Source organism: Eretmochelys imbricata, chromosome 14 (assembly GCF_965152235.1).
Source record: "Eretmochelys imbricata isolate rEreImb1 chromosome 14, rEreImb1.hap1, whole genome shotgun sequence".
NCBI lineage: Eukaryota > Metazoa > Chordata > Testudines > Cheloniidae > Eretmochelys > Eretmochelys imbricata.
Window position 1 is genome coordinate 32317511 of NC_135585.1, and position 134404 is coordinate 32451914.

The 134404-nt window shown below is 48.5% G+C and overlaps 3 protein-coding genes across 3 annotated transcripts; 1 reads left to right on the forward strand and 2 right to left on the reverse strand.

Moving 5' to 3' along the window:
• Positions 1-7541: 7541 nt before the first annotated feature.
• LOC144273974 (zinc finger protein 75A-like) lies at positions 7542-10943 on the reverse strand. The gene is made up of 3 exons (XM_077832702.1): positions 10932-10943; positions 10331-10457; positions 7542-7606 (listed from the first exon to the last, which is right to left on the reverse strand). Exons 1-3 carry the CDS (start codon positions 10941-10943, stop codon positions 7542-7544), a joined length of 204 nt encoding a protein of 67 aa, XP_077688828.1.
• A 3253-nt stretch (positions 10944-14196) lies between these two features.
• On the reverse strand, positions 14197-79604 carry LOC144273975 (uncharacterized). The gene is made up of 8 exons (XM_077832703.1): positions 79521-79604; positions 77766-77871; positions 54872-54946; positions 43566-45795; positions 20427-20604; positions 19425-19551; positions 17315-17428; positions 14197-16993 (listed from the first exon to the last, which is right to left on the reverse strand). Exons 2-8 carry the CDS (start codon positions 77797-77799, stop codon positions 16080-16082), a joined length of 3672 nt encoding a protein of 1223 aa, XP_077688829.1. The 5' UTR covers positions 77800-77871; positions 79521-79604; the 3' UTR covers positions 14197-16079.
• Positions 79605-79728: 124 nt separating this feature from the next.
• On the forward strand, positions 79729-83929 carry LOC144275064 (uncharacterized). Its single transcript, XM_077834172.1, has 3 exons — positions 79729-79952; positions 81008-81129; positions 81737-83929. The coding sequence occupies exons 2-3, from the start codon at positions 81042-81044 to the stop codon at positions 83266-83268; spliced, it is 1620 nt and encodes a 539-aa protein (XP_077690298.1). The 5' UTR covers positions 79729-79952; positions 81008-81041; the 3' UTR covers positions 83269-83929.
• The last annotated feature ends 50475 nt before the right edge of the window (positions 83930-134404 follow it).

The window sequence follows — 134404 nt, forward strand, 5'->3', positions numbered from 1 at the left end:
TAAGATCCAAGGGTTTGGGTCTGTGTTCACCTGTACCAATGCATGAGGATATTATCAAGCCTTCCCAAGCCCTACATCTCCTTTCCTGGGGGGGGAATAGGACGCCAAGTGGTCCCTTCCCTGTTCTTTGTCTAAAACACTTGATGGTGGCAGTGTTTTACCTAATCCAAGGGCAAAGACTTTGTGCCTTGGGGAAGTTTTAACCTAAGCTGGTAGAAATAAGCTTAGGGGGGTCTTTCATGCAGGTCCCCACATCTGTACCCTAGAGTTCAGAGTGGGGAAGGAACCTTGAAATGGTGGCAGAGTGGTGGGATCATTTTTGAACCAGAAGCACAGCAGGATTTTAAAAGGTTTTGTAAAAGGTGATTGCAGCTGCAGATTCTGTCTCTCTGCCTAGGGACAGAGCAGCTCCATAACAAAAGGATTTTTCTATAGGCTGAGAACAGCTATCAGCTTACAGCGCAGCAAAATTTTACAAACCAGTTTTTTTTTTTCTTTCTAACTCTCTGGTATAGCAAGGTTAAACATAGAGAGGCTAGGATGACAATGCAATATTCAACAGAAACTGGAATTAGCCAGATTGGAAGCTGAGGAAAGACGGAAGGAACATGAAAGACGGGTAGAACTCAGACAGATAGAGATTGATGCACAAGCGGCCAAAGAAAAAGCCAGAGTGAAGGCAGAAGAGGCTGCCCACCAGAGAGCTATGGAGGAGAGGGAAAAAGAGAGGAAGCATGCACTGGAGATACAGAAGGCAAAGGCTCAGCAGAACATACCAAATAACTCTAATAATCCTTTCCCAACAATCCACAAATGGGAGCAACTATATCCACAGTATGATGAATAACAGTGATATTACTGAATATTTTCTCACCTTTGAGACTGCACACTCCATAAAATTCCTGAAGCTCACAAGATGACCACATTGGTCACAAAATTGACTGGAAGAGCTCTGGACATATTCAATAAGATGCCTATTGAAGAGGCTTCTAACTATAATTCAAGGATTTGGTTTTAAAAACAATTTCAAGTTACACCTGAAACTTAGAGTAAACTTTATAGCCCTTAAGAGAGGACCTGGACTAAGTAATGTGGCTTATGTAAACTAGATAACAGATCTGTTTGATAAATGGCTCAAAGGACAGGATGTAACTAGCTTTGGAGGAATGCAGGATTTGATGATACAGGAGCAATTCCTGAATATGTCCAAGAATGATATAAAACAGTGTTTATGGGATAAGAAATGGACTCAGCAGGAAGTCTTGCTTCTTATGCTGATCAATACAAGGAGTCCCAGACTGCTGGAGAGGAGGGGCAAAACAGAACAAAACGGGTGGAGGGAGGAGAGAAACAACCCTGGTCACAGTTGGAGCAGATACTAGAAGGGACACCCTCAGACCACACACTACCACCAGGGGCAGCTAAGGCCCCAACTACACACCAAGGAACACTCCAGACACCTTATCGTCCCGCCACACCATTCTCCAGCAACCCACCTTGCCCCAGTGACCAGTCAGCTGGATGATGTTTTAAATGTAACGAACCAGGTCATGTAAAGCCAACTGCCCCAAGAACCCCAACAGATTACAGTTCACTACACCGGGATCCCACCAAAGGTCCTCAGGTCCAGATGCCTCCCAGATATCCTCAGAGCAGAGGGAAACTGAGTGTGGGCGGGAAGAAGGTCACAGTGTGGAGGGACACCGGAGCACAAGTGTTGGCTATCCACACTTCCTTAGTGGACCCCAATTTAATTGACCCAGAGGTCCAAGTGACAGTTCAACCCTTCAAGTCAAACTCTTTTGACTTGCCTACAGTCAAGTTGCTGGTCTAGTACAAGGGCTGGTCAGGAAAGTGGACTTTTGCAGTCTATGATTATCCCATCCCCATGCTGTTGGGGGAAGACTTGGCCAATCATGTGAAGCTAGCCAAGAGGGTGGGAACGGTCACCCGCAGACAGGCTAAGCAAGCTGTCACACCAAGCTCTGTTCTGGAGACTTCTACCAGGACCTGGTCAAAGGTGGTGGAACTGGACCCCATGCCAATGTCTGCAACAACAGTAGTGGATCCAATCACAGACACCCAGACAGAGCCAGTCCTAGAACTGGAACCGGCAGAACAACCAGCACCAGAACCTTGCTTGCAACCCCAACACCAGAGGGCCCCACTGAACCTTCACTGGCAGCAGCAGATAATCCTACACAAGAGGCTCAGCTGGAGCCTGAACCCCAACATAGTGCACCAGTGGAGAGCGGTTCACAGTCCATGGAAACAGCCCCATCACCTGCATCACTTCCAGAGGGACCAAGCCCAGGTCCACAATCCAGTGAGGAACTGATGTCCCCAACATCAAGGGAACAGTTCCAGACCAAACAGGAAGCAGATGAAAGCCTCCAGAGAGCTTGGACAGCGGCACGGAGCAACACATCGCTTCTCAGCTCTTCTAATCAATCCAGGTTTGCTGTAGAAAGAACTTTTTTTATACAAGGAAACTTTCTGGTGGACACCAGGAAGACTGGCATCCTCAGATAGTTGGTAGTTCCAACTAAGTACCGGTTAAAGCTCTTGAGCTTAGCACACGTTCACCCCAGCATGGCCACTAGGATGATCAGAACCAAAGACTATTTGGGAAAGTCATTCCACTGGGAGGGAATGGGCAAGGATGTTTCTACCTATGTCCAGTCTTGTGAGGTGTGCCAAAGAGTGGGAAAACCCCAAGACCAGGTCAAAGCTCCTCTTCAGACACTCCCCATCATTGAGGTTCCATTTCAGCAAGTAGCTGTGGATATTCTGGATCCTTTTCCGAAAGACACCCAGAGGAAAGCAGTACATACAGACTTCTATGAATTTTGCCACCTGATGGCCGGAAGCAGTAGCTCTAAGCAATACTCAGGCTAAAAGTGTGTGCCAGGCACTAACAGACTTTTTTGCCCAGGGTAGGTTAGCCCTCTGACATCCTTACAGATGCAGGAACTATGGAAAGACTTTGGGAAGCTCATGGGGTGAATCACTTGGTTGCCACTCCTTACCACCATCAAATGGCATGGTGGAGAAGTTTGGGGGCCATGATATGTAAATTCGTAAATGAGCACTCCAGTGATTGGGGCACTAGTGTTGCAGCAGTTGCTCTTTGCCTACAGAGCTGTACCACATCCCAGTTTAGGGTTTTCACCATTTGAACTTGTATATGGCCGCGAGGTTAAGGGGCCATTACAGTTGGTGAAGCGGCAATGGGAGGGGTTTACATCTTCTTCAGGAGCTAACATTCTGGACTTTGTAACCAACCTACAAAACACCCTCCGAACCTCTCCAGCCCTTGCTAAAGAAAACCTAAAGGATGCTCAAAAAGAGCAAAAAGCCTGGTATGATAAACATGCCAGAGAGCATTCCTTCAAAGTAGGGGACCAGTTCATGGACTTAAAGGCACTCCAGGCCCATAAAATGGAAGTGTTGTTGGAAGGGCCATTCGTGGTCCAGGAGCACCTGAGAGCTGTTAATTATCTCATAGCATTCCCCACCTCTGACCGAAAGCCTAAGGTGTACCATATTAATTCTCTAAAGCCCTTTTATTCCAGAGAATTAAAGGTTTGTCAGTTTACAGCCCAGGGAGGAGATGGCACTGAGTGGCCTAAAGGTGTCTACTATGAAGGGAAAAGTGATGGTTCACCTCTTCCACGCCACCTCTCCATGACCCTTTGGCATATGCAGTGACAGCCAATCAAGGAGCTGCGCACTAGCTAGGCACCAATGTTCTCAGCCACCCCAGGACTGACTGAACTCCATTGACACAGGTAATACTCACCCAATTAGAGCCCAACCTTACCAGGGGTCTCCTCAAGCTAAAACTGCTATAGAACAGGAGATCCAGGGTATGCTACAAATGGGTGTAATCCACCCCTCTAGCAGTGCATGGGCATCTTCAGTGGTTCTAGTTCCCAAACCAGATGGGGAGCTATGTTTTTGCGTGGACTACCATAAGCTAAATGCTGTAACTCGCCCAGACAACTATCCAATGCCACGCACAGATGAACTATTGGAGAAACTGGGATGGGCCCAGTTCAGCTCTACCTTGGACTTAACCAAGGGGTACTGGCAGGTACAGCTAGATGAATCCGCCAAGGAAAGGTCAGCCTTCATCACACATGTCGGGCTGTATGAATTTAATGTGCTCCCTTTCGGGCTGCGGAATGCACCCGCTACCTTCCAAAAACTTGTAGATGGTCTCCTAGCAGGATTGGGAGAACATGCAGTCACCTACCTTGACGATGTGGCCATATTTTTGGATTCCTGGACAGAACACCTGGAACATCTACAAAAGGTCTTTGAGCGCATAAGGGAGGGAGGACTAACTGTCAAGGCTAAGAAGTGTCAAATAGGCCTAAACAGAGTGACTTACCTTGGACACCAGGTGGGTCCAGGAACTATCAACCCCCTACAGGCCAAAGTGGATGCTGTCCAAAAGTGACCTGTCCCAAAATCAAAGAAACAGGTCCAATCCTTCTTAGGCTTGGCAGGTTATTACAGGCAATTTGTACTGCAATACAGCCAAATTGCCGCCCCACTGACAGACCTAACCAAAAAGAAACAGCCAAATGCAGTTCAGTGGACTGAAGAGTATCAGAAGGCCTTTAACCAGCTTAAAGCGACACTCATGTCTGACCCTGTGTTAAGGGCCCCAGACTTGACAAACCGTTCCTAGTAACCACAGATGCATCCGAGCGTGGTGTGGGAGCAGTCTTAATGCAGGAAGGACTGGATCAAGAATTCCATCCTGTAGTGTTTCTCAGCAAGAAACTGTCTGAGAGGGAAAGCCACTGGTCAATCAGTGAAAAGGAATGTTACGCCATTGTCTACACTCTGGAAAAGCTCCGCTTATACATTTGGGGACAGCGTTTCCACCTGCAAACCGACTATGCTGCACTACAGTGACTTCATACCGCCAAGGGCAATAACAAAAAACTTATTCAGTGGAGTCTAGCTCTCCAAGATCTTGATTTCGACATACAACACATTTCAGGAGCTTCTAACAAAGTGGCTGATGCACTCTCCCATAAAAGTTTCCCAGAATCAACTGGTTAAAATAGTCCTTGAGATGTGGAAAATATTGTTAGTCTTCATACAGTTAATAGTATATTTAGAGATACATGTGTCTTTTTAACTCTTTCTCCTAGAGCTCCAGGAAGAAATCACAGCCAGTATTCCACCCTATCTGTGATTTGGGGGGGCGTGTCATAAATATAAAGGTAAGGGTAACCACCTTTCTGTATACAGTGCTATAAAATTCCTCCTGGCCAGAGGCAAAACCCTTTCACCTGTAAAGGGTTAAGAAGCTAAGGTAACCTCACTGGCACCTGACCCAAAATGACCAATGAGGGGACAAGATACTTTCAAATCTGGACGGGGAGGGGGGGGCACCAAAGGGTTTTGTCTGTCTGTGATAACTTTGCTGGGAACAGATCAAGGATGCAAGCCCTTCGACTCCTGTAAAGTTAGTAAGTAATCTAGCTAGAAAATGCGTTCAGTTTTTCTTTGTTTTGGCTTGTAAATTCACTGTGCTGGAGGGAATGTGTATTCCTGTTTTTGTGTCTTTTTGTAACTTTTAATGTTTTGCCTAGAGGGATTCTCTGTTTTGAATCTGATTACCCTGTAAAGTATTTACCATCCTGATTTTACAGAGGTGATTCTTTTACCTTTTCTCTAAATAAAATTCTTCTTTTTAAGAACCTAATTGATTTTTTTTTTCATTGCTCTTAAGATCCAAGGGTTTGGGTCTGTGTTCACCTGTACCAATGGGTGAGGATATTATCAAGCCTTCCCCAGGAAAGAGAGTGTAGGGCTTGGGGGAATAGGACTCCAAGTGGTCCCTTCCCTGTTCTTTGTCTAAAACACTTGGTGGTGGCAGTGTTTTACCTAATCCAAGGGCAAAGACTTTGTGCCTTGGGGAAGTTTTATTTAACCTAAGCTGGTAGAAATAAGCTTAGGGGGGTCTTTCATGCGGGTCCCCACATCTGTACCCTAGAGTTCAGAGTGGGGAAGGAACCTTGACACCATCACTGGAGATTAAGAGCAGGTTAGACAAACATCTATGCCATCCCTGGCAGGTGATATTTATTCCTGTTATGAGTGCAGGGGACTGGACTAGATGACCTCTCAAGATCCCTTCCCGTCCTATGATTCTCTAGTCTCTGGTGCTTTATCATACTAACCATTGCATGTAAGGACTTTAATTTTGTTAGCTCAGCCTAGGAGTTTGGACAGGGAGACCACACCAACTCTGTGTACATTTGGTGGCCCCTTGGAGTTTGGCGAAATGGGATATTAGCGGCACAGGAAAAGGCCAGCTGGAAAAAACAGGCATGATCATCAGCTGCTGCAACTCAGCCTTGCTCCACTGAAGCCAATGGAACTACACTGATATACCCCAGCTCATTTGACCTAAAGAGAGCAAAAGGCCAAGAAGAGTGGGAAGAGCACAGGGCACAAGGGGGGTGGGGAGAGAAGATGGGAGGTAAGAGGCAGCCAGAGGGGAAAGTGCAGTGTAAAGCCTTAAAAGGGAGGATGTGGAGTTTGAACTTTTTATAAAGGATCAAGAAAGGGCTTTAGGGAAGACACTCTGGAAGGGTAGAGGTGATATGGATAGAGCAATACGAGAAGGAGGGAGAGAGAAATTAGTGGCCTGGAACCCTTGCACCACATGAAACTAATATCCACAGGACTCTGCAAATGTGTTATTCTTTTCCTCCACCCCTAGACAAGAAGCTTATAGGGTTTTATCCTCTGCATGGAGTTTCTGGTGCCTAATAAAGGCTGAGCTCTGAGTGAAGCTTTTCTTGCAGTTGGGGCAGAGATGGGATCTCTCTCCCATGTGGGTTTTCTGGTGTCTAATGTCTTCTGAGCTCTGACTGAAGCTTTTCCTACATTCTTCACACTTGTAGGGTTTCTCCCCTGTATAGACCCTCTGATGCCTTATAATGTCTGAGCTCACACTGAAACTTTTCCCACAGTCTTTACAGTTGTAAGGTCTCTCTTCTGTGTGGGTTCTCTGATGTCCACTAAGGTTTGAGCTCTTTGTGAAGCTGTCCCCACAGTAAAAAGACAAGGAGTACATGTGGCACCTTAGAGACTAAAAAATTTATTAGAGCATAAGCTTTTGTGAGCTACAGCTCACTTCATCGGATGCTGTAGCTCATGAAAGCTTATGCTCTAATAAATTTGTTAGTCTCTAAGGTGCCACAAGTACTCCTTGTCTTTTTATGGATAAAGACTAACACGGTTGCTACTCTGAAATCTTTCCCTACAGTGTTGATACGTGTAGGGCTTCTCTCCCATGTGGATTCTCTGATGGGTAAAAAGATTCATATTGCAACTGAAATGTCTTGCACAGTTGGGGCATTTAAGGGGCATTTAAAGGGCTTTTCTTCCCAGTGGGTTCTCTCACGTTTAGCAAGGTGCAAGCTCTGATGGAAGGTTTTCCAACAGTTAGGACACTTATAAGGTCTCTCCCCCCTGTGAGTTTTCTGATGTTTTATCAGAGTGGAGCTCTAACTGAAGCTTTTCCCACAACTGAGGCATTCATAGGGTTTATCTCGTGTGGATTCTAGGGTGTCTATTAAGATTCAATTTATGAGCAAACCTTTTTCCACAGTCAGTGCATTTCTTGGATTTTCCTGCTTTGCAGATTTTCTACGCTCTAATAAGGGATGAGATCTTACTGTCCTGCAGTCCCTTCCAACCCTGATATTCTATGAAACTCACTACACATGATATACCAATTTCATTATAATTATCCAGAAAGGGCAGCATGTGAAGTCTCTACTGAAAGCTTGTATCATTGATACTCATAACCATTGCAAGATGTAATATTTCAGGAATATTTTATCTATATTGAAAATATGCCCTTATGGTCATAGAGTGAGAGAGAGTCAAAAGGCAATAATATACCTCTGATGCTCCACTCAAGGAGGAGGGAGTTGTGCCCATCCCTGGTCATCTGTTGATATAATGCAATGCTTATTTGTTTACCTTTGCACTAGCCCAAAAAAGTCAATGGAAAAACTATAAACATCAAAGTGAAGTGAAAAGGAACAATATGACAGAGAGGGGATCGCCCTGTCTGGGAATAAAGACACAAACTGGTTCAGGGTGTCCCTGGGTGGAGATACCTTGACAAGTGGGCTGCTTCATGACAGACTATGTCTGAGCTCCTTGGGGCTAGCAACCGCTGCAAAGGACTTTGAACTTTGGGGAGATAATCTATTTTATAGGATGAAATTCAATAAGGACAAATGCAAAGTACTCCACTTAGGAAGGAACAATCAGTTGCACACATACAAAATGGGAAATGACTGCCTAGGAAGGAGTACTGTGGAAAGGGATATGGGGGTCATGGGTGGACCAAAAGCTAAATATGAGTCAAGAGTGTAAACACTGTTGCAAAAAAAAGCAAACATCATTCTGGGATGTATTAGCAGGAGTGTTGTAAGAAAGACATGAGAAGCAATTCTTCTGCTCTAGTCTGGCTGATTAGGCCTCAACTGGAGCATTGTGTCCAGTCTGGGCGCCACATTTCAGGAAGGATGTGGACAAATTGGAGGAGGCCAGAGAACAACAAAAATGATTAGAGGTCTAGAAAACATGACCTATGAGGAAAGATTGAAAAAATTGTCTCTTTAGTCTGGAAAAGCGAAGACAGAGAGGGAACATAACCTTTTATGTACTTGAAAACTGTTGTTACAAGGAGGGAGAAAAACTGTTCTCTTTAACACGAAGCAATTGGAACACGAAGCAATTGGGCTTAAATTGCAGCAAGGGAGGTTAAGGTTGAACATTAGGAAAAACTTCCTGTCAGGGTAGTTAAGCACTGGAATAAATTGCCTAGAGAGGTTGTGGAATGTCCATCATTGGAGATTTTTAAGAGCAGGTTAGAAAAACACCTGTCAGGAATGGTCTAGATGGTGCTTGGTCCTGCCATGAGTGCAGGGGACTGGACTCTCGCTGACCCTTCCAGTCCTATGACTATATAGGAAAAGGAACTATTGACAAGTGTAGGCCCTAGTTTGCATTTTATTATTTGGTTTTATACATAACCATTTGTGTTCATCTCTCACACTTGTGTCTAGTTGAATCTTTGCTTTTTCTTATATAAAACAAAAGGAAATTTTATTTAACTGAACTCAAGTGCTGTGTGAGATAAAGGAGGGGTGGGCTAAGGTTAAATTGGTAAACAAGGGTACAGTGTTCCTCTGGCATTTCTGTGGGTATCTAGTAATCAGGGACTGGACACTTCACAGGGACGCTTTGAGCTCCTTTGAGGACTAGAGTGCATCTGTTGTCAAGCTGCAGGGCTGGCATAGCCCAGAGTGCAGCACTTGAGTGACAGAGAGGCTGGTTGCACTAGGTATTTAACAACCAGCTAGTACAAACAAGACCCCTTTGTGCTGGAAGCAGGTGGCGACAGGGTGAGAGTAAAGGCATGGCTGCTATGCAATGTTCCTGGGGCAGAGGTGACATTTCATGGGAGCAGATGGGAAAATATTAGCAGAGGCTTTTGGGGACAATAAGATGTCTCTTGGGAGTTGTGGTAGTTTGCAAGACTTCAGGGATCTCCCTGGATTTAACGACTCTGTCACAGCAGCAATGTTAGACCACTATCCCACTGCTAAGCATACACAGCTACATCTCTGAGGATGGAGCAGTGGAGTGTGTGTGTACACGTACAGAGACTGGCTATCAAACTCCAGACATAGCACGTGGTCCGACTCTGGGTGGATGATAGTGGAACAGTGTTATTGTGCTGGCTGAGAGAAGAGGTGCTTGTTGGTGCAAACAGGCACTCCAGGGTTTGGCTCTTCCCAACCCTAACTCAGGTGGTGGTTCGAGGATGTGCCTCATTTTACTGTTTCTGCCCAGCAGCCCGGAGGAAGCTGCCCCAGATCCTGCTGCCCCAGATCCTGCAAGTGAATACACATCATTGTGCCTGTGACTTATTCCAAGGATTTGCCTGCTGGTAATAGTTTGACAGCCACCATCTTGGGTAACACATCAGGGACTGAAATGGTGACCTCCAGAGTTAAAGTCAGGAGCTGCTGCAATTGACCGAAGCCTCTTTATCTGGAGCTATGGCAGAAGGATATCCTCTGTGGGATGGGCATTGAAGAGGAGCTGCAGCACACCTTTACCAGTGGGTAATACCAACACACCAGTGACTACGCTGCAAAGTGTCCTAAGACCACCCACCATGGGCAGATCCCTAGCAAGTCTGTATCTTTCTTACCCCTTGGCAACATTTGTCTAATCTGACTAACTTTGACCTGGGGAAACGGCTCTTTACCCAGTGAGATCAGTGCCTCATAATTCTCCTGCATGACATCCCTATAGAGGGCTTTCTGACAAGGGTCCAGCAGAGCTAATTCTTCCCTGGAGAAATACACAGCCACCTCTCTGAAGGTCACCAGTCCCTGAAACAACAGCTGCTAGTACTCTGCTCCAATGAAAACCCGACCAGGTCAATGAGAGGGACCCCAGATTGTCCCCTCTGCTGTGCCTTTCAATGACAATTGTAGTTCCACCTCTAAATTAATTCCTTATTCCCCATGGTGACACTTATTCCAGTTGCACATTCTCCCCTTCACAGACCTGTTCCTCTCCCCTGTCTTTATTGTAAATTACATACAGCAGGAATCAGGCCATGAAACTGTCACCATAGCAATATTGCTCTTTGCTTCCCATCTTCTCACCTCTCTGCTAGAGCTGCTCAGAAAATGGAACTTCCATCCTGCAGGAGATTCTTTTCTTTTCACTGGGGTGAAGCTATGAAATAGATTTTTTTTTCCCAAACTTTGGCTATTTGGATATGTCAAAATGAAATGTTTTCCTGTTGATTATCCCAATGGAAATTTGAAAAAAAAAAGTTGAAATCAGCATTTCCTTACAGAGAACTTCATTTCTGACTGATCTATATATTTTGATAGGAAAATCCAGTCAGCTCTCCTCCTTCCTTGTCAGCTACAGCACCCACATTTAGATCTCCGCACAGCTGAGAGGTTCAGCCAGAAATTCACCCACGGCTGGAAGCCATCACAGCAGCCCCTACCCTGCACAGAGAAGCAAGATGCTGTTTCTTGGGCAGTAGCTCCAGGGCATTTTAGAGGGTTAACTCCTGTCCCACAGATAGGGAATTTTCCATCCCAGCCCAGTGCACCTATTCTTAAAACCAAGCCCATATTAAATGGGCCTAGTAGCTTTTGACCCAGTCACACCTGTGTATTTAGTGCATGTCCGCGCCACATCAGAGGAATTGCTGAAAATCTTCTACCAGTTCTAGCTCCACTGCAGCCATTTCCCTTCCCTGGCAGAACAAAGTGATTTGGAGTAAAAAACCCAGATGTTATTCTGTAGTCTGTCAGGGTGAGAGGAATGATTGGGGAGGTTCCAGAAAGGGCTTTGGTCCTTTTCACACCCCACTTCCCCCCAGACTCTCCCCCTGCATATGCTTTAAATTCTGCCTTTCAGCACACAAGCCCTAAATCATCCTCCTTGGAGATTACTGAAGGAGGCAAACTAAAGAAAGGGAACAAAGATAGAATCTGCACCCAGAAGCCTGTGCAATCAGGGTTTGTCTACACTGAATAATTCAAGAAAAATAATCTGAATTAACTAAAGGTGTGAATTTAAACAGATTAATTAAAATGCCTTAAACTCCATATTGATATCTTTATTTAGAATTTAAGTCACCCAATGTGAATTAAACTAAACTGCATTAAAACCACTTTAATCTGAATGCAAATGTCCATACAGGGGTTTAGTGCCATTTAATTACTCTGTTTTAAATTCATGACTTTTTGGATTTAATTTGGATTAAATTTCCTGAGTGTTCCCCATATAGACAAACCCTTTGTGTGATGTAATGGCTAGAAATCACTAGCCATTACACCCCAGCAGCGTAGGGACCAGCAGAGGCAGGAACTGGCTTTTCTTCTCCCTGCTCCTCCCCTTCTCCTCAGGGAAGTCAATCTGCCCGGGGTGCTGCAGGGAACGGGGCTGGGCAGGGCTGGGAGCCAGGACCTCCCTCCCCATTGATTGCTCCTGCTGCGCCTGCCAGTCTCTGCCCCTGTCTCCCTCCCCTCGGGCTGGGAGACTCGATCCCTAACCTGCCCCGGCCTGGGGCGGTCGCGCTCCCGGAGCCGGCTCGGCTCCTGCAGGCTCTCGTGGGGGAGGCAGAGCCTGGGTGAGGGTCAGGGAGGGCAGCGGCTCTGGGACTCGCTGAGCACCGCCTGGGAGCAGAGCTGGGGTGAGGAGGGGCCGTTGGTGCGGAATCACTTTCCTACCCGGCCCCAGCCCTTCCCCCGGGTCTCTCCCCTCACCTGCAGGCTCCGGCCCAGGGGCTGGTTCCAGCCACCGCAGAAAGTCCCCCCAGGGCTGGGCACAAAGGGTGGTTAATGCAGATCTCTCCCCTCACAGACCCCGAGCAGCTGAGCCGATCAATTGAATTCAGATTCCAGGCTTCCTTCCGGGTCTTAATAGATGCATCAGCTGCAGCGTCTGACCCAGGAAACTCAATCCTGATATGTTAGTAGAGCGAGCGCAGCCGCCTCCCTTTTCAGTAGTAAACAGTCAATAGAACTATGCTTGGGAGAATTCAAGTTTTATTTTTATAATTTGAACCGATATTGATTTTAAACATATATTAAATTTTTCAGAGTTGGGGGGGGTCAGACAATAGTTTGGTTTTTTTTAATGACAATAGATGTGATTCAAAAATTTAGTTTTTATAAGCATTAAAACACAATTTTGCAACATCACATGTGAAAATATACAAAGTAAATTGCCTTAAATCAAACTCTAATAAATTCTCAAGCAGCATTTTTCTTACTTTGCCTATCTATAAATGTAGATGATTATCGATGGAAATATTTTATTGTTGGCTTGTCTCTGTACAGCAAAATAGATGTTTATTGACATTTATCAATTAAAAATCTAATTCTTTCAAGCCTAAATATAACCAAGCAGTCAGGGTTTCAAGGAAAATCATACAACATTTTCCCCATTTTACAAATGTATTCACATTTAATTAATTTGGAAGCCAGCAAAACATCCACCCTTTGTGAACCCACTGGACTCAAGTAGTTCTATAACAAAATCTAAAGCAGTGACTATGCCAGGTGAAGTCTTGAGGGGTTGCTGGCGTCTGACAGGTTTATTGTGGGGTTTGTGGGGTGGGCACATTGGCACAATATGGAGCATATGTGAGGTCACGAGAAGATAGGTGCACAGCACAGCTAGTTCAGGCATATAATATAATGCCAGAACAGAAAGTTTGGCTCTGGTTGTAGCATGACTGGGCACAGTGTCTGTGTTTGTTTTAAAAACACATCACTGTAGTTGCTGTATTTGGACAGAAGTCAAGGACCAGACTCAGTGGATAGCTCTGTCTGGCCAGCAACCCCTGGCATGCAATCACAGAGGAACTAGTGCCCATTGCCCATTTCCTGGGGTCAGGCAGTGCTGCGGGCAGAATTCTGAGAAAAATTCAACTGTTAGTTGAGACCAGCAGACAAGGGAGCTGTGGAGTTGAAAAAGAGGGCCCACGTGGTTTTCTCTGCCAGATCAAGAACAGGCTTGAGCCACAAAGGAATCTACAGTGAAACAACATGAAACAATAGGTGTCCACATATCTATTCAGGGGATACTATCATAGGGTCTAATCACATCAGCCACACTATCAGAGGCTTGTTCACCTGCACATCTACCAATGTGATCTAGGCCATCATGTGCCAGCAATGCCCCTCTGCCATGTACATTGGTCAAACTGGACAGTCTCTACGTAAAAGAATAAATGGACACAAATCAGATGTCAAGAATTATAACATTCAAAAACCAGTTGGAGAACACTTCAATCTCTTTGGTCACTCGATTACAGACCTAAAAGTTGCAATTCTTCAACAAAAAAACTTCAAAAATAAACTCCCACGAGAGACTGCTGAATTGGAATTAATTTGCAAACTGGATACAATTAACTTAGGCTTGAACAGAGACTGGGAGTGGATGGGTCATTACACAAAGTAAAACTATTTCCCCATGTTCATTCCCCCCCCCCCGTTCCTCAGACGTTCTTGTCAACTGCTGGAAATGGCCCACGTTGATTATCACTACAAAAGGTGTTCCCCCTCCCTGCCCCCCACTCTCCTGCTGGTAATATCTCACCTTAAGTGATCACTCTCATTACAGTGTGTATGGTAACACCCATTGTTTCATGTTCTCTATGTATATAAATCTCCCCACTGTATTTTCCACTGAATGTATCCGATGAAGTGAACTGTAGCTCACGAAAGCTTATGCTCAAATAAATTGGTTAGTCTCTAAGGTGCCACAAGTACTCCTTTTTTTTTGTGAATACAGACTAACACGGCTGCTACTCTGAAACCTATAGTGCCCAAGTTGCTTCAGTTTTGATAAAGCTGTCCACTGTACCAGAGTCAATGAAGAAGCACTTGGAAATGTCCCAGGATTTGTACTCAGCTAGTGTTTGTAGGTGTGGTGCCAGACAGACAGTCCACATTTATTGACCAAGTCCCAAAATGTACTTTTTTGGGTTTTCCCAGAGTGGGTGTTTAGACTCATGAGCAGAGAAAGGATCTTATTCATGGGGGAATGGAGATGTTTTTGAGGATAGTGGGCTGCCAAGTGTGCTGGTTTGGAGTTGTCATAAATATAAAGGGAAGGGTAACCACCTTTCTGTATACAGTGCTATAAAATCCCTCCTGGCCAGAGGCAAGATCCTGTTACCTGTAGGGTTAAGAAGCTCAGCTAACCTGGCTGGCACCTGACCCAAAGGACCAATAAGGGGACAAGATACTTTCAAATCTTGGGAGGGGAGAAGGCTTTTGTTTTGTGCTCTTTGTTTACGTGGTTGTTCTCTCTTGGGACTGAGAGAGGCCAGACAGAAATCCATCTTCTCCAACCCATCCTAATCCAAGTCTCCAATATTGCAACCAGTATAGGTAAGCCAGGCAAGGCGGATTAGTTTATCTTTTGTTTTATGTGAATTTTCCCTGTGTTAAGAGGGAGTTTTATTCCTGTTTTCTGTAACTTTAAGGTTTTGCCCAGAGGGGGAATCCTCTGTGTTTTGAATCTGAATACCCTGTAAAGTATCTTCCATCCTGATTTTACCTTTCTTTTTTTTTAAAAAATAAAATCCTTCTTTTAAGAACCTGACTGACTTTTCCATTGTTCCAAGATCCAGGGGTTTGGGTCTTTAATGATTTTGTAACAAATTGGTTAGGATATTATTCTCAAGCCTCCCCAGGAAAGGGGGTGTGTAGGGCTTGGGGGGATATTTTGGGGGAAGACGTCTCCAAGTGGTCTCTTTCCCTGGTCTTTGTTTAAAACGCTTGGTGGTGGCAGCATATTGTTCAAGAACAAGGCAAAGTTTGTACCTTGGGGAAGTTTTTAACCTAAGCTGGTAAGAATAAGCTTAGGGGGTCTTTCATGCGGGTCCCCACATCTGTACCCTCGAGTTCACAGTGGGAAAGGAACCCTGACAGGAGTTCACCCAGGCCAGTAAGGGATTCAGTCTCTGTTTCCCTTGTACCTCCGGATGTCTTGTGGCTCTGTAGCTTTGGGCCAGAGTTCTGACCCCCTCAACAGCCTGCCAGCAGCCCATAAGCTTCACCCTCCTTTTGCCCAACCCAGTTACTCCTTGCAGACTGACCTCAGTACCCTTCCAGCCCTGAATTCACCCCAAAACCATCCTACAGCAGGGACCGGACCCTCTCACTGAACCCTCAGAAAGAGAGTTAGGTTCTCTGCCTTTACAGAGGCGGTAAAACACTCCATCCTGTCTCCTTTCTAGAAGCACACACTTTACTGAACTTACACAGCAGTGATGATTTAGAATGAAGCCAAACAAGCTTCTGAACAAAAGAACATGGATTAAGTGATATCAAGTAAAAGGGATAAAGTCGGAAACAGTTACAAGCAAATAAAAGTGAAAATGCATCTAAAAGACTATAACTTAACCTAGCAAGATACAGTCTTTGTTGAAGATGGTTTCTATCCCAATCCAGTCTCCCATCCAGCTTTTACTGGCCAATCATGTCTGCACTCACACTGAAGCTTTTCCCACAGCCCTTAGGCTTGCAAGGTTGCTCTCCTGTGTGGATTCTCTGATGTGTACTAAGGTTTGAGCGGTGCGTGAAGCTTTTCCCACAGTGTCGACACTTATAGGGTTTCTCTCCTGTGTGGATTCTCTGATGGCCCAAAAGGTATGAGTGGTGCGTGAAGCTTTTCCCACAGTGTCGACACTTATAGGGTTTCTCTCCTGTGTGGATTCTCTGATGGGTAAGAAGATTTGCGCTGCAACTGAAACGCTTTGCACAGTCAGGGCATTTAAAGGGCTTTTCTTCCCTGTGGGTTCCCTCATGTCTAGCAAGGTGTGAGCTCTGACGGAAGCTTTTCCCACAGTTAGGACACTTATAGGGTCTCTCCCCCGTGTGAGTTTTCTGATGTTTTATCAGGGTAGAGCTCAGAGTGAAGCTTTTCCCACAGTTGAGGCATTTATAGGGTTTATCTCCGGTGTGGATTCTATTGTGTCTATCAAGTTCCGATTTATAAGCAAAACTTTTTCCACAGTCACTGCATTTCTTGGATTTTCCTGCTCTGCAGATTCTCTGCTGACTAATAATGTGTGAGATGCTATTGTAGCTTTCCCCTGAGTCACCACGTGTCTTTGGCCCCTCTCCCAAGTGAGCTGCCTGACGGAGTGGGATGCCTTTGAGACTTCTCCCACGGTGACTGGATTTACCCCATGTCTCCCCAGAGAGGTTTCTCTGCAGCCTCTCTGGCCTGAGCTGTGTCTGACAGGCTTCTCCCAGCTCAGAAGTCTGGGAAACATCCCCTTCTGATCTTCCCGATACCATCCCCTGTGGTTCAACTTGCTCAGCACCTTCCTGCTGAGAATTCTCCTCCTTGTTGTTATTCACTGTCCCATCACCTGCTGGGACAGAGAGAGAATCCGGACAGGGAACCTCAGAAAGGGGAATGTGAAGAACAAACCCAAATAACTGCGGGGGATGGAACCAATTCTTCCTTTACACCTCATTCAAACACTCAGCGGGAGGGAGCTAGTGCCAGGCGTCAGTCAGGGTGGGTGGCAAGCCATGAGGGATGTCTGCCCTGAGGATATGAATGGGCTGGGGACAGTCATGTCCTGGGTGAAATGAGGTGGAATTGGGGGAGTTCACAGGGACTCAGTGGGAATCCCAGCTGTTTTGTTCACCCCTCCATGGTTTCTCAATCAGTTTATCTGATTCCTCACCTATGCAGGTTCCTGTCAGCATGTCCCTTTTCTCAGAGCCCTGGAGATCCAGGACCCATGACATCTCTCCTCGTTCTAGCTGTGAGACCAAGTCAGGTTTAGGAGCAACAAATCCTACCCACAGAAAAAATATAGGGTTAGTGTGACACAAAGGACCATTGATGCCAACTGGCAAAGGGTTCGCTGTTCTATACAAGCAACTCCTGCCTCAGACCTGACAAACTCACTACACCTGATACACTGCTGTTTCATGGTATTTATCCATAAAGGGAAGCATGTGAGGTCTCCACTGAAAGCTCCACTCATAACTACCACAAGATGTAATATTTCAGGAATAATGTAACTACTGTATATTGACAATATGGCTTCAGGATTATGAAGTGAGAGTGAATTAAAAGGCAATAATATACCTCTGAGATAGCCCATTCAAGCGGGAGGGAGTTGTGCCCATCCCGGGTCAGCTGGTGATATAATGCAAGACTCATTTGTCTACCTTTGCACCAACCCAGAAAAGTCAATGGAAAAAACTATAAATATCAAAGTCATTTGGAAGTGAAAAGGAATGATATGACAGAGAGGGGATCGCCCTGTCTGGGAATAAAGACACAAACTGGTTTAGTGTATCTCAGGGTGGAGATAGTCACTCTGCATCCATTCACTGAGGAGGTACCCTGATGGGCAGGGCTGCTTCATGAAAGACTGGATCAGAGTTCGTTGGGGCTAGCAACCGCTGCAAAGGACTGAACTTTGGGGAGAGAACCCCTACTTTATTAGATAGGAAAGGTAACTATTGATAAGGGTAGGCTCAAATTCATGTTTTAGTATTCTGTATGAAATGTAACCCTTTGTGTACATCACTCACACTTGTTTCTAGTTGAATCTCTGTTCTTCCTTGAATAAATTTCCTTTTGTTTTACAAAAACTGAACACAAGATCTGTGTGCGATAAAGAAGCGGTAGGCTAAGGTTTAACTGGTAAACTGGGGCAGTGTTCCTCTGGCATTTCTATGGGTATCTAGTAATCAGGGACGGGACACCTTAGGGGGACACTCTGAGCTGACCTGGGGGCTGGAGTACATCTGTTGTCAACCTGCAGTGCAAAGAGCAGAGTGCATGTGTGACTGAGAGGCTGGTTGTATTAGGGAGCTAACACCCAGCTAGTACAGACAAGTCATCTTTGCGCTGGAGGTAGATAGCGACAGGGTAACTCACAGCCCTGGGTGTCCTGAGAAGAAAAAAGTGAAGGCATGGCTGCTATACAACATTCCTGGGGAAGAGGTGACATTTCATGGGAACAGATGGGAAAATGTTAGCAGAGGCTTTGGGGACAATAAGATGTCTCTTGGGAGTTGTAGTGGGCCCCTTGTAAGATTTCGGGGATCTCCACGCACCCCTGGATTTAATGACTCTGTGACAGCAGCAATGTTAGACCACTATCCCAATGCTAAGAATAAACAGCTACATCTCTAAGGATGGAGCAGTGGAGAGAGAGAGAGAGTGAGTGTGAGTGAGTGATGACCAACAGTGACTGGGTATCAGATCCCATACATAGCATGTGGTCCTACGCTGGGTGGATGATAGTGGAACAGTATTATTGTAATGGCTGAGTGAAGAGGTGGTTTTTGATGCTCACGCAGTCAGCCACTCCAGGGTGTGTCTCCTCCCACCCTGACTCAGATGGTGGTTCAGGGATGTGCTTGATTTTACTATTTCTGCCCAGCAGCAGGGAGGAAGCTGCCCCAGATCCTGCTCCCACAAATGTATAGTCATGGTTGCACCTGTGATTTATTCCAGGGAGCTTGCCTGCTAGTGCTACTTTGACAGCCACCATCTTGAACAGCAGGGACTGAAATGGTGACCTCCCGAGCTAAAATCAGGAGCTGCTCTTTATCTGGGGCTATGGCAGATTGATATCCTCTGTGGGATGGGCACTGAAGAGGAGCTGTAGCATACATTTACCAGTAGGTTACACTAACACACCAATGAGTAGGCCGCAAAGTGTCTTAACAGCACCCACCACGGGCAGATCCCCAGCAAGTCTGTATCTTTCTTACCCCTTGGCAACACTTGTCTAATCTGACTAGTCATGATCTGAGGAAACGGCTCCTTACCCAGTGAGGTCAGTGTCTCGTAATTCTCCTGCATGACGTCCCTGTAGAGGGCTTTCTGATCAGGGTCCAGAAGAGCCCATTCTTCCTTGGAGAAATACACAGCCACCTCTGTGAAGGTCACCAGTCCCTGAAACAACAGCTGCTAGTACTCTGCTCCAATGAAAACCCCACCAGGTCAGTCACATGGGCCACAGATTGTCCCCTTTGCCCCAGTTTCCAATATGTTGTGTCCTTAAACAACATTTGCAATTGTACTTCCAAACTAGTTTCTTATTCCTAGTGGTGCCACTTATCACAGATGACATTATACCCTTCAAAAACCTGCTGCTCTCCCCTGCCTTTACTGTAAATTATCTACACCAGGAATCAGGCCATGAAACTGTCACCATAGGAATACTGCTCTTTGCTTCCCATCCTCTCACCTCCCTGCTAGAACTGCTCAGAAAACAGCACTTCCATCCTGTGGGAGATTCACTGGGGCAAACTTTGAAATAGCCAAAGGTTGGGGGCAAAGAAAAGTTTAGAAAAAAAAATCTATTGGAAATATTGAAATGAAATGTCTTCCTGTTCATTATCCAAACATAAAATGTAAAAAAAAGTTGAAATCAGCATGTCCTCACAGAGAACTTCATTTTTAACTGAATTACATATTTGATGGGAAAATCCAACCAGCTCTTCTCCCTCCCCTTGTGAGCTACAGTGCCCACATTTAGATCTCTCCACAGTTGAGAGGTTCAGCCAGAAATTCACCCATGACTGGAAACCATCGCAGCAGCCCCTGTCCTGCACAGAGAGGCAAGATGCTGCTTCTTGGGCAGTAGCTCCAGGGCACTTTAGAGGGTTAGCTCCTGTCCCACAGATGGGAAAATTTCCATCCCAGAGCAATGCACCTATTCTTAAAACCAAGCCCATATTAAATGGGCCTAGTAGCTTTTGACCCAATCACACCTGTGTGTTTTGTGTCCCCTCCATCTATAAGAGGAACCTCTGAAAATCTCCTACCTGTTCCAGCTCCACTGCAGCCATTTCCCTTCCCCTGCCAGAGTGAAGTGATGTAGAGCAAAACACGGATGTTATTCTGCAGCTTGTCAGGGTGAGAAGGGCGATTGGGGAGGTTTCAGAAAGGGCTTTAGTCCTTTTCACACCCCATTTCCCCCAGACTCTCACCCTGCATATGCTTTAAATTCTGCCTGGTTGAGAAAACAGTTGGTCACTTTATTTCAGCAGACAGGCCCTAAACCATGCTCCTCAGGGGTTATTGAAGGAGTTCAAAAAGGAACTAGATAAATTCATGGAGGCTAGGTCCATCAACGGTTATTAGCCAGGATGGGCAGGGATGGTGTCCCTCCCTAGCCTCTGTTTGCCAGAAGCTGGGAATGGGTGACAGGGGATGGATTACTTGAAGATTGCCTATTCTGTTCATCCCCTCTGGTGCACCTGGCATTGACCACTGTCGACAGATAGGATACTGGGTAAATGGACCTTTGGTCTGATCCAGTATGGCCGTTCTTATGAGGCAAATTAAAGAAAGGCAACAAAAATACAGCCTGCACACATAAGCCTGTGCAAATAGGGTTTGTTAATGAAAATGCATTAAACCCCATGTGGACATCCTTATTCAGAATTTAAGTGTCCCAAAGCAAATTAAACTAAACAGAATTAAGGCCACTTTAGTCTGAATGCAAGTGTCCATACACAGGTTTAGTGCTATTTAATTAATCTGTTTTAAATTCATGACTTCATAATTTAAATTCACAAATTTCCTGGGTGGCCCCATGTAGACAAATGCTTTGAGTGGTCTAGTGGCTAGGACTCTTGATTGGGTAGCACTAGGTTCTTTTCTCTACTTTGCTGTTAACCACCTGTGTAACCCTGCACAAATTCCTTTCCTTCTGTTCCCCTCCCACCCTTTGTATGTCTTGTGAAGTGATTCCAGTGACTCTTTCTTACCATGTGTGCAGCACATAGCTGAATGAGGCCCTGCTCTCAGCACCTCCAGGTGCTACTGTAATACACATCACCATCATCATAACAGACATTTGATGTTCGTAGTTTATCTGGAACACTGGAGAACTGTTAGCCTGTTTTGTTTACATTAAATGATTCTATTCCTCAGCTGGTTTTCCTAGGCTGTTACCACGAGAAAAGGACACAGTCTCCTAACACCCTTTCCCACTGTATCTGCCAATTAATATAGGAAGATCCCCCTTGACACTATACCCAGGCCAGCGCATCCCCCCAGCAGCGAGGGGACCAGCAGAGGCAGGAACTGGCTTTTCCTCTCCCTGCTCCTCACCTTGTCCCAGGAAAGTCAATCTGCCCGGGGTGCTGCAGGGAAGGGAGCTGGTCAGGGAACCTCCCTCCTACCTCCCATTGCTTCTGTTTCCCTCCTGCCTCCTCTCCCCTTCCCTCGGGCTAAGGGACTGGGGCCCGGCCGGGTCGTTCGCTCTCCCGGCGCTGGCTCGGCTCCTGCAGGCGCTCAGGGGGGCAGAGCCTAGGGAGGGGGGGGTCAGGGGGGGCAGCAGCTCTGGGACTCGCAGACCCCCGCCCCCGCGGGAGCAGAGCTGGGGCGAGGAGGGGCCGTTGGTGCAGAGTCACTTTCCTGCCCGGCCCCAGCCCCAGCCCCTTCCCCGGGTCTCTCCCCTCACCTGCAGAGCTGCCCGGGGCTGCCCCAGGGGCCTCCCCGGCTGTGCACAGAGGGGGTCTGGGGAGCAGCAGCTGAGGTGTTCAGTTCAGGCTTCCTTCCGGGTCTCAATGGAGGCACTCAGCAGCACTGTCTGACAGGAAGCTCAACTCCGGTAGGCTGAGTAGACAGAGCGAGCTACCTCCCCTTTCATTAGTAACAGTCCATGTAACCGGGCAGGCAGGGCTGCAAGGAACAAGGCTTTATTAAGCATATGGTGAGAGCTGGTGTTCCAAGCTCATCCTTGACTGTTCCTCACCATGCAGCTATACAGGGTAGCCCCCCAATTAATGTAAGGGGACTGTCCCCTACTAACATTCAGTGGAGGTGTTTTAGTTGCTAGCTCCCAGTACTAAAAGAAAAGGGAAGGGTTGATGGGAAATCAGAACCCTGAGACTGACAGACCTTAGGAACAATGCCGCGAAACCAATGCTCCAGGTCAGCGTGACTGACAAGGCGAACAGGCTAATCAGGGAGTCAGGAGGGTCCCATCCTCCTGTGAGCTGGAATTGCCTAGGTCAGGCAGAGTGGGGCGGAGCTAAGGAGAGAGCAGGGGACTAAGATGAGCTGGGGAGCAGAGCTGTGCTGGCCAGAAAAGCAGCCCAGGAAACAGGTCAGAGTCAGGAGCAGAGTCACAGAAGCAGCCCACAGAGCAGACCTGTGCTGGGGGGAGAGCTGCAGCAACCAGAGCCAGGGGGGTCAGAGAATCAGCCCAGGGAGCTGGTGGCAGAGCAGCAGCAGCCGTGCTGTGGCAGAATGGTGGAGCTGGAGCCGAGGCTGGAGCAGTCTGGAGCTGGGTGTGGTGAGCAGCGGGGGAGAGCAAGGGGGATCCTGGGCAGTGGGCCCAGTGCAGGTAGACACCCCCAGCCAAGATGCCTTGGAGGGGGAATGTAACCCTGATGGGGCAGGGGTGATGCTGGGAAGAAGGGTCCTGCCACCTAAACCTGCTACTCTGAAAGCTAAACCCTGAGAGCGTGTGGCCACCGCCAGAGCAAGTGTCTGACCTGCAGCACAGCCAGGGCCTGAGAAGGAGGCCTGGAACTTGTGAAGAACAGACTGAACTTCCCTTACATTCCAGAGATGCTGGTTGTGACATCCCTGTGACACAGAGCAGGGTGCCATGTTTTCCTTTAACCTTTCCCATTTTTTTTTAAAATTGATTGCTGTTTAATAAATTGTATTTGCTTTGAACTGTATATAATGATCAGTGGGTCAGGGAAGTGCCCAGTGCAGAGAGAGCACCCTGGAGTGGGGACACCCTAGCCCCTGCCCTAAGTGACCTGACAAGGTTGGGGGTGAGCCAACCAGGAATCCTGGGCCCAGCCTTGTTGGGATTACGCAGACTCTGCCACACAGGAGTGTGTAAGGGGAGCCCTTGAGGTCAGGCAGGCCTCTGGCTAAAGGAAGTGGGAGCGAGGACTCAGATCCTTTCGCTAGCCCACTTCACTGGCGTAGTGTATAAGCCAGGAAATTTCCCCACAATAGCGGGACCATTCTCCCGCTTACACTAACATCCTCCCACCCCAGAGTCTGTAGACCATCATCAGTACATACCATGCTGGAACCTGCTCCTCTTTCTCTGCTCCCACTCATCATACAACATCTTTCCCACTTTACAAACTCATTCATATTTAATTAGCTAATTTGGAAGCCAACAAAACATCCATTTACCCATAGGGCAGATGGATTCCAGTCCTTAGTCTAGCTGGAGTTGCTTCTGATGGTCCACAATCTGCTCCAACACTTTTAGGCTTTGTCTAGATGAGGATTTGGAAGGTGTTAGCTAACATGCATTAATAGAGTAATGCAGACAAGGCAGTGTGCTTCACTAAGCGCTGACAACCAGCCTTGAGTGGGTTGCTCCATAAGAGAAGGGGGAGCAAATTAAATTGAGGTGCCAAAGGGACATTTTTCCCCTGGATATGCACCCCCGCAGGTGGGGAAACTGAGGCAAAGGACTACTGCCCAAGGCGCTATAGGGGTGGCTTTTGTACTTATTAATTCATATAAATATATGGTTGATTTATTGTTGTGTATTCCCAAATTAATACAGTGTTCTGTTTCCCCTTAATATCATTTTCTTTGTTTTATACATAGACTTGGTGCTTGCCAGAAGCAAAGTATTGCCTGTTAAGGGTGCCCAGGGAGATATTTTGTTTTCCCAACTTTCTGGGTGAGGGCTTGAGTCATTATGTTGGTTATTTTTAAGAGAAAACACTACGTATTTGAATCTGGCTTACATCACCAGGCAGAAGGGTTACATTTTGAGCCTTAAAAGCACACTGCCTTGTCTACACTAACACCTTCCAAATCTTCAGGTCTGTCTACGCTGCAGCAGGGGGTACGATTTGGAGCTTTTGCAGACATACTCTAGTTTTAATCAAGTTAGCTTGCTAAAGATTGCACTGATGACGTGGCAGCGGGGGCTACATTAGCGGATATATACCTGGGGCAGCTTGTGCGGAACCTCACATTGCTGTATCCACACTGCACCATTTTTAGTGAGGTAGCTAGGTACTTATACTGCCTCCAGTACTGCAGTAGCTGAGCAGCTCACAGTCTTTAATGCATGTATCTTCACAAAGTTGTAAGGTAGGGAAGTACTATGATCCCTGTGTTACAAATGGAGAGCTGAAACACTGGGAAATTAGTGCCCAGATCCTCAAAGGTATTTAGGTATCAAACTCTTACTGAAATCTGCAGGAGGCCAATGATTTCAGTGGGACTGAGGCACCTATATACCTTTGAAGACCTGGGCCAAAGTGATTTATCCAAGTTTGCACAGGCAGCCTGTGGTGGAGCAGGGAGATGAACTTGGGCCTTGCAAGTCCTAAGGTAGTGCTCTAACCACTGGGCCCTCCTTCCTCTCTCTTTCTCAGCAGCTATTCTGCCAATACTTAGGCACCTTCTGATCTTTGAGTACCTGCCTAGTGCCTGCTATTTAAAGTGAATAAGACGGAGGCCTTCAGAACCCACATGACATTAGCTGGAGTACAAGGCAGTTCAGTGACTTCGTTTTGTGGCTTGATATTCAGCAAGTTTGGGAACTGATGTTCTCAAACCTCTTTCCCATGGGACAGGCAGTGATGGCATCCAGCTGCTTTTGCAGCCTAGAAGAGAGTCGGCAGAAAGAGGAATCACATGGGTATTGGGCTTTGATGACCAAGTTCCAGGGAACTCAGATTTGGCTTCCAACCAGATTTCAAGTCTCACCAGCCGCACACCTTGATGAGCAGGTACTAACCTCCAACTGAAATTTCAGAACTGCATTCCCTACAGTGTCCACTGGAGGATGATGATGAATTGCAAAGTTTGTAGATCCAAATTCCATCAAAGGCAACATGGCTGAGAGCTCTAAGATGTATGCAGTGTTCTTGTAGATGTATTGATCCCATTAGGGAGACAAGGTCAATGAGGTGATATCTTCTATTTGACCAGCTTCTGGTTGTGAGAGAGACAAGCTTTTGGCTGACACAGAGTTCTCTTTCAGCTCTTGAAAATGTACTGAGAGTGTCACAGCTAAATACAAGGTGGAACTGATTGCTTAGCAGCAGTAGTTAACACAGTTTCTCAGATCAGTCACCTAAAAAGAATGGCTCAGATGTGGGAATCTCCCTTACATCCTCTGTGGTAAAGACCAATGCAAAGAATTCATTTAGCTTCTCTGCAACAGCCTTGTCTTGCTTGAGTGCTCTGTTAGCACCTTGATTATCCAGTGCCCCACTGATTGTCTGTTAGACTTCCTGCTGCTGATGCACTTAAAAAACATTTGCTGTTAGTTTTTGTGTCTTTTGCTAGTTGTTCTTCACATTCTTTTTCAACCTACTGTGACAAAGCTCTGTCCTTGCCTCCGTGGGTCCTGCATTTCCTGGCGGATTTCACTAGCCTCAGAGGCTCACTGTGACCCTCCACGTAACCCTTCTTTCTCTAGAGGCAAGGGTCACAGTCTACTGAGCCATTTTCATAATAAGCCAGCAAGGGAGGTGAGGAGAAGTTATCCTTCCTTGCACAGTCTCTGTTGTCTCCCAGTCTCAGTGATTAATCAGGGGGCAAAGGTGGGGGGGGGGAGCCCAGGCCCATGCTCTACTCCGGGCTCCAGCCCAGGGACCCTAATAGCATCAGCTATGGTAGCTGACCTTTTAGAAACATGGCATGTACAATTCCCTGGGCTACTTCCCCCACAGCAGCCCTCACTTCCTCAAGCTCCACTTCACCCTTACCTCAGGGCCTCCTTCCTTGTGCCTGATATGGTGTGTACTACTCAGCCTCTCCAACAACACAACTTCCTTCTACAGCTCCTGACATGCACACCCACCTGACTGACTGGGAGGCTTTTAACTAGTTTCAGCCAGCCCCTGATTGGCTTCAGGTGTCCCAATCAACCTAGCATTCTCCCTGTCTTCTGGAAAGTTCTTAATTGGCCCCAGGTGTCTTAATTGACCTGGAGCAGCTTCCATTTCACTTATCCTGGTATTAGGGATTTGTTTAGACTGGAGCTAATATATCTATCTCCCACTACTTTTCTATAGCCATCTGGCCTTGCCCCATCACACTAACTAATTATATCTGACTTGCCAGAGTTTATGCTCCTTCTGTTTTCCTCAGTAGGGGTTGGCTTTCTGTGGGTTCCAGGAGTAGCTGCTCCAAGAAGCAGTCATTAACGGTGTTAAAGAGCTTATTCCTTCACTCTCCCACTTCCCTGGTCCTTCTCGCATGAACAGAGAGCAACAATACCCGAAGTCCGAAGGTGCAAACAATTCGATGTTTATTGGGGTGAACTTCCAGCAAGCTTAAATACAAGTTCCTTTTTCCTTATTTTCGAATCCCAACTTACTTCCTGTTTGCCCCTAATTTATATAGTATTATTTTAGCTATACCTTAACCAATCCTTCTACTGAAATTTAACTAACCAATCCTAACATATTGTAACATGATTAGTTAACCAATTATATCCCACCACCTTAATTAGTTTACACCCAGCAAAATTAATTATACATCAGACAGAAACAATCACAGAACCAGACAGAGATTATACAGACAAACAATAGCAAAGTGGGAACTATAATGACAAAACAATACAGAAGTGAGGATTTCACATCCCAGCTATTGATAAGTGAGTTCTTGCCAGACAGGATGCTATCAAACTAAGTTTCTTTTTACATTTTCTAGGCACTTCCCTTTCTCTGGAGGTGATAGGAATACAATCCTGTCCTGATAGTGCCTGACAGCCCAATAGCACCTTATTTCAATGTGACTAGTTTGGAATGTGAGGATGTGACTTTTCGCTTCCTAGCTTATGGCTGCCTCTGCTGCTTAGCCAAAGGCCTTAGCCTAAGAACAGGGCCTCGAACTGTCACAGTAAGAGAAGGCCCTTACACCAGCAGACAGTGATTTTGATTCTCTCTTTTATACCTCTAGAACTAGCCAAGTGATAAAGAATACCCCTAAATTCTTAAAGTACCGGCCTTTGCAGACAGGCCTGAATATCTATATCCTAACAAACGGTGTCTAGAAATTCTATCTCTGCATCTTGTCCTGAGGTGACAAGTTTCCAGTCAATATGGAGATAGTTGAAATCCCCCATTATTGTTGGTTTTCTGTTTTTGTAGACTCTCTAATCTCCCAGAGCATTTCACAATCGCTATCACCATTCTGGTCAGGTGTTCAGTAGTATATTCCTACTGCCATGCTCTTATTATTCCAGTGTGGAATTTCTATCCATAGAGATTCTATCATAGTTTGATTCATTTAAGATTGTTACTATATTTGACTCTATGCTTTCTTTCACATATAGTGCCACTGCCCCACCAGCTCAACCTGCTCTGTCATTCCTATATATTTTGTACCCTAATATTACCATGCCCTATTGATTATTGTTCCACAAGATTCTGTGATGCCTATTATATCAATATCCTCATTTAACACCAGGCACTCAAGTTCACCCATCTTAGTATTTAGACTTCTTGCATTTGCACACAAGGACTTATAAAATTTGTCAATATTTAATTGTCTGCCTTCATGTGATGTAATTGAATGGAACGCTTTTTCATTTGACTGTTTCTCTTCAATTCCTACCTGTACTTTTTATCAACTTCTATCCACTCCTCTTTACTAGGATATAGAGTATCCCCTTTCATAAATCATCCCCTAAGTGATTTCTCTGTGAACCATGTGCTCCGAATCCTCCACACCTGTCAGTTTTCCCCTTGGCCCATATTTTAAAAACTCCTCTAAGATTTTTTCAGTTTTTGCATAGAATCATAGAAATGTAGAACTAGAAGGAACTTTGTCAGGTCATCTACTCCAGTCCCCTGAACTGAGGTAAGACTCAGTATTATTTAAACCATCCCTGACAGATGCCCATCTAATCTGCTTTTAAAAACCTCCAATGATGGAGATTCCACAACCTTTGTAGGTAATTTGTTCCAGTGCTTATCGACCCTTACAGTTAGGAAGTTTTTCCTAACATCTAACCTAAATATCCCTTGCTTCAGTTTAAGCCTATTAATTCTTGTCCTGTCCTCACTGGATACGGAGAACAATTTATCACCCTCCTCTTTATAACAACCTTTGGTGTCCTTGAAGTCTGTTATCATATCACCCCTCAGTTTTCTCTCCTCCAGACTAAATGAACTCAATTTTTTCAGTCTTTCCTCATAGGTCATGTTTCCTAGACCTTTAATCATTTTTGTGGCTCTCCTTTAGACTTTCTTCAATTTGTCCACATCTTTCCCAAAGCTTGGTGCCCTGGGAAACTGGACACAGTACTCCAGTTGAGGCCTTATTACTACGGAGTAGAAGAGGAAGAATTATTTTTTTGTGTCTTGCTTACAACGCTCCTTCTAATACTCCCAGAATGATGGGTTTTTTTGAAACAGTGTTACATTGTTGACTCATATTTAGTTTGTGATAAACTGTAACCCGCAGATTCTTTTCTGCAGTAGTCCTTCCTAGGCAGTCATTTCCCATTTGTCCAATGGATTATTCCTTCCTAAGTAGAGTACTTTGCATTTGTGCTTATTGAATTTCATCCTATTTATTTCAGGCCATATATCCAGCTTGTCAATGTCATTTTGAATTCTAATCGTGTCCTCCAAAGCACTATTTACCCCTCCCAGCTTGGTATCATCCACAAGCTTTGTAAGTGTACTCTCTATGCCATTATCCAATCCTTTATGAAGATATTGAACAGAACTAGAACCAGTCCCAGCAGGACTCCACTCAATATGTCCTTCCAGCTTGACAGTGAACCATTGTCTACTACTCTCCGAGTACAATTTTCCCGCCTTACAGTAGGTTCATCTAGGCTATATTTCCCTAGTTTGCTTATGAGACAGTCATGTGAGACAGTATCAAAAGCTTTACTAAAGTTGAAATAAATCACATCTACAGCTTCCCTACATCCATCCACAAGGCTTGTTACATGGTCAAAGAAGGATTCACCATGGATTCACCGAGGGCAAATCATGCCTGACAAACCTGATTGCCTTCTATGATGAGACAACTGGCTCTGTGGATATGGGGAAAGCGGTGGACGTGATATATCTTGACTTTAGCAAAGCTTTTGATTTGGTCTCCAACAGTATTCTTGCCAGCAAGTTAAAAAGGTATGGATTGGATGAATGGACTATAAGGTGGACAGAAAGCTGGCTAGATTGTCAGACTCAACAGGTAGTGATCAACAGCTCAATATCTAGTTGGCAGCCGGTATCAAGCAGAGTGCCCCAGGGGTTGGTCCTGGGGCTGGTTTTGTTCAACATCTTTATTAATGATCTGGACGATGGAGTATATTGCACCCTCAGCAAGTTTGCAGATGACACTAAACTGGGGGGAGAGATAGATATGCTGGAGAGTAAGGATAGGGTCCAGAGTGACCTAAACAAATTGGAGGATTGGGCCAAAAGAAATCTGATGAGGTTCAACAATGACAGGTGCAGAGTCCTGCACTTAGGACGGAAGAATCCCATGCACCGCTGCAGGCTGGGGACCGACTGGCTAAGCAGCAGTTCTGCAGAAAAGGACCTGGGGATTACAGTGGATGAGAAGCTGGATATGAGTCAGCAGTGTGCCCTTGTTGCCAAGAAGGCCAATGGCATATTGGGCTGCATTGGTAGGAGCATTGCCAGCAGATCGAGGGAAGGGATTATTCCCCTCTATTCAGCACTGGTGAGGCCACATCTGGAGTAGTGTGTCCAGTTTGGGGCCTTCCAGTACAGAAAGGATGTGGACAAATTGGAGAGAGTCCAGCGGAGGGCAACGAAAATGATCAGGGGGCTGTGGAACATGACTTACGAGGAGAGGCTGAGGGAACTGGGCTTGTTTAGTCTGCAGAAGAGAAGAGTGAGGGGGGATTTGATAGCAGCCTTCAACTACCTGAAGGGGGGTTCCAAAGAGGATGGAGCTAAGCTGTTCTCAGTGATGGCAGATGATAGAACAAGGAGCAATGGTCTCAATTTGCAGTGGGGGAGGTCTAGGTTGGATTTTAGGAAACACTATTTCACTAGGAAGATGGTGAAGCACTGAAATGGGTGACCTAGGGAGGTGGTGGAATCTCCATCCTTAGAGGTTTTTAAGGCCTGGCTTGACAAAGCCCTGGCTGGGATGATTTAGCTGGTTTTGGTCCTGCTTTGAGCAGGGGTTGGACTAGATGACCTCCTGAGGTCTCTTCCAGCCCTCAACTTCTATGATTCTATGAAGGATATTAGGTGGTTTGACATGATTTGTTCCTCACAAATTCATGCTGACAGTTACTTATCACCTTATTTTCTGATTATTTGCTCCATTATCTTTCCAGGTACCAAAAATAAGCTAACTGGTCTATAATTCCCTGGGTTGTACTTATTTCCCTTTTTATAGATAGGGCAAATGTAGTACCTATTCCAGCCCTCCGGGATCTCTCCTGTCCTCCATGAGTTCTCAAAGATAATTGCTAATGGCTCAGAGATCTCTTCAGCAGGTTCTTTAAGTATTCTAGGGTGTATTTCGTCAGGCCCTGCCACTGTGAGGACATTGAACTTGTCTAAGTAATTTTTAATTTGTTCTTTTCCTATTTTAGCCTCAGATTCTACCCCATTTCTACTGATATTCACTCTGTTAGTTGTCTGATCACTGCTAACCTTTTTGGTGAAAAGTGAAACAAAAAAAAAAGGCATTTAACACTTTGGCCATTACTGTGTTTTCCATTTTTGTCTTTTCCTTCCTTATTGAGTAATGGACCTACTCTGTCCTTGGTCTTCCTCCTGCTTTTAATGTAATTGTGAAACGTTTTCTTGTTACCCTTTGTGGCCCTATTTCAGAGTAACAGTCGTGTTAGTCTGTATTCGCAAAAAGGAGTACTTGTGGCACCTTAGAGACTAACCAATTTATTTGAGCATAAGCTTTCGTACTCCATTTCTTTTTGTGGCCCTAGTTAGTTTAATGTTTTGTGCCTTGGACTTTCTAATTTTGTCCCTACATTCTTCTGTTATTGTTTTTTTAATGTTCATTCTTATTTGTCTAATTTGTCTTAGTTTCCACTTTTTGTATTTATTTATTTGAGTTTCAGGTCACTGAAAATCTCCTGGTTAAGCCAGGGTGGTCTTTTACCATTGTCCTGTGCTTTGTGATAGTTTGCTCGTGACCATAATAATGACTCTTAAAAACTGCCAACTCTCCTGAAGTCTTTTTTCCCTTACACTTGCTTTCCATGGGATCTTACCTGCCAATTCTCTGTGTTTGCTAAAGTCTGCCTTCTTGAAGTCCATTGTCTTTATTCTGCAGTTTCCCCTCTTACTTAGAATCATGAACTCTATCATTTCATGATCACTTTCACCCAAGCTGCCTTCCGCCTTTAAATTCTCAACCATTTTCTCCTTTGTCAGAATCAAATCTAGAACAGCCTCTCCCTTAGTTGGTTTCTCCACCTTCTGGAATAAAAAAAGTTGTCTCCAATGCATTCCAAGAACTGGCTGGATAATCTGTGCTCTGCTGTATTATTTTCTCAACAGATGTCTGGGTAGCTGAAATCCCCCATCACCACCAACTCTTGTGCTTTGGATTATTTTGCTAGTTTAAAAAAAGCCTCATCCACCTCTTCTTCCTGGTTAGAGTAGACTTCCTGAACAAGCTGTACCCTTCTATACCAATATTCTAGTCGTAAATTATCATCTGTGATGCCAATTATGTCCTAAATATGATTCTTCACTAGTATTTCTAGTTCTTCCTGTTCATTCTCCATACTTCTTGCATTAATACACAGACATCTAAGATGTTCATTAGATTTCCCCTCTATCTTGCCTTGTCTCTCCTTTATCCCTGCTGTGATTGCCCATGTTCCCCCCAGATTTTATATTTTCACTTAGGTCTCCATGTTCTAGACTTACCTGCGGGCTTTTGTCTCCTGCACCCATCAAACCCAGTTTACAGCTAGGTTAGCCAATCTGTATGTGAAGATACTCTTCCCCTTCCTTGATAGAAGAACTCCGTCACTGCTCAGCCGTCCTTCTTTTCGGAACAGCATCCAGCGGTCGAGGAATCTGAAGCCCTTCTGGCAACAGCAGCCATGCATTCATCTCCAGTATGTGTTTGTGTGTGCCTGGGGCCCTACCCCTGACTGGAATGGTCAATCAGAACACCACCTGTGCCAGCAATCTGGTTTGGTTTTGGTTTAGGTGAAGCCCACACTTCCTGTCTAGGCTCCTCCTTTCCCAAAAGGCTCACCAGTCCTCTTCTCAATACCATTGTCTCAACCATACATTGAGATTCAGCAGTTCTGCTGTCTAACTGGCCCTGCTCATGGAACTGGAATGAGAATGCTACATGGAGGTCCTGGACTTTAATCTCTTACCTACCAGCCTAAATCTGGCCTACAGGGCATCTATCCTATCTTTCCCAATGTCATTGGTACCTACATGTACCACAACCACTGGCTCCTCCCCAGCACTGCAGATAAGTCTGTCTAGATGTCTCAAGGGGTCTGCACCCTACGCACCCAGCAAGGAAATCACCATGCAGTTCTCCTGGTCATTACAAACTCAGCCAGGGGTGAAAGGAGGCTGGTACAGCGTGCTGGTAAGAAGCTGGTACTGGCCCCATGCAGCTGATGTTAAAGCGCTGCCGCGTGTCACTGCCCCTTTTGCCCACCCCTGTCGGCAGCCCTGCCGGTAGGGGCAAAACAGGCAGCTGACCCAGGGCTCCCGGCTGCCACCGCTGCAACCAGAGCCACGGGCCCTTTTAAATCACCGCCGGAGCCCCATGCAACGCAGGCCAGGCAGCGCAGATGGGCTGGCTGGGGAAGGCCGACCCCCAGCCCCACCCCTTCCGCCTGATGTCAGGCCCCTGTACTGGTGTTTATTTTTAATAATAATATTATTATTATTAATATTACTTTCACCCCTGAACTCAGCTATATATATTTCTAATAACCAAATCCCCCATTACTATTACCTGTCTCTTCCTAAAAACTCACTGTGAGAGGGTACCATGACATCATCTGGAAGGGGGTCCCAACTATAGGTTCATTTTCCTCCGCTCAAGCTTGGTGTTCTCCTTCTCCAAGACCTTCATTCTCCTCAACATCGCAGCAACTGTCAGACTGGGGGTGGGAACCACTGTACTGCATCCGGAAAGTTTCATCAATGTACTTCTCTATCACCCTTGGCTCCTCCAGTTCAGCCACTCCGGCCTCGAGCCCATACTTGGTCTTTGAGGGCCATGAATTGCTTGCACTGAATGCACACATACACCACCTGCTCACAAGGCAGAGCATCTTACATGTTGCACTCAGGACAATAAATTGGATAGCCCCCGCTCTGCTGCTGGACTTCTGCCTGCATCACTTTTATTCTTGCAGGGGTTTTTGTTTGCTTTGGTTTTGTTTTTGTTTTGTTGATGGGGATTATTAACCTATGGTTAGGGTATGTTTGTTAAGTGTACCTGCCTCTCCCTCGCCCAACTCCCTCACAAAACTCCCCTGTTTGCTAGCTCCTCTTGCCACTTAGGAGCTGTTTTTTTAAACCTCTTTCTCCCTGAGTTATCCCTGAACCCTTGTCAAGGAATCCTAAATGGATTAGGGATACCATGCTAGATCCTCAGTAGCAAACTCTCAGCCTAGCCCAGCCACTGGCCGCTTAGCTCCGCACACAGTCCTCACTATAAACTACAATCAAGCCAAAAAATGGGTAGCAAGCAAGCAAGCGCACAACAGTCAAACTAACAGCCAACATACTCACCCCAAGGGGGTCACACAGTCACTGCTCCTTCACCCAGAGAACTCCCTCGCCAAACTCCCCTGATAGCTCCTGTTTGCTAGATCACTTTGCAAAATCTTGACCTTAATCTCTCTGGGTCTGTGTGGAATGAAGACAATGATTCCCTGCCTCCCAGGGATGCTGTGAGCATAAATCCATGACTATTTGGGAGGCGCTCAGATACTACAGTGACTCTTAGATTGTAAGACCAGAAGGGATCATGTAGTGTGACCTCCCACATAACATGGGCCACAAAGCAGCTGCTGGAATCACGTGATTATGTGAGAATCTCAGCTTTCATTATCCCCACCCCCACCAAGTTTCTAGCCCTCATGGTTACAGAGAAAAGCCTGAAATGCGAACCCAGGGCATCTACAAGCTTCAGAAACCAGGATACAATGAGAAAGAACCCAAGGTTTGTACAGCACCTAACACTATGGGGTCCTGGTCCTTGACTGGGGCTCTTAAGAGCTACCATAATATACCAAATAAATAGCAATAAATATGTGCAGTACCTGGCACAATGGAGTCCAGTCCCATGACTACAGCTCCTAGGCACTACCATAACAAAGCAATTCATAGTAATAAGATTTATTGTTTTGTAAAACACATGATAATTTTTTGAGGCCTGACTGCTGGTTTTTTAACACATCCAGTAGGCAGTACTGCTAACTGATTTTTCCCAATTTTGGCTGGGATTTCAGTGCCTAAATCCAATTCAATCCTAAATTGAATGTTGGGCTCCTCAATCCCAGCCATTAACTTCTCTTTCCCCTAATTCAAATGGAATGATCATCTTCAAGAGACTTTTTGGAAAGCTCCATGTCACTTTGGTAAAGGCCAGTTTCTCCTGGTCTTTCCCACGAAAGGACTCGAGATGCTATGCTGTTGGGATAACTATTCTTCTAATTTATTACTACTCATTGAAAGAAAGAGAATAAAATAAAATAAAATAAAAACGGAGCCATCATGACAACTCAATGCACAAAAATTTCAATCCAGTACATTGCATTTCAAAAAAACAAATGGGCACGTTGCTGTTCACAAGCAGTAAAACATTTCCAAGCTGATCAGAAAGTACAGGCAATCAGAGAGACAGTGGGCGCCAGTTACAAAAGCAAATGAGCAGATACGAGAAAATATATAAATCTCAGTTAAATTGTAGTTAAGTAATTACCATCTAATATTTTAGCATTAACTTCTTGTCGGCTGGCAGCCACTCTCACAGGCAGGGGGCAGGTTTCAGCATCTTTGATCCTAGCTGAGGCTTTTATCCCCTCTGGGTATGAGTGCAGCGGAGAGTCATTCTCTGGTTAAGTCTCTATCATCCCCATCCAGCACTCTGTGGCAGATGGGATGGAAGATGCCCAGCTGAATGTCAAGGTCTTCTTCTCCCTCTGGCTTCAGCAATGTGGGTCAGGAAGGGTTCAGGCCTGACCAGGGGGGTCATCTCCCCAGCTTGAATAATACAAAGACCTTCACCTGGAAGAGGTGGGGCCCTGGGGTAGGATCAGGACCAGATACATTTGTGTCTCTGTCCCTCAGGGAGATTGTCCTTTTACTTGGAGCTGGTCCAAGGCAGGTCCACCTGCGAGGAGGCACTGAGCTCTCTGTCATGCAGTTATTACAATGCAGAGCCCCAGCCTGCACTCTGGAGCTAGGAGAGGTCTTTGTGGAGCTGTGTGCCCCAGTAATTTCCTGCAGCCGCAGGTTCCACAGGTTAATCACATGCTGCAATAAGGATTCTTCCATGAATAGAATCTCTCATCCCACGCTCATGAGTGTTACTCACACCTATTTCCTCCATCCCCCGCATCTTCTCTCCTCTGACTCCCTTATTTCCCCTGTTGGATAGGTTGGGCCCAGCAGGTCCCATGAACTGATGATTTAAGAGTTTCTCCCTTTATCTTGTTTGAGTCACTGCTACAGGGAAACTCCCCAAGTCAAGTCTGAGCAGGAGATGGGACAGAAGGGAAGAAACTGTGCATGGGGAAGTGGAGGGAGGCAGGGTTGGGGGCAGAGAGGGAGAATGATATAGGGGCAGCATTTCTCCAATCCTGCCCCTTCCCCCTCATTCTATAACCTCCCAACATTTGATCCTCCACAACCAGAGCTCCCTCCCTCTCTAGTTCCCATCCCCGCATTACCAAACATTCAATCCCATTTCTACCCATCCCAAAGCTGCCTCCCACTCTGGTTCTCATCCCCCCATCCTCAAACACTCGACCCCCCACCTCCCTCCACACACACACAGAGCTCCCTTCAACCTCAGTCCCCATCCATTTCTCTCATAAGAGCCAGGGGCTACCCTTTAGCTCAGTGGAGAACACCAGGAGGAGACCCACCAGACGTCCTGGAAGAATTTGGAAGAAAAGGGGTTATGAAGACACGTCCACTTCCTCACCGTCTCCCCAGAAACAGATCCAGGCAATGGACATGTTAAGAGACAGAAGGCCACTGGGTCTCAGGTGCTCTTGGGAAGGTGTGATATGCCCGACATCCCTGTTCCCAGGCACAAAGATGAGGGAGACATAGCGAGGGCTGGGGTTCTCCGTTCCTCTTCTGCTGGACCCAGCAGTGGGAGTAGTGTGGACCACAGGGCATGGGGAGGGGATCTTCAGCCAGGGGCAGGAAGCTACAGGAGGATGGTTCTCTCTCTCTCACCCACCTGAGGTCTGCTAGGCTGGGTGGAGTCAGAGGATCACCAATCATCTTGGGGTCACCTGCTGATGCCCCCTGAATCCAGAGACAGACAGCTGGGTGCTTATGCCTCTGATATGCACTGCAGCCAGCCCTCACCAGGGCATCTATAGGGTCTCTCTCCAGTGCAGAGTCTCTGGTGCATAACAAGGAGTGAGTTCTCACCCAAGCTTTCCCCTTCAGTCAGGTCACTTATAAGGGTGTCTCTCCAGAGCGGATCCTCTGATGTGATGCAAGCCCTGAGCTCCGGCCACAGCTGGGCATTTATAATGGTTCTCTCTCCTGCATGGAATCTGATAGGCCATAAACTTCTCCTCCACCACCACCACAGTCAGGGCACTTACAGTCTCTGTTTGTTCCACATCAAGCGGCTAGCATGTGCTCTTGCCCCACAGAACACAGAAAAAGACACGGTCCCTGCTTTAAGGAGCTTACAACCTAAGAGACAAAGAGAAGACAGCAGCTCAGACACATGAAGCAGAGAAAGAGGGAAATTTGGCCCTGAGCCCAGAGCTTGCCAGAGGTCCACGAACAAACTGGTGCTTGGACCTCTGGCAGGCCTTGGGTCCAGTATCTCCCCGCTTGACTAGTCACTGGAGCGTAACAGAGCAGGGCAGCGTTTGTTATTAACAAGTAAATAAGTCAAGTTTTTGCAGGTAGCGGAATAGCACAGCTGCACTTCGCAGGGATCTGAAGAAGAAGAGAGGGCAGGACCCTGCTCCACCAGCATGGGGAGGTGTTCCCACTGTAGCATCCATTCCCAGCATCATGACAGAACGCTGGGACAAATCCAGGGGGAGCTGCCAAGCACCAGTGTATCTGCAGGGTTTCTTCTAGCACCCATCACGGTGGTATAATTACAGGTGCTTGGACCTCTGGCAGGCCTTGGAGCCAGTACCTCCTGCTTGACTAGTCACTGGAGTGTCACAGAGCAGGGCAGCGTTTGTTATTAACAAGTTAATAAGTCAAGCTTTTGCAGGTAGCGGAATAGCACAGCTGCACTTCGCAGGGATCTGAAGAAGAAGAGAGGGCAGGACCCTGCTCCACCAGCATGGGGAGGTGTTCCCGCCGTAGCATCCATTCCCAGCATCATGACAGAACACTGGGCCAAATCCAGGGGGAGCTGCCAAGCACCAGTGTATCTGCAGGGTTTTATCTGGCACCCATCGCGATGGTATCATTGCAGGTGCTCAGGATCACTTCAGGTCTGGCCCAACATGCTCTGAAATTGAGCTAGGCGGCCAGGTCTCTTCCCCCAGAACTTCTATGAACCTGCAAACAGTTTCCTCAGCCAGTTCCTCAGCTGGTTTAATTCGCATAGCTCCCGTTAAGTCAATGCTGCTCTGCCAGGTTCCAGCAGCTGAGGATCTGTCCCTAAAACTTTATTACTCCCACACTGACTATGAATGCCAGTAAAGATCTGCATGAGAGCAGCTGCCTGTGTATGGGGTTCCCCAGGTGCTTATTCTGCCAGCACTAATTACATGAGTAGTCCCGTGGGAGTCACTGGGCTTGATCCTCAGCTCTGATGCATCAGTTTTACATCAGTGTAACTCCAGTGGGGTTACATCTGATTTACACCAGGGTGAGCGAGAGGGGAACCCGCCCCCAGGACTCCAGTGGGTAATTCCCAATATTTAACACCCACATTTGTACAGGTGTAAATAGCTCCACCAGATGGGAGACAGGCAGTCAGCAGTCATACCCTGATCCTGCAAACACTCACACACACAAGCAACTCTGTTCACGGTCCCAGTCAGCTTAACGGGGTGACCCAGGTGAGTAAAGTTTACAGTCTCTCTCCAGATATCCAGACTCCATCCACACCCACCCCTGGCTGTTGCTCAGGTCCCTTGGAGCTGCTACTCCAACCTCTGTGCTAGAGCAGCAGGCAGCCCCTTTGCACTAACTCCAGTGTGCCTTCCCACAAAGAGATCAGGGACACCAGCTTACTCAATGTGGTTTTCTGTCCCGCTCTAGTGGTGGATCACATAGAGATGTAGGAGCTGCTGCAGCCTTCTGTTCAGCTATCAAAGCCAATTCTTTTAGCTCTGGCAGCACAGCTTTCAGCTCATGCTTTGAGAACCAGAGGCCCAGGGTTCCAGCTGCTGACATCTCATCCAGGGGCCTCATGTTACAACTTGCATGCCTGCAGGGTTGCAGAGCTCAGTGACCCCATATCAGGGATGAATTTCACCCCATGTGTATGAGCGTTTACAGGGTTCGGGCTATATCAGCATCTGCAGTTGCCATAGGTTTCACTAGACACCAATGCCTCCATGCCTTTCGGATCATCAGCTGCGCGCCTGATTCCTCTCATTTATTGTTTCCTCCTTTCCACATTGTCTATTGTTTTGTTTCAGTTGCTTTTATATGATTCGAACCATTGCCTAAAATATTCTCTATTAGTTTTAAAATTTTTTATTCCTTTCTCTGTTTTTATCTTGAACCATTGCCTTGTTTCTATTTAATACACATTTTCTTTAATTTTCCTCTTCTTGTTGTACGTAATCAGAGTTTAAGGCTAGAAAGGATGACTGAATAATCTAGTCTGACCTCCTGTACATCACAGGCCACCAGCACCCACACGCTAAACCCAACGAAGCCTTTCCTATTTTTTATAACTTTTTAACCTTTTACAGTTTCCTCTTTTTTTTTTTCATTTTTTAAAATCTATTTTCTTAGACTCAAACATTTCAAATTTCATTTTTAATACCGTCCAATTCTGGTTTTTATTTCTATTTTAAACCTTTCAGTTACTTTTAATTGTTTAACCCCTTCCAATTCCTTTCTTTAACATTTAATCTTTTCCTAATTTCTTTTAATTTTAACCATTTACAGTTGTATATATATTTTTCAACTCTTCCCTATTTTCTTTTTTAAAACTTTAACCTTTCTTATTTTCTATTTTTTAGGTTTTTTTCCTTTAACCCTTTTTTGTTTTCTTCTTTTCTGATTTTCTTTTAAACTTTTTAGCATTTTTCAGTTGTGGTTAACCCTATCCTTTTCCACTGGTTTTCCAGAAACATCTTTTAACTCTTTGCACTTTTCTTGAATTATTACGATTATTGGGTTTATTCATTTAGGCCCTCAGCCTGCAAACACTGATGCTCATGCTTAGCTTTATGCACTGAGAATCACTCTGCTGATTTCAATGGGACTGTATCAATTAAGCATGTGCTTATATGTTGCAGGATGGGGGCTTTAACCCTTTCCTACTTTCTTGTTTAACTTTTATCCAATGCCCGGATACGCTCCTCTGTTCTCTCCCTATTACACCTTCCAATAAGGAACACAATGGAGAAAATGGGATATGGCCTCTCAGCTAGCATAACCTGGTGTTTGCCCCATTGATGCAGATTTGCACTAACTCAGGCTCTGGCCCAACAGCTGAAGGCCACAGTGGGCACGATTAGGCAGGGGGATGTAGGCAGGAAGATGGAACGAGGGAGTGAGGTGTAGGAGGAGATAAGATCCGAGATGCAGGCTGGAGCAGCCTCATGCAGCCTTGGAGGGGAGGGTGAGGGACCTAGCTCAGCAAAGCGCTTGAGTCCCAATGAAATCAATGCTGAAATGGGACAGTCTGTGGGATCAGATGCGAGGGCTACAATACTGCTGCAGGAAGAAGCAAGGATTGGAATCTGGGAGGCGGGTGGTATAGTTGGAGCAGAGAGCGAGGAAGATGGTCAGCGTGGACTGAAGGGATGTGAAGTGGGAAGCAAGGAGGCTGGAAGGCAGTAGGGTGCAGTGGTCATGTTGAGACTGGGCCAGGGAGCAGTGGGAAAGAAAGGGAGGTGCTGTAAGAGGAAGAACTGTTGGGAGCTGAAGACAGCCAGGATGGGGTAGAAGGGAATGGAGAGATTGGAGTCTGCGATAATTCTGAGGGGGTGACTCTAGACAGACAGGAGGACAGTGGAATTGCCAACAGAGGCAGAGAAAACAGGCTAAGGACAGAGCGGGAGGGAAGTCAGGGAGCTGGGATCCTGCTGTGCTGGAGTGAATGCTGGAAAGCCGATGGAAGGAATACGGAGGGATTCTCTACACTTGAAATGCTACAGCAGTGCAGCTATACCACTTCAGTGTAGACACCACCTGCGCTGACGGAAGGGGTTCTCCCATCAGGGTAGGCAATCCACCTCCCTGAGAGATGGTAGCTAGGTCGATAGAAGAATTCTTCCATCAACCTAGTGCTGTCTACACTGGGGGTTAGGTCAGCTTAACTACGTCGCTCCAGAGTGCGGATTTTTCACACTCTTGAGCAATATAGCTGGGTCGATCAAACTTTTTAGTATAGACCAGTCCAGGAGAGAGCTAGAGAAAGAGAAATCAAGAACTGAAAGGAGATGGGGACAGATCAAAGGATGAGCAAATGGAACTGGGGTTCAGAAGAGAATTGGGGCAGCATGGGTGGGGGACAGAGGACTCCTACCAGATGGCACTGATTTCTTTCCCTTATCTGAAGTACTTAGCAAAGTTCTGGATGGAGAGAGAGAGAGAGAGAGGAGAAGGCAGATGGAATATTGATCAGGACTGAAAGCAGAGGCAGGTCAAGAGGCTTTCAATGTAGCTGGTAGAATTTTTTCATTGTGAATAATATTTGTTTTGATTTTAGCTTTCTTCTGTGAATTGGTTGTTCACAAACCAGTCCTGATTCCTACCAATAGATTTATGGAGCCAGTTCTTGAGCTGTCATAAACTGATACCACTCCATTATTTACCCCAACAAAGACTAGCTGAACACCAGGGCCAATGATTTGTAAATATCAGCAGAATAACCTACGTGAACAATTTATATTCTATGGATTGTTTGCCAGTTGCCTAATTTGACTATACACTACTTTTATGTGTGTCTTTTGTGCCATTGGTCACCTAAGTCACTTGGTATTGTTTCTGCTTCCTGATTGGATGAGTGAAACTTTTGTAAAAAAGGATATCACACTTTCCAGTGAATATTTTCGAACACACACATATGAATATGAAAATTTGTGGAAAAGTTCTGGATTTGTGAACATTTTCACAAATAAGTTGTAGGCACCTCCAATTAATAAAATTGGCTGAAACTTTTTTTTTAACTGTGAACATTTCAAAAGCATTTTTGTTCTTTTGCTTTTAAAAATAGTTATTGATCATTTTCATTTTTTCTAAATTTTCAGAATTTTTTTTATAGATTAGTCTTCATTTTTGAAAATCATAATTTTAGAAAATGGAATGTTTGAATCTGAAATGAAAATTTTTTGACAATGAAAGATTTTTTTTGATTTTGAATAATTACCAGCATTTTACTAAGCCCACCAGTCAAAACTGGTAATGGAAATAAAACAAAATGGAAACCGAAAATGTGAAAAAGTGAAGAAAAAAAAACTCACATCAAAGAACAAGAGCCTAAAATATTTGCAACACTTCTGTAAAAAACAAAATTGAAAAATTTGAAAAAAACAAAAACCCAAATGATTTTGCAAAAATGTTCATTTTTGAAAAAGGACATGTTTTGTCAAAAAATATTTTCTTTAAAAAACCCCTCAAAAACACTGAACAGCTCAACTTGTGAATAACAGTAACATAGAATAATATGATCCCACAAAAGGGAGCAAAATAGAATTTAGCCCATTTGAACACAAACATATTCACAAATCACTTTCTCAGTTGTTCATCTAGCTCTAGGCTATAATCAGGGAGAAGAAGCACTGGATGGTACCTAGACTGAGGGATGGGTGATGGGCAGAGTTAGGCAAGGAAGATAGTAGAAGAGAATGAGTATTAACCTTCAGTGGAGGAAATATGCAGCATCATAGGATATTCTCCAGAGTCCCCCTGCAGCAAGGGAGTTGGAATAGAAGTATAAGACAGGGTGTGGTGATATAGACAAGAAAGGTTGGACGTGCGAGGGATTCCAGGGCTAATGGATTGTAAATAATGAATCTCACACCTCCCAGTGTGAATTTGTAGCGAGATGAGAAAGGGGCTGAGAACATCAAGGAAGGCATAGACAGGAGATCATGTGAGGAACATCAAGCTGGGTAGGCGGTATGCAGGAAGAGGGCTGTATGGAAAAAGGTAACTTGATTACTGGGGAATAAGAATTCAGAGCCCAAGAGGGGCCAGAAAGGGAACAGGGTGTGGCGAGGACCAGGTCAAAAGAGAGTCAAGGAAACTGATCCAGTGCTGCGAGTCAGATGAGGATGTTGGGGACAGGAAGCAAGATGCAGTCATGTTGGATGGGTCACCAGCACGGAAGCTGGACGCACCAAGAATGGAGGAGCCAGGCATGTGAAGGGCAAGGAGAGGGGAGAGAAGAGGTGGATGGTGTGAATTTCGAAGGAGGAGAAGGAATGGGGAAGGAGGAAAGAGTAGGAAGCCAACTGCACAGCCCTGGGAGCAGGCAGAGTGAGAGGGGTAGCAAAAGGCAGGGCAGAGGGGGCAGATAGGGAGGAGGTGAAGAGGGAGGCAGGCGAGAATTAGGGGGAGCAACGGGGAACAGAGAGGCTGCGGGGGGGCGGTTAGTTTATTAGTGACGGGGCCGGGGCCCCGGACGGAGCAGGCGAGGGGAAGGAAGGGTGGGGGAAGGCGCGGGATGGGAAGGACAGGGCCCAGGGCAGATCCAGCGGGTTGTTGGAGAGGGCAGGGATGGAGATGGGCGAGGGGGAGGAAGGGAAAGAGGGCAGGGCGGGGAGGGGGGTGGAGGAGGTGCCCAGTGGGGACGAGAAGGAGGCAGAGGAGAAGGCGGAGGAGGCCTGCAGGGGGTTGCTGGCAGCGGCAGCGGCAGAGTTCTTGGAGGCGGAGAGCAGTGAGGGCTTGTCGCCGGCATGGGTGCGCTGGTGCCGGTTGAGGTGGGAGCTGCGGCTGAAGCACTTCCCACACTCGGGGCACTTGTAGGGCTTCTCGCCGGTGTGCACGCGCTGGTGGATGGTGAGCTCTGAGCGCTGGATGAAGCTCTTGCCGCACTCGGAGCACTGGTAGGGCTTCTCGCCCAGGTGGATGCGCTGGTGCTTGATGAGGTTGGAGCTGACGCTGAAGCACTTCCCGCAGACGTTGCACTTGTAGGGCTTCTCCCCGGTGTGCATGCGCCGGTGCTTGGTCAGGTCCGACTTCTGGATGAAGCCCTTCCCGCAGTCGGGGCACTTGTAGGGCTTCTCGCCCAGGTGGGTGCGCTGGTGCTTGATGAGGTTGGAGCGGACGCTGAAGCTCTTCCCGCAGTCCCCGCACTTGTAGGGCTTCTCGCCGGTGTGCATGCGCCGGTGCTTCACCAGGGCCGAGTTCTGCCCAAAGCTCTTGCCGCACTCGGGGCAGGTGTAGGGCTTCTCGCCCGTCTGCGTGCCCTGGTGCTTGACGTTCTCTGCCCGGTAGGTGAAGCTCTTCCCGCACTCCGTGCACTTGTGGGTCCTCTCCGCCACGGGGGCAGGCCTGGCGCGGGAGCCCCACAGGAAGCTCTTCCCGCAGTCAGTGCACTTGCAGGGACGCTCCCCGCTCAGCACGCGGCGCCGCTTGGCGCTGGCCAGGAAGCTCTTCCCGCAGTCAGTGCACTGGCAGGGCTGCTCCGAGCCCAGGTGCACCCGCTGGTGCCGTTCCAGGTGGGAGCTCTGTGAGAAGCTCTTGCCGCAGTCCTCACAGCGGTAGGGCTTCTCGCCCATGTGGATGCGCCGGTGCCGGTCCAGGTGGGAGCTCCAGGCGAAGCTCTTGCCGCAGTCACCGCACTGGTAGGGCTTGCCGGCTGCATGGCTCCGCTGGTGCTGCAGCAGAGAGGCGCTCAGCCCGAAGCTCTTGCCGCACTGCTCGCACTTGTAGGGCTTGTCGCCCGCATGGGAACGCCGGTGCTTGGCCAACGTGGCGCTCTTGTTGAAGCCCTTGCCACATTCAGGGCACTGGTAGGGTTTTTCGGCAGCGGCAGCTCCTCCTGCTCCACGCTGGGGCTTGGTGCCGTTGGAGCCGACGCAGCGACCGCAATCAGTGCACTTGCAGGCCTTCTCCCCACCCAGGTGGGTGCGACGGTGGCGGTCCAAGTGGGAGCTCCAACTGAAGCTCTTCCCACACTCAGGGCAGGTGTAGGGCTTCTCGCCGGTGTGGATGCGCCGGTGGCGCTCCAGGTGTGAGTTCCAGTTGAAGCCCTTGCCGCACTCGTCGCACTTGTAAGGCTTCTCCTCCAGGTGCAGCTTCTGGTGCTTGACCAGGCTGGTGCTGGCACTGAAGCTTTTGCCGCAGACGTTGCACTGGCAGGGCTTGACGCCACCAGTGTGGACCCGCTGGTGCTGGATGAAGGCTGAGCCCACACTGAAGCTCTTGCCGCAGTCGGCGCACTTGTAGGGCTTCTCGCTGGCGTGGCGGCGCTGGTGGGTGATGAGGGTGGAGCTGAGCCGGAAGCACTTGCCACACTCGTTGCACTTGTAGGGCTTCTCGGCACTGCGCAACCGCGGGCGCTTGTTGAAGCCCGAGCCGAAGCCCAGGCTCTTGCCGCAGTCATGGCACCGGCTGTGCCCCAGCAGGCTCCTCTGGTGGAACTTCTTGAAGCCACGGTGAGCGGATTTTCCCTGCCTCTTGCCTGAAGGTTTCCTTGGCTGCCCTTCCACCTTCTGCGGGCCCTCGCCAGCCTTCCCCACATCAGCGCTCTGGGGAGCACTCCCCTTCGACTTGCCCGGCATCGTCCCCTGGGTGTCCACCTTCTCAAGGCCTCCCTGCTGAGCATCCTCCTCCTCATTCTCACTCACCATCCCATCATCTGCTGGAACAACGAGAGAATCCAGTAACTCCCTGGGTCTAGGAAAGGAAACTTTGGAGAAGGGAATTGGAGAGGGTCTGTCACATATTCAAATACCCATCAACACAACGGAACAGATCAGGAGCCGGCTCTGCCAGACTGCTCCCGTTGCCCCCTCCCATCCCCTGGGACCCTCCCTCCCCCCCAGCTCCCACCCACTGCTTCCCCTCACCTAGCCACCCGCCTCATGACCCGTAATGTCCATTGCAGTAGCCTTTGAGAAACAGGGCCAGATTCTCATAGCTTTATTGAGTAGCACCTTATGCTGCGAACAGTCCCATTAACATTTATGAATCTATGAAGTCAAGACCAGAATGGCCCAATAAATCAGAGAGTCATAGATTCCAAGGCCAGAATGGACCATTGTGATAATCTAGGTTCATCTCCTGTAGAACACAGGCCAGAGAACTTCCCCAAGATACTTCCTAGAGCAGACCTTTTAGAAAAATACCCAATCTTGATTCAAAAATTGTCAGTGATGGACAGTCCACTGCAATCCTTGGTAAATTGTTCCAATGGCTAATTACTCTGACAGTTAAAAATATATGCCTTATTTCCAGTCTGAATCTGTCTAGCTTCATCTCCCATCCATTGGATCGTGTTAGACCTTTCTCTGCTACACTGAAGAGCCCGTTATTAAATATGTTCCCCATGTAGGTACTTATAGACCGATCAAGTCACTCCTTAACCTTCTCTTTGTTAAGCTAAATAGCTTGAGCTCCTTGAGTCTATCACTATCAGGCAGGTTTTCTAATCCTTTGACCATTCTTGTGGCTCTTCTCTGAACCCTCTCCAATTTATCAACATCCTTCTTGAATTGTGGGCACCAGAACTGGACACAGTATTCCAGCGGTGTTTTCACCAGTGCCAAATACAGAGGTAAAATAACCTCTCTACTCTACTTGAGATTCCCCTGTTTATGCATCCAAGGACTGCATTAGCCCTTTTGGCTACAGCTTCACACTTGGAACTCATGTTCAGCTGATTACCCACCATGACCTCCAAGTCCTTTTCAAGATCACTGCTTCCCAAGATTGAGTCCCCCATCCTGTAAGTATGACCTGCATTCTTTGTTCCTAGACGTATACACTTACATTTAGCCATATTATAACACACAGTTTGCTTGCGCATAGATTCATAGATGTTAAGGCCAGAAGGGCCCATTAAATCATCTAGTATGATCTCCTGTATAATTCCACCCAATTACCCCTGTACTGAATCCTGTAACAATTTCACTGGGATCGCTCATGGAGTAAGGTACCATTCAATGTAAGTGTATCATAATCTAGCCCCAAATTCCTGCCACCCAAACTAGCTAGCAGCTCCACTCCTCGCCAAAAGCACTGATTAAAGCACATCTGGAGTTTCTATGCCCAGTGATTTTGGATTCACAGGGCTTAACACCAGAAGGGACCGTTGTGATCATCTAGTCTAAACTCTCGTAATATAGGATGGAGGATTTCATCCAGTGATTGCTGTGTCTGGCCCAATCATATATGATGAGATAAATCAAGAGTAGAAAAATGTTGAAGGACTGAGATCACTTCATTTTCTGAATCAGATTGCCCCAGTGAGTTCCCATTTTTGTCTCAGATTGTCCAGAGATTTTTCTACTTGGGCATAAGATCACTTGTATGAAATTCCAGAAGGATCGGTTTAGTCCAGGTGAAGTTAGAGAGTGAGACTAAAATAAGGCTCATTTCACTGAGGCGAGAGTCCCTTCATTGTTAAGTTTGCAACCAGCTTGTATTGTAAGTAGGAAATTCCAATGGAAATTGCGAAAATGAAATACGGAACTATTGTGGAATAGTTGAGGAACAACTTCCAATTTGCTGAAATTCTCCCCTTTTTTCCTGCCGTTTTCTGGACAGCTCTGGTGGAGCTGTGTGATTTTGCTGGGCACAAACAAACCTTAGCCCTTTCCAAAATTTTCTAAAGGAGCCATTTTTAGTTTTTTCCTGTCAGAAAGTACTTATGAAATATTTCAGGAATGCACCGTGTGCCAAGGAGAATTAACTCAAATCATGTGGAAGCAAAAGGAATTTTGATTTACGAGAGGGATCAAAATCACCCTTAGCAATGGGACTGTGGTTGTAACCTTTCCTATGAAGAGACTGTCCTCTTTTTGAGTTAAACACACGCCAACCGAACCAGGGTGAGAACCCCAGCTCCAGAGGTTCTACAAACACAGGCATGTCAGGTATAAAGGAAGAATCCTGCTACATACAGAAATACCTTTGTTTTGTTTAAAAGAAAAGGAGTACTTGTGGCACCTTAGAGACTAACCAATTTATTTGAGCATAAGCTTTCAAGAGCTACAGCTCACTTCATCGGATGCATTCAGTGGAAAATACAGTGGGGGGATTTATATACATAGAGAACATGAAACAATGGGTGTTACCATACACACTGTAACGAGAGTGATCATTTAAGGTGAGCTATTACCAGCAGGAGAGCGGGGGGCGGGGGGGGAACCTTTTGTAGTGATAATCAAGGTGAGCCATTTCCAGCAGTTGACAAGAACGTATGAGGAACAGTGGGGGGGGGGAAATAGTTTTACTTTGTGTAATGACCCATCCACTCCCAGTCTCTATTCAAGCCTAAGTTAATTGTATCCAGTTTGCAAATTAATTCCAATTCACCAGTCTCTCGTTGGAGTCTGTTTTTGAAGTTTTTTTGTCAAAGAATTTCAACTTTTAGGTCTGTAATCGAGTGACCAAAGAGATTGAAGTGTTCTCCAACTGGTTTTTGAATGTTATAATTCTTGACATCTTATCTGTGTCCATTTATTCTTTTACGTAGAGACTGTCCAGTTTGACCAATGTACATGGCAGAGGGGCATTGCTGGCACATGATGGCATATATCACATTGGTAGATGTGCAGGTGAACGAGCCTCTGATAGTGTGGCTAATATAATTAGGCCCAAGGATGGTGTCCCCTGAATAGATATGTGGACACAGTTGGCAACGGTCTTTGTTGCAAGGAATTGCACCATGATTTCAACAATTTCCATCCCACCATCAACCTCAGCCTGGACCAGTCCACACAAGAGATCCACTTCCTGGACACTATGGTGCTAATAAGCGATGGTCACATAAACACCACCCTATACCGGAAACCTACTGACCGCTATTCCTATCTACATGCCTCCAGCTTTCATCCAGACCACACCACATGATCCATTGTCTACAGCCAAGCTCTACGATACAACCACATTTGTTCCAATTCCTCAGTCAGAGGTAAACACCTACAAGATCTCTATCAAGCATTCTTACAACTACAATACCCACCTGCTGAAGTGAAGAAACAGTCTCACAGAGCCAGAAAAGTACCCAGAAGTCACCTACTACAGGACAGGCCCAACAAAGAAAATAACAGAACGCCACTAGCCATCACCTTCAGCCCCCAACTAAAACCTCCCCAACACATCATCAAGGATCTACAACCTATCCTGAAGGACGACCCATCACTCTCACAGATCTTGGGAGACAGGCCAGTCCTTGCTTACAGACAGCCCCCCAGCCTGAAGCAAATACTCACCAGCAACTACACACCACACAACAGAACCACTAACCCAGGAACCTATCCTTGCAACAAAGCCCGTTGCCAACTCTGTCCACATATCTATTCAGGGGACACCATCATAGGGCCTAATCACATCAGCCACACTGTCAGAGGCTCGTTCACCTGCACATCTACCAATGTGATATATGCCATCATGTGCCAGCAATGCCCCTCTGCCATGTATATTGGTCAAACTGGACAGTCTCTACGTAAAAGAATAAATGGCCACAGATCAGACATCAAGACTTATAACATTCAAAAACCAGCTGGAGAACACTTCAATCTCTTTGGTCACTCGATTACAGACCTAAAAGTTGCAATTCTTCAACAAAAAAACTTCAAAAATAAACTCCCACGAGAGACTGCTGAATTGGAATTGATTTGCAAACTGGATACAATTAACTTAGGCCTGAATAGAGACTAGGAGTGGATGGGTCATTACACAAAGTAAAACTATTTCCCCATGTTTATTTCCCCCACACACACACTGTTCCTCAGACGTTCTTGTCAACTGCTGGAAATGGCCCACCTTGATTATCACTACAAAAGCCCCCCCGGCTCTCCTGCTGATAATAGCTCACCTTAAGTGATCACTCTCATTACAGTGTGTATGGTAACATCCATTGTTTCATGTTCTCCATGTATATAAATCTCCCCACTGTATTTTCCACTGAATACATCCAATGAAGTGAGCTGTAGCTCACGAAAGCTTATGCTCAAATAAATTGGTTAGTCTCTAAGGTGCCACAAGTACTCCTTTTCTTTTTGCGAATACAGACTAACACTGCTGCTACTCTGAATCTTTTGTTTCCTTTGTAAGCTTAAACCAGGTGATAGAGGGTAGTATTCTAGCACACAAATAGAAAGACCCTGATCTTGCAAACATGTATGCACTTGCTTAACTTTAAGCACTTGAGTAGCCCCACCACAAAAATAAAAGTATTTGCAGAGAAACAGCCATAGTGCTCAATCTCACTCTCACCAAAATTAATGGCAAAAACCTCCCCATAATGTTAATGAGAGCATGAGTGAGCCTCTCACTGCTGACAACAGAAACCCTCAACTCTTGAAAGGCAGCACGATGTGGTGCAAAAGGCACAGGACAGGCAGGCAGGGTTCTCCTGGGTTCTAGTCCTAGCTCTGTGGGCGGTGAGTTGCTGCACCTCTCTCTCCCCTCCCAGCCTTTGTCTGTTTAGACTATAAATGTCTCTCACTATGGAATGTCTCCATGGCAGCCAGAGGTCTGACAGCAGCTCAACTAGACATACCCATGCTGGCTTTAATCTCACCCACATGGCTAAAAATGAAGACACAGCAGCATGGGCTTTACAAGCAATGTACTAGCGTTGTTAATCCACACTGGGGTCTGTGCTGACCTGGCTTTACTACTATTTTTAGCCGTGCTAGCTAGGTTAAAGCTAGTGCAGGTATGCTACCTGTACTGCAGTCGCAACTCTGATTGCAATGTGTGTGTATACAGCACCTGGCACAATGCAGCCCTCTTCTCAGTTGGTAAAACAGACTGTGTTCCCATTTTCCACCAGGCCTGGAGAACCAGCAGCCGAGAAGTTAATGTAAATGTACCACTAACAGGCTCTGATCTCACAGCAGATTCAAGCATGTCTTATCATAATGGAGAGACAAGGTGGGCGAGGTAATATGTTGTATTGGACCAACTTCTGTTGGTGAAAGAGACAAACTTTTGAATTTTCACAGACCTGAAGAAAACCTCTGTGTAGTCCAAGAGCTTTTCTCTCTCCCCAACGGAAGTCGGTCCAATAAAAGATATCACCTCATCCACCTTGTCTCTCCAATATCCTGGGATCCACAAGACTACAACAACACTGTAATGATAAACTAAGCTCAACTTCAAAGAATAGCTAGCAGAGCCATGTCCCGTTTGAGGCCTGTGGCTGCTGGATTTTATCCATATGGGTTGAAATCCACCCCCATGCAGAGGAAGAGCACATCACGGCCATGCCACGCTCGAGTGGTGCCTAGGCTTTGGGATGGCCCTCCGCCCAGGGGCACATAGGGCTCTGAGAGGGAAAGGAGCACGGGCTCTGCCAGACTGGCCCATCTGCACTGTAACAAAGCGGCAGGATGAACCGGTTACAGAAAGAGAGCCAGGTGCCAGCTGAGGCCTCTGGCAATATCGACAGGCTGCAGCTGCCATGGTTACCATGTGGCAAGAGCACAAACTGAGCCTGTCACAGAGTGGTTGCAAACCCAGCTGATGGGGGCAATGCGGACGGAGTGCAAGAGGCAGGATTGTGAAGTGACACAGAGCAAGAGGCTCGCCTCCAGCAACAGCCTAACCCAGGGGAATTCCGCCCTGCCTGAGCCCAGCATGCGTAGAGCAGGTAACAGGAGTAGAGAAAGAAGGGGCAACAGGAAGGATGGCATTGTAATCATAGCCTAGCCTTCGGGAGAGCTAGATTCAAGTGCCAGCTCTGTCACAGACCTGCTCACTGCCCCTTCATCTCTCTGGGCCTCAGCTCTCCACCTGTAATGATACATCCTTTGTGGGACTTCTTCACTGAGACTGTAAGACCCTCAGGATAGAAACGATATCTCTGCAGTGCCCAGCACAAAGAGGTTCTGATATTGGATGGGATATCTAGGCAATAATGGCATATGAATAGTTTTTAATAGTGGCAGTTTGTAGCCTAAGCCACAAAGCAATAGTGAAAGTCCAGATGTGTGCAGGCCATAGAAAGCTAGATGGAGTCATAAAAGGAGAAAGGTGCATTGCCATGCCATGGGTGAGATCCTGTAAATGAAGTCCCACACTGTCTTCCCAGTGCATCCTAACAAAGACTGTGTCTGTACTACAGACTTCCACTGGCATTGCTATGACGGTCAGGGGCGTGAAGAGGTGTGATTGCTGACCAGCAGGGCGGTGCTGGCAAAAGTCTGTCATGTGGACACAGCTACACAAACAAAAGTCCAGTTTTACTGGTATTGCTTGTTTTCACTCATGAGGGTTGGACAGTGCATATCTTAGCCAGGATAGCTGGGTCCACATTAAGAGCACTTTTGCAAATATAGTACATCCGTATTCCTAAATTGATAAAGCGCATCTAGTATAGGCATAGCCAAAGAGTTAACAAAGTAAGCACAAAGATAGAAAGAGAGTTATAAGAGGAATTCAGAGACAGGACTGCCTTCTGTAATCACACCGGACTCAGATGAACAAGGAATGTGGAATCTCCTCTGAAGCAGGAAGTCGGGGCAGATGGGTTAACGCATTTCATTGTAGCGATGATACAGAAAGGCAAAGACCCAAGGAGAGGGATGTAAATGCTTGCAAAATAGCAAATCAGAACCTATCTGCAAACAAAGGGGAGATGACAGCTTGCAAAAGAACCTTCAGCCAGATCCTCAGCTGGTGTAAATTGGCAAAGCGCCACTGACTTCAAATTAAAGTTTGGCTTCAGCAGAGCTACAGCGATGGGCACCAGCTGGGGTGCTGGCAGAGCTACACCATCACTTGCAGACATATTTTCCAGTGAGGGAGTTTGTTCAGGCCCATTAGAAACTGCAGACTATGTGGAATGCTGAAGCGCACCAACCAAGACACGTTACTATGCTAGCTAATTTTCAGAGCTATTCCAGCTTTGTTCACCTTTGCACAAGGAAGACACAGTGTATCAGTGAATTAAAAACTGCAGAGAGAATTTCAGAGTAGAATATGTCAGTTGAATGGAAATGTACTTATCTCAAAAGAAAAGCACTTTATTTAGCACAGTGTTTCTCAACCTTGCTGATACCAGGGACTGGCTTGCTGCCTTCCTAAACTGTGTCAGGGAGATCTCAGGGACTGGCACCTGTCCACGGACCAGTCACAGAAAAGCATTGATTTCGCACATAGTTGATGCTGTAGAATGATTTGCTCTGCCTAGCACATATGTGAAAATCTCATCTATTAAAAAGGAAAAACAAAAAAACCCCACCCAACTTGCCCCAAAGTATCTAAGGATGTCAGAAAAATGGTGTGTTTCACTGTATTTGATGAGAACTAGCACTTGACTGAGTGGTTAAAGACTGGATTGCCATGTGTTTGCACAAAGGGGGCAGAGGGCCGGCTGCATGATCAACCTTCACTTGGGCAATTCCTGACTTTCGACTACTTAGCGCAACACCATTAAAGGGATCCATGAAAACAGCCCCAAGAGGGCTCATATTTAAGGTGTCCGTGATTTCTCAGATGAAATCTGTTGAGCTAAAGTTATTAAAAATGAGTTCAGGGCCCCATGGTGCTCAATGCTGCACATATACATAGTAAGAGGCTTGGCTCACCGAGCTCACCACTGCAATGCCCAAGACAAAGGGGGAGAGGGGAAAGGGAGATAGACAGGGAAGAGATTTGCTCGAAGTCACCCAAAAGGTCAGTGGCAGAGCCCAGATTAAACTTAATTCTTCTGTGTGCTCTAACCATTAGACCACGCTAGTCATATTATGTATTTTTTTCCTAACGCTTAGCTGGATAAAGTGAGCCTGCAGTCTGAAAACCAAGCTGTTTTTTCCATTGCCTCACACCTCACCAACAACAAAGTATCTGCATTCAGAATTTAATTCACAAGGCTGTTGATCATGGGTGAGGTGGAGCTACGTTTGCTCAGGGCTAGCAGGGATAAAGAACAATAGCACCATAAAAGGCCTCAGTCCCGTAGTGAGATCCATGCAGGGGTAAACAGCAGTAAGAACTTATTTACAGGAAGTCAGCAGCTCTGGCTGACATTGCACACAAGCAGCAGCGCTGTTGAGGAAGGTGGTCACTTTTCAGACTAGGGCCCCATTCTAGTGTAGTATGAATGTTGTTGGGGTTGCATCTGCTGAGGTTGCATCTGGACAGATTCATCAGTACCTACCTGGCTTCTGCTCAGTGCAACGCAGCTGTAACCTGGCATAACCAGCCAGTTAACCTTTGTTTCTGGCTGATTTGTGTCACCAGAATAGCCCAAAGCAACCAGAGCCTGCTGGTGAATCCCAACCCTACATTTACAGACAATTACAGATCAACTGCAAAGGAAAAATATTTGCCTAGCAACCTTTCCATATTAGTCTGTGTCTGGTTAAAGATTTATTTAAAAACACTTTTCTTCTGCCTTTCCTTGTTCTTTGCAGTTTGCATTTTTGATACATGCTTTGCCCTCAGCAGCTCAGCAAGCCTCATATGGGCCCCAATCCTGCCTCAGATCCATGCGGCTGGATCCTTTAGCCTGTGCCCCTGTTCATCCGTTTGCAGGATCAGGGTCTTGGAGTGGGACTAGTGCGACAGAAAGGTGTCTTGGTGAGCTGTGATCTGAGCTCCTGCTAGTCCACCCGTCCCATCCCCCCCATTCCTTGTGTTGCTGGCCCTCTACAGAGTGGGGAATTTCACCCGCCGCGCCCCCCCCAGCCTCCCAGTACTCCATCTTGCCCTCCCCAAATAGCAAGGGCTTCAGCCACAGGGGAGGGGGTGGAGTCCGGGAGAGCAAAGCACTGCAATCGCCCACTGCCTCACCCACAGCAACTTACCAGAGACCAATCCTCTCCTCCTGTGTGACTCGGCAAACGCGGTTATCCGGGGCCAGCTGATCGCAATCTCCTCCGCTAGGCGAAACATGGATTGGACACGAGTTAGATGTGTGGCAGGGTAGGCGCAGGTGCTCTCTGGAAAGCAGCCACTCCCTCCCCTCCAGCCCCCAATATCAACAAAACACCCCAGTCTCTCAAAGCTGCAGCTTTGACTGGACTTCCTCTGCCCTGTGCTGAGAGGCTGTTTGTTCCAAACCTCTGCCCCCCCTGCCCCCCGCCACACACACACACATCCTCACTGTCTCTTCACCTGCTTCACTCCACACCTGCCCCATCCCCACCACTTCCCTACCTCTTGTGCCTGGGGCACAACGGTGTAGTCTCCTGAGGACCCAAATGCTTTGGTTTCATGACAGTCACTGGCCTCAAGGCTGGCGTAACTGGGTGAAACTGAATGGCCTGTATTATGCAGGAGGGCAGACTTCATGGTCTAATGGCCGCTTCTGGCCCTATGCTCTATGAACACATACCCAGCAAAACCAAACTTCTGAGCCAGTGCAAACATTGGGTCTCACACAGAAGTTGGCAAATCAGAACCACAGCTCCACAAAGGGCCAGACTGAACCACCTGCACCCGCCTGGGATTTTCCAAGCAATCTGACAGTCAGGAGCCCAAACCACATTCAATATCAATGGATATGGCCCCACGAGCCTAAGAGCCCTTCAATGTCAACACGTCAAGGAGGTTACAAGAATATCCTGCATCTTGGCAGCGGGTTAGACTAGATAACCCTTGTGGTCCCTTCTAGCCCTATGGGTCTATTATTCTAATATCCTGATACACATATTCTGGTTCACCAAAGAACGTCAAGTAGGATCTAAAATGAAAGCCACAGTCATTCTGGTCATTAATATCATTGTGAAACGTGCGTACAGACTATGTATAGACTTATGGATGTGTAAAGAAAATATGTTCCTAGAACTTGTATCAAGGCTGGGTCGACAAACAGGTTTCTGCCAGACCAGGGACGTATATTCACCCCTGTATCTCTCGTTCACATATAAATTAAGCATTGCAAGCCAACACAATGGAAGCGCCATTTACATACAAAGTCAACAGGAGACACAACACCAGAAAATGAACTCCAGGGGATTGTCCTGCCTATGGGGCAGACAATGAATTTTGAGGAACATAAGAGGAAGGCAAGAAGACACACTCCTTAATCCTGCATCTAGAAAGTTAACGGGCAGCACATTTACATTCATTAAAACAGGATGCCAACTGGACTTGGTTGGAAACCCTGCAGAAGGCTTTGGGTGAGATAAGACTGCCCGAGACAGGAGGTTAGCCTCTTAAGTTTAGTCTCTAGAAAGCACCTATAGCCTTAGTTTTATACGTAACCCTTCTGTTTCCATTATAATGACTCACTATCTCTTGAATCTTGGCCTTTGATAAAAAAAAAAGTACTGTTGTTTTCATTATACACATATCTCAGTGCGTGGTGTTATCCAAGGAGCTGATCCTGAATTCAATCCTTCAAGCTGGGCCTTTGGGGACAGTCAACCTAGGATTTCTGTGAGGGGACAAGGGGCTGGACGCTACAGGGGGATGCATCAAAGGGACTTCGGACAGGGGTACACTGATCTTTACCCTGCCAGGTGAAGTAAGGGCTGGCACAGCCCAGAGGAGATTGTTTGGGTGGCTAACGGGTGAGCACCAACAAGTCTCCCTCTTGCTGGAGGCTGGCCCTAAGGGGCAGATTTTAAAAGGTATTTAGATGCTTAAACCCATTTAAAAATCTGGCCTTAGCCTCCTTAGAAAATTGCAGCCCTTGAGTAGTAGCCTTGTTTCCCTGGCTTCAGCAGGTGAGATTGTAACTTTAGGCCCAGCCCTGACCAGAGTGTCATGCCAGCCCTGGGACTGTGCCTCAGACACACCCTTCTGAGTCACAATTCCTCCCGTTCACTCCTGGAGGGGGGAGTAATTTACAGCTAGCCTAGAGCGGCAATCAATTACTACCCCACCCCATGCTGGCTCAGTGAGCAGCCAGGTGATGAACCCAAGGCTACACCCATCGCCTGCTCAAGAGAAAGAATCAATGGGCAGGTAGCCCCATCTATTCCTCTGAGCCCACGAGAAGTGCGAGGGGGTCTGTCATTCCTTTGCACAGGCGTCATCTAATCCATTGGCCTGCTAGCGGGCAGTGCCCTCATCCCACCTACACTTGTGCACATGTTTAACACTACACAGGTGAGAAACGTTAAGCACATAGGCCTGGTCTACACCTACAAAATTAGTTCAAGTCTGGGAAAAATTCTGCACCCTGTGTGACATCATTAGGTCAGCCTAACCCTCGGTGTAGATGCAGCTGGGTGGACCTAATCATGGCATCGAAGGGAGGAGGATTAGCTACAGCAACAGGAGAACTCCCTTCTGATCCATTCTGATCGTCTCGTCTGACCTTCTGCAGAACACAGGCCAGGGACCTCCCCCAACAGTTTCTACCCCGAGCAGATGACTTCTGGTGGAGCAAGTCAGTGTAAGGTCTTGTCTATACTAGAAAGTTGTACCACTGTATCTTTACTAGTGTAGTTAAAGCAGTATAACCCCCTTTACTGTGGACACAGTATTATGGGGCTAAAGGTCCATATTACTGGTACAGTTTATTCACGTACAGGAAGGGGAATAAGCTATCACGGTATAAGGCACCTTTATAGCCACATAACTGCGTAAACACTACTATAATGCATCCGATGAAGTGAGCTGTAGCTCACGAAAGCTTATGCTCAAATAAATTGGTTAGTCTCTAAGGTGCCACAAGTACTCCTTTTCTTTTTGTGAATACAGACTAACACGGCTGCTACTCTGAAAACTACTATAATCATATCAATAAATAAATACTGCCCCTGAGTGAAGCAGCCAAAGTAGGGCTGTAATTGGGGAAGGGGATAAAATGGGCTCAGCACCCCCTGGACCCAGAACTGTGCAGAGGGACCCCCTCACACACACATGGACAAACTCTGGGGGCCATAGGACTTAGGTGGTGCCTCGCCTCCCCTCCCCCCTGCCATGTGGCCTTTAGGGAAAACTGCAGAGAGGAGCCAGCCAGAGACTCCAGTCACAGCAGTGACCTTTGGACATTCAGGGAACTGACTGCAGCTTTGACTGGACTTCCTCTGCCCTGTGCTGAGAAGCTGTTTGTTCCAAACCTCCCCCACACACACATCCTCACTGTCTCTTCACCTGCTTCACTCCACACCTGCCCTGTCCCCCCTCTTGCCTACCTCTTCCCTTTCATGTCCCCTCTCCCTTCCCTTTTCTTTCCATCTAGCTGATCCCTTCCTAACTAACCACTTCCCCCCCTCCCAGAACAAAAAATACCCCATGGCACTAACGTGTCATTTGCTCCCATCCCATCTCTCACTCTCCTGCTGTGTTCTACTCCTTCCCTCACCCTGGGTCTGTCTGGTCTATTTCAACTGTTCGCTCTTTGTGGCATGGACTATCAACTTCTCTGTTTCTACTGCACCTAGCACAATGGGGACCCGTTCTTGGCTGGTCCTTAGGTCCTACCACAATAAACATGATGATGATGATTATTAACAATAACAACATAGTTCTATCAGTACAAAAACTGTATCGGCCTGATTGTTTGCAGGATTGGGGCTTGAGGTGCTGGTCCTTGTACATCTAGGAGATGGAAATGAGCCCCAAGCAATTCTGAAATGCAAACAGCAACTGAGTGGACAAAACTTTGGCTCAGATTCTCTAAAAAAGAACAGCAAACCAAACCAAACAAAAACTATGACAAATATTCAATCCATATAGGCCGTGATTTAATATATATATGAAAATAATAATACAGCTTCGCAGAGATGTAAAATAAATTATTGAAAATAATACAAAGTGGCCTGGGGATTTAGGAAAAAGCAAATGGTTTAAAAAATATATAAATAAGCCGAAAATTTAAATATATATATACACACACACACACATATATGGGGGGGAGAAGAGAGGTACAGGAATTTAAATATAGAAAAGTTTTTAAAGTTACAAAATTAATGGAAAAGTGGTTTAAGAAAAATATAAAAAGAAAATAGAAATGGAGTGCTTTTTGTTTAGTTTAAAAAAAATAAAATAAAGAATAAAAGCACATGAACTGGTAGGAGAAACTTGTTCATTTCACTATGCCCCGCTCCAGCAGAGAATCATAGAATCATAGGACTGGAAGGGACCTTGAGAGGGCCTTGGGACCACTGTACTAATGGCAGGACTAAGTATTATCTAGACCATTCCTGACAGGTGTTTGTCTAACCTGCTCTTAAAAATCTCCAATGATGAAGATTCCACAACCTCCCTAGGCAATTTATTCCAGTGCTTGACCACCCTGACAGTTAGGAAGTTTTTCCTAATGTCCAACCTAAACCTTCCTTGCTGCAATTTAAGCCCATTGATTCTTGTCCTATCTTCAGAGATTAAGAAGAGCAATTTTTCTCCCTCCTCCTTGTAACAATCTTTTATGTACTTGAAAACTGTTATGTCCTCTCTCAGTCTTCTCTTTTCCAGACAAAACAAACCCAATTTTTTCAACCTTCCCTCATAGGTCATGTTTTCTAGACCTCTAATCATTTTTGTTGCTCTTCTCTGGACTTTCTCCAATTTGTTCACATCTTTCCTGAAACGTGGCGCCCAGAAGTGTACACAATACTCCAGCTGAGGCCTAATCGGCGCAGAGTAGAGCAGAAGAATTACTTCTCGTATTTTGCTTACAATACTCCTGCTAATACACCCCAGAATGATGTTTGCTTTTTTTGCAACAGTGTTACACTGTTGACTCATATTTAATTGATGGTCCACTATTATCCCCAGATATATCCACTATGACCCACAGATCCCTTTCCGCAGTACTCCTTCCTAGGCAGTCATTTCCCATTTTGTATGTGTGCAACTGATCGTTCCTTCCTAAATGGAGTACTTTGCATTTGTCCTTATTGAATTTCATCCTATTTACTTCAGACCATTTCTCCAGTTTGTCCAGATCATTTTGAATTTTAATCCTATCCTCAAAGCACTTGCAACCCCTCCAAGCTTGGTATCATTCACAAACTTTATAAGTGTACTCTCTATGCCATTATCTAAATAATTGATGAAGATATTGAACAAAACTCGACCCAGAACTGATCTCTGCAGGATCCCACTTGTTATGCCCTTTCAGCATGACTGTGAACCACTGATAACTATGCTCTGGGAACAGTTCTCCAACCAGTTTTGCACCCACTGTATAGTAGCTCCATCTAGGCTGCGTTTCCCTAGTTTGAATATGAAAAGGTCATGCAAGACTTCAAGTATTAATATTAGTTGTGAGCATTATGGTGGCACATAAATGTCCCAGAGCTACATTGTGCCTGATGCTGCACGGACGCACAGTGACCGAGATCAGGGGACTGTCTCTCACTGTGTCTGTGCAGTGCCCGGCACAACGGGGCCCTGATCTCAGTCATCGTATGTGTGCAGCACCGGTGCAATGGGGCCCTGATCTCAGTCATCGTATGTGTGCAGCACTGGTGCAATGGGGCCCTGATCTCAGTCACTGTTTCTGTGCTGTGCATGGCATGACGGAGCCCTGGGGCCATAATATGCCACCATAATGATCACAACTAATATTAATAACAGCCTGACACCATGTGGTGTCTTTATACTTGAAGAAACAAAGACGGTTACTCACCTTCTCGTAACTGTTGTTCTTCGAGATGTGTTGTTCATGTCCATTCCAATCAGGTGTGTACACGCCACATGCACGGTCGTCAGAAACTTTTCCCCTCAGCAGGTCCCATCGGGTCGGCCAGGGAGCCCCCTGGAGTGGCGCCCCCTCCATGGCGCTCAATATATGACCCTGCCGACCCGACCCCCCTTCGGTTCCTTCTTGCCAGCTATTCCAACAGAGGGGAGGGAGGGTGGGTATTGGAATGGATGTGAACAACACATCTCGAAGAACAACAGTTACAAGGAGGTGAGTAACCATCTTTTTTTCTTCTTCGAGTACTTGTTCACATCAGTTCCAATCAGGGGACTCCCAAATCCTGCCATGGGGGTTAAGGAATAGGAATAGGAACAGACTAGGGACCGAATGGCTAGGCAGCAGTTCTGCGGAAAAGGACCTAGGGGTGACAGTGGACGAGACGCTGGATATGAGTCAGCAGTGTGCTCTTGTTGCCAAGAAGGCCAATGGCATTTTGGGATGTATAAGTAGGGGTATAGCAAGCAGATCGAGGGACGTGATCGTTCCCCTCTATTCGACATTGGTGAGGCCTCATCTGGAGTACTGTGTCCAGTTTTGGGCCCCACACTACAAGAAGGATGTGGATAAATTAGAGAGAGCCCAGCGAAGGGCACCAAAAATGATTGGGGGTCTGGAACACATGACTTATGAGGAGAGGCTGAGGGAACTGGGACTGTTTAGTCTGCAGAAGAGAAGAATGAGGGGGAATTTGATAGCTGCTTTCAACTACCTGAGAGGTGGTTCCAGAGAGGATGGTTCTAGACTATTCTCAGGGGTAGAAGAGGACAGGACAAGGAGTAATGGTCTCAAGTTGCAGTGGGGGAGGTTTAGGTTGGATATTAGGAAAAACTTTTTCACTAGGAGGGTGGTGAAACACTGGAATGCGTTACCTAGGGAGGTGGTAGAATCTCCTTCCTTAGAAGTTTTTAAGGTCAGGCTTGACAAAGCCCTGGCTGGGATGATTTAATTGGGGATTGGTCCTGCCTTGAGCAGGGGGTTGGACTAGATGACCTCCTGAGGTCCCTTCCAACCCTGATATTCTATGATTCTATGATTCTATGAATCACTGACTGGAGCACCGCTCTGCCGAGAGCTGCATCATCTCTAGCATGCTGGGTGATGGCATAGTGGGTGGCAAACGTATGCACTGAGGACCAGATCGCCACTCTGCAGATCTCCTGGATGGGCACCTGGGCCTGGAAAGCAGTGGATGAGGCCATAATAGCCAGGGCTGGGACCTTGGCAAGGTCATAACAGGTACAGATGCAGTCCATAATCCTGGAAGAAATGCACTGTGACAAGATGGGAAACAGCTGGTTCCTGAAAGGCTTCATGCGCTCAATGTAGAATGTTAGCACTCTCCATTTATCTAGTGAGTGAAACCTCTGCTCCTGTGCATTGGCATGTAGCTTGGGATAGAAAACTGGTAGAAAAATGTCCTGGCTGATGTGGAATTAGGACACCACCTTGGGCAGGAAGGCTGGGTGTGGCCTGAGCTGTACCTTGTCCTTGTGGAAGATTGGGGTTGGAGGTTAGTGCTTTTAACTCGGACACCCTCCTGGCCGATGTGATGGCAACCAGAAAGGCCACCTTCCACGAGAGATACAGAAGGAAACATGTAGCCAGTGGCTCGAATGGGGCTCCCATTCATCTAGCTAGGACCAGGTAGAGGTCCCAAGTCGGTATCTTTGGGTGGGACTGTGGATATAGCCATTTCATGCCCTTAAGGAAACAGCCCACCATAGGGTTGGTGAAGACTGAGCATCCCAACTCTCCCGGGTGGAACGCTGGGATAGCTGTACCTTGATGGATGATCCGGCCAGGCCTAGCCGCTTCAGGTGCAGTAGAGAGTCCAGGATGAATGGTATAGATGCCTGAAGTGGGGATACGTGACTGTGATCGCACCAGCACGAGAACCTTTTCCATTCGACCAGATAAGTGGCCCTGGTGGAAGGTTTCCTGCTTCCAAGCAGCACCTCCCTCACCGATTCCGTGCATTGGAGCTCCATTGGGTTTAACCATGAAGCTTCCAGGCCATGAGATGGAGGAACTAGAGGTCCGGGTGAAGCAAGCAGCTGTGGTCCTGTGTAATCGGATCAAGGAGGAGCGGCAGCGCGATCAGGGTGTCCACTGACCACTCCGGAAGCACGGTGTACCTGGCCATGCAGGAGCCAGCAGAATTACTTCTGCCTTGTTCCTGCGGATCTTGAGGAGAGCCTTTTGGATGAGTAGTATCGGAAGGAAGGCATACAGTAGATGGATCCCCCAGTGTATCATGAATGCATCTGAGATAGAGCTTGGACTGTGCTTTAGGAAGGAGCAAAACGTTGGACACTTCCTGTTGCGCCTGGTGGCGAATGGGTCTACCTGTGGAAACTCCCACCTTTGGAAGGTGGAATGTATGATGTCCGGACGGATGGACCACTCATGACTGTGGAACGACCTGCTGAGGTGGTCCACAAGCTCATTCTGTGTTCCCGAGAGATAGGACGCCTCCAGGTGAATGGAGTGGGCTATACAAAACTCCCACAGGTGGAGGGCCTCCCAACAGAGAAGGGAGGAGCGGGCTCTGCCCTGCTTGTTTATGTGAACATGGCAGTGGTGTTGTCGGTCAGCACCACCACGCACTGTGCTTGCAATATGGTATGGAAGATCTGGCAGGCTAGTCTCACTGCTCTGAGTTCCTTTATATTGATGTAAAGTGGGATCTCGGACTGCGACCATCTACCCTGAGTCTGTAGGTCTCCTAGGTGTGCCCCCACCCCAGGTCTAACGCATCCGTTACTAAGGTCATGGATGGTTGAGTGCTGCTAAATGGGACTCCTTCGCAGACCATGCGAGGGTCCAACCACCAGCCTACTGGAATCTGGGCTTTGGTGGAATGGCTCTTGCCTGAACCAAGTCCAACACTACCCCAAGGAATTCTATTCGTTGGGTGGGTGACAATGTCGACTTGTCCAGATTGAGGAGAAGACCCAGCCTCTGGAAGGTCTCTCTGACCAACTGGACCTGGGACTCCACCTGCTTCCTGGTGCGCCCCTGCAGCAGCCAGTTGTCGAGGTAGGGATACACCTGCTTCTTGCGGAGAAAAGCCGCAACCTCGGACTTGCATTTGGTGAACACCCAGGAGGCTGTTGATAACCCGAATGGGAGCACTTTGAACTGATAATGTATGCGGTTAACAACGAACCTCAGGAAACGTCTGTGGGCTGACCAAACGGCTATATGAAAGTACGTGTCTTTCATGTCGAGGGCAGCGTACCAGTGCCTCAGATTCATGGAGGGAATAATTGCGCTCAGGGAGACCATATGGTACTTAAACTTTACCATGAACTGATTGAATCCTTGCAGATCTAAGATGGGTCTGAGACCCCCCTTTGCCTTGGGGTTTAGGGAATAATGGGAGTAGCATCCCTTGCCCTTTAGCTCCCTGAGGAACCTCCTCCACTACCCCTATAGTGAGGAGCGATTGCACCTCCTGGATAAGGAGTTGCTCGTGAAAGGGGTCCCTGAAGAGGGATAGGAAAGGGGGGTGGGAGGAAGGGGAGGAGCAGAATTGGAGAGAATATCCCACCTCTACCGTGCGAAGAATCCAGCGGTCCAATGTTATATGGGACCATGCACGACAGAAGTGGGATAGACGGTTCAGAAGGATCCGGGATAGTGGCTGGTACGCCATTCTCGGGCATCCCTTCAAAACCCTTTCTTGGACCCCGACAATGGCTTGGTCGGGCCCTGCCCTTGGCTCAAGGGAGGGTTGGAAGGTCTACGCCTGGTATTCCTGCCCCTACAGCGGTATGTATCCTGCCTTGGGCGGGGTTGGCATTGCCTCTGCGTGGTAAGGGCTAAGGCTTGAAGGGCTTTCTCTGGGTAGCAGGAGTGTGATTCCCCAGAGATTTCATAGTTGCCCTCAAGTCCTTTAGGCTGTGGAGCCTCGAATCTGTCTGGTCCGAAAACAGCCCTGTGCGCTCAAAGGGAAGGTCCTGCAGGGTCTGTTGAACTTCCGGTGGAAGCCCGGAAACTTGGAGCCATGCAGTTCTCCTCATGACCACCCCAGAGGAGACGGTACATGCCGCAGAGTCAGCCCAGTTGAGTGAGGCCAGCAAGGATGTCCTGGCCACTGCCTTCCCTTCCTTGACCAGAGCCAAGAACTCAGCCTTCAACTCAGTGGGGAGCAACTCCTTGTATTTGGACATGGAGTCCCATGAATTAAAACTATACCTGCTGAGGATAGCTTGTTGGTTAGCTATCCTCAGCTGTAGACCCCCACGGCATAAATTTTCCTGCCTTCCAGAGCGAGAATGTCCACCACCGGGTCCTCTGACTCAATGACTTCCTCCGCCTGTAGGCCCATGTTACTGGCAATGCAGCGGAGCAGGTCCTGGTGCACCCTATGGTCAATGGACGGAGGACCTGAAGCTGATGCTCCTGCCACTGCCTCATCAGGCGAAGAGGACGAGGAGGCCACTGGGGGAACAGGGTCATCGTGGCCCACTATGTGCCCAGGTTGCTTCTGGGTAGCATTGGTGTCCAGTTGTTTGGCATGGTCATATGTGACCTGAGCTGTGGGTGGGTCTGGAGCCAGTTCCATTATCCCATCTGTAGAATGAGGGGAGGTCTGGATAGGGTCGCCTCTGTAGCACGAGGCGTGGGTCTATCCACCGGTGACTGTGCAGGATGATACCACGATGTCACAGACCTAGAAACCTATGGGGTTGATGGTAAGCCCAGGGGGTCCAGAAGGGCCATCGTGCAGCGGGTGGCCATTGTGGCTTCCAGGTCGACTGTGTGTATCTCTGGCGCTTATCTGAACTGTGCCTACTGTGTCACAAGTAGTAGGAGTCAGCCTCACAGTCCGAGGATCCCGAAGGCAATGACCATGGCGTTGCCGACGATCCTCAAGCTGGCGGTCGGTGCTGAGAAAAGGAAGTTGGGGATTAGAGTTGCGACGATCATGTAGAGGATCGGTGCCAGCTGTCCTACAACTTAGACCGGTGCTGTGAGTCCGGTGCCGGAGAATGTCTCCTGTGTTCCGGTGCCGTGTCTCGGTACCGGCCGATAGAGGGTGACCATGATCGGTGCCAACCTCTCGGTGCTGGAGACACAGATTGTTGTGCTCCCTGCTCCAGGTGATCTTGGACTGAGGTCGGTGTCGGGGTAGGGGGTGTGTGTTGCAGTGATGTAGACTGGGAACAGTGCCAGGAACGATGCCGGTCTGGCGATGAAGAGGGCCTCATCATTGTAGGGTTGCCTCTAGATGGCACCTGTCTGGGCGGTGCCGGAGGCTTCTCTCTAACAGCAAGGGGCTGAGGCACAGTACTTTCTATAAGCTCTTTTGCAGGCTGGAAAGTATCTGGGGTGGAGGGGAGTTCCAACTCCTCCACAAAGCACTGCCCAGCCGGAAAGTCACTAAGTGGGCTCAACGGTGCCAACTGGGGCCCCAGAGTCAATGGCACAAGGTCTTGCTGCTTGGAAGTTGAGTCCTTCCTCTGGGGCAGCAAAGTCTCCCCAGATGGTCTCGCTCTCTGAGGAGAGTGCCCTCTGTCCGCCTTCTTATGGCGCTTGTGGGGCACTGGGGATGTTGACCGGTGCCAGGGCGCTGCTCTGTACTGCGGCGTCAGGAATTTCCATTACTGAGGGTCTCTAGCACCAGAATCCTTCCTGTACCAATTCGTGGTCTGACGCCGGGGCGCTCCGCACCAAGCTTGGGCCTGGGACTTGGTAGTCAGGTGCTGCTGGACCAAGTGCGGCTTCCAATAATAGCTGCTTCAAATGGAAGTCACGTTCCTTCCTAGTCCTGGGCTTGAAAGCCTTACAGATCTGACCGCGCTCGGACTGATGCGCCTCCCCTAGACACCTCCAGCACGAGTCGTGAGGGTCGCTATTGGGCATAGGCTTCTTGCATACACCGCAAGATTTAAATCCTTGGACCTGAGGCATGCCCGGAAACCCAAGGTGGGGGGAAGGGAGAATGACCTACTCACCAAGACTATCCTAACTACCGAACAATAAACCAACCACAAAACAAAAGATTCTGTAGGACTAAGTAATAGCTAAGGGAACACTTGCATGCAAGCAAAATGCAGTTCCAACGCTGCCACGGACGGTAAGAAGGGAACTGAAGGGGGGTCGGCTCGGCAGGGTCACAAAGCCCTGGTTGGGATGATTTAATTGGGGATTGGTCCTGCTTTGAGCAGGGAGTTGGACTAGATGACCTCATGAGGTCCCTTCCAACCCTGATATTCTATGATTCTATGATATATTGAGCGCCATCAGGGCGCTACTCCAGGGGGCTCCCTGGCCGACCCAATGGGAACTGCTGAGGGAAAAAGTTTCTGATGACCATGCACGCTGCACGCGCACATCTGATTGGAATCAACGTGAACAATCACTTGAAAAAGAACAATTCTATTTCATTCTGCTTCTCAGAGCCTGCTCCTGGTTCTTTCCGACACAGTCCGGACTCATGGTGACAAACCTGGCTTCAAAATGAACATGCCATATTCAGCCCTGGCCTAGCTCCATACAAGTCGGTGGAGGGGCTGGCTCTGGGGCACTGAGTGGGAAAGTCTATGCAAACAAGGTAATATCATATTTGCATAATGATAAACATGCATCAACTCATTTGCATAAACAGCCTCCTCTTCCAAAAATCCCTCACTCCCATACACACAGTACCTACATCTCTGCCTCCCTCCCTCCTCCTCAACTTCCCCCATCCTCACTCCCTGTTCTCTCTGGCTACCTACCATAGCTCCCCCACCATTTCTGGCTGGCCCCCAGAATTCCCTCATGGATTGGTTCCCATTTCCCTTCTATCCCACTGCCCATGGTTTGAAGTCCTATAGCTTCCCTTCTGCACTGTAACCAAGGAGACAGGGCCTAGTGCACTCCTCACCCACCCTCTGCCCCCAATGGGAGTAAGAGAGAGAAGTGGGACCCTGGGGAGAGAGGCTTTGTGTCTGATGGGGGCAGAGAGGAGGGGGTTAAAGGCATGGAGAGAGAGAGCCTGGGTGTAGGGGGAAAATGGCAAGAGTCTCACAGAACCTTGATGTGGGGGTCTAAAGGGAAGGCAGAGTCATACACCGCCTCTAGCCATCCAGCCCCACAGCTATCTAAGCTACTTATACAGCCCCATCACCATAGTATCTGAGCTCCACACAATCTTTAGCCTCACCGCACTCCTGGGAGGCAGGGCCCTGCCACTGTCTCTGTGTTTCAGACAGGGGAGATGAGGCATAGAGAGGCTAAAGGATAGTGGCTGTCACATAGGAAATCTGGGGCTAGGGTTACCATATGTCCGTATTTTCCTGGACATGTCCAGCTTTTTGGTTCTTAAATCGCCGTCCGGGAGGAATTTTTAAATTAAATTTAAACGTCTGGGATTTTGCCATTATTATTTTTCCCCAAAGAAGAGTTGATCATTCAAGAAAGAGAGTGAATGTTGATCATTCGAGAAAGAAACTGAATGTTGATCACTTGAGAGAGTGCCGCTTTTTCCCCCAGCTCCCAGTGCTTGCGCCGCGAAACAGCTGTTTCATGCGGCTGGGAGGGAGGGGGGAGGAAGGGGAACACGGCGTGCTCAGGGGAGGAGGCAGGGCTGGGGATTTGGGGAAGGCGTCCAATGAGGCAGGGAGGGGGCGGAGAATCTGGGGAAGGGGTTGGAATTGGGAAGGGGCAGGGGCGCACAAGCAAATACCACCCTCCACCCCGGGGAGTGTCCTCTTTTTGAATGTTCAAATATGGAACCCTATCTGGGGCAAAGCGGGGAATTGAATGCAGGTCTCCCAAGACTTATGTTAGCAGTTAGACTAACCACAGCCGCAGTCGTCCTCTATCACGCCAGCTCTCCCTTGGTCCATCTCTCCCTTCCCATGCACTTTCCCCCTCTCCCTTGGTCTTTATACCCTGCTCCTCCATAGTGTCTCTATACCTCTCCAGCTGCTTTGCTTCTTCATTGATGTTAAGCCAGAAGGGACCATCTAGTCTGAACTCCTGTACAACATAGGCCAGAGTTTCATCCAATGATTCCTGTATCGAGCCCCCCACTTCCAGCCAAACCTAATCAGTTTCTGTCAATGGTAAATGATTTTGTGTGGGCTAGGGAAAAGGGAAGAAAACACCCCATATGAATCATGCTGCTCCAGCTGAGGCATGCGGTCATGTGCATTTTGCCAATTCACTAACAAGTCAGATCAAGTTATCGCTTATTGTATTAGACTTTGTTATTTGTATTAGACTTTATTATTATTTCACAAATTCATGTCAAATTCCCCACATTCTTTCAGTCAAGAAAAAAATAATAAAAAAAAATCAAAACATTTCTATTTTTCTATTCAAAATTACTTTTCTTTTAGAAATTTCCTTAAATTTTAGAAAAATTAAGAACTTGAAAAAACGTTCAAAATCTAAACAAACCATTTCATTTCAGGTCAAACAAAGCATTGTATTGGATCTGAAAATAAAATCTGTTTTGTTTTTTTTGGAACTGAACTGTGAACCAAAAAGTCAGTTATTCACACAGCTCTGATTGAAATACTAATTAAACGGTGCAAATTCTTTGCCATGTTCACTTGCTTTTAGGTTGTATCCCTGTCCCCTTTGTCTGCTTGTGTCATTTAATCATAAGCTCTTCAGGGCTGGGATTTTCTCTGTCTGTTTGTACAGCACCCAACACAATAGGGCTCTGATCCCAACGGAGACCTCTGAGCGCTACCATAACATCAATATTTAATAATAATTGGGCCCTTTTAGAAATCTAGCCATCAGCAGCATAAGATCTAAGCACCACTTAAGTGGCCCTTTGCAGAGGGGTGAGTTTTCACAGGCAAATGCACACTCAGCATTGAAGGAATTGCATTCCGCAAGGACCAAAATATAGTCAGAGGACATTGTACGACAGGGTTATGAAAGCCTTACAAAAGGTCTGAGTATCAGGATGCAATTTGTAGTACTGAAGACAGACTTCCAGACAATATGAAAGATGCAAAATGCTCTTGAAACATAGCAAGTGGAAACAATGAGATCATGTCACCATTCATAAGGACTCACTTTGGGCCAGATTTGTAAGGGTATTTAGGTGCCTAAAGATGCAGATAAGCACTTTTGAAAATCCAACTAAGCGGATTAGGTGCCTCCTCTCCCTCCGACTTTTGTGTAAACTCGCCTAGAGGGCCCCAATACAGTCAGCGTGCTCAGACCAGATTGGGCCTCGCACATGATTTAGGTAGCTGAAAACCTAACTTCCCCTGGTTTGTGGATCTCTCCAGGGCTTAGGCAGCAGACAGGCACCTAGAGGGAGGCAACAGTGCTCACACTCAGAGGCAGAAACATAAGTACCTAAGGCACTGAAGTTTTGTGAATCTCAGTGAAGCCTAAATTATTTAGGCACCCAAGCACTTTTGTGAGTCTAGGCCATTGAAGTTACTCAAATGCTTAAAATTAAGCATGTGTTTACGTGATTTGCTGAAGAAGGATGGGATTACTCATATATTTATAGCTATACAGGAGGTCAGACTACATGATCCCCTCTGGCTTGATAATCTATTAAATCTAGGAAAGAAGCATGGGTTTAAATACACTGGTTAATCAGGGGCATAGTGAATTGATATATGTAAGTAGCCCCCTGGACCCTTAGCTGCTGATAGTTAAGGCTAAGACTTAGTCACGGGTATTTTTAGTAAAAGTCATGGACAGATCACAGGCAGTAAACAAAAATTCACAGCCCATGACCTGTCCATGGCTTGTACTATATAGCCCTGACTAAATCTTGGGTGCTCTGGAGGGGGGGCTCCAGGGGCACCACAAGTGCTCTAGGGCAGGGGTGCTGGTGCTCAGAAGGGAGCAGGGAGAGCGCAGCGCGTGGCCCGAGACCACCACTGCTGCTCGGAGGGCTGGTGGCCCGAGACTGCCCCAGCAGCGGCCAGTGCGCCTGGCCTGGGGGCTGCTTGAGCTGCTCAGGAAACCCCCAGACCAGCCGCAACAGCTGCTGCAGAAGTCACGGAGGTCCTAGAAAGTCTCCAAATCCGTGACTTCCGTGACCTCCACGACAGACTCACAGCCTTACTGATAGTATTACAGTAGAACTTCAGAATTACGAACATCTTGGGAATAGAGGTTGTTCGTAACTCTGAAATGTTTGTAATTCTGAACAAAATGTTATGGTTGTTCTTTCAAAAGTTTATAGCAGAACATTGACTTAATACAGCTTTGAAACTTTACTCTGCAAAAGAAAAATGCTGTTTTCCCTTTATTTTTTTAGTAGTTTACGTTTAACACAGTACTGTATTTGGTTGGTTTGGGGGTTTTTTGTTGTTTTTTTTTTTTTTTTTGTCGCTGCTGCTGCCTGATTGCATACTTCTGGTTCCAAATGAGGTGTGTAATTGACTGGTCAATACATAACTCTGGTGTTCGTAACTCTGAGGGTCTACTGTATGTACATAATTGTGCAATGTAAATATATCTTTGCATACAGATATATCAATAACATTCATGGTTATTTCCTTGAATCAGGAAGGCCAAATCAACCTGGAGTTGCAGCTAACAAGAGATGTTAAGAGTAACAAGAAGGGTTTCTTCAGGTATGTTAGCAACAAGAAGAAAGTCAAGGAAAGTGTGGGCCCCTTACTGAATGAGGGAGGCAACCTAGTGACAGAGGATGTGGAAAAAGCTAATGTACTCAATGCTTTTTTTGCCTCTGACTTCATGAATAAGGTCAGCTCCCAGACTACTGCACTGGGCAGCACAGCATGGGGAGGAGGTGACCAGCCCTCTGTGGAGAAAGAAGTGGTTCGGGACTATTTAGAAAAGCTGGACGAGCACAAGTCCATGGGGCCGGATGTGCTGCATCCGAGAGTGCTAAAGGAGTTGGCGGATGTGATTGCAGAGCCATAGGCCATTATCTTTGAAAACTCATGGCGATCAGGGGAAGTCCCGGACGACTGGAAAAAGGCTAATGTAGTGCCCATCTTTAAAAAAAGGAAGAAGGAGGATCCTGGAAACTACAGGCCAGTCAGCCTCACCTCAGTCCCTGGAAAAATCATGGAGCAGGTCCTCAAGGAATCAATTCTGAAGCACTTCGAGGAGAGGAAAGTGATCAGGAACAGTCAGCATGGATTCACCAAGGGAAAGTCATGCCTGACTAATCTAATTGCCTTCTATGACAAGATAACTGGCTCTGTGGATGAGGGGAAAGCGGTGGACGTGTTGTTCCTTGACTTTAGCAAAGCTTTTGACATGGTCTCCTACAGTATTCTTGCCAGCAAGTTAAAGAAGTATGGGCTGGATGAATGGACTATAAGATGGATAGAAAGTTGGCTAGATTGTCAGGCTCAACGGGTAGTGATCAATGGCTCCATGTTTAGTTGGCAGCCGGTATCAAGTGGAGTGCCCCAAGGGTCGGTCCTCGGGACGGTTTTGTTCAATATCTTCATAAATGATCTGGAGGATGGTGTGGATTGCACCCTCAGCAAGTTTGCAGATGACACTAAACTGGGAGGAGAGGTAGATACACTGGAGGGTAGGGATAGGATACAGAGGGCCCTAGATAAACTAGAGGATTGGGCCAAAAGAAATCTGATGAGGTTCAACAAGGACAAGTGCAGAGTCCTGCACTTAGGACAGAACAATCCCATGCACCACTACAGACTAGGGACCGAATGGCTCGGCAACAGTTCGGCAGAAAAGGACCTAGGGGTTACAGTGGACGAGAAGCTGGATATGAGTCAACAGCGTGCCCTTGTTGACAAGAAGGACAATGGCATTTTGGGATGTATATGTAGGGGCATTGCCAGCAGATCGAGGGACGTGATCGTTCCCCTCTATTCAACATTGATGAGGCCTCATCTGGAGTAGTGTGTCCAGTTTTGGGCCCCACACTACAAGAAGGATGTGGAAAAATTGGAAAGAGTCCAGCGGAGGGCAACAAAAATGATTAGGGGACTGGAACACATGACTTATGAGGAGAGGCTGAGGGAACTGGGATTGTTTAGTTTGCAGAAGAGAAGAATGAGGGGGGATTTGATAGCTGCTTTCAACTACCTGAAAGAGGGTTCCAAAGAGGATGGATCTAGACTGTTCTCAGTGGTAGCTGATGACAGAACAAGGAGTAATGGTCTCAAGTTGCAGTGGGGGAGGTTTAGGTTGGATATTAGGAAAAACTTTTTCACTAGGAGGGTGGTGAAACACTGGAAGGCGTTACCTAGGGAGGTGGTGGAATCTCCTTCCTTAGATATTTTTAAGGTCAGGCTTGACAAAGCCCTGGCTGGGATGATTTAGTTGGGGATTGGTCCTGCTTTGAGCAGGGGGTTGGACTAGATGACCTCCTGAGGTCCCTTCCAACCCTGATATTCTATGATTCTAGGATTCCTCATTTTTACAAAAAACCCTGTGGTGTTGGTACTCCAGTATGTACAGTAAATTTGTTTGTGGCTGTCATCCATTATGGGATACTCGAATAGAGCAATATGATATCTTCCTGCTACAGTAAACAGATGTAGATGACTTCAAGTTAGAGACATAATTAAATATATATGTGGACATCTGTTCATTTAGATCCTTAGCTTTAAGAATGTGTTTCCCACCATTGAGTCAGAAAAGGTTTTTCCATTTGCATTTGACTTTTCCCTTACAAATCTCTCTCCCCCCCTTTTTTTTGATACACTAAGGACAAGATTTTCAAAAGGGCTCAGCATTGGTCTTACTCTGCTCCCATTGAAACCAGAGGTAAAACCCCTATTGCCTTCAATGGCACAACTCACAGGGACAGATCTTCAGCTGTCGTAAACTGTTGTATCTTCATAGACTTCAACTGAGCTGTGACGATTTATACAAGCTGATGATCTGACCCACAGTAAACGAAGTTAAGCATATACATAAATCTTTGGAGAACTAAGGCCTTAAGATTTATTTTTAGAGGTTTTTAAGGCCCGGTTTGATAAAGCCCTGGCTGGGATGATTTAGTTGGTGTTGGTCCTCCTTTGAGCAGGGGTTGGACTAGATGACCTCATGATGTCTCTTCCAACCCTAATCTTCTATGATTCTATGATTTTGGTCAATCAAATATAGAAATCATAGAATCATAGAACTGGAAGGGACCTTGAGAGGTCATCTAGTCCAGTCCCCTGCACTCAAGGCAGGGCTAAGTATTATCTAGACCATACCGGACAGGTGTTTTAACCTGGTCTTAAAAATCTCCAATTATGGAGATTCCACAGCCTCCCCAGGCAATTTATTGTAGTGCTTAACCACCCTGACAGTTAGGAATTTTTTCCTAATGTCCAACCTAAACCTCCCTTGTTCCAATTTAAGCCCATTGCTTCTTGTCCTATCATCAGAGGTTAAGAAGAACAATTTTTCTCCCTCCTCCTTGTAACAACCTTTTATGTACTTGAAAACTGTTATCATGTCCCCTCTCAGTCCTCTCTTTTCTAGACTAAACAAACCCAATTTTTTCAATCTTCCCTCATAGATCATGTTTTCTAGACCTCTAATCATTTTTGTTGCTCTTCTCTGGACTTTCTCCAATTTGTCCACATCTCTCCTGAAATGTGGCACTCAGAACTGGACACAATACTCCAGTTGAGGCCTAATCAGCGCAGAGTAGAGCAGAAGAATTACTTCTCGTGTCTTGCTTACAATACTCCTGCTAATACATCCCAGAATGATGTTTGCTTTTTTTTCAACAGTGTTACACTGTTGACTCATATTTAGCTTGTGACCCACTATGTCCCACAGATCCCTTTCCGCAGTACTCCTTCCTAGGCAGTCATTTCCCATTTTGTATGTGTTCAATTGATTGTTCCTTCCTAAGTGGAGTACTTTGCATTTATCCTTATTGAATTTCATCCTATTTATTTCAGACCATTTCTCCAGTTTGTCCAGATCATTTTGAATTTTAATCCTATCTTCCAAAGCACTTGCAACCCCTCCCAGCTTGGTATTGTCTGCAAACTTTATAAGTGTACTCTCTATGCCATTATCTAAATCATTGATGAAGATATTGAACAGAACCGGACCCAGAACCAATCCCTGCGGGACCACACTCATTATGCCCTTTCAGCATGAGTGTGAACCACTGATAACTACTCTTTGGGAATGATTTTCCAACCAGTTATGCACCCACCTTATAGTAGCTCCATCTAGATTGTATTTCCCTAGTTTGTTTATGAGAAGGTTATGCGAGACAGCATCAGAAGCCTTGCTAAAGTTAAGATATACCACATCTACCACTTCCCCCCGATCCACAAGGCTTGTTACCCTGTCAAAGAAAGCTATCAGGTTGGTTTGACACGATTTGTTCTTGACAAATCCATCCTGACTGTTATTTATCACCTTATTATTTTCTAGGTGTTTGCAAACTGATTGCTTAATTATTTGCTCCATTATCTTTCCAGGTACTGAAGTTAAATTGCCTGGTCTGTAATTCCCCAGGTTGTCCTTATTTCCCTTTTTATAGATGGACACTATATTTGGCCTTTTCCAGTGCATATGATCTCTCTGTTTACTTCATATTTCTTTATTAGTAATTGTTAGTCTTAATTATTTCTATTTTTTACTTTACAACTCTTTCTATAGCTCATGCCTTAAGCTGATTATATTTGAAAAAAAAAAACCAGAGCACTTCTGTGGTGAATTTTTTTAGAGTCACAAAATAGTTATTGCAAAACAAGAGAACTTTTAAAAAAAAAAATGGGCTGATTTTGCTACTGACTGCTTCCAACTCAACAGCCACGTGGGAGTAAAAGATTGTTCTCAGTAACTCAGTGTCTGCATGAGTTTACCATGAGATTGTGACCGAGTGTCATTAGCATTCACTCTGAGCAAAAGAACAGCTCTGAGACGATCTATGCTCATTCAACTTTTCTCCTCACTCCAAACACCATTCCTCCAAACAACTCCAAACCTGATTCCGCCAGCCAGGCAAACACAGAGTCAATTCTACCACTAGAGCAACACATCTGGAACAAACACTTTGTAACTATAATCGAACCCAAATATTTTGTCTGATGAAATTAAAATCTGGCACATTTCTAGAATTCCAAAAGAAGTTCCCAAAACACAGGGACAACAAGGAAAAACAAGGGTGTCTCTGTACATTCAGGCTGTATGGCGACTCTTCATTCGCACATTAATTATACATATACAAACTCCAAAATGGCCCAGATTTGCTAAATTTCGAGACATGCTGCATTTGTTTCTCCTGGGCTGTGAAGAGAGGTAGAAGGCCTCAGTGGAGGCTGATATATGGATGATTATGATCTGCCACTTGGTACAAATGCAGTTTTGGGCTTATAACATTAAATCATTCTCAGGGGGTTCAGAGCCAGTGTCTGGGCACCATTCATGATTCGGAATCAAATGAAAATAAAATAGTATAAAGAAATATGGCAAGAGAGAAATCAACACTAAAACAAGTGGAAAACTGGTGAACAAAAAACATTAGGAAATAGTTATTGGAGATGGGATTTTACAATCATTACTAATATGCTCTTTAATTTACATGTATTTGTGCAAATGAAAAGTGATTAAAGTTAGGCTGGCTGGAGAGGTGCAAGAAGCAGGGGTGATAGCTAATGTAGATGAAATATACAGCAGGAGTGAAGTGCTGCTAGTAGTAACTGGGGAGCTTCAGACATTCAAGGCCAGATCCTCAGCTAATATAAACTGGCAAGCGCCTGCTGATTTACAGCAATTGGCAGGATTAGCTTGCTAACTTCATTAATTATTATTAATTGTATTGCAGTAGCACCTAGCGATCCCAAATTAGATCAGGGTCCCCACTGTGCTGCGCACTGTACAGACACAGAGTAAGATATAGCCCATGCCCTGATGAGCTTTCAATCTAAATAGGATCTGACCCTCCCTCTTCTGAGCTCCTTCTGGAGGTAGAAGAATTAGCCTGTGGAAATTAATTACAATCCATTTTCTCAAAAAGAAAAGGAGTACTTGTGGCATCTTAGAGACTAACAAATTTATTTGAGCATAAGCTTTCGTGAGCTACAACTCACTTCATCGGATGCATTTTCTGGGAATCAGGGCCTCTCATCTGAGATACACCTTCAACCTTAACCGTTTCTTCCTAACAGTGATGGTGATGTTGTTTAGGGGGAAAGGAGGGCTAAACTAGTAACCTAAGTTTCTGCTAAAGCAAAACTCTGTATAATCCTCCCAGGATAAGAAACCAAGGGGAAGGACAAATTAATCTGGCACTAAAATGATGCAAAGGCAATGAAAGCTAAATGGATCTCAGAATCTTTATTTAGAGTAGCTCTCCTCCACCCTTTGTCTGTTGTTATCCCCACCCCAGTTTCCAACATACTGTGAACTTCTGAGGGCAAAGAATCATCCCTTCTTCTATTTCTATAAAGTATCTAGCATCCCAATGATGCTGCAGAAATAGTCATTTGTTACAATGACCATGCTACTATTTTAACTCTGGGCTGGGGGGACCTGGCATCGAAACAGATAGGAATCTGCTCATGGAGTGGGAGGGGCAGATTTTGCTGGAGGAGGAGGGGTCATTCCTCCACCATCCCCATAGACCAGGGGATATGATGATGCAGTCACAGCACTAAGTGTTTAACCCCTCATCTGTGTCTAAACCTGCCCCTGGGCAGGGCTCTGGAGTTGTGCTCCGGCTCCGCTCCAGCTAAAAACCTGCAGCTCCACTGCTCCGGAGCTGCTCCGCGGGCTCCACTCCAAAGCCTTGCCTATGGGTGGAGCCAGTCCTGGGAAGGGGAGGCGCAGCGACACTGTCTGTGTGTCTGGACAAGTAGCTAAGCCTGCACCACCACATAGAAAGCCCTGGAGAGGAGGAGATTCATAGATTTAAAGACCATAAAGGGCCATTATGACCATCTAGTCTGACCTCCTGCCTAACAAGGGCCAGAGAACCTCACGCAGGGATCAATCCATATATTAGCACCACCAGTATTATGTTCCTGAATCTGGGAGGCATGGAGGGGACAGGCTCTCTCAAATGGGTTCTGCGGACTATGGGGCTGATCCCCCTGAAGGCTACAGAGGAGGGGAGAATCTGACCCAGGCACTTTGGGGGACACACCTCCCACCCCTCACCCCCACCGTCTAACACCAGAGGGTGCAGGGATCCTTACCCAATGAGATCACATTCTCATAGTTCTCCTGCATCTCGTCTGTGGGATCCAGATTAGCTCACTCACTGCCCCTCGGTGGAATACACAGCCGCCTCCTTGACAGTCCCTGAAACAGCCAGAGACCCTCATTCAGAACCTGCTGTCCCAGCCACAATCCCACCAGCTCAGCCACAGGAACCCTAAGTCGGTCCCTCTGCTCTCTCTCTCCTACATGTCCCTCCCTTAAAGTGATGGTTATACATTCCCATATGATTCTTTCTAGCCCCCCCGCCAAGCCAACCCGCATTTCTGGGTGAGTACCAGACAGTCATCTCCCCCTGAATGGCTTCTCTGGCCCTACAAATGTAGTAGACCACTGACAGCAGGGATACAGGATTGGGGCAGGATCTTTATTCTAATGGAGCACAGCCAGGCACATCATGAGCTCCCTGCACTCCCATTTCTCTGGTCTCCTTTCTCTTGGAAGCGGTAGGGACCATATTTGGGCTATGGCAGGGCTAAGAAGTCTTGGGTTGAAACTTCCTAGCGATGATGCTCAAGTGAGCCCAACCTGCCAGGGAGGAGGGGAGGAGCTGGAACAAAAAGCGGATTGGATTCTGCAGCCTGTCATGAGGAGAAGGGTGACTGGAGAGGTTTGGAAGGGGCTTTAGTCAATTTCACACCCCCGGTTCCCCTGGCCTTTCCCTACAGACAGACACTCTGCAACCCTGGAACCATGCTCAGTCGTTTTATTACAGATCAGATCCAGCCCCTCTCCCTATATTAACCCCCCCACCCCTGCCAGTAAAAGAGTTTCTGAACCAAATGCTAGAAAAATGCAGAATCGAAGGTGCCACTTTGGGCGATCCCTAGGGCTGCCAATTTTGGTTGGAGGTATTCCTGAAGGTTTCCTCATATGACAGAATCTTTAACTATGAATCTTTAATTCCTGGAGGGTTGGCAACCCTAGGCAGTGGTTCTCAACCACAGGTCCAGGGCCCCCTGGGGCACCATGAGCAGGCTGCAGGGGGGCCACCAAGCAGGGCCAGTGTTAGACTTGCTGGGGTCCAGGACAGAAAGCCAAAGCTCCACTGCATGGGCTAAAGCCTGGGGTTCCAAGCTCCATCACCAGGGCCGAATCAAAGCCTGAGCAACTTAGCTTCACAGGGGCCCCCTGTGGTGTGGGTCCCTGGGCAATAGCCCTGCTTGCTACCCCCTAACGCTGGCCCTGGCTTTTATATGCAGAAAACAATGGTTGTGGCACAACTGAGCCATGGAGTTTTTATAGCGGGGGGGAGAGGGTCAGAAAGAAAAAGGTTGAGAAGCCCTGATCCCAGGGACACCCCCTCACACACACGGTCCCCAGCTGCGCGGGGACCAGGCAGAGGCAGGAACTGGCTTTTCCTCTCCCTGCTCCTCACCTTGTCCCAGGAAAGTTCAATCTGCCCGGGGTGCTGCAGGGAACGGGGCTGGGCAGGGCTGGGAGCCGGGAACCTCCCTCCTCAGATTGCTCCTGCTGCCCCTTCCCGTCGCCTTACCCTCTTCCTTTCTCTGGCTGGGGAGACGGGCTTATTGTTGCATCGGTCGGGGGGGGGGCGCGTTGGCTCTCCCAGGGCTGCTTGGGCTGGTGCAGGCGCTACGGACAGGCAGAGCCGGGGTGTGTCCGGGCGGGCAGCGGCAGCGCTGGGACTCCGGAGCGGTAGAAAGCAGCCCTTTCCCGAGTCACTTTCCTGCCCATCCCCAGCACTTTCCCCGAGTTCGCTCGCTCTCAATTACCTGGAGCTTCCGGTTCAGGGAGCTGATGTCGGGCGGCAGGGGCCGGGGCTTCCCTGGGCCGCTCAGTGCCGTGAGAAAAAGTCCTATAGCGCCCGGGTTTGTTGCAGCCCGGGTTGGGTATGGGGAAGGACACAGGAAGGGGATGGAGCAGCTGAGAGTGGCTGTAGCTAGGTGCTGGGTGGGAGGAGGGGAGACAGGAAGGGGGGACAATACAGAACAGAAGGATCCCCCCAGCCCGTGGTGGGGCTGGCTCTTTTTCATTGCAGCTGCAAAAAAATCAGGGTGCCTCCATTGTGAGCCGGGAAGCCGGGCTGCGCCGGGGAGGTGTGATCTTGCCAGCCAGGGACTTTCTCATTGTTGCAATTGGTCGCCCTGGCGTCCTAGAGCAGCCCCGGGCTCTGCCGACACCAGCTCCCGAGCCGGAGCCTGCAGGTAACTGAGAAAGACCCCGGGGGAAAAGGGCTGGAGCTGGGCAGAAAAAAAACACGGCCCCCATCTCTACCAGTCCCCTCACTGACACCCCCAGGCCCCGGCTCCCCTGAGCCCCTGCAGGAGCCGAGCCAGCCAGCGGAACAATAGCTGTTAGCCACTGGTTTATTAACCAAAAGTTTGGTAACTCCCACTGGTACTAGCAAAAATTTGCCCCACGGGGAGTGATTCCTGAGGTCACGTTGACACTGGGAGTAAAGTTCCTTCCTGCATGCTAGGGCTTTTGTTCGGAGTCTTCCTTTCGGCACTGGTCCGTTTCTTCTTCAGCTACCCTGTTAGGAAATACCCTAGCTCGGTAGAAAGGCTGGGATTTCTGAAGGTTTAGGGAGATCGGTACCTGACTCCCATTGTCTTTCAAGGAGAGTTGGGCATCTCTGTGTCGTCTTCCCCTTTGAATTCTAAAGCCATATATGCCCTAATCCCTGCACCTGCACTCCCTGCATTGTCTGCTGCCTGCACCTGCAAAGATTTCAGATACTTGCTTTAGCAGATCCTCTTCCAGCCAGCTGCCACTAAAATGCATGCATGAGCTTCCCCACTTGCCTTGCCCTTCCGGCTCTAGGGAGAGACCGGGTCACATCCTCAGCAGGTGTAAATCAGTCTTCCTCCCTTGGCTTCAGTGGAGCCACAGTTGATTTACACCAGATGAGGATCTGGCCCCCAATTTTTTATAGACACCCAAACTCTCACTATATGAAACTTTGCAAAAACTTTTAAACCTTTTTATAAACCTTTTAAATGTTCCCAGATTCCACTAGGCAGCATCTGTGAACACTTTTGCAGATTGTCACCTGGGGTTGGGTCACGGGTGAAAGGCCAGGGGCTCTGCCCCATTTTGTTTCATGACACGGGGTACAGGTCTGGGTTTGAAATAACAAGGCATGTCATTTGGGTTTATGTAGACTTTAGCAGTAGTGCGAGCAGACTGGTGCAGGGGTAGCAATCCCAGGCCCTTATGGGATTGTGGAACTGAGAGGAGGGGATGCTTCTTGTTTCAGGGGCTAGTGGCCTTCGAGGTCTGTGTATCTCACCATGGATCAGTGGGCTGCTGTGGATCCTGATCAGAAACCTTTGTGCAGGGGTGGCATACAGGAGAATGATGATCCCCTGATGATTCTGAGTAAGTATCCCATGGAGGCTGTGGGGTCTTTGCAGCTGCCAGGTCAGCTTCTGAGCAGTGTTCTCCTGTAAACCCTTCCACAGAACTCAGAACAATGGAAAGGAGGATGGTTGTGTGGTGAAAGGGACAGACTCCCCTCAGACTCCTGGGGGCAGAGGAAAGGGACAGGTTTCCACAAGAGAAGCAGAGTTGGGAGGACATCTAGGCAAGAGTGAGGGTGAGAAGACAGGGCAAACGTCTATCCAGTCCCACTATTGACTGAGGTCTCCCTAAGGGAACAAGGGGAAGAACCATGTATCCCAAAGCTCAATGAAAATAAGAGCCCGAGAAGTGAGGAAAGAGTTAAATCAATGTGAGAATCCCCTTCAGCTCCCTCAGGATCATGTCTCCAGCAGGTGTATCCTCCGGGCTTCTCATCCACTCAGCCTGACCCCTGGCAGTAGCTCCCTTCTCCCTGAACCTGCAGATGGGAAGTTGAGGCAGGGTGGGTCCCCTCTTCTCCCTGCTCTAGGGAAGGGTTTGGGGTGGGGGGAGGGCAGATTTGACTTCTTGTCTTTCAGCGTGCCCCAGCAGTTATTTGGGTTTGTTCCTCCACTCCCCTGTGCAGGGCCTGACTCCTGTGCGGATTCTCTCCCTACCCCAGCCGGGGACAGGGCAGCGAGTGAGACTGAGGAGGAGAATCCCGGGGAGGAAGGCCCCGAGATCGTGGAATTGGATCCAGCATTGCTGGGCAGGCTGGAGGGGGCTGGGGCCAGGAGCCCGGAGAAGCAGGGTCCAGACTGTGAGAGCCTGCGCTGGACGGTGGTGCAGCAGATCGACTCCCCCGGGAAGCCGGCGCAGCGGCGGGGCGGCGGGGGCAAGTCAGCTGGCGCCAGCTTCCAGAACTTCAAGAGCATCATCGTGCTGCAGAAGAGCTATGAGTGTGGCGAGTGCGGCAAGACCTTCAGCTGCAGCTCGCACTTCAGCAAGCACCGGCGCACCCACACTGGCGAGAAACCCTTCCGCTGCCTGCACTGCGGGAAGAGCTTCAATGTCAGCTCCAACCTCTACCGCCACCAGCGGGCCCATGCCGCTGAGCGGGCCTGCCCATGCCCCGAGAGCTCCCCACCACCGGTGCCAGCGAGTGCCCCTAACCCTGCCACTCCTCGGCCCCGGGGGCTGCCCTACAAGTGCGAGGAGTGCGGCAAGAGTTTCCGGCGCAACACAGAACTGGTGACCCACCAGCGGCTGCACACGGGGCGCCTGCCCTTCCAGTGCACCCACTGTGGGAAGAGCTTTTCCTGGAGCTCCCACTTCGACCGGCACAAGCGCATCCACACCGGCGAGAAGCCCTACCAGTGCCCTGAGTGCGGGAAGTGCTTCAGCCGCAGCTCCCACCTCTACCGGCACCAGCGCACCCACGCTGGGGGCCGCTCCTATATCTGCACCTACTGTGGGCGCAGCTTCAACAGCACCCTGCACTTCGACCGGCACCAGCGCACCCACACCGGCCTGCGCCCCTACAAATGCACCCTGTGTGGCAAGGGTTTTGGCGATGGGCTGGCCCTGGTCAAGCACCAGCGCCTGCATCTAGGGGATGGGCCCTTCCACTGCGAGGAGTGCGGCAAGAGCTTCGGGGCGAGGGCGCAGTATGCCCGGCACCGGCGCAGCCTGCACGGTGCCGCTGCTGCCAACACCGGCAGCGAGAAGCCCTACCGCTGTGGCGACTGTGGCAAGAGCTTCTCCTGGAGCTCCCACTGGGAACGACACCAGCGTATCCACACTGGGGAGCGCCCCTACCAGTGCGGCGACTGCGGCAAGCGCTTTGGCCGCACCTCCCACCTCTACCGGCACCAGCGCACCCATGCCGGCGGCCAGCCCCACATCTGCACCGACTGCGGCAAGAGCTTCAACAGCACCCTGCACTTCCACAAGCACCGGCGGGCCCACGCAGGTGAAGCCCCCTGCCATGCCTGCCCCGACTGCGGAAAGGCCTTCGCTGACGGCTCCGCTCTGGCCAAGCACCGGCGCACCCACACCGGAGAGCGGCCCTTCCCTTGCCCCCAGTGTGGACGGCGCTTCAGCGTCAGCTCTCACCTGTACCGCCACCTGAGGAGCCACACCGAGGAGAAGCCGCTGGAGGAGATCGCATCCTACTAGAGATCAACTCCTCTTCCCCCTTTACCTGGGAGAGGAACCCCCCCATGCTGGAGGTTTAGCTCACCTGGACCTGGCTGCCCCTCTCTGGGCATGGGAGTGAACCCCATGCACTGCCAGCCAGAGCATTAGTGGGGCTTACCTCACAGGGATCTGACCATGGGGATCGCCGACCTGCAGGGGTAGCTGAGACCTCTAGGAGAGCAGCGGGCAACCCCGTTGTGGGCACTCTGGGGCCACAGGGACAGGTGCAGTGTAAGGTCCCAGTCTGGAGCCCCTTGAAGGGCTCCATGTCGATGGGGGTCTGGATCAGCCCTGAGGATATAGGTAGATAAGGTAGATTAGGTAGGTAGGATAGGTAGGAGGTAGAGCAGAGTGGTGGCTGTACTAGGGGGCTGGGCAGGGTGGAAATAAGAGAGGGAGAATGTTAAATGGTGTGTGATTGAGGGCGGATTACCCTCTCGCTCACTCCGGTGTAAATCAGGAGTATACTCACCGGAGTCATGGAGGCTGATTCCCCTCTCATTCACCCTGGTGTAAATCAGGAATAACCCCACTGGAGTCACTGGGGCCAATTCCCCTCTCGCTAACCCCCGTGTAAACCAGGAGTAACCCCACTGCGGTTAGTGCGGTTACAGGAGTGTGGAGGCAAGGGCGAATGGGTGATCGGAGCTGGGGCGGGAGGCAGTATCTGGGGATCGGGTGGGAGGCAGTATCTGGGGATCAGGCAGGTGGGGCAGGAGGTGGCGAGGAAGATGGGAACCAGACTGGGAGGGGAAATGAAGTGTTTGGGGATTGGAGTGTCTGTGTGGTGGGAGCAAGAGAGGGATGTGGGTGATGGAGGACTGGCATGTCTGTGGACTGGGCTGGTGGGGCAGATATGGCACTGCTAGGGGTCTCCAGACTGAGGAGGATGGGACCAAGTTTACTGCCACTCCTTCTCTGGGTTTCCATGCCCTATCCCTGCCTCCTGATCAGACAGGACCCAGGAGGAGAAGAAACTCTGCCACACGGAACCCCCCGCAAGCCATCCCATCCAGGAGGGGAAATGCAGGGGACTCAGCATGGAGAGAGCCTGGGAAGTGGAGAGAGCTTGGTGTGTAATGCACCTGACTCCAGCAGGAATGAGAGACAGAAAACCTTAGGGTAGAGTGTGATTAACTTGTGGAGTTCACAGCTGCAGGAGATGACTGGGGCAAACACCTCAGCAAAGCCCTCTGCCAGCTCCATGGAGCAGTCTGGGGCTGTTGACTTCCAAACGACTTCCTGCGTGTGTGAAAATCTCCCTTAGACACACGCCCTGCCAGTCCCAATCCTAATTCAGAGCATGAGGGACAAGAACCTGCTCTCCACTGTTCTAGGGATATGGAGGGGGTGAGTTTCTGTAAAGGAAGAAAGCTAGTCACTCCTGAAATTAGCTATCCAAGCTGGGGCTCAGAAGGTCGTGAGCTTCATCAGCTGCACTTTTTGGAAGGATCTGTGAGGTATTTACATACCAGGAAATCTGTTGTTGTTAGAGGTCAGATTCTTTGTTGGTGTCAATGGACATCCAGGGATTTCTGCCCATTTATGCCCAGTGATAAATTAGTCCTTTCTCTACAGTAGGCTTCGGCCTTGTCTATGCATCAAAGTTGAGTTGCTTTTTAACTCGATGGGTACAGTTAAAGCAGTGTAACCCTCACCCCCTTTAGTATGAATGTTATCAAAATCATCACAGCAAATCCCAAAGGGGTGTAACCTCCCTGCAGATTGAGCGCCACCCGAATCGATTTGTAGCTAGATCCTCAGTATGGTCTTGCTGGATGGTCAGTCTATGTCCGTCACTGGTGAGCTTATCAAAGTCTTTGACAACCACGTGATCGCTAGCTGTGTAGCAGTGTTCCTTGGTAACCGCACTTCGTAATTCATTATTACTCCTGAGGGCATTCTGCACCAAAAAAATTAAAATTCTGGCCACAATATTTTAAAATTCTGAAAATTTTATTTGTCAAATAAATGTGGAGGCTCCAGCATGGCATTAGGAAGCATTGGCCACTGGCTGCACGGAGGTGGGAGATCACTGTGCAGCTCCCTCCCGGGACACAGACTCAGCGGTGAGGCGTCACCCAATCCTGACATAGTGCAAGGACAGGGCCTGCCCCAGAAACACCCCATGGCCCTGCCCCTCCGTGCCAGATGCACCAGGTAGGCTAAGCAAGGCAGGATCTTAGTGTGGGGGGAATGCAGTTATGGGTTGAGAGGGTTCTGTGGGGCAATCTGGGTGTGGACGGCTCAGTGGGAGATCCAGGTGTGGAGGGGATTTGGATGCACAGGGGCTTGCTGGGGGGTTCTTGGTGCAGTGGGAATGGGACTTTGACAGGGGATCCAGGTGAAGGTGGTTGGGACTCAGCAGGGGGGGTCTGGGCATAGGGGGATAGAGCTTGGCAGGGGGGTCTGGGTATGTGGGGCTCAGTGGGCGGTCCAGATGCTGGAGTGGGGCTCAGTGGGCTGGGGATCCATGTGCGACTGGTTGGGACTTGGTGGGGTAGGGATCAAGGTGTAGGTGGCTCGTTGGGTTGGTCCGGGTATAGTGGGAGTGGGGCTCGTTGGGGGGTTCTGGGTGCAGGGGGGTGAATGTCAGCGGGAAGATCTGGATATGAGGGGGTCTGGATGCACAGGGGTTGGGTGGATGCAGGGAGAAGCTCTCTGTACAGTTACCCCTCCCCCTGCAGCTGCGGAGCAATGAGTGCAGGAAGTGGCAGGGAAGGGAGTTTGCAGAGCTTCTTGCAGCTGTGGGAGAAATCTGGGGATGGGTCTGAGCTGGCCCTGGATGCTGTGCAGGGGAAGAGGAAGTCCCGTCCTCCACAGCCCAACCCAGACTAGCAGCTGAGCCTGGCACAGGGTAGGAGTCACCAGCCGGCTCTTCCTCAGTTCTGCCTCCTGCCCCACAGTGATTTACCTCTCTGCCAGCTGCCCTGGGCACCCAAAACATACTGCTGGGGAGGGTCTCATGATCTCTCTTGTGGCTTCCCTTTGCTTCCCCATCAGAAAGTCATTTTTCTGCAGGGAAGCAAAGAAATTTGTGGGGGACATAAATTCTGCGAATGCACAGTTGTGCAGAATTCCCCGAGGAGTATTCATTAGTATTATTAATTCATCCTAATAATACATCAGTACCAAGAAAGCCACCGAAACTGAACCTGGGCTGATGAAAGCAGGTGCTGGGTTTGGCTACAAATATCCTCATTGCTGATCTTGTCCCAACACTTGAGATGGAGCAGTTGGCGAAGATCACATGAGTTGTATTGGTACAAAGGTGTCCTCTCTCAGTATAACTGTTCCCATAAAGGAAGGAGAATAAACTCTACCATCATAAGACATCTTTATGCCAATATAAGTGCCTCCGCACTAGGGGCTGTACCCACTGTACTATTCTGATGGAAAATCAAACTCCTATCCCATATAGCTAATCTAGTCCAAAAACTCTGTGTAGACAAGGCCTGAAAGTGTCCCACCACTGCTACCACTGGTTCTGTTTTTCCATTGATGTGAGAAGTGGGAGCCCTAATGTAGACTGAGTACTTGTGGCTACCAGCATGTTAAGCACTTTTCTGTGTAAGCTAATTCTGTGCATGTCAACACAGTGCTTCAAATGCTGGTCTGTTCCTGGAGCCCTGCCTAAAGTAGCACTCACCCCATTCTTACCACAGGTGGAGCTGAACTGGCCCTCGCAATAGTGGGAAATGTTGGACAACAAAGCCTACGTCCCTCATGGAGGCAGCAGCCCTTTCACATGGGGCCGGTTGGGAAGCCCCAGAGTGGGTTATCCTAGCTGGGCATTGGCTTTGACTGGACACTTGGTTACCTGGCTGGGCTGGAGCGACACATGCTGCTGAGCGATGGCCCAAGCAGAAAAGGCTATTGGCTGGAGTTAAAGGTGACCTGCAAAGGGATTTTGCTTTCTTTTATGCTTGTTTTTTATGTTAGAAATTCTGGTCTAGTTTACCGTAGAAGACTCTACAGTGCCTGGGAGAACCAGTGAAGAGAGGACATCCCAAGAAAATGGAAATTGAGCAATTGGAAGGAGAAGGGATTTTTGACCAGCCTATTGTAAAACTTTTTGGTTTTTTATTAATACCTGTTTCACTCCAGTACCTATTCAACACCTGTGAAAAAAGAACATCAATGTTAACAATTATAGGCAGCCCTGTTTGAAAAGCTTGCCTAACAGTGGGTTCCTCTGTCCATATTTAGGCACCTAAATAATTATATTATTTAATATATTAGGTAATTTTTAGGTGCCTAAATGTGGATTTTGGAGCCAAGCTTTAGGCATCTCAGCTCAAAAATATTGCAATGAAGACTCACTGTCGATACCTCTAAGGCCCGAACAAGACATCCAGCCTAGCCAGGGGAGATGTGGCTTGACATGCCTGACATTTCAGAGGTAAAAAACAAGCAGCCAAAAAGACACATGTAGTTACAAAAAATAAAATCTTTCCAGCCTTTGCTCTGTGTCACCAGGAAACAAAGACACAGGTCTGGTTTTGTTTTCCAATACACTGCAGGTCTCTTTTCAGCCATAGAATCCCATCTCCGGAGCAAGGAGCCCAGGTAGAGTAGTAGTTTAGCATGGGGGCTTGAACCTTGAGCTTTTTAGCTAGAGTTCTGGGAATGATGTTCACTCGATATAAGCTCCACTACTGTCCTTGCTGTCGGGTCCATCTCTGGTCAAGGGGAGCTGGGACTGTGTGTGTATTGTGAATAAAATAGACAAGGGGGGGAAATATCTTGGGTCTGTTTTCAGTTATTTCTCTGCTAGAGATGGAATTAGCCCCACTTTCCTAACAGCACCTTGCAGGGCAGATTAGCAACACTGTGGTTAAACTGCTGGCCCAGAACTAAGGAGATCTGGATTTAAATCCTGACTCTGCTACAGACTCCTTGGGTGTGTCTTTGGCTCCTTGGGTCCCCAGTTCCCCACAATGGGAATAATACTTCCCTGACTCTCAGGGATGCTGTGTGGAGAACTTAATGTCTGTGAGCTACTCAGGCAGTACATATTCCTAGCAAGAGCCAGTGGGTGTAATGGGCATAGCTACTCAACAGAAGTGTGCCAGTTTATACCAGTTGAGGATCTGATACAAAGGGGCCTGATTTCCCCACTGTGGTTGGAAAGTTAACAGAATAAGACAGTCTTATTTCAGAATAAGAGCTCCTATGCCAGGGTTTGCGCTTATTTATCAAAACCAGTTTCAATTCATACCTTGTTATACTGGTGCAGCTTTCTGGTGTAGACAAGTCCTTGGTGACTTCATACATACAGACAGCAGCTTTCAAAGAGGACTCCTTTGGGCCTGAGTCTTATTTACACAAGAGCTCGTCTAAACCAGTTTAATTAAAGGTGTGCATATAAACTCGTTTAGTTAAACCAGTGCAAACCCCTGTGTGGATGCTCTTATTTCAGTGTAAAGGCAGCTCATGTCTAAACATTAGTCACTTAATAAAAATCCCATGAGATTTGTTTCAGCAAAGGGGGTGATGTTTAGGTGATGGTAACGTTAGCAGTCAACATGCATGGTATAGACACAGCAATGCCATGTCGATGTCTGAATTGCTCCCAATATTCACAGGTTAGATCATTTCATGCATACTCACTTCAGCATGCCCAATGCTTCTGATGACTCATGAACACTAGAGGGCAGCGTAACTCAAGGAAAGTCCCTCATTCAACACATTAGGGAGCCCGTTGACTTCAATGAAGCTGTTCCCACACATGAAGTTAGGGGTGTGCTAAATACCTTGCTGAATCAGGGTCCAAAAGAGGATCTGATTTATATAGCCATAGATTTTAAGGCCAGAAGGGGGTCATTCTGATCATGTAGTTTCACCTCCTGCATCAGACTCCGGGATTCCTGCATCCAGTCCATAACCTGCAGTAGAGTTAGAACAGATCTTTCAAGGCAGGTTGGCACTGCAAATTAAGGTGTGATGGCAGCTTGGGAAGGCATACCCATGCTGACTTCAGTTTAGCTAGCATGGCTAACAGTTGCAATGAAGACATGGCAGCCCCAGTACAAGTCCACTATGAATTGGCTAGCCTGCCCCAGGGTCTGGGCTGTCATGCCTTCACAGCTGTTGTTACCCACTCTAGCTAAATTAAAGCTAGCACCGAGTCTGTTTACCCAGGCTGTAATTACACCACCAATTTCAGGGTTGACGTACCCTTAACAAGAGATACCCAGTCTTGATTTAAAGACTCCGAGTGATGGAGGATCCACTGCGTCCTTCAGGAAGCTGTTCCAATGGGTTAAAATGCGCACCTCATTTTCGGTTTGAACCCTGCCAACTTCAACTTTCAGCCATTGGATTTCAATTTGCCTTGAGACAGCATAGACCATGATCACTGTTTCTCTTAACCCTCCCTTCAGTAAGCTAAACAGATGGTGCTCCTTTGGCATCCCATTATAAGGCCTCTTTTCCAGGCCTTGCATCATTCTTGTAGCTCTTCTCTACATCCTCCGTGACCATTCAACATGTGTGGACACCAGAACTGGACACAGCATCCCAGTAGTGATCTTGCTAATGCTACATGTCAGATAATATCACATCCCTACACCTACTTGCTATTCCTGTTCATGCATTCAAGAATCTCATTAGCCCTTTTAGCAATAACATCACACTGGGAGCTCATGGTAAAGTCATTTTCAAAGACACTGCTTCTCAGGGAACAGAGATTGGATCTTTAATTATTTGTCTAAGAAAGATCAAGAATATTGAATGAAGGTGATGTCCCTTCACATTAACACAGAGATTCTTCTGTTTCCAGAAGGGTGAATCATAACTAGAACCAGTACAAATGTTTCGTTCCAGTTTTCTGCCAGTAAAGTTCCATTTTTGAAAGACAGAAATTTTCTCAAAAGTATTTTGACATTCTCAAAATTATCAATTTTTTTGAAAATTTTTGGTGGAAACATTTTCATTTAGCAATAAGTATTTTCCATTTTCATTTACTTTTTTGTTTGTTTTTCAGATTTTATTTCCCACTGAGGGGTGGGAAGGAGTTATTTTCCCCTCATCACAATTTTTGATTGGCCAGCTTAATCATAGAGTCATAGAATATAAGAGTTGGAAGGGACCTCAGGTGATCACCTAGTCCAACCCCCTACTCAAAGCAGGACCAATCCCCAACTAAATCATCCCAGCCAGGGCTTTGTCAAGCCTGACCTTAAAAACCTAAGGAAAGAGATTCCACCACCTCCCTAGGTAACCCATTCCACTGCTTCACCACCCTCCTAGTGAAAAAAGTTTTTCCTAATATCCAACCTAAACTTCCCCCACTGCAACTTGAGACCATTACTCCTTGTTCTGTCATCTACCATCACTGAGAACAGTCTAGATCCATCCTCTTTGGAACCCTCTTTCAGGTAGTTGAAAGCAGCTATCAAATCCCCCCTCATCTTTTCTTCTGCAGACTAAATAATCCCAGTTCCCTCAGCCTCTCCTCATAAGTCATGTGCTCCAGCCCCCTAATCATTTTTGTTGCCCTCTGCTGGACTCTTTCCAATTTTTCCACATCCTTCTTGTAGTGTGGGCCCCTTCTGAGGACCTTAAATGGTATTTTGACCTCTTCTCTTTTCCCTGTGTAATACCACAGCTAATTTTGGCTCCATTTGGAGTCTTATTACATGCAGCAGAGCTGAAATCACTGATACTTAGGTCTAAGCATTAGATCTACTTGGGGCTAGTGATGCACCAGCACTGAGGCTCCCCTACTACCAGCTAACAATCACTGAGAGCTAAAGTTACTAAGAGCTGAGATCACTAAGAGCTGTGTTAAGGGGGCGGGCCTGAAGACAAGTTGGTGAGTGGACAGCAGGATGCGGAGAGCAGAGCGGATAGCCGGGCGGCTGGTGGAGAGGAGCAGACAGCAGGACGGCTAGCGAAGAGGCCTGGAGAGTGGAGTGGAGCAGATGGCAGAGCGGCTGGCGGAGAGGCACAGTGGGCAGTGAAGGCTGCAGCAGAACCCCATGGAGAGGTGTGGCACTTGGCTGTCGACCCAAGCAGCGGAGCATGTAAAATGCCCCGAATCCCACCCCATACCTCCCTCCACTTCCACCCAGGCTGGGAGGTAAACTCTGCAGATGAACTTCTGAACTCTCGAGGGCTGCACTGACTAAGGACAGAAACTGGGGGGAGGGGGTGACTATTGGGTTGCTGGACTTAAGACCCTGAAGGGAAAAGGACGCTGCAAAACTTGCTTGGGGGTGGGTCTTTTGCTCATGGTTGGTGTTATGAATCCTGTTTGTGGTGTTTCCCCAACATAATGCCGCATTGTTTCCCTTCTTTATTAAAAGGCTTTTTCTACACTCAGACTCTGTGCTTGTGAGAAGGGAAGTATTGCTTCTTAGAGGCACCCAGGGGGTTGGTATGTAATTGTCCCAGGTCACTGGGTTGGTGTTTGAGCCAGTTTTGCATTGTGTTATTGAAACGGAACCCCTAGATACTGAACCCGGCCCTTGTTGCTGCCAACTCTGACAGGCAGAAGGGTTACATACAGGTGGTTTGTTCCTGCAACTCAATAAGGATTCTTTAAAATACAGCCAGCTCTCCTGGACTCCTTGCCCCCTCATGTTAATCTCCGAGGGGATCCTGCCCATCAGTTCCCTGAGGGAGTCAAAGTCTGCTTTTCTGAAGTCTGGGGTCCATATGCTGCTGCTCTCCTTTCTTCCTTGTGTCAGGATCCTGAACTCAACCATCTCATGGTCACTGCCTCCCAGGTTCCCATCCACTTTTGTTTCCCCTACTAATTCTTCCCTGTTTGTGAGCAGCAGGTCAAGAAAAGCTCTGCCCCTAGTTGGTTCCTCTAGCACTTGCACCAGGAAATTGTCCCCTACACTTTCCAAAAACTTCCTGGATTGTCTGTGCACCGCTGTATTGCTCTCCCAGCAGATATCATATTGGTGGGATTGTTGCAAATGACAAAAAATACCACACTTTTGGTTTGTTTCAGTTGCAAAAAAAATTTTTTTTAAAAAAAGAAAAAAATCTGTCAAAGACTGGAGAATTTCTAAAACAAATTTAATACTTTTCAAGAGCAGCAGAACAAAATAATCTGATGGCAAATATTTTTAGATGCCTCAGTTTTTGAGGCACAGCAGGAGACACTCAGAGAGCTTTAGGTGCACTGATCCTCTTGAGTTTCAATGAGACTGGTGTTCCTAAACCCCTTAGAGTTTTGTAAATGTCCCCCTAAAGAGGGTTGATTTGCAGAGAGCAGATGATAACACTTTCTGGAAATCCTGCCCTTTTACAGTGTCTCATCTTGGCTGTGGCCCCTTTCAACCTGAGCAGTTAATCAAAGTTCAGGCCCTGGGGATGTTCCCATTGGAAATAGAAACTGATGGTGTCTGATATTTTCACTGATGCAGTTTTATTTATTTACAAAGGATGTGCAAAGTCCCATGTCTCTGAACGCAGAAGGAACCAAGAAGAAAAAGAGCAATTTCTTAGTTTCCAGCCCCAATCCTCTTTATCCAATGGTCCCAAAAGCTCTCCCTCTAGCTTTTTTGCCAAGGTTAAACTCTGCTTAGAGGCTATGCTTATGCTTTCTTGCTTTTTGCCTCTGCCTCTCTCTCACTCATGCCAGATCTGCACTAGGAAATTAGATCTGTATAACTACATTGCTCAGAAGTGTGAAAAATCCACACCACTGAGTGATGCAATTAAACCATCCCAACTCCTGGTGTGGACAGCGCTCAGTTGACGGGAGAATTCTCCCTCAGTCTAGCTCCTGCCTCTTGCAGAGGTGGAGTATCTATGCTGTTGGGAGAACCCCTCCTGTCGGCGTAGGTAGCATCATCACTGAACCCCTACAGCAGTGCAGCTACAGAGTTTGAAGTGTAGACAAGCCACCGTGAGATATAGCCAAAAAGCTCCTGGGTGGGTTCATACACACCTCGTGTTTTAGGTGGGGCTTATGTTCACAGTTATGTTAATTGAAGGGTGAGTTCACACCCTTGGAGTTTTACTCCAATGGGGCTTTAACCCAAATGGGGGTTTTAAGCCACGCCCACAACAAGGTTTTACCCAGCTCATAACATTGGTTACCCATGGTCTATAAAAAGAAAAGGAGTACTTGTGGCACCTTAGAGACTAACCAATTTATTTGAGCATGAGCTTTCGTGAGCTACAGCTCACTTCATCGGATGCATACCGTGGAAACTGCAGAAGACATTATATACACACAGAGACCATGAAACAATACCTCCTCCCACCCCACTGTCCTGCTGGTAATAGCTTATCTAAAGTGATCATCAAGTTGGGCCATTTCCAGCACAAATCCAGGTTTTCTCACCCTCCGCCCCCCCCAGACACAAACTCACTCTCCTGCTGGTAATAGCCCATCCAAAGTGACCACTCTCTTCACAATGTGTATGATAATCAAGGTGGGCCATTGCCAGCACGAATCCAGGTTCTCTCACCCCCTCACCACCCTCCAAAAGCCACACACACAAAGTCACTCTCCTGCTGGTAATAGCTTATCCAAAGTGACCACTCTCCCTACAATGTGCATGATAATCAAGGTGGGCCATTTCCAGCACAAATCCAGGTTTTCTCACCCCCCCACCCCCATACACACACAAACTCACTCTCCTGCTGGTAATAGCTTATCCAAAGTGACCACCATCAACCTCAGCCTGGTCCAGTCCACACAAGAGATCCACTTCCTGGACACTACAGTGCTAATAAACAATGGTCACATAAACACCACCCTATACCGGAAACCTACTGACCGCTATTCCTACCTACATGCCTCCAGCTTTCACCCTGACCACACACGATCCATCGTCTACAGCCAAGCTCTGCGATACAACCGCATTTGCTCCAACCCCTCAGACAGAGACAAACACCTACAAGATCTCTGTCAAGCTTTCTTACAACTACAATACCCACCTGCGGAAGTGAAGAAACAGATTGATAGAGCCAGAAGAGTTCCCAGAAGTCACCTACTACAGGACAGGCCTAACAAAGAAAATAACAAAACGCCACTAGCCGTCACCTTCAGCCCCCAACTAAAACCCCTCCAACGCATTATTAAGGATCTACAACCTATCCTGAAGGATGACCCAACACTCTCACAAATCTTGGGAAACAGGCCAGTCCTTGCCTACAGACAGCCCCGCAACCTGAAGCAAATACTCACCAACAACCACATACCACACAACAGAACCACTAACCCAGGAACCTATCCTTGCAACAAAGCCCGTTGCCAACTGTGCCCACATATCTATTCAGGGGACACCATCACAGGGCCTAATAACATCAGCCACACTATCAGAGGCTCGTTCACCTGCACATCCACCAATGTGATATATGCCATCATGTGCCAGCAATGCCCCTCTGCCATTTACATTGGTCAAACTGGACAGTCTCTATGTAAAAGAATAAATGGACACAAATCAGATGTCAAGAATTGTAACATTCATAAACCAGTCGGAGAACACTTCAATCTCTCTGGTCACGCAATCACAGACATGAAGGTCGCTATCTTACAACAAAAAAACTTCAAATCCAGACTCCAGTGAGAAACTGCTGAATTGGAATTCATTTGCAAATTGGATACTATTAATTTAGGCTTAAATAGAGACTGGGAGTGGCTAAGTCATTATGCAAGGTAGCCTATTTCCCCTTGTTTTTTCCTAACCCCACCCCCGACGTTCTGGTTAAACTTGGATTTAAACTTGGAGAGTGGTCAGTTTGGATGAGCTATTGCCAGCAGGAGAGTGAGTTTGTGTGTGTGTTTCCGGGGAGGTGGGGGTGAGAAAGCCTGGATTTGTGCTGGAAATGGCCCACCTTGATTACCATGCACATTGTAGGGAGAGTGGTCACTTTGGATGAGCTATTACCAGCAGGAGAGTGAGTTTGGGGGTGGGGGGGGCGGAGGGTGAGAAAACCTGGATTTGTGCTGGAAATGGCCCAACTTGATGATCACTTTAGATAAGCTATTACCAGCAGGACAGTGGGGTGGGAGGAGGTATTGTTTCATGGTCTCTGTGTGTATATAATGTCGTTACCACGAAAGCTCATGCTCAAATTAATTGGTTAGTCTCTAAGGTGCCACAAGTACTCCTTTTCTTTTTGAGAAGACAGACTAACACGGCTGTTACTCTGAAACCATGGTCTATAGTCACTTGTGAGAATAGAGGCCTTTAAATCTAGTGGGTCTGGTAAAGAAGGTGACAAAATCCCATGGAAATGGCTCTAAGATTCTGTCTAAAATTCTGGGAAAGAAGCAAGGTAGAAAGTTTGACCAGCACCAGACCAGCTCACAGACACAGACCAGCAACTATAGCAGCCCTATGATGTCAGGGCTCGTTCCTAGGCGCCTGCAATTTGTATCACCCCCAGTAGGCACCATCCTTTTTATGCAGTTCTGGAAGCTGCAGTCCAACTCCTGGTTTATGGAGGATAAAATCCTGGCTTCCTGTCAAGGCCTTCCAGAATCATTAAGAGGGGACCAACCTAGGCCTAACATCTGGTTTTACCTGGACAGTCCGGTTTTGGGCTTCTGTGTCCTGGACCTATTTAGGTTGCCAGGAATCTGGATTTTGGGACCTGGCAACTCTAAATGGCACCCAAACCAAAAAATTCAGTTACCACGGGGTAGAGGGAGGCATCAGGTCATTAACCTGCACCAGCCTCTGCTCAGCCCTGCTTCCTCCTACTCCAGACTCCTTGAGACGATCCAGCGAGCGACGTGGGGAGGAGGGGAAAGGAACTAGTGATGGGGGTGGGGCTTTGGAAGGAAGAGACGGAGAAGGGGCCGGTCTTGGGGAAGAGGTAGGGAAAGGGGTGGGGCTGTGGGGGAAGAGGTGGGACGGGGTCGGGTCTCAGGGGTCCAATTACTGGGAATTAGAAAGGTGGCAACCCTACTGTTGGGGACACTGGGGCATGGCCACTAGGTTACTCGAGGGGATGGAAGACCACGAGTGTCGATGAAGCCCCCTCGCACTAGGCCCAGGTGTCCTTGGCCCCCCCTCCCGCCTGGAGGCACTCGCAGCAGCTCTGTGTACTAGGCCCAAGTGTCCTTGGCCCCCCCGCCTGGAGGCACACACAGCAGTTATGCTGAGAATCTGCAACAATATGTTGCAGAGTCAGACTGCCTGAAACTAAGCAAGGCCACACATGGGAGATATGGAAGAACAATGCTGAATAAAGCAGTTTTATGTATAGTTTAACAAATGATACAGAGAACCAGGGAACTAGCTGGGAACTGGATTGGCTGGCTATATGGATACTTAGGGCAGCTTGCTATTGGATAAGTATGCTGGGAAAAAGAATATATAAAAGCCTGTGTAACTTCCTGATCTGGGTTCAGGATTTGAGATTCAAATCTCCCTGTACCTTTTTGAAGCTTCAAATAAACTTTTCTGCTTCTCCAACCCATTGTGATTATTGGGTGTAGCACACCGGGTAGCGAACCAACTCAAGCTGTTGTTCAGCCTCTCGGCACTGAGTGCTGGCAACAGCTTTTGGCGTTCCTGGGTCGGCCACGAGGCTGCTATTTAGCCTTGCCCGGACCCTTCCTTCAGGTCGAGGATGCGGGAGAACTGACACCCAGCGCGCACCGGTGAGTTCATCGGGGGCCTCAGAGGAGATGCGATTTGATCGACCCTGGAGGGCACAACGGTGCAACGCACTCATATAGTGGAGAAGCAGTTGTGGTGGACGACGGTGAAGAACTGGTCCCTTGCAGTTGTGGACGATGATGAAGAACCGGTCCCTTGGACAAGGTAGGAACCTTTTGAAATCCGGATTGTATGCTCTGTTGGAACCTGGGGATGCCCAGAGTTACCCTGTAGGTATGGGACAGAGACAGAGCTCAGGGGTTAGGGCACGATGTACGCCCCTAGAGTGCATTCTAGCAAACTGGAAGGTATTTGGTGCGGATCCGATGATTAAGAGCCAATTAAAACGATTCTGTACAGTTGACTGGCCTCAATATCAACTAGAGGACCAGGAGTGGTGGCCACCAGGAGGGTCAATTAATTACAACATGATCCTTCAGTTACTCCTGTTCTGTCAGAGAACAAGGAAATGGAATGAACATATGTATGCGCATTTGTTTCTGACTTTATGTACTCGACCAGATATTTTACAGCACTGTAATCTGACTCCGACTGGTTCGGTAGCAGCTAATGTTAGTCCCCAGACCCCCACCCCCACTGTAATGGCAGAGCCGGTGTCCCCTTCGGCCCCTACACCCACACCTTGTAAGTCCCCAATGGTTGGCCTATACCCCTTAATCACCGAAACTAAAGTCGCCCGGTCTGGATCGGACAGGCGTCCGGCCACAACTATGCAGGTTTATACGCATGTACCCTTTAATCCTGTGGATTTGGCTGCTTTCAAAGCACAGACAGGAGAGTTTTCCACCAGCCCAAGCAGGTTTATATCAGTCTTTGAGGGGTGCCTCAGTAGTCACAAGCCGGACTGGGATGATTGTAACATCCTCCTGCGAACCCTGTTGTCTGAGGTTGAAAGACAACAGGTTGTGTCCAAGGCAAGGGAGGAGGCGCAGAGACGGTATGACCAGGATCGTATTAATGTCCCTGACCCGGATGCACAAGTCCCCCGAGCAGACCCCAGGTGGAATCCAAATGATCATGGGGATATGACCCACCTTACCTCCTATAAGGAGTTGCTTTTGTATGGACTCTGTCACTCGGCTGTCCAACATAATAATTGGGCAAAGTCATATGAAGTAATGCAGGATTTAAAAGAACGCCCAGGGGCCTTTCTACAGCGTATTCGGGACACAATTCAACAGAACACTAATGCAGACCCCGATGATCAGGCAACTGAGTCAATTATTAAGGGAATTTTTATGAGCAGAGCAGCCCCTGATATTAAGAGAAAGTTACAAAAAAAGGAGGATTTAATGGGCATGACCATGGCACAAATCTTAGAGACTGCAAACCGAGCTTATAGTCTGAGAGTGACAGAGAAGGAGAGAAAGCAAGTGAGACTGATGGTAACAGCAGTACAGGCCAGCACTAAGAGAAGTGGCCGGGGAGGAAGGGGCCGTGGACGCGACCGTCCGGGCCCGCAGGAGAGATGACTGGGTCGCAACCAGTGTGCCCTGTGTTAACAGGAGGGATACTGGAAAAATGAGTGCCCAAAGAGGAAAGAAAAGGGGGGTACCCCTATGATGGCGATGGCGGAGCAGGAATAGGGGTGTCAGGGGAGACGGACCACCCTACCCCTGGAACCCAGAGTAAAGATGCGAGTGGGAAGCTCAGAAATAGATATTTTAGTGGACTCTGGAGCGGCCCGAACTGCTGTAAATCAACCTCTTCAGTTGCCAGTAGCAGATTCCCTTACTGTGGTGGGAGCCACAGGCAGGGACACCAAGTGCCCCACCAAGTATGCCCCAGCGGAATGCGCTTTGGGAAACAGACCTATATCCCACAAGCTGGTATACCTCCCTGAGTGTCCAACGCCTCTGCTGGGACGGGATCTGCTTTGTCGCCTCGGTGCCACCCTGCATTTTACTGAGGATGAAATAACCCTTACCTTACCCCCTGAGAATGCATGGATCATGACCCTTGCAGTTGAGCCCTCAGCCATGCAAGCCCCATAATGGAGCCCGGGAAAGATCAGGTGTACTCCTTCGTGTGGGCATCAGGGATTCCAGGAAAGGCCACCCACCAGACCCCCATTACTATTCAGCTCATACCAGGGAAAGGCCCAGTGCAAGTAAAACAGTATCCAATCAAGAGGGAAGACAGAGAAGGTTTACAGAAAACTATAGATCGATTCCTAATGTGTGGTATTCTCCGGGAATGTCAGTCAGCCTGGAACACTCCCATTTTACCCGTACAGAAGCCTGATGGCATGTATTGGCTGGTACAGGACCTAAGGGCAGTCAATGAAAGGGTTAAGACTCTGCACCCTCTTGTCCCTAACCCGTATACCTTATTGGCTTCTATAGGGGGACAGTATACCCATTTTTCAGTTCTTGATCTGAAAGATGCTTTCTTTACCATCCCAGTTGCCATCCTGTCACAGGAGATCTTCTCCTTCGAGTGGGAGGACCAAAAAAGGGTTAAAAAGCAACTTTGCTGGACAGCATTGGCCCAGGGATTTAAAAACTCCCCCACCCTCTTTGGCCAGGCTCTGGCCAGGGACCTAGAGGAGAGGGATAATGAGGAGGCCCTCCTTCTGCAGTATGTAGATGATTTGTTAATTGCCACTGTGTGCCAAACCCCCTGCCTTAAAGCCACTGTGAGCCTCCTGAATTTTATTGGACTCCGGGGATATCGGGTAGCACGGAGTAAGGCTCAAATCGCCCTCCCAGAGGTACGGTACCTCGGGTTTCACATACGGCAAGGGAAGCGTCAGCTTTCAAGTGAAAGAAAGGAAGCTATCTGTCAAGTTCCTACTCAAAGTAATCGTAAGCGGCTCAGGGCATTTCTGAGTATGGCAGGCTTTTGCAGGATCTGGATCCCAGAGTTTGGACTGTGGGCTAAACCCCTGTACGACTGTGTAAAAGGAGCAGATCATGACCCCTTCTATTGGACCCCAGAGGCTGACAGGGCATTTAAAATTCTGAAAAGAAAACTGATGGAAGCCCTGGCTCTGGGCCTGCCAGATCTCTCTAAGCCGTTTCAGTTGTATGTACATGAACGAAGGGGGGTGGCCCTAGGAGTGCTTACACAGCTGTTAGGAACATGGAGACGTCCTGTGGCTTATTTTTCTAAGCAATTGGATCAGGTTGCAAAGGGTTGGCCGGCATGTTTACGGGCGGTCGCAGCTACTGCCCTAGTGCTTAGAAGCCTAGAAGCCAAGAAGCTAACATTGGGAGGGGTTATGCAAATCTATACTCACCATATGGTCCGAGCCTTATTGGATGCAAAGGGAGGGCTTTGGCTCACCCAGGCTTGGATTGCTCGGTACCAGGCTAAGCTGTTAGAGAACTATGAAGTCACCTTACAGCCTTGCCCCTCCCTTAACCCAGCCACCCTCTTGCCAGAGACAGAGGAACAGGAACATGACTGTTTAGAGATCATAGATGTCCAGTACTCCAGCCGTCCGGCTTTAAAGGCTGTACCCCTCCCAAATGCAGATTATGAGTGGTACACTGATGGTAGCAGTACTGTAATAGATGGACAAAGGAGGGCGGGTTATGCTGTTGTGACCCTCCATGACACTGTGGAAGCTGAAGGTTTGCCTGCTGGGATCTCTGCCAAGTTTGCCAAACTAATAGCCCTAACCCGTGGACTTGAACTGTCAAAAGGAAAGCGGGTCAACATTTTTACTGATTCAAAGTATGCTTTTGGTGTACTACATGCTCATGCTGGCCTATGGAAGCAAAGGGGAATGCTGACAGCCCAAGGCTCCCCAGTCAAGTACGGGCCCCAAATCCTCCGACTCCTAGAAGCCATACAACTCCCCTCGGAAGTGGCGGTGGTACACTGTAAAGCCCATCAAAGGGAGGATCAAGATGTGGCCAGAGGTAACGCCCGGGCAGATAGAGAGGCTAAGCATGCTGCCACCCTGCCATCCCCTCAGACTGAGAACGCACATATGCATGCCCTTATCCCATCAATAGGGCAGCTTCCAACCCCTCAGTACTATGGGGCGGAGAGACAGCTAACTGACAAACTTGGTCTCCGGGAAAAGGAGGGATGGCTCCATTCCCCAGAAGGGAAGGTCCTCTTACCAAAGGGCCTAATCCGGCTAGTGCTGCAGAAACTACATCAAACCACTCATGCTGGCAAGGAAGCACTTATCCAACTAATGGGAAAATACTTTATCACTTCCGGACTCCAACCCCTGGCTGCCCAGGTACAAGTGGACTGCTTAGTCTGCCAAAAGAATAACCCCCGACTGGGACATCCTGTGCCACCAGCTGCCCTAGAACCCACTCCGGGCCCTGGACAAGTGTGGCAAATAGACTTTACTGAGTCTATCTGAGTTTTACTGAGTTTACTGAGTCTTTACTGAGTCTTTACTGAGTTACCCCGGACCCAAGGGTTCAAATATCTCCTTGTTATAGTGGATTGCTTCAGCAGATGGCCAGAAGCCTTCCCATGCCGTAACTGCACTGCCAGAACAGTGGTCCTCAAGTTTGCTAAGGAGATCATTCCTCGCTTTGGACTCCCCCCATGGATGGAATCTGACAACGGGACACACTTCACGTCAAAAATCATTCAAAGCATCTCACATGCCTTACTGATCCCCTGGAAACTCCATACGCTCTGGAGACCGCAAGCCAGTGGTGTAGTGGAGCGTATCAATCAGACCCTTAAATGGCATCTCTCAAAAGTGTGCCAAGAAGCCTCACTGCGATGGCCTGATGCTTTGCCCCTCGTCCTACTCCGTATCCGCGTTCTCCCAAAGGGTAGATTAGGGCTCAGTCCCTTTGAAATTATGTTTGGAAGGGCATGGCCTATGAATGGCACCCCGGTTCTGTCAGGGGAATGGGAGTTGGGTAATGGGTTTTTTATCACAGTATATGGGTTCCCTGTCTGCTGTTCTCTTGTCTCTTCCCAGGTATACTAAGGATTCCCAGCCTCTCCTCTTGGACACTCCCATCCACTCCTTACAGCCCGGTGACTCTGTGCTTGTTCGTACCTGGAAAGACGAGCCTCTCCAGGAAAAGTGGAAAGGACCCTATACCGTCCTGCTGATCTCCCATACAGCAGCAAAGATCGAGGGACACAAGAACTGGATCCATCACTCTCATCTGAAGGCAGTACCCACCCCCTCGTCAGCAGAACAGTGGACCGTCCAACCTGCTGACTCCTCATCTAGTGACGATCTCGGGCTAAAGCTACTGTTTAAAAGACACAAATGGCGGGCACCTTAATGCTAAAATGGGCCCACCCAGGTACTGGAGACCCTGGGTTGGGAAGACTCTGGTGGTAATTAATTGGGTAACATTGTTATTCTCTGTATTGGTATTTCCAAACTGTGCATATCGGGAGCATAACTCCTTTGTTTCGCTTGCACACCATGTTGCTACTTTAACAAACCAGACTGATTGCTGGGTATGTGCTCCAACTCCACTATCCCCCAAAACAGGAATGCCCCTTGACATGCTGCCCTTGATCCTAGCAGAATTAGCCGCCACCAAAGAGCAGGAAAGAACGGACTCGCTGTTCTGGAATAAGACCTCTTTACAGCAAGCCACGTATCAGGACTAGGAGTATTCAGTTGCAGTACTCACTGAGGGAGTGTTATGTTTTACCCGAAACCAATCTGATCACTATGGGAGTCCTGTGGGAAAAAGCTCCTGTGTTATTACACAGTGGGCTGATGGGTATTGGATAAAGACCAACAGGGGAAGCCAACAGTGTGGGTGTAATGCTTCCTCCCCTTTTAGGGATACTCTTACAAATAATCTTACCACAAAAGAGGGGTTTGGAAATATAACTTGCCGTCCAGTTAATATCTCCAATGTAGCAAGCCAATGGTGGGTTTGTAGTGGTCCCTATGGCGAGTGTAATTTGAACGGCACAATTAGAAACGCCCCCACTTGTACCCAATCAGGAGGATGGGATGCCCCCTTAGGGGCATATAAACTGTTTGGAAAAGCAGCCAAAGCAGCTTTAAATATCCCAGGAATCCCCTTAAGAAACAGTCCTTACTGGGCCCTACAGGGTCACTATTTTGTTTGTGGCCAAAAGGCTTACAAGGTGCTGCCAGCCAACTGGACAGGTAGCTGTTATATAGCTCATGGAGTTCCTCATCTGTCAATAACTGCCACACTGCCCAAAGGAAAGATTAGAAATGCCCGAGACACCTCTGTTGAGTCACGAGAAAAGACCCTGCGGCGACTGACTACAGCATTGGAGGGCAATATGAAGAATTCCCTCACAACCGAGAGGCTTGTAGGGTGCTCTGTACTTGGAATAGCGCCACTGTTTTCCGGGGCAGCCATGGCATGCATAGGCCGCTATACTATAAGGCTGCAGATGGTACTTGAGAAAGTGGCCTTAGAGTTAGAGGCTTCAGTTAGTGATTTACGGTCGTCAGTAAAAACATTAAATAAAGAGGTACAGCAGCTTTGGACGATTTCCCTCCAAAACAGGCTGGCTTTGGACTATCTCTTGGCATCCCAAGGAGGGGTTTGTGCCCTCGTCGGGCCCCGATGTTGTGTATATGTAAATGATAGCAGTTATGAGATCTATGAAGAGGTGGTACAGGCTGAGGCCCATGCCCGAGCCGGAGCACAGGTTGCCTATACTGCCCCCGAGAGCGATTCATTGCAAACCTTGTTTTCAGGCTGGGGTTTTTTCGTCTTGGCTTGGTGGTTTATTTAGCCTGCTATTGAAACTTCTCTTTCCTGTATTGCTTGTATTACTGGTATTATGCTGTGCAGTATCATGTGTTAGGGCCCTTTTGCAAAAGTTAATAAGTCATTCTCTTCAGGGCTATCACAAAGTGCTTATGCAAAATCCTATTGTAAAGAAATAAGTAGCCCAAGTGAGAAAACTCAGAGCCAAGGTTGTTGAGTGTTCTCAAAGGGTGGAGTTGTTGGGGACACTGGGGCATGGCCACTAGGTAACTCGAGGGGATGGAAGACCACAAGTGTCGATGAAGCCCCCTCGCACTAGGCCCAGGTGTCCTTGGCCCCCCCTCCTGCCTGGAGGCACTCGCAGCAGCTCTGCGTACTAGGCCCAAGTGTCCTTGGCCCCCCCGCCTGGAGGCACACACAGCAGTTATGCTGAGAATCTGCAACAATATGTTGCAGAGTCAGACTGCCTGAAACTAAACAAGGCCAAACAGGGCAGATATGGAAGAACAATGCTGAATAAAGCAGCTTTATGTATAGTTTAACGAATGATACAGAGAACCAGGGAACTAGCTGGGAACTGGATTGGCTGACTATATGGATACTTAGGGCAGCTTGCTGTTGGATAAGTATGCTGGGAAAAAGGATATATAAAAGCCTGTGTAACTTCCTGCTCTGGGTACAGGATTTGAGATTCAAATCTCCCTGTACCTTTTTGAAGCTTCAAATAAACTTTTCTGCTTCTCCACCCCATTGTGATTATTGGGTGTAGCACACCGGGTAGCGAACCAACGCAAGCTGTTGTTCAGCCTCTTGGCACTGGGTGCCGGCAACACTACCTCAGCATGAGTTATTCTCTTCAGCCAAAGGTATAATCTGAAGCATGCTAATTTGGGGACCCAGTAATGGCACACAGTCCAGGCACACTGGGCTCCCTCCACCAACCCTGGCTGTGTCTAGAAAGATGCTTGTAGATGATGATGAATAGGTAAGGGAACTATTGGCCCCTTACTGAAACTTAGGGGGGTTTTTTGGTTGGCCCTCTTCCAGTACCAAAAGAAAGGGAAAGGGCCAATGAGAAATCAAGACCATGAGATTGACAGTTCCCAGGGTCAATGGGGAGAGGCCAGAACTCTGGGTCAGCCTGATTGACAGGGAGGCAGGCCAATGAGAGAGCCAGGAGCCCAGGGCACATCCTCTGTGTGAGCTGAGCTGGAGCAGGGCAGAGCTAAGGGGAGAGGAACAGAGCAAAGCTGCAGAAGCACTGAGGTGGAGGAGGCAGAGCGGAGCTGGAGCCAGAGCTGGGAACTGAAACAGCGCATACCAGGACTGAGCTACAACGGGGAGCTGCGGGCCCAGAGCTGGGGAGTGGATGCCTGCCGTGCCACCAGTAACACCGGCACTGAGTGCAGTGAGCAGCAAGGGTCCCTTGGCCAAGGGCCCAGCACAGGGAGACATCATCAGCCAAGAGGTCTGGCAGGCCAGACTCGAAGCGGGGGATATGACCCCGATGGGAGGGCCCATGCTGGGGAGAAGGGTCTTGCCTCCTAGAGTCTGAGGGCATGTGGCCACTGCCAGAGCAAGTGTCTGACCTGCAGCATCCCTGCAGCAAAGCCAGGGTCCGGGCAGGAGGCCTGGGACGTGTGAGGAACAGACTGTGAACTTTATGTTCCAGAGACAGCTGTTTGTGATGTCCCTGTGTCACAGAGCAGGATTATTTGTTTTGTTTAACTTTTCCCATTTTTTCCTTATTTTTCTTACTGTTTCCTACTGATTTATAAATTGTATTTGGTTTGAACTTAATGCAGTGATCAGTTGGCCAGGGAAGCGGCCGGTGTGTGGAGACAGCACCCTGGAGTAGGAAGTGGTCATGTGACCGTGACAAGATTGGGGGTCGAGCCCCCAGGAACCCTGGGCCTAGCCTTGTCAGGGTTACAAGGACTCTGCCACATGGGAGGGAGGAAGGGGAGCCCTCAAGGTCAGCCAGGCCAATGGATAAATGGAGTGGAAGTGAGGAATCAGACCCTTTCGCTAGCCCATTTCACTGGGGTAGTGCAGAAGCTAGGAAAGTTCAGGATCCTCACTTACAAATAGAAATGATACATGTGAAAAAGCTAACTTTGGGGAGAGAGAGAGAGGCATGCTAAAAACAACAGTTGATCTGCAGCTTTTGTTTAGAGAGAGCTGAGGTTGAAAGCCATACAGGATGGCTCCCATTTGGATGGAAAATCTGTGGCATGGGGTTCAGGGTGTTTTCTCTTGTGCAGCTTATTTATGAACTGTGCACAAGATCCATTTTCCAGGAAGAAATAGTGTCAGGGCAGACCTGCTTTGCAGAACTCTCAGTCCAGGCATCTCTGCCTTGTCCCCAGAATCCACTCTCTGTTTTGTTGCTGTCTCTCTCCAGGGATGCAGCAGCTGACGGTTCCCACACAATTTCTAGAATACACCTGGTTGCTACAACTCCCCCTTCTGATTACAGGTGGCAAACCCCTAGTGAAATTAAGGGGAGTCAGTGAACTCACTCAGCCACAGATCTTCCAAGGTATTTCGGGGTCAGACTCCCAGTGATTTCAATGGGAGTATGGCCCTGAAAGATCTTTGAAGAGTGGGGCGACAGTCGCTTACATGCACAACCCATCGTGGGCAGCCATGTCTGGATGCTGCCAAACAAACCAGATGCAGATTTTATCACACGCAGCCATGCTTACAAGTCTGCAAAACTGTTTATGAGCGTGTGCTAGAAAAGTAGCTAGCGGCATTGCCAATCAGCTGAAAAATCCCTCACTCTGTAGAAAAGCAATATGTTCTGGGGTCTTTTTCTTTGCCGTTTGGTGCTTGAGCCCTTAGGTTTTGTTTTCCAGCTTTTCTCCTCCACAATAAGGGTTGGAAAAACAGGCCCAGGTTTTTAAAGGTGTTTAGGTTTTGGAAATCAATAGGAGTTAGGGGCCTAAATCCCATTAAATATCTGCCCCTCAGGCCTTATCCACACACAAAAGCTACCTTGCTTTAACTATCCTGGTGTATAACAGAGCACTCTGCCCCTTTAATGAGATGCAGCAATGGTGGGTGTCAGTAAGGAAGCAGAAGGGAGATCCCTGGGAGGAAAGATGGTGTGAATCTGCTGGGGAAAAGGGCCCTCCAGGGAACAGGCTGCCTGGGAGCCTGAGCTCAGCTAAGAGATCAAGGAAGAACCCTGCAGCGCCTGGGAATAGGGGGAAGAACATGCAGAAGGGGTGCCCAGAAAGGGGGCCAAATTTATGTTTTCTTCTGGTTAGTAAGGACACGGTGTGACCATTGTTGAAGGTGACCAGGGGAGAGGAGCCTTGGTGATGGTGGAAGATCTTCAGTGTAAAATTTCCAGTCTGTAGGACATTCGCAGGTCTGGACTCGGAAGGCTTGATCTTGGACTTGAAAGGCTGATGTTTGTTTTCATAAAGGAGCCCAAAAGAGGGCATTATTGGAAGGAGGAGTTTGTGAAGTTCCTGTTCGAGAGCCTGAGGAGGGGGAAACTGAGGCTGAGTGCTGCAATGCTGGGTCTTGCCATGAGGGGGAGCTAGGGAAACAGGATGTCACATGACACCTGTGTTCATTAAAGTAGTACAGCCCTCCCTAGTATGGGTGCAGTCCCAGATGACTGGAAAAAGGCTAATGTAGTGCCAATCTTTAAAAAAGGGAAGAAGGAGGATCCTGGGAACTACAGGCCAGTCAGCCTCACTTCAGTCCCTGGAAAAATCATGGAGCAGGTACTCAAAGAATCAATCCTGAAGCACTTACATGAGAGGAAAGTGATCAGGAACAGTCAGCATGGATTCACCAAGGGAAAGTCATGCCTGACTAATCTAATCGCCTTCTATGATGAGATTACTGGTTCTGTGGATGAAGGGAAAGCAGTGGATGTATTGTATCTTGACTTTAGCAAAGCTTTTGACACGGTCTCCCACAGTATTCTTGTCAGCAAGTTAAAGAAGTACAAGCTGGATGAATGCACTATAAGGTGGGTAGAAAGTTGGCTAGATTGTCGGGCTCAACAGGTAGTGATCAATGGCTCCATGTCTAGTTGGCAGCCGGTGTCAAGTGGAGTGCCCCAGGGGTCGGTCCTGGGGCCGGTTTTGTTCAATATCTTCATAAATGATCTGGAGGATGGTGTGGATTGCACTCTCAGCAAATTTGAGGATAATACTAAACTGGGAGGAGTGGTAGATACGCTGGAGGGCAGGGATAGGATACAGAGGGACCTAGACAAATTGGAGGATTGGGCCAAAAGAAATCTGATGAGGTACAATAAGGATAAGTGCAAGGTCCTGCACTTAGGACAGAAGAACCCAATGCACAGTTACAGACTAGGGACCGAATGGCTAGGCAGCAGTTCTGCGGAAAAGGACCTAGGGATGACAGTTTGACGAGAAGCTGGATATGAGTCAGCAGTGTGCCCTTGTTGCCAAGAAGGCCAATGGCATTTTGGGATGTATAAGTAGGGGCATAGCGAGCAGATAGAGGGACGTGATCGTCCCCCTCTATTCGACATTGGTGAGGCCTCATCTGGAGTACTGTGTCCAGTTTTGGGCCCCACACTACAAGAAGGATGTGGATAAATTGGAAAGAGTCCAGCGAAGGGCAACAAAAATGATTAGGGGTCTGGAACACATGACTTATGAGGAGAGCCTGAGGGAACTGGGATTGTTTAGTTTGCAGAAGAGAAGAATGAGGGGGGATTTGATAGCTGCTTTCAACTACCTGAGAGGTGGTTCCAGAGAGGATGGTTCTAGACTATTCTCAGTGGTGGAAGAGGACAGGACAAGGAGTAATGGTCTCAAGTTGCAGTGGGGGAGGTTTAGGTTGGATATTAGGAAAAACTTTTTCACTAGGAGGGTGGTGAAACACTGGAATGCGTTGCCCAGGGAGGTGGTGGAATCTCCTTCCTTAGAAGTTTTTAAGGTCAGGCTTGAGAAAGCCCTGGCCGGGATGATTTAATTGGGGATTGGTCCTGCTTTTGAGCAGGGGGTTGGACTAGATGATGTCCTGAGGTCCCTTCCAACCCTGATATTCTATGATTCTATGATATAGATCTAAAGGTGCTTATACCAGTATAGCAATTTCTGCAAAGGAAGGGGAATAATCCATACTGGCATAGGATACCTCTGTACTGATACAACTGTGTCCACGCTCAAGATTGTATTGATTTAACTATATCACTATAAAATCACCCCCTGATTGACATAGTTCCCCAAGGCAAGGACTGGGTTTACACCAGGCCTTACGTTTCTTGAAAAAACGAAAGCTGAGATTTCCCTGCAATTATGACGCTTCCAAGAATTGAGGCTTTAAGAAAGACACCAAATATTGTGAGAAATACTCCACCAGAATAGGAAACACTGGGTTTGTCCCAGCCAGCAAAATTTCTAAGTCCCCAAAGCTGTGAGTGTGTGTGAGAATGCCGTGGTCAGCTGTGACAAGTCATAGGGACAGCAAAAGCCCGCCTGAATAGTCTGCTAATGCAGCCAATTTCCCAGCAGCTGGTCCGTAGGGAAAGAACTTGAAACTCATTCCATTCACTGCCTGGAATATTGTGCTGATGCTGTGAAAAACTCAGTCCCTCTCTCAGGACGTAGCCTTGGTCTTGTTGTAAAAAAGGAAATATTCACAATGGAAAAACCCTCAGCTGTTGATAAAACCTTTAAGTAGCAAACCTTTAAGTAGCAAATCTACCTTTGCTCTGAGGAAAGAGCAAACAGAGCAAAGTGGCAGGAATTATTTGGACTTGTGTGATATCAAACAATGAAAAGGATGTGAAAAGTCTGGCAAAAATCTGTCAGCTTTGTTTGATGTTTGCCAGTGATTCCAGGGCCTGGACAGCTGAAGCAATGTCTACACTAGGAGCACTTTGCTGGTATAGCTATCCTAGTACACCCTACTGGCAAAACAGCAGTTTATACGGGCAAAACTTAACACTTTTAACACTTTTACCAGTATAGCTAATTCTAGCCCCTGAGGTGAAACAAGCTCTATCAGTAAATGCACAGTCTTGCTGGCATAACTGCATCTAGACTACAGACTTCTGCCTGCTTAGGGATCACACCTCTTCATATCCGTGACCCAACACAGCAGAAGTCTACAGTGTAGGCCTCGTCTGAGGTATTTTTTGCAAACCTAAGTAAGCAGCTCTTTGTGTAGAATGGGCCTGAGACATTACTTGAAGCTGGAAGAATTTTATAAATCCATCCATGAATTCTCCTTCATAGATACCTGTCCCAGATCCACAGGATCAGTGTGAAGCCCCAGGTTTTAAACCGTCCCTGGGAGGATCCGCTTCAGTGTGCCAGGACCTCCACATGGTCTTACTCTTCCTTCATGGTGGGCCGCATGGCCTCAACACCTCCAAGTCTGAGCCACTACAGCCCTCCTGCTTCACACCATGAGCTGTGCCCAGCAAGTCCAACATTTATCACACTCCTTATTCTCCGAGGCGTGAGGACGGGCTTTTTCTTAGGAAAGTGTTAAATATACAAATTGCACTCAAAATCCCGATTCCACGGACACCAAAGTCTGCTCCAACCTGGACAGGGACCTGCCAGGCCCAGAATTCTGTCACTGCGCAGCAAGGGCCCCAGCGCTCAGTGACAGTACCCGAGAGACCAGCTCCGAGGGACCTCTCATTCAGCAAGAAGAGCAAACGTTCACCTGTTCTGAAAACAATCCAAGGATGCTCAGGAGCACTTACAGTGAGGGTTGGTTTCCAACCTGCTGGGAATGCTGCACAATGCCTGCACTGGGATCGCTACAGAATAGAAATTGGACGTAAGATATTACTTGAAATGACTCAACACTTAGCCCATGAAAGGGCATCTGCTGGGAGAAGTTTGGGGGGAGGGGCATCAACTAAAGTCAGTGGATATTTTACAAGCTGCAGGACAATGCCTTAAAGACAATGCCTCTTTAAAATAGCAATTAAAGAGAGACAAAAATCAATGCTAAAAGTGTGGCCATTGATGGTTTTTTTCCCCCATGCCTCTAATTTTGCATCTGTGAGTGGATATGCCTTGGGCTTGGCTGTCGCAGTCTGTGGGCACCCACCACTTCTGATAACCTGGCCCGAGGCACCTCGCCCAAAATTAATGGGCAATCCTGCAAACGTTGGCCCAGATTTGGGCACCCAGCAGCTCCCACTCAAAGCCATGGGGAATATTCTCTCTCTCTCTCCCCACCGTTGAGATGCTGTGTCCTGAACTTTTAGGAAGACTTGTCCTTATGAGACGTGAAAGGTATTAGTCAATTCCCCCAGTTCTCTTGAGTGCTGAGATCTCATTGCCGGGTTCTGTCTCTGATCCCATCCTCAAGGACAAGGAGACAGAGAAGCAACCCCTGGCGGGTGTGTCAGAGGTGCACTCTTCCCACTCACCATCCCTTTCTGAACCATAACACCTCTGATAGCTACTGCCATGGTGTGCTATGCCCATAGGATTAGCACTGTATCCAGCTTTTAAACAGTCTCTTGCAGGATCCCCTCCCATGGGGCAGTCCCCCAAGGGATCCCCCTCTTCTGCAATGTGGCCTCAATGCTTCCAAGACTGAGTTTCGGGCTCCAACCTTGTGCTTCATGCCATGAGCTCTTCCCAGCGAATCCAGTTGAGCCAGACCCCTGGGCAGAGACTTTTATACTCTGCAGGGGCCAGTGTTCTTCAGCCAGGATTTGCAGTGACACCCGGCAGCATTTTCCAAATGAAAAATCTTTACATTTGTCCTTATTAAATTTAATCCTATTTACTTCAGACCATTTCTCCAGTTTGTCCAGATCCTTTTGAATTTTAATCCTATCCTCCAAATCACTTGCCATCAATGAACTGGTTCAGTGATCTATGAGACAGGGCTCACAACTAAGGCTTGGCCTACACGTACAAGTTATGTCACACAGTGAGAACAGAGACCTCGGCCTGCTCAGGCCTATGACAAACACACTAGAAAAATCATGCCACAGTTTAATAATTGATTGATTAGGCTACACATAAGAAAAAGGAGTGAAAACAAAGCATAAATCATTCTGGGACTGAAACTGAGCAATTACGGAAGAGAAACTTAATTAAACCCTTATGCAAGTCCCTTTTTCAGAGAGAGGATATTGGTTAGAGTCTTGTCCTGTCAAGCAATCCTTGGTAGTGGGGATAAAAGGACTAGTTCTGTGGTGGAGTTCTGAGCTGATTGCTATGAAAGATGGTTACCTGTCCTGCTCCTGACAAGACAGACAGATACAAAGTGGGAGAGGAGACAGCACCGTATAAGTGGGGGAAATACAGCTTTGGTTGCTGCTCTCAGGACACCAAGTAGCTGGTCAGTCACGGATGTAGGCTTTGGCTCTGGGCTGGCAGGTCGGCCACGACAGCTGTTGCTCTGGGCTTGCTTCCCTGATCTGGGCCATCATCTGTCTGGTCTGGCTAGGCCCCTCTCCTTCACTGGTCCTTCTCAGGCTGGGCAGAGCCAGATGGGCTGTCTCCTCCTGTCATGTTGGTGCCACGTTGTGCAGTTGGCTGCAGGATCAGGGGAAAAGCTGAGAGAGAGATAGGAGAGGAGGAAGAGAGTGGAGGTGGGAAAGAGAAGGGAAGACAGAGCAGGAGCTCACATGTACCAGGCAGGGTGCTTGCTGGTCCAGCAGTGATGGCCAGGTGTCCTTACCAGTGTGCTGGTCTGGATGTCCTGATGATCCAGACTCACCAATGAAGGACAGCGTCTCTGGAGCAAAGCAGAGGCTGTTGGCCTTTCCCCCAGCAGTCCACCCTTTCTGGCCCCAAAGTCTCTTTTGTAAGCTCTAAATAGAGTGCGGGAGGGAGGGGGAACAGACCATCCCCTCATTAGTTCATTCACTAATTATCCTGATTTCTGACACACCATTTCTGACACACATCATGATTTCTGAGTCTGTTTTTCCTTGGTTTATCAGTCATGACCCTAATACAGTTCTGGGGTTGCATTTTTGTTTGGACAAATCCTGTGTTTCTGATCCCTTCTCATAATCCTCCTATCAATAGTCACTGTTACAGGTTATTGTAACGTTTTCTGAACTTTCTCCCATGTCCCAGCACTTGATCTGACAGTTAGGGTAGATCTGCAGGCTCCAATTACTGCAAGAGTATCTTGGTAAAAGTGGATCAGATTCATAGATTAATATATATTAATGGGCCAGAAGGGACCATTCTGACCATCATGTCTGAGCTCTTGTACCACACAAGCCAGAGAACCTCACCTAGTGACTCCTGCACTGAGGCCCATACCGTGTGGTTTAATGAGAACAGATCTGTTACAACCACATCCTAGCTTGATTTAAAGGCTTCACGTGACAGAAAATCCATCACATTCCCAGGTAAATTGTGGCTTATCCCCTCACTGCTTAAAATTTGAGCCAATTTTGATTTAAAAAAAAATCTGTGGAAAATTTCTTTGAAAAAGGACTTCTAAAAACCATCTGAATGTTGCCATCTTTGACTTAGTTGTGTCCCCCCCCCCCCCGCCCAACAAATTCTAATTGCAAATGCTTAGATGCCTATTTTTTGGGTGCACATCATGAGAAACTTTAAGGGGATAAATTTCAAACCACCTAGGAGATTTAGGAGCACCACTTCCAGTGACTTCAGATGAGACTTGTGCTCCTAAACTCCCTAGGCACGTTTAAAAATGTCCCCCTTCAGGGGCAGGTTTGTAGAGGCTGGGTGCTCAGTATTTTCTGCAAACCAGCCTTCTTTAAAGTGTCTGAATTTGGCATCCAAAGTCTGTATTTGGTTTTAAAATGGAGCCCAATCCTGTTAAATGTAGACCTTAGAACCCAGGTCACCCAGTGGAAGAGACTCTCCTGTGCAAATGGCTCTAAGGTGTTGTCTAAAATTCTACGTGTGTCATAAATGAAGGGGATTGGGGGGGTGCTCCCTTTTATGGACACCCACCCAGCCAGTTAACTATCAAGTCCCTCTTGGTGGCTGTTCTCTGCTTGCTTTACCTGTAAAGGGTTAAGAAAAATCCCCAGGTAAAGGAAAGGGAGTGGGCACCTGACCAAAAGAGCCAATGGGAAGGCTAGAACTTTTTAAAATGGGGAAAAAACTTCCCCTTTGTGTCTGCTGTGGTTCTTCGGGAAAGAGGGAAACAGGGTATCAGTTATGCTGTGAGAAGCTGAAGTCCAGATATGAAAATTATCAGATCATATCTAGAACTACCTATTTAACAACCCAGATATGTAAGTAGATCAGGAATGTTTAGAAAGACACGATTAGGTTTATTTCTGTTTATTTCTTTTGGCTAGTGGACTCCTCTGTGCTAACTCCAAATGCTTTTTGTTTTGCTTGTAACCTTTAAGCTGGACCTCAAGAAGGTTATTCTTGATGTTTAATTTTTGTAAGTGGGTTTTTTAAATCTAGCAAACGTCTAAGTTCCAGATGTATTTTCTTTCTTTTTGTTTTTAAATATTTACCCTTTTTTAAGAACAGGATTGGATTTTTGGTGTCCTAAGAGGTTTGTGCATATGCTGTTTAATTAGCTGGGGGAAACAGCTAATTTTCTTTGTTTTCTTTCTCAGCTCTTCCCCAGGGTGGTGGGGGGGAAGAGCTTGAGGGTACCCCACAGGAAGGAATTCCCAAGTGCGCCTTCCTGGGTTCCAAGAGGTTTGCATTTGGGTGGTGGCAGCATCTACCCATCCAAGGTCAGAGAGAAGCTGTAACCTTGGGAGTTTAATACAAGCCTAGAGTGGCCACTGTTAATTTTTAGAATCCTTACAGGCCCCCACCATCTGCACTCGAAGTGCCAGAGTGGGGAATAAGCCTTGACATGGTGGCAGTAATGGGATCATTTTCAACCAGAAGCACAGGCCTCAGGGTTTTAAAAGGGCACATTTTTCCTTTTGGATGTTTGAAAGCCAGGGAGGTTTTTTTAAAAATTCTTTTCTTCTCTTTGCTGCCTGAGGTGGAACAGGCCAAGCCAGGGAGTCCAACAAGCAGGTTTTTTTATTTTATTTTTTTCTAGTTCATGGCAATGCAATAGCTAGGCTAGAGTAGGGCAGCCTGTGTATGAGATTGAGGTCAGGCACCGAAATCCCAAAGCAGCACACCACGGAGAAGACAGACCCAAATCAAGACAGAAGACAGAACCAAATTGGGGGGGAGGGATAGCTCAGTGGTTTGAGCATTGGCCTGCTAAACCAAGGGTTGTGAGTTCAATCCTTGAGGGGGCCATTTAGGGATCTGGGGCAAAAATTGGGGATTGGTCCTGCTTCAAGCAGGGGGTTGGACTAGATGACCTCCTGAGGTCCCTTCCAACCCTAACCTTCTATGATTCTATGATTCAAGCCCAGACATCCAGCTCCATGAAGGAAATGCAGGGAGGGGATGGGGGACCAGGAACTTCCCAGGAGGGAAGGGTCAGGCCTCCCCAATCCAAGATCCAGGTGCCAAGATGGGGGGATGCCCTGAACTCAGACCGAGTTCTAACTGCGGAAGACAGGAGTTTCTTCCTAGAGATGAAGCACTTGGAAGCGGAGGAGAAGTGCTTGGAGGTTGAAGCTCTTAGAGCTGGAAAGGGCTAAGCTGGGTCCACCAGGTAACCCTAACAGTCCTTCTCCAGGTACCGCTCCCCATTCCAAAAAATTCCCCACATACAAGGTAGGCAATGATACAGAGGTCTTCTTAGAACATTTTGAAAGGGCCTGCCTTGGGTACAACACCCCTATAGACCAGTATATGGTGGAGCTGAGGCCACAACTCAGTGGATCCTTAGCAGAAGTGGCAGCTGAAGTGCCTAAAGAACACATGAACAAGTACAAACTTTTTAAACAAAAGGCCAGAATTAGAATGGGGCTAACACCCGAGCATGCCCGTCAGCAGTTCAGAGCCCGAAGGTGGAAACCAGACGTGGCATTTTCCTGACACGCCTACCAGATTGTAAAAAATTGGGATACCTGGATATGAGGAGCAAGTGTTAAATCTCGGGAAGATCTGTCTCTCCTCATGCAAATGGAGCAGTTCTTAGAGGGTGTTCCTGAGGAAATAGAAAGGTACATCCTAGATGGGAAGCCCCAAACTGTAATCAAGGCAGGGAAGATCAGAACCAAAATGGGTGGAGGTGGCGGAGAAGAAGAAAGCTAGTAGCAGTTGGAGAGGATACCAGAAGGGGCAACCCGAGACAACACCCCACCCTCAGGGTCAGCCCAAAGCCCCACCTCGCAAGGAGGAGCCCTCCACACAGCCAGGGAGACCCCAGATGCCCCCTCGTCCCACCACCCCACTCTCCAATCACCCACCTCGCCCCAGCCCATTGTCAGCTGGGTGATGCTTCAAATGTAATGAGCTGGGGCATGTGAAGGCCAGCTGCCCCAAGAGCACCAGCCAACTGCAACTGTTCACCCCGGGGTCCCACCGACAGCCTTCAGGCCCAGATGCTTTGCAAATACCCCCAGAGCGAAGGGAAACTGTGAGTGGGCGGGAGAAAGATTACTGTGTGGAGAGACACTGGAGCACAGGTGTCAGCTATCCACCAATCCCTGGTGGACCCCAAATTTATTGACCCAGAGGCCCAGGTGACAGTGCAACCCTTTAAGACCAGCTCTTTTAACTTGCGTCATAACCATACAGCTAAGGGTAGCCTAAAATTCCTCCTTACCTGTAAGGGGTTAAGAAGCTCAAATAACCTGGTTGGCACCTGACCAAAAGAATCAATTGGGAAAGATGATACTTTCAAATTGGGGTGGGTGGGAGGCTTTGTTTGTGTGTTCTCTTGGGAAGCAGAGAAGCACCGGGTCAGAAAATTCCTTCTCCTATAAACCATCCTAAAATGAGTCTCAATCTTTCAAAAAGAGTAAGTAAATAAGGTAGGGCACGTTAGATTACCTTTTCTTTTCAACTTGTGAATTTTCCCTGTGCTAAGAGGGAGGTTTATCCCTGTTTTTTGTAACTTTAAAGTTTTGCCTAGAGGGGACTCCTCTGTGTTTTGAATCTGATTACCCTGTAAAGTTACCTTCCATCCTGGTTTTACAGAGGTGCTTCTGTTACTTTTTTTTTTTATAATAAAGTTCTGTTTTTTAAGAATCTGGTTTACCTATTTGGTTGGTATATTATTCTCAAGCCTTCTCAGGAAGGGGATGTAGGGCTTGGGGGGATATTCTGGGGGAATAGGAACTCCAAGTGGTCCTTTCCCTGATTCTTTGTCTAAATCACTTGGTGGTGGCAGCGTACCGTCCAAGGACAAAGGATTTGTGCCTTGGTGAAGTTTTTAACCTACGCTGGTATAAATAAGCTTAGGGGGCTTTATTGCAGGTCCCCACACCTGTACCCTAGAGTTCAGAGTGGGAAGGGAGCCCTGACACTTGCCTACAGCCAGGTTGCCTGTCCAGTACAAGGGCTGGTCAGGAATATGGACTTTGGCAGGCTATGATGATTATCCCATTCCCATGCTGCTGGGAGACGACTTAGCCAACCATGTGAGGTTAACAAAATGGGTAGAGATGGTCACCCGCAGCCAGGGCCAGCCCACAACGTTTTGGCACCTGAGGCGGGGACCTCAAATGACGCCCCCATGACCGCTCGCTTGGGCCAAAACTTTGAAAGGTCTCAATTCTGCCTTCTTCCTGTTCTACTCCTGTCATAAATATAAAGGTAAGGGTAACCACCTTTCTGTATACAGTGCTGTAAAATCCCTCCTGGCCAGAGGCAAAACCCTTTCACCTGTAAAGGGTTAAGAAGCTCAGGTAACCTCACTGGCACCTCACCCAAAATGACCAATGAGGGGACAAGATACTTTCAAATCTGGAGGGGGCAAGGACAAAGGGTTTTGTCTGTCGGTGTGATATCTTTGCCAGGAACAGATCAAGGATGCAAGCTCTCCAACTCCTGTAAAGTTAGTAAGTAATCTAGCTAGAAAATGCGTTAGGTTTTCTTTGTTTAATGGCTGGTAAAATAAGCTGTGCTGGATGGAATGTATATTCCTGTTTTTGTGTCTTTTTGTAACTTAAGATTTTACAGAGGTGATTCTTTTACCTTTTCTTTAAATAAAATTCTTCTTTTAAGAACCTGATTGATTTTTCATTGTTCTTAAGATCCAAGGGTTTGGGTCTGTGTTCACCTGTACCAATTGGTGAGGATATTATTATCAAGCCTTCCCCAGGAAAGGGGGTGTAGGGCTTGGGGGAATATTTTGGGGGAATAGGACTCCAAGTGGTCCTTTCCCTGTTCTTTGTCTAAAACACTTGGTAGTGCCAGCTTTTTACCTAATCCAAGGGCAAAGACTTTGTGCCTTGGAAGGTTTAACCTAAGATGGTAGAAATAAGCTTAGGGGGTCTTTCATGCAGGTCCCCACATCTGTACCCTAGAGTTCAGAGTGGGGAAGGAACCTTGACAACTCCTCTCATGGTACTGCTCTGCTACCTACCCCAATAAAGGAGAACAACTTAAAATGCTTGCTCAAAAATTTTAAGTAACACTTAACTTTCACACGCCTGAACAGCAAATGTAACTTTTCTTGTCTGCGTCGTAAACACTGGCATTTTTATCTGTTTGAATAATCAACAGCCTAACCAAAAGAAGGCTGAGGGGAGATATGATTGCGCTCTATAAATATATCAGAGGGATAAATACTAGAGAGGGAGAGGAATTATTTAAACTCAGTACCAATGTGGACACAAGAACAAATGGATATAAACTGGCCATCAGGAAGCTTAGACTTGAAATTAGACAAAGATTTCTAACCATCAGAGGAGTGAAGTTCTGGAACAGCCTTCCAAGGGAAGCAGTGGGGGCAAAAGACCTATCTGGCTTCAAGGTTAAACTCGGTAAGTTTATGGAGGAGATGGTATGATGGGATAACATGATTTTGGCAATTAATTGATCTTTAACTATTCATGGTAAATAGACCCAATGGCCTCTTTGTTCTCCAACACCTTCAGTTGGCACCTTGCAGCGGAGGGGCCCAGGCCATCAGTTGCCAGGAGACAGGGTGTCAGCCATTCTCTGTGCAGACACCATCATGCTGGCCCTCTAGGGCTCCACAACAATCACACACCCGTATCCCAGCACCTAGACACTTAAGAAATGCATAGGGGAAACTGAGGCACACACAGAGTATTCAGAGAGAACATTAAAAACAGTCCCACTTTGTCACATCTCTCCCCCCTTTGAGACCGAACTGAGCGGGGTCACTTTACCTGGTGACCTGGGGAAGTTCGAACCCACCAATGTTCCCATGGATGCCCCAGCATCTCTCCTATTCCTTGGTGGGAGTTACACCAGGCCCTTCCAGTTTCACGCCCTCCCTTAGGTCGGGTGTGCTCGATGGCACTCACAGGCCGCATGTGGGAAGGTTTATGTGGCCTGTCCCCTTTTGCCACCCCAACACCCCTGGGGTTCAAACTGAGATCGGGTCTTCTCCCAGCTCTCCAGTCTGGAGGGCTGTGATTCGGGTTCTCTTGGTTAAGAGCCCCCATCTTGACCTTGGCCACCCTCAGACCAGGTGTGTCTGTCACCAGCAACTCGGCATCAGCCCCTTTCAGTTGGTGCAGCCACGTATGAGAAGAGTGGTCAGTATACACAGTAAAGCGCCGCCCAAATAGATACGGCTGCAGCTTTTTAAGGGCCCGCACCATGGCCAGGCATTTCTTCTCTATGGCCCCATAGTTCTGCTCCCAGGGCAGCAGCTTCTTGCTCAGGTACCCAGTGGGGTGTCTGTCCCCCTTAGCATCAGCTTCCATCAGCACCTCGTTGTAAAGGGCTTGGCAACATCTGGGTTTACCAGATTTACTGGGCCCTGGATTAGAGCCTCCTTCAGCGCACAGAGAGCCCTCTGGCGCTGCTCAGTCCAGACCACCTTGTCTGGCTTATTCTTCTCATATAGCTCAGTGATGGGGGCAGCTGGGGAGCTAAAGTAGGGTACAAACCTCCGGTAGTACCCTGCCATCCCGATAAAGGCCTGGACCTGTTTCTTGGTCTGGGGAACAGGCCAATCTCTGATCATCTTCACCTTGGCTGGCTCTGGGCTTGGGCAGCCGCTCCCCACCTTGTAGCCCAGGTACAACACCTCTGCCATCCCCACCTTAAACTTTTCAGCTTTTACTGTCAGTCCTGCCTCCTTGGGGCAGCCCAGCACCCTCTTCACCTGGGACATGTGTTCCTCCCAGGTCTGGCTAAAGATACAGATGTCATCAATGGATGCCAGGGCCAAGTTCTCCATCCCCCTCAGTAACTGATCCACCTGGCGCTGGGAGGTGGCCGACTCCCCCTTGAGATCGAAAGGCAGGACCAGGAACTCAGAGAGCCCCAAAGGGGTGGAGAAGGCAGATTTCAACCTGGCATCTGGGCCCAAAGGCATCTGCCAGTCGCCCTTGGTGAGATCCATAGTAGAGAGGTAATGAGCCCCCTGCAGCTTGTCTAGAATCTCACCAGGCCTAGGCATGGGGTAGGCATCGGACACTGTGATGGCATTAAACTTCCGATAGTCCCCACAGAACTGGATCAACCCATCTTTCTTGGGGACCAGCCCCACGGGTGAGGCCCATGGGCTATTGAACGGCTGGATCACCTCTAAAGCCAGTATGTCCTTGATCTCTCTCTCCAGGTTCAGGGCTGTTTTCCCAGTGACTCTGGGGGACACGTGATGGGAGTATTGGCTCCCATCTCAGGGAAGAAATCCGCCAGGGGGTCTTCCCCCTTGTCCTCGCAACCATCCCATACCAGATCTAGGGGTCCCCTCACTCTTCTCCCATACAGCAGCTCGAAAGGGAAGAACCCTGTGGATTCCTGGGGCACTTCCCTGTACTGCAGGTGGGGCAGGTACTTGTTCCAGTCCTGCGGATGTTGATTCATAAAAGTCCTCAGCATCATCATCAGGGTCCCATAAAATCTCTCCACCAGCCCGTTGGACTGAGGGTGATATGCAGAGACCCGGGTGGGCCAGACCCCACATTTCTCCCAGAAATTGGACCCCTCGTCTGTAAGAACCTTGCTGGGGACCCCCGCACTGCTGAAGATGGTCAGCAGTGCGTCTGCCATGGTGTCTGCCTTGGTGGAGGACAGAGCCACTGCCTCTGGGTAGTGGGTGGCAAAATCCATCACCAACAGCATGTATTTCTTCCCGACTGGGTTGCCTTGCTGAGGGGCCCCACTATGTCCATAGCCACCTTCTGGAAAGGTTCTTCTATGATGGGCCGGGGTCTCAAGGGAGCTTCACTCTTATCCCAGGCCTTCCCCACGCTCTGGCAGGGGTCGCAGGACCTGCAGTACTGCTGGGCTGCGTCACAGTCTCTGGGCCAGTCAAAGTTCTGCCACTGCTGCTGCCTGGGGCACTGGATCCCCGGGTGTCCTGAGAGAGGGACATCGTGGGCCAGGTACAATAGCCTGCAGTGGTACTTCTCGGGCACCACCAGCTGCCTCCTGATCTCCCACAGTTCCACTTCCCCTTGGGGAGCCCATTCCCGGTACAGGAATCCTTCTCCCACAGGAATCTTTCCCTGCAGCCTTCCCCAAGGGGGTTTGCAGTGCTGTGGCCAGCAAGTTCCCTCAGCTTCTCCAAGGAGGGATCCTTCTGCAACTCGGTCTGGAATTCAGCTGCTGGGGAAGGGATGGGGACCTGATCCCGCTCGCTGGCTGGGCCTGGGGTCACAGCCCCATTGAGCCCTGTCCCTGGTAACTCCCTCCTTGCCGTGGGATAATTTCCCAGCAGCACATCTGGACCAGGCTAACCTGGTTGGCAGCTGACCTGCCCTGCCTGTGTGTCCCCCCACTCAGCTGGGGTCTCAGCTCCCACTATGCTCAGTGCTGCCCTGGCTGTCCCAGTGGGGCTAGGCACCGAGCTCGGTGCTTTGGTCACAGCATCAGAGCCAGCCTGAGCCCCCTCTCCAGTGTGCAGGGAGGCGGGGAGCATCTCTCTGTCCCACTCAGCCCCAGGGCTCTGGTTACAGGCAGGAAGGTATCCCAAGCCTAGCAGCTCCTCCTCTCTGCCAGCCAGGTCATTTGCATTTTCACTGACCATTTCCATCTTAGCCAATTGTTTCCCTGGATTCAAATTCAAATCCTCGGTCGTTACAGGAGCAGGGCCTGGATCCTGTCCCAAAGAGGCACAGGCATCCCCCAACAGGACATCATAGCCGATATCCTGGAGAACCCCAACTACCAGCCAGCCTGACCCCTCCTGTGTCTGCACAGGGATCTGGGCCATAGGCAGGGCAAGGGGCTTCATCCCTGGGACCTTCACCCAGGTCACACAGCCCCTCAGCATCTGGTGGGGCTGCACCACCCGGGGCCTGACAACAGTTCTTTCTGTCCCAGGGTCTTGCCACCCCAGGAATGTCTCCCCATTGATGACCACCTTCTGCTCCCACTGGGGAGACATTCAGCTCCTGGTTCTGGAGGTGATGGGAGGGGGTGGGGCTGACTGGTCTCAAATTTCTGCTTCTTCAATTCAATTCTGCCAGTGTCCAGTAAATGGCGGTGATGTCTTATAAATCCTTCTTAGCTCAAGTTTAACTGCAGGAGAGGAGGTAGCTGGTAATTTCCCAAAGTTGCCTTTTATACCAGCCCACTTCAAATTCTTCTTTTTCTTTTCCTACTTCATTTAAAGGTCTGAGATGCTCTATGCTGGGTCTGTTTGATTTTCCATTTACAGTGTTTCATTCTGTCCTTTGCAAGAGAGATCAGGTCACTAAAAGATTTGGACCTGATTCCTCTCTTACACAACTGGTGTGTAAATCAGGAGTAACTCACTGGAAAAATGTCAAGCCCTGAGTGCCCTAGTGAAGTTGACCTAAGACCTGATGTAGACGCAGCTGGGTTGACAGGAAACTTCTTTCATTAGCCTAGACACCACATTTCAGAGAAGTGGGTTACCTGAATCGATAGAAAATCCCTGTCCTTTGATGTAGGAAGTGTGTACGCTATGGTGCTCCAGCAGCACAGCTGTAGCATGTAGCTGTGCCACTGGAGTGCAGACGTACCCGGGGTGATGAGATAGTCTGATGTGGGGCTCCCTCAATCTCTCCCATTGGAGCTGTTCCACTTTGAATCATCAGAGCAGGGGGACTGGTTTCTGGGTCTGCCCTGCCTCCGGCAAGTGCCCTGCCCATGGGGCTATAGAGTCACCCTCACCCTCTCTGTGGCCCAGTATTTATGTATGCATAGTGGAGTATTTCACTAGAAGCAAGTCAGGTAGCCCCACGTCAGACTAGCCCTTAGCCCAGTGGCTCGGGCACTCACCTGAGAAGTAACAGCTCCCTCTTCTAATTCCTTCTCCTCAGCAGGCAGATGGGGGACTTGACCGCAGGGTCTCTCACATCCCAAGTGAGTACCCCATCCACAGGACTAAAAGTTATGAGGCAGGACCTGCTCCCTGCCCCCCCCCCCCCGGTTCATGCAGAGTTAGGCAGCCTCTCAGCACACCGACCAGATGGGGCCCCACACTGGAGCCAGGCATGGGAGTGCCTGGTCTCCCTGGGTGTACTTCACCAACACAGGTGGGAACATCCAGGTGCCCAGCAGGAGGCAGCCATGCACATGGCCAAGAGGCAGAAACACGAGTGTGGAGGGAATTTTCATTGTAAAAACTGAACGAGTTTTGGCACTGTCACAAAGTTCCTCCTCTACCTTGGTGGGTCTTGCGCTTATTGGCGGATTTGCTCGCCTTGGAGCTTCACGTTAGCCCTCAGTTTGGCTGTTTTCGTGAACCAACAGTCCAGGTCAACTCCTCCTGTGTCTGACCAGGAGTTGGGAGGTTTGGGGGGAACCCGGGTCCGCCCTCTACTCTGCGTTCCAGCCCAGGGCCCTGTGGAATGCAGCTGTCTAGAGTGCCTCCTGGAACAGCTGTGCGACAGCTACAACTCCCTGGGCTACTTCCCCATGGCCTCCTCCCAACACCTTCTTTATCCTCATAATGGGACCTCCCTCCCGGTGTCTGATAATGCTTGGTACTCCTCAGTCCTCCAACAGTATGCGTTTTCATTCTCAGCTCCTAGCGCCTTTTGCTCCCAGCTACTTACACACGCACCACAAACTGAAGTGAGCTCCTTTTTAAACCCAGGTGCCCTGATTAGCCTGCCTTAATTGATTCTAGCAGCTTCTTGATTGGCTGCAGGTGTTCTAATCAGCCTGTCTGTCTTAATTGTCTCCAGAAGGTTCCTGACTGTTTTGGAACCTTCCCTGTTACCTTACCCAGGGAAAAGGGACCTACTTAGCCTGGGGCTAATATATCTGCCTTCTATTACTCTCCTATAGCCCTCTGGCTTGGAGGGAGAAGGCTGGAGGGAGGGTGGAGGCCCACCTGTCGCTCCACTCCCGGTTGGACCACATTTATTTATCATGCTTCCACCTTTCACGAGCTCACTCCTCCAGCATCCGGCCAGCCCCATTTTCTGATCATCATTTAGCCACCGTGACGGCCTCCCTGTGCACAGAGAGGCCGGGGCCAGCCTATTGGCATTTCAACAACAGCCTGTTGGAGGATGAGGGCTTCGTGACGTCCTTCTGGGAGTTTTGGCTGGCCTGGCGAGAGCAGCGGCGTACCTTTCCCTCGGCGCAGCAATGGTGGGATCTAGGGAAGGTGCGTGCCAAGCTCTTCTGCCACGACTACACTCGGGGCACCAGCCGACGGAGAAATGCAGCGATAGAGCAGTTGGAACGGGAGGTCTTAGAGATGGAGAGGCGTCTGGCCGCCAGCCCCGAGGACCCGTTCCTCTGCGGAGCGTGCCGGGAGAAGCGGGAGGAGCTCCGGGCCATCGAGGACCATCGCGTCCGAGGTGCCTTTGTTTGATCCCGCATCCACCTCCTTCGGGAGATGGAGCGCAGCTCCCGTTTCTTCTACGCCCTGGAGAAAACGAGGAGGGCCAAGAAACACGTCACCTGCCTTCTAGCAGAAGACGGCGCCCCCCTCACAGATCCGGTGGAGATGTGTGGAAGGGCCTGTGACTTCTACACAAGCCTTTTCTCCCTGGATCTGACCGATCCTGGCGCTTGCAGGGTGCTCTGGGAGGAACTCCCCACGGTCAGCGTGGGCGACCGAGACCGACTAGAGCTGCCTCTCACCCTGGCCGGGTTCTCGGAAGTCCTCCATCGGATGCCCACCAATAAATCTCCGGGCATGGACGAGCTGACCGTGGAATTCTACCGCATGTTCTGGGACATCCTTGGCCCAGACCTAGCCACTGTCTGGGCTCAGTCTTTGCAGGGCGGGGTCCTCCCTCTTTCGTGCAGACGAGCGGTGCTCGCCTTGTTGCCGAAGAAGGGGGACCTCCACGATTTACGAAACTGATGTCCCGTCTCGCTCCTTAGCACAGACTACAAAATCGTAGCGAAAGCAATCTCGCTGCGTCTAGGGTCCGTGCTGGCGGATGTGATCCACACAGACCAGACCTACACTGTCTCAGGCCGCAGCATTTTTGACAACCTATTTCTAGTCTGAGACCTTTTGGAACTCGGGCGTAGAGACGGTCTGTTGTTCGCCCTCCTGTCTCTTGATCAGGAGAAGGCGTTCGATAGAGTGGACCATGGGTACCTCCTGGGCACTCTGCAGGCGTTTGGATTCGGACCTCAGTTTGTGAGTTTTCTCCAGGTGCTGTACGCTTCCGCGGAGCGTCTGGTTAGGCTCAACTGGACCCTGACCGAACCGGTGAGCGTCGGGCGAGGAATGCGGCAGGGGTGCCCCCTCCCAGGCCAGCTGTACGCTCTGGCGACTGAGCCCTTCCTCTGTCTCCTCCGCAGGAGGTTGACAGGGTTGGTGCTGCGGGAGCCAGAGCTGTGGCTGGTCCTGTTGGTGTACGCCGATGATGTACTCCTCATGGTCCAGGACCCGGACAACTTGGCGCGGGTGGAGGCTTGCCAGGCCATCTATTCAGCAGCCACCTCCGCCCGAGTCAACTGGGTCAAGAGCTCTGGCTTGGCAGTGGGGGACTGGCAGCAGGTGAGCTCCCTCCCACCCGCGCTTCAGACCATCTGGTGGAGCCCAGCTCCACTGCTCTACCTAGGCGTTTACCTTTCTGCCATGCACCCTTCTCCGCCGGAGAACTGGCATAATTTAGAAGGCGGGGTGATAGAGCGGCTCCAGAAATGGACGAGGCTACTCCGATGTCTCTCCCTCCGAGGGAGAGCACTGGTGCTTAACCAACTAGTCCTGTCCACGCTCTGGTACCGGCTCAACACCCTGGTCCCGGCCCCGGGTTTCCTGACCAACCTCCGGACATTGATTCTAGAGTTCTTTTGGTCAGGAATGCACTGGGCCCCTGTTGGGGTTCTTCATCTACCCCTGAAGGAAGGAGGGCAGGGCCTGAAGTGTCTGCACACTCAGGTCCATGTCTTCCGCCTCCAGGCCCTGCAGAGGCTCCTTTATAGTGCAGGTAGTTCGACGTGGAGCATATTGGCGCACACCTTCCTGCGCCGCTTCCAAGAGCTCCGATACGACCGGCAGCTCTTTTATCTCTGTCTGAGAGGTTTTCCATGAGACCTCTCCGGGCTGCCGGTCTTCTACCAGGACCTCCTCCTGACCTGGAAACTGTTTTCAACAACCAGGTCCGTGGCAGCCACCGTGGCAGCAGATCTCCTCACGGAGCCCCTGCTACACAACCCCCAGCTCCGTGCGCAGGTGGCGGAGTCCCGCTCAGTGCGCCAGAGTTTGGTCCTGGCGGAAGTCACGAGAGTCGGAGACCTCCTGGACTACGACCAGAGAGACTGGCTGGATCCCCTGACGCTCGCTCGGCGCATGGAGCTCTCCAGACCTCGTACCCCCCGGCGCGTACTTCAGGAGGTGAAGGCCACCCTGACACCTGCTGCTCGGGCTTATCTCAACCAAGCCCTGCACAAGGGCGCACCCTGCCCACCCTCTACTCCAGGCCCGCCAGACCTTTCAATTGGGCCCCTACCCCGTAGATCCCAACAAACCCCTCACCCTTTCACTGCGAGCCGGCTGCATGAACTGCAGCCGGTCAGCTTCCAAATCGCGCCACGGAAATATCTATACACACTCACGCTTCACACCCTTCACGCCCACACCCTGGTGTCCCGCCCCGATACAAAGTGGCGGGACCTCCTGCCACCTCTGGAGGGTGAGCAACCCCGGTGGGCCAGCCTGTATTCCACCTTGGTCCCGAGGCCTGTCGGGGTCATTAGTTGACGGCTCCTTCACGGAGCTGTGAGCATGGGCATGTTTTTGACGCGGTTCACCCCCATCCCAGATACTTGCCCTTTTTGCAACGTGAGGGAAACCCTGGCACATGTATATTTAGAGTGTGCCAGGCTGCAGCCCCTTTTCCGGCTCCTCACAAATATTTTATTATGCTTTTGGCTACACTTTTCCCCTCACCTTTTTATCTACACACTTCCCATCCGTGGCCCCACAAAATCGCGAGATCTCCTGGTTAACCTCCTCCTAGCCCTAGCTAAAACAGCCATTTATAAAACCAGAGAGGGGAGGTTGGCTAATGAAGCGTCCTGCAATTGTAGGGCCGTTTTCCAATCCTCAGTACATTCACATATCCGGGCGGAGTTCCTCTGGGCGGCATCCACCGACTCCCTTGATGCCTTCGAGGAGCGGTGGGCGTTGTCCGAGGTTCTCTGCTCGGTGACCCCGTCTGGTTCCCTCCGTCTGACCCTTTGATTGAGGGGAAGAGCGAGAGACCCCAGCCCCAGCCGTTGTGGATACCATCATCACTGTTACCTAGAAGGGGTCCTATCACACGTGGGTATACGTCCCCCCCCCCCACCCCCAAACCGCCCACCCTGCAGCCGTGCCCATCTTGTCGGGCACTCTCAGGAGAGGAATTATCGGTGACACTGGGCGTGGCACTAGGTAACTCGAGAGGGTGGAAGACCATGAGTGTCGAGGAAGCCCCCCCGCTCTGGGCCCAGGCTAGCCCGAACACTTCTCCCTCCTGAAGGCTGCTGTGTTATACCTTGCATTTGCTTTTGTTTTGTTGCATAGTTTTGTTTTTTTCTTTTTGGTGATTTTTTGTAAGTGTTATGCAATAAAAATTTTTTCTGCTTCAAAAAAATTACCCTCCTGTAGCCCTCTGGCTTGGAGGGAGAAGGCTGGAGGGAGGGTGGAGGCCCATTGGTCACTCCACTCCCGGTCGGACCGCATTTATTTATCATGCTTCCACCTTTCGCGAGCCCACTCCTCCACCATCTGGCCGGCCCAATTCTCTGATCATCATTTAGCCACCGTGACGGCCTCCCTGTGCGCAGAGAGGCCGGGACCAGCCTATTGGCATTTCAACAACAGCTTGCTGGAGGATGTGGACTTCGTGGCATCCTTCCGGGAGTTCTGGATGGCCTGGCGAGGGCAGCGGCATGCCTTTCCCTTGGCGTGGCGGTGGTGGGACCTGGGTGCATGCCCGGCTCTTCTGCCGTGACTACACCGGGGGCACCAGCTGACGGAGGGATGCAGCGATAGAGCAGTTGGAATGGGAGATCTTAGAGCTGGAGAGGCATCTGGGTGCCAGCCCCGAGGATCCGCCCCTCTGTGAGGTGTGCCGGGAGAAGCAGGAGGAGCTCCGGGCCCTGGAAGATCATCGGGCCCGGGGCGCCTTTGTTCGATCCCACATCCGTCTCCTTCAGGAGATGGATCGCGGCTCCCATTTCTTCTATGCCCTGGAGAAAAGGAGGGGGGCCAAGAAACACGTCACCTGCCTTCTGGCAGAAGATGGCACCCCCTCACAGATCCGGTGGAGATGTGCAGGAGGGTGAGAGCCTTCTATGCAAGCCTTTTCTCCCCGGATCCGACCAACCCTAACGCTTGCAGAGTGCTCTGGGAGGAGCTCTCTATGGTCAGCGCGGGTGACCGAGACCGGGCTAGAGTTGCCTCTCACTCTGGCCGAGTTCTCAGAAGCCCTCCGTCGCATGCCCACCAATAAATCTTCGGGCATGGACGGGCTGACCGTGGAGTTCTACCGCATGTTCTGGGACGTCCTCAGCCCAGACCTAGTCACCGTCTGGGCCGAGTCTTTGCAGAGCGGGGTCCTCCCTCTTTCATGCAGATGAGCCATGCTCGCTTTATTGCTGAAGAAGGGGGACCTCCACGATTTACAAAATTGGCATCCCATCTCGCTCCTCAGCACAGACTTCAAAGTCGTAGCAAAAGCAATCTCGCTGCGGGTAGGGTCCGTGCTGGCGGACGTGATCCACTCAGACCAGGCCGACACCGTACCGGGCCGCAGCATCTTTGACAACCTGTATCTGGTCCGGGACCTTTTGGAACTCGGGGGTAGGGATGGTCTGTTGTTCGCCCTCCTGTCCTTGGATCAGGAGAAGGCGTTCGACAGGGTGGACCACGGGTATCTCCTGAGCACTCTGCAAGCATTTGGCTTTGGACCCCAGTTTGTGGGTTTTCTCCGGCTGCTGAACGCCTCCACAGAGTTTCTGGTCAGGCTCAACTGGACCCTGTCAGCTTCAGGTGAGGAGTACGGCGGGGTGCCCCCTCTCGGGCCAGCTGTACGCTCTGGCGATCGAGCCCTTCCTCTGTCTCCTCCGAAGGAGGTAGACAGGGTTGGTGCTGTGGGAGCCGGAGCTGCGGCTGGTCCTGTCGGTGTACGCCAACGACGTGCTCCTCGTGGTCCAGGACCAGGGCGACTTGGCATGGGTGGAGGCTTGCCAGGCCATCTATTCGGCAGCGTCCTCCGCCCGGGTCAACTGGCTGAAGAGCTCTGGCCTGGTGGTCAGGGACAGCTGGCAGGAGAGCTCCCTCCCACCCGCGCTTCCGGCCATCCGGTGGAGCGCGGGTCCGCTGCTCTATCTCGGTGTTTACCTTTCTGCCACGCATCGCTCTCTGCTGGAGAACTGGCACAATTTAGAGGGCAGGGTGATAGAGTGGCTCCAGAAATGGACAGGACTACTCCGGTGCCTCTCCCGTCGAGGGAGAGCGCTGGTGCTTAATCAACTAGTCCTGTCCATGCTCTGGTACTGGCTCAACACCCTGGTCCCGGCCCCGGGTTTCCTGGCCAACCTCCGGACATTGATTCTGGAGTTCTTTTGGTCAGGACTGCACTGGGTCCCTGCAGGGGTTCTCCATCTACCCCGGAGGAGGGAGGGCAGGGCCTAAAGTGTCTGTACACTCAGGTCCATGTCTTCTGCCTCCAGGCCCTCCAAAGGCTCCTTTATGGTGCAGGTAGTCAAGCGTGGAGCATACTGGTGCACGCCTTCCTGCGCCGCTTCCGAGGGCTCCGATACGACCGGCAGCTCCTTTATGTCCATCCGAGAGGTCTTCCGCGAGACCTCTACGGGCTGCTGGTCTTCTACCAGGACCTCCTCCGGACCTGGTGTCACGGAGTCCCTGGGCGATGCTCTGGAACTGCTCCCTACGAAACTAGTCAGGACTCTGGGGGTGTCTCCTTTCTGTGAGCAGACTGTCTTCAGGACACACAGCTCACACAACTTCCACCTTCCTGGGTCTGACCTCAGAGCATTCAGCATCCTCTGCCCCTCTGTGCGCTTCCCACAGCGACTCCACCCAGGCGGGGTCCTGGAGAAGCCAGAGGGTCCTGTCCCCCAACTTCGCAGTCGGACGTGACTCTGAGCCAGCCAGTAAAACAGAAGGTTTATTAGACGACAGAAACATGGTCTAACACAGAGCTTGTAGGTACAGAGAACAGGACCCCTCAGCCGGATCCATTTTCGGGGGGGCAGTGAGCCACACAACCCCATCTGCACTTCACTCTATGTCCCCAGCCAGCCCCAAACTGAAACTCTCTCCAGCCCCTCCTCCTCTGGGCTTTGTCCCTTTCCTGGGCCAGGAGGTCACCTGATTCCTTTGTTCTCAAACCCTTTAGCTCTCACCTTGCAGGGGGGAAGAGCCCAGGCCATCAGTTGCCAGGAAACAGGGTGTTGGCCATTCTCTGTGTCCAGACCCCTGCACACACCTGCCCTCTAGGGCTCTGCAATGATCATACACCCTTATCCCACCACCTAGATACTTAAGAACTGCCTAGGGGAAACTGAGGCACCCCCACAGTATTCAGAGGAAACATTAAGAACAGTCCCACTTCATCACACCTGGAAACTGCTTTCAACGACCAAGTCGGTGGGGGCCACCGAGGGGGCAGATCTCCTCGCGGAGCCCCTGCTACACAACCCCCAGCTCTGTGTGCAGGTGGCAGAGTCCTCCTCAGAAGTTGGTTCTGGCAGAAGTCACAAGAGTCAGAGATCTCCTGGACTACGACCGGGGATACTGGCTGGATCCCCTGACGCTCGCTCAGCGCATGGGGCTCTCCAGACCTCGTACTCCACAGCACATACTTCAGGAGGTGAGGGCCGCTTTGCCGCCCACTGCTTGGGTTTACCTTGCCTGGGTCCTGCACGAGGGCGTGCCCCACCCACCCTCCACCCCAGGCCCACCGGACCTTTTAATTGGGTCCCTGCCCTGTGGACCAACCGACCCCCCCACCCCTTCACCATGAGCCAGCTGCATGAGCTGCAGCCGGTCTGCTTTCAGACCGCACCAAGGAAACATCTATACACGCTCGTGCTCCATACCCTTCACGCCCTCACCCTTGTGTCCCGCCCCGATACAAAATGGCAGGACCTCCTGCCACCTTTGGAGGGTGAGGCGTGCCGGTGGGCCAGCCTATATTCCACCTTGGTCCCGAAGCCTGCCGGGGATACCAGTTGGCGGCTCCTTCACGGAGCCGTGAGCATGGGCATGTACTTGGCGTGGTTCACCCCATCCCAGACACCTGCCCCTTTTGCTGCGTGAGGGAAACCCTGGCACATATATATTTGGAGCCCCTATTCCAGCTCCTCACCAATATTTTATTAGGCTTTTGGTTGTACTTTTCCTCTCACCTTCTTATTTATGCACTCCCTATCCATGGCCCCACAAAGTCATGGGATCTCCTGGTCTACCTCCTCCTGGCCCTAGCTAAAATGGCCATCTATAAAACCAGAGTGAGGAGGTTGGCCGATGGAGTCTCCTGTGACTGTGGGGCCTATTTCGGATCCTCTGTCCGTTCACGTATCCGGGCAGAGTTCCTCTGGGCGGCGTCCACTGACTCCCTTGACGCCTTTGAGGAGCAGTGGGCGCGGTCCAGGGTTCTCTGCTCGGTGTCCCCGTCCGGTTCCTTTCGTTTGACCCTTTGACCACACTCCTGTCCCTGTTATTTCATTAGTTGTCCCCCGTATTTATTTGGTGTCCAGGTCCTGTGGATCCCCCTCTTAGGCTGGGGTGGGATCCTTTAGCAGTGGGCGGGCTTTGCCCACCGACTTCCCGGATCCCAATAGGATTACTCTCCATAGCCATCTGGCCTGACCCTGTCACAGCACCTACAGGGTTAGGTGGCAGCTGAGCGTTGGTTTGCAAATGTCAGTGGCACCTAAATGTTGGATTTAGGCACCTAAAGAGGCAGCTCAGTGCCCATGCCCCTGTCTGAATCTATCCCGTAGTCTTTGTGTTAACCCGGTAATTTGCCCAGTGGGGTTATGATTTTGTATCTAACCAGCGCTCAGGTTGAGTCACAAGAGCACACAGCACTGTAATCCACACGGCAATGAATTCCACGTACAAAATGTGTTCTCACTTACATGGTATATTAATAGAATCATAGAACTGGAAGAGACCTCAAGAGGTCATCTAGTCCAGTCCCCTGCACTCAAGGCAGAACTAAGTATTATCTAGACCATCCCTGACAGGTGTTTGTCCAACCTGCTGTTAAAAATCCCCAATGATGGAGATTCCACAACCTCCCTAGGCAATTTATTCCAGTGCTTAACCACCCTTAACAGGAAGTTTTTCCTAATGTTGAACCTAAACCTCCCTTGCTGCAATTTAAGCCCATTGCTTCTTGTCCTATCCTCAGAGGTTAAGAAGAACAATTTTTCTCCCTCCTCCTTGAAACAACTTTTTATGCACTTGAAAACTGTTATGATATCCCCTCTCAGTCTTCTCTTCTCCAGACTAAACAAACCCAATTTTTTCAGTCTTCCCTCATAGGTCATGTTTTCTAGACCTTTAATCATTTTTGTTGCTCTTCTCTGGACTTTCTCCAATTTGTCCACATTTTTCCTGAAATGTGGCGCCCAGAACTGGACACAATATTCCACTTGAGGCCTAATCAGTGCAGAGTATAGCGGAAGAATTACTTCTCGTGTCTTGCTTACAACACTCCTGCTAATACATCCCAGAATTATGTTCCCTTTTTTTTGCAGCAGTATTACATTGTTGACTCATATTTATGACCACCAGATCCCTTTCCATAGTACTCCTTCCTAGGAAGTCATTTTCTATTTTGTATGCATGCAACTGATTGTTCCTTCCTAAATGGAGTACTTTGCATTTGTCCTTATTGAATTTCATCCTGTTTACTTCAGACCATTTCTCCAGTTTGTCCAGATCATTTTGAATTTTAATCCTATCCTCCAAAGCACTTGCAACCCTTCCCAGCTTGGTATCATCCGCAAACTTTATAAGCGTACTCTCTATGCCATTATCTAAATCATTGATGAAGACATTGAACAGAACCAGACCCAGAACTGATCCCTGCGGGCCCCCACTTGTTATGCCCTTTCAGCGTGAGTGTGAACCACTGATAACTACTCTCTGGGAACAATTTTCCAACCAGTTATGCACCCACCTTATAGCAGCTCCATCTAGGTTGTATTTCCCTAGTTTGTTTATGAGAAGGTCATGCAAGACAGTATCAAAAGCCTTACTAAAGTCAAGATATACCACATCTACCACTTCCCCCCAATCCATAAGGCTTGTTACCCTGTCAAAGAAAGCTATCAGGTTGGTTTGACACAATTTGTTCTTGACAAATCCATGCTGACAGTTACTTATCACTTCATTACCTTCTAGGTATTTGCAAACTGATTTCTTAATTATTTGCTCCATTATCTTTCCAGGTACAGAAGTTAAGATGACTGGTCTGTAATTCCCCGGGTTGTCCTTATTTCCCTTTTTATAGATGGGCACTATATTTGCCCTTTTCCAGTCTGCTGGAGTGTCTCCCGTCTTCCATGACTTTTCAAAGATAATCGCTAATGGCTCAGATATCTCCTCAGTCAGCTCCTTGAGTACTCTAGGATGCATTTCATCAGGCCCTGGTGATTTGAAGACGTCTAACTTGTCTAAGTAATTTTTGACTTGTTCTTTCCCTATTTTAGACTCTGATCCTACCTCATTTTCACATTCACTATGTTAGATGTCCAATCACCACCAACCTTCTTGGTGAAAACCGAAACAAAGAAGTCATTGAGCACCTCTGCCCTTTCCACATTTTCTGTTATTGTCTCCTCCCTCCCCCTTCATTGAGTAACTGGCCTACTCAAGATAACCCAGATAGGAAATCAGGGTTTTCTGGGCCAAACTCCCAAAAGAGCTCAGGGCCCGCTGGCCCCCAATGGATCAGGACAAGTTTCCGTCCAAAAAAAGGAGATGTTGGCACTATTAAGTATGGGGAAAAAATACAAATTTGAGAGGATTTTATATCAGTATTTGATAATTACATGGAAAGCCTGAAATCTGAGAAGATTTAATAGCAATATTCAATAATTAAACTGAAAAGAGTGAAAATCTGAAGTGATTTAGATCAATACTTGATTAGTTTGGAAGTGGGAAAATTAGAGATGTTTTATAGAATATCTGACAATAAGCAAAGGCAAAAATCTGAACGGATTTCTTAGCAATATTCGATAAAGGGGCAAAACATGGGGTGGGGCAATAGATAAATGTTCCATAATTTGAGAGAGGGGGGAAGCTGAATAGATTTTATATCAGTGTTTGATAGAGAGAAATGTGGCAGAACTGGAGATAATTTTTTTCAAATCAATATTGAAGAGAGATGGGATTGTTTTTCAATATGGAAGAAATAGCAATAAAATGACAAAATCTAAAGTTGGAGAGTTGGGTGGAATGCTTTTTCATGGCTGTCTTTAA

Bases quoted from the DNA above. Each gene is read 5' to 3' on its own strand.
- LOC144273974 (XM_077832702.1), bottom strand. The intron at 7,607-10,330 runs GTAAAGAGCCGT...GAATCTTAATAG, and splicing joins TGAGGCACTGATCTCACTGG to ACACCCTAGAATCCACACGA.
- LOC144273975 (XM_077832703.1), bottom strand. From the start codon at position 77,799: ATGCAGGAGAACTATGAGAATGTGATCTCATTGG. The intron at 17,429-19,424 runs GTAAGGAGCCGT...TTCTGTGGGTAG, and splicing joins CGAGACACTGACCTCACTGG to GATTTGTTGCTCCTAAACCT. The intron at 16,994-17,314 runs GTGAGGAATCAG...TCTCTGTCCCAG, and splicing joins GCTGACAGGAACCTGCATAG to CAGGTGATGGGACAGTGAAT.
- LOC144275064 (XM_077834172.1), top strand. From the start codon at position 81,042: ATGGATCAGTGGGCTGCTGTGGATCCTGATCAGAAACCTTTGTGCAGG. The intron at 81,130-81,736 runs GTAAGTATCCCA...TCCCCTGTGCAG, and splicing joins TGATCCCCTGATGATTCTGA to GGCCTGACTCCTGTGCGGAT.